General features: G+C 46.9%; 6 protein-coding genes and 2 non-coding genes across 20 annotated transcripts in view; 2 read left to right on the forward strand and 6 right to left on the reverse strand.

The window, feature by feature from the left end:
• Nucleotides 1-3660: 3660 nt before the first annotated feature.
• On the forward strand, nt 3661-40622 carry NUP85 (nucleoporin 85). 4 transcript variants are annotated; one of them, XM_045045156.1, is made up of 19 exons: nt 3661-3818; nt 7904-7997; nt 11017-11179; nt 17056-17192; nt 17725-17768; nt 18778-18847; nt 20014-20135; nt 24833-24967; nt 25081-25203; nt 25404-25535; nt 26187-26293; nt 36816-36899; nt 37041-37106; nt 37246-37427; nt 38175-38292; nt 38402-38502; nt 39402-39553; nt 39959-40060; nt 40434-40622. In XM_045045156.1, exons 1-19 carry the CDS (start codon nt 3786-3788, stop codon nt 40530-40532), a joined length of 2064 nt encoding a protein of 687 aa, XP_044901091.1. In that variant the 5' UTR covers nt 3661-3785; the 3' UTR covers nt 40533-40622. The 4 variants fall into 4 exon arrangements, with proteins under 4 accessions (XP_044901091.1, XP_011287661.2, XP_044901092.1 ...); XM_011289359.3 differs by having other exon boundaries at nt 37276-37427; XM_045045157.1 differs by having other exon boundaries at nt 17122-17192.
• LOC111557967 lies at nt 9631-9737 on the reverse strand. Its single transcript, XR_002738365.1, has one exon. It is a non-coding gene; the product is annotated as a U6 spliceosomal RNA (small nuclear RNA).
• LOC111557970 lies at nt 15580-15686 on the reverse strand. Its single transcript, XR_002738368.2, has one exon. It is a non-coding gene; the product is annotated as a U6 spliceosomal RNA (small nuclear RNA).
• Nucleotides 40623-41026: 404 nt separating the features above from the next.
• On the reverse strand, nt 41027-57151 carry GGA3 (golgi associated, gamma adaptin ear containing, ARF binding protein 3). Of its 3 annotated transcripts, none has more exons than XM_003997143.4 (17): nt 57013-57151; nt 50336-50420; nt 50134-50209; nt 48661-48759; nt 47826-47949; nt 47467-47570; nt 47252-47332; nt 46725-46862; nt 46100-46181; nt 45872-45988; nt 45299-45541; nt 44842-44912; nt 44225-44538; nt 43771-43979; nt 43298-43467; nt 43014-43124; nt 41027-42797 (listed from the first exon to the last, which is right to left on the reverse strand). In XM_003997143.4, exons 1-17 carry the CDS (start codon nt 57050-57052, stop codon nt 42687-42689), a joined length of 2175 nt encoding a protein of 724 aa, XP_003997192.1. In that variant the 5' UTR covers nt 57053-57151; the 3' UTR covers nt 41027-42686. The 3 variants fall into 3 exon arrangements, with proteins under 3 accessions (XP_003997192.1, XP_019673798.1, XP_019673799.1); XM_019818239.3 differs by lacking the exon at nt 57013-57151 and adding an exon at nt 56615-56958; XM_019818240.2 differs by lacking the exon at nt 45299-45541.
• MRPS7 (mitochondrial ribosomal protein S7) lies at nt 57097-60598 on the forward strand. 2 transcript variants are annotated; one of them, XM_006940577.4, is made up of 5 exons: nt 57097-57231; nt 57988-58179; nt 58301-58364; nt 58724-58891; nt 59989-60598. In XM_006940577.4, the coding sequence occupies exons 1-5, from the start codon at nt 57185-57187 to the stop codon at nt 60208-60210; spliced, it is 693 nt and encodes a 230-aa protein (XP_006940639.2). In that variant the 5' UTR covers nt 57097-57184; the 3' UTR covers nt 60211-60598. The 2 variants fall into 2 exon arrangements, with proteins under 2 accessions (XP_006940639.2, XP_003997195.2); XM_003997146.6 differs by lacking the exon at nt 57097-57231 and adding an exon at nt 57269-57448.
• On the reverse strand, nt 60504-64491 carry MIF4GD (MIF4G domain containing). Of its 3 annotated transcripts, none has more exons than XM_003997148.6 (6): nt 64339-64491; nt 63299-63430; nt 62321-62430; nt 61967-62122; nt 61785-61877; nt 60504-61244 (listed from the first exon to the last, which is right to left on the reverse strand). In XM_003997148.6, exons 2-6 carry the CDS (start codon nt 63384-63386, stop codon nt 61017-61019), a joined length of 675 nt encoding a protein of 224 aa, XP_003997197.1. In that variant the 5' UTR covers nt 63387-63430; nt 64339-64491; the 3' UTR covers nt 60504-61016. The 3 variants fall into 3 exon arrangements, with proteins under 3 accessions (XP_003997197.1, XP_019673801.1, XP_044901095.1); XM_019818242.3 differs by lacking the exon at nt 64339-64491 and adding an exon at nt 64051-64317; XM_045045160.1 differs by lacking the exon at nt 64339-64491 and adding an exon at nt 63800-64030.
• Nucleotides 64492-65330: 839 nt separating this feature from the next.
• Nucleotides 65331-79560, reverse strand: SLC25A19 (solute carrier family 25 member 19). 4 transcript variants are annotated; one of them, XM_019818241.3, is made up of 8 exons: nt 79455-79560; nt 78877-78927; nt 75979-76148; nt 75655-75810; nt 74129-74299; nt 69284-69467; nt 68574-68704; nt 65331-67016 (listed from the first exon to the last, which is right to left on the reverse strand). In XM_019818241.3, the coding sequence occupies exons 3-8, from the start codon at nt 76108-76110 to the stop codon at nt 66834-66836; spliced, it is 957 nt and encodes a 318-aa protein (XP_019673800.1). In that variant the 5' UTR covers nt 76111-76148; nt 78877-78927; nt 79455-79560; the 3' UTR covers nt 65331-66833. The 4 variants fall into 4 exon arrangements, with proteins under 4 accessions (XP_019673800.1, XP_006940640.1, XP_044901093.1 ...); XM_006940578.5 differs by having other exon boundaries at nt 78872-78927; nt 79455-79557; XM_045045158.1 differs by lacking the exon at nt 79455-79560 and adding an exon at nt 79279-79297 and having other exon boundaries at nt 78872-78927.
• A 20767-nt stretch (nt 79561-100327) lies between these two features.
• GRB2 (growth factor receptor bound protein 2) overlaps nt 100328-139863 on the reverse strand; it is a 73146-nt gene continuing 33610 nt past the window's right edge. Inside the window, exons 1-5 of one of the 2 annotated variants that reach the window (XM_023243991.2) lie at nt 117990-118050; nt 113352-113449; nt 107168-107290; nt 103667-103835; nt 100328-102482 (exon numbers count right to left, since the gene is read on the reverse strand). In XM_023243991.2, the coding sequence (XP_023099759.1) occupies nt 102297-102482; nt 103667-103835; nt 107168-107290; nt 113352-113449; nt 117990-117992 (579 nt within the window). In that variant the 5' untranslated portion in view covers nt 117993-118050 and the 3' untranslated portion in view covers nt 100328-102296. Of the gene's footprint in view, nt 102483-103666; nt 103836-107167; nt 107291-113351; nt 113450-117989; nt 118051-139863 lie in introns of those variants that run through there. The other variant, XM_023243990.2, reaches the window with a different exon arrangement.

Here is a 139863-nt window from a genome sequence, read left to right on the forward strand (position 1 = left end):
CATTACAATGTTTTTAATATTTATTTTTGAGAGAGAGCGAGAGAGAGAAGCAGGCAGAGAGATGGGGGGACAAAGGATGCAAAGAGGGCTCTGTGCCTACAGCAGAGAGTCTGATGCAGGGCTCGAACCCAGGAACTGTGAAATCATGACCTGAGCTGAAGTTGGATGCTCAACTGACTAAGTCACCCAGATACCCCAAGTTTAAAAAAAAATAAATGTTTTATTTATTAAAATTTTTAAAAATTTATTTATTTTGGATGAGAGAGAGAGAGAGAGAGAGAGAGAGAGAGAGAGCAGGGGAGGGGCAGAGAGAGGTAGAAAGAGAATCCCAAGCAGGCTCTGCACTGATACAGTGCGTGAAATCACAAACCGTGAGATCATGAGCTGAGTTGAAATCAAGAGTTGGGTACTAAACCGACTGAGCCACCCAGGTGCCCCACGATTTTTATTTTTAAGTATTTCTATAACCCAGCATGGGGCTCAAACTTACAACCCCCAGATCAAGAGTCACATGCTCCCATGACTGAGACAGCCATGCACCCCCATTTTTAATTTTTTAAAAAACTTTGTTTTAGGGGCACCTGGGTGGCTCATTCAGTTAAGCAACTCAGGTCATGATCTCACAGTTCATGGGATTGAGCCCTGCGTCCAGCTATGTGCTGACAGTGGAGAGCCTGATTGGGATTTGATTCTCTTCCTCTCTCTCTCTACCCCTGCTCCATACATGCGTTCTCTCTCTTTTTCTCTGTCAAAATAAATAAACATTAAACAAGATTTTATTTTTCTTACTCTTTTTCTAGAGAGAGAGCACACCCATGTGCATGCATGAGAGCGGGAGAGGGTCAGAAGAAGAGGGAGAGGGAGAGAGAGAGAGAGAGAGAGAGAGAGAGAGAGAGAGAGAGAGAGAAAATCCCAAGCAGGCTTCATGCCCAGCATGGAGCCCAATGGGACTTGATCCCACAACTGTGAGACTGTGACCTCAGCCCAAATTAAGAGTTGGACCCTTAACCAACTGAGCCACCCAGGCACCTCTAAAATATTTTATTTATTTATTTATTTATTTATTTATTTATTTATTTATTTATTTAAAAATATTTATTTTTAATGTTTATTTTGAGAGAGGTAGAGAGACAGAGTGCAAGCGTGAAAGGGGCAGAGAGAGAGGGAGAGGGAGACACAGAATTTGAAGCATGCTGCAGGCTCTGAGCTGTCAACACAGAGCCCGACGCGGGGCTCAAACTCACGAACTGTGAGATCATGACCTGAGCTGAAGTCCAGTGCTTAACTGACTGAGCCACCCAGGCACCCCTAAAAGGTTTATTTGTTTTTGAGAGACAGAGAGAGAGAGAGAGAGAGAGAGAGAGAGAGAGAGAAAATGTGAGTGGAGGAGGGGCAGAGAGAGAGAGAGAGAGAGAGAGAGAGAGAGAGAGAGAGAGACAGGATTTAAAGCTGGCTCCAGGCTCTGAGCTGTCAGCACAGAGCCCAACACAGGGCTCGAACTCACAAACTGTGAGATCATGATCTGAGCCTAAGTTGGACACTCAACCAACTGAGCCACTCAGGTGCCCCAGGAGATTTTATTTTTAAGTAATCTCTACACTCAATGTGATCAAGAGTCGCATGCTCTCCTGAGTCAGCCAGGCAACCCCCAAATATTTATTTTACTTTCAGAAAATATCAGCAGCCTCTTTTTACTCCCCGGAAAATGGACATGAATGCATTCCTCATACTTCATAGTCATACCACTGGTGTTAGAAACACCTCAGATGATTACCACTTCACACCTGTCAGAATGGCTAACATTAACAACTCAAGCAACAACAGATGTTGGCAAGGATGCGGAGAAAGAGGGACTCTTTCGCACTCCTGGTGGGAATGGAAGCTGGTGCAGCCACTCTGGAAAACAGTATGGAGGTTCCTCAAAAAATTAAAAATAGAACTACCCTATGATCCACCAGTTGCATTGCTAGGTATTTATCCAAAGGGTACAGGTGTGCTGTTTCGACGGGGAACATGCACCCCAATGTTTATAGCAGCACTATCAACAATAGCCAAAGCTTGGACGGAGCCCAAATGCCCATCAACAGATGAATGGATAAAGAAGATGTGGTATATATATATATACAATGGAGTATTAGTCGGCAATCAAAAATAATGAAATCTTGCCATTTACAACAACGTGGATGGAACTAGAGTGTATTGTGCTAAGTGAAATTAGAGAAAGACAAATATCATATGACTTCATTCATATGTGGAATTTAAGATACAAAACAGATGAACAGAAGGGAAGTAAAAATGCTATAAAAACAGGGAGGGCGACAAAACATAAGACTCTTAAATATAGAGAACTGAGGGTTGCTGGAAGGGTTGTGGGTGGGGGAATGGGCTAAATGGGCAGGTGGCATTAAGGAAGACACTTGGGATTAGCACTGGGGTTTATATGTAGGAGATGAATCACTGGATTCTACTCCTTAAATCATTATTGCACTATATGCTAACTAACTTGGATGTAAATTAAAATAATAATAATCAAAAAAAGAAAAGAAACAGATCAGTGAAACAAACATTTGGAACATGTAGGAAGACATAGTTGGTAGGACAGTGTGGAATTTTTTGCAAAACTACATTAAATTTCATCCTCTGGATGGATGGCTGTCTTCAGAGACAAGGATCTGGATGAAATTTTGATAGCCCCGAGATTTTTCTTCCTTGCCCAACAGTCTGTATCTCAAAAGAACAAACTATTGGGGAGACGGGATTTTCCTAACCACTCCGTCGTCTTTTTTTTTTTAACCAATTCAGACAGGCCGTTCAGCACCTCAGGGAAAGGAGCATCTTGAAATTATGTCTTGTTTTCAGATCAAATTTCTTTTCTAAATAAAAGCAGCTACTATATTTCCAGGCAGAATTTCCTACGACTTCTCTTTAAATTTCCAATTATCTTCAATTTGCTCAAAAAGTTTATTTGGAAATTTAGAAGCATTCCTATTTTCTTCCCTGTACGTGTATGTACTTTTGAATATGACATTTACAACAAACGACTCCTTTAAATTATTGGAGAACTTCTGAGTTTTCCATAACAAATTCTGGGATTCCCTGATTTGAGTGTCCCTTCCTGCTTTTCCTTGGTGAGATAACAAACCAGTATTTGCATTTAATTAAGCAAGCCCAGCTGCCTCCATTTCACAGTTTCCAGCTGCAACAATTCTGTCCACGTGCCTTTTGAGCATTTCGGGGTGGGAGTGGTGGCGACCGCCTTCCTACACAGCCCAGTGGCCCGACGGGGCTTGGACAAGGCCTGGACACCATTCAGCGAAGCAGTTGCGACTTGCAGACCCACAAGGGAGAGAATTGCCAGAGTCTGGAAACACCGCGCGCTCGCTCGCCGGCTCCCAGACCAGGCCCAGCACTCGCCCCAGCCCGCGCACGCGCAGCCGCACTGCCGCTGCTCCCGCCGTCTCGGGGGGCCTTTTCCCTGCCCGGCGCGGGGCTGTCCGCGGCGGCGCCTGACCCGGCTGGAAGATAACTGGGTTGACAGGCTGCCCTTCCGCTGTTTTCCCTGACGTGTTGTCGCCGGCAAAGAAGGGACGACACGTTTAAAGTGTGGCAGAAGGAGGATCGTGGCGGAGAGGAGAGGCCCCTACAGGGGGGGTGGGGGGGTGGGGCCTGCAGGCAGCGCAGGAGGCGCTCGGGAGGGGTCCTCTCTCGCAGCCGGTTGTGAGCGGGAGGCCTGAGCTGGGAGCTTTAGCGGCTGTGGAAATTCTTGGTGGCTGAAGCGGAGCGCTATGGAGGAACTCGACGGCGAGCCGACGGTCACGGTAAGGGCGCCTGCAAAAGTGTTGCCTTCGCTGTCCGAGGAGTGTGTCTGCTTCGTCACTGCAGGCTCCCTCGAGGCTCCTTTCCCCCTCCCTCAGCTCAGTTGCCACAATTCGGAGGTCCCATTAGCAAGGTGCTTGTGTTTGGGTCGTGGTGTTCGCTAGGTGTCTACTCTTTTGTGTACTCAGAAATGCCTGGCTCGGAGGCCTCACTCCATCCCTCCTCACCCTGTCTTGTCTTCCTCGCCTTCCCATCCCATTTTTGCCTAGCTTCTCCCGTTGGGCTAGTGCTCTAGTGAGCGGGCTCGGACCATGTAGAGCAGTTGGGGCTTTTTTTCGTCCGCAGAGCTCAGCTTCACATCGCGACACCGTGAGCTTGGCTTCTGCTTCGTGTGCCGTCCTGGCCCGAGGTTTGCTGAAAGTACATACTCTCCCCGGAGACTTCTTGTCTTTATTGCTGTTTGCTCCCACTTCTGTCTGGACTTTGACGAGAGCATATGTCGAAGAGATTCATGGGTTTTAGGTCGCAGACACCTACCGTTCCCCCTGCCTGGGATCCTCTCTTTTTCTCTATTGGGTTTCTCTCCTCGTTTTTCAAATGCAAGAACCTGCATCCTCTTTCTCAGGAAAGCCTTCCCTCCCCTCCCTGGCTAGGTAAAATATGTTTGTCCATCATTGGCTTGTTCTGCCCCTCTTAGCTGTTGGTAAGCGATAAGCTTCACTAAACTGCAGGTTGCCTGATCTTGTATCTTTGCTTTTTAGAAAGTCGAAATGTGCCTCCAGTTTTGAGCTAAAGCCATCAGATTGCAAAGCAGTGTCTGAGAAAACCGAAAATTAAAGATGGGGGTCATTTCAAAGCTAACTGGACAAAACGAGACCTGAGATCTTAAATAGCAGTTAACGTGGGTTGTAACTCCAAAAACTTTACTGCTGTAGAGTATTAAAATTTGAAGATCTATATAAAGTACTTGAAATATTTTATATCTATATAAATTTATATTTATATAGTTTAATTAAATTTAATTTAAATAAATTAAATTAATTAATTAATTAAAATTAATTTAAATAAATTTAAATTAATATATAATTTAAATTTATATAAATTTATATTTTATATCTATTGGGAGGGACTATGTCCACAGGAAGAAAAATTAGACTATCAGAGTTGCTGAAACTTCTACTTTTTTTTTCCTCCCCCAATGGAACTTTTCTTTCTTCCTTTCTTTCAGCTTTTTTTTTTTTTTTTTAAAGTTTATTTACTTATTTTGAGAGAGACAGAGTACAAGTGGGGGAGGAACAGAGAGAGATGGAGACAGAGGATCCGAAGTGGGCTCTATGCTGACTGCAGAGAGCCTGATGCAGGGCTTGAAGTCATGAACCCAACCGTGAGATCATGACCTGAGCTGAAGTCGGATGCTTAACTGACTGAGCTGTCCAGGTGCCCCTCTTTCAACCTTTTTTTTTTTTTTTTTTTTTTAATGTTTATTTAAGTTTGAGAGATAAAGAGCTTCAGCGTGAGTCGGGGAGAGGCAGAGAGCAAGGGAGGCAGAGGATCCAAAACAGGCTTTGCATTGACAGCAGAGAGCCTGATGCGGGGCTCGTACTTAGGAACCATGAGATCATGACCTGAGCTGGAATCAGATGCTTAACTGATTGAGCTGCTTAGGCGCCTCTTTTCAGTTATTTTAGAGAGAGCAAGCAGGGGAGAGGGGGAGAGAGAGAAAGAGAATCTGAAACAGTCTCCACACTCAGTGTGGAACCCGATGTGGGCTCAGTCTCATGACCCCGGGATCATGACCTGAGCCGAAATCAAAAGTTGGATACTCAACCGACTCAGCCACCCAGGTGTCCCATTTGCTTATCATTAAGGCCTGTGGAGGCCAGTTAGTAATCACATTTAAAGATATTTATGTATAGATTCCAAGTAGAGGGTAGAATAATCTTTCAGTTCTTTTTTTAGACCAGTGGTTTTATCCTTTTGTTTCAAAGATTCTTAAGAAATGTAAGTTTTGGTTTTTGTTGCCTTTTTTATTTTCTTCTAAGACAAATATCTAGAAGTAGAATTGCTGGGTTATAGGGTAGATTCATATTTAGCTAAAATAAACTCATTTCTTCAAATACCATTTTTGCACCAGCAACATGTGGGTTCCAGTTGTTCCACATCCTCATCAACTCTTTGTATGGTCAGTCTTTTTATTTGTTTGTTTGTTTATTTAAAAATTACATTTATTTTTGAAAGAGAGAGAGAGGGACAGAGCAAGAGCTGGGGAGGGGCAGAGAGAAAGGGAGGCACAGAATCCGAAGCAGGCTCCAGGCTCTGAGCTGTCAGCACAGAGCCCAACGTGGGGCTCGGACTCATAAACGATCATGACCTGAGGCGAAGTCGGATGTTTAATTGAGTACCCAGGCGCCCCTGTGTAGTCAATCTTTTTAAATTTTAGCCATTGCCATTCTGGTGGGTATATAGTGGTACCTCATTATTGCTTTGATTTGTATTCCCTAATGATGACAGATATTGAGCATCTTTTTATATGCTTATATATGAGTCATCTGTGTATCTTCGGTGAAGTGGCAGTTAAAATTTTTTGCCCATTTTGTTATTGGGTTATTTTTATTAATGAATTGTAAGAGTTCTTTGTATATTCTAGATATCAAATATGTGTTTTGCAAATATTTTCTCCCAGTCTGTGGCTTGTCTTTCCATTTTCTTAACAGTGTCTTTTGAGGAGCAAAAGTTTAATATTGACGAAGCCCCAATTTATAAATTGTTTTGTAGTTTATATTTTTTTGTCCTCTCTTTGCTTACTTTAAGATCAAAAGGTTTTCTACTGTGCTTTTCAAGTTTTACAGATTTTGCTCTACATTTGTTTCTAACTTTTATTTTGTCTATGATGTCAGGTTTATTTTCTGCATGTGGGTACCCATTTGCCTCAGCAGCACTGTGTGTAACGTTTCCCCCTTGCCTTGCCCACTCATCCATTAAGAGTCTACTAAAACATCCTCTTTTGTGTTTTTCTCTGCTTTGGCATTTTTCCACTTTTTTTTTTTTTTTTTTTTTTTTTTTTTTACTGCCTGTTTATTGGACTTCCTCAGTAGACTGCTAGCATTTGGAGGACAGAAACTGTATTACACATTGTATTCCTAGAGCCCAGTACGGAAAAAGGCTTACTAAACATTGCTTAGTTGTTGAATGACTGCATTAGTTCTTCCTAAGAACTGAGTGCATTTGTCTTGATAACAAATTTATTGTCTGCCAAAAATATTTATGGAGTGCCAATTTTGTGCCACGTTCTCTTCTAGGCAGTGAATGAGAATCCCGGAGTCCTTTGCCCTTGTGAGCTTTTATCTATTTACAGGGAGAGGCAATAACCATGTAGGAGAGTCATTTCAGGCACTGAGAAATGCTGTTGCAGTCAGGTGAGAGTTGATGGTGGCTTGGATTAGACTGGTAGACGTGGTAAGTGGTTGGATTCAGGCTTATTTAAGAGCAGAACAGGATTTACTGATAGATTGGACAAAGGTGGTAAGGGAAAGAGAAGAATCACAAATCAGTCCTAACAATTGGGGAAGGCTTTGCTCCAGTGGGGGGAGAATTGGAGATGAGCATCAAGAGTCCTTTATTGGTTCTTATGTTATGGATATAGCTCTATACCTAGGTTAGGTAACCTATAAAAGTGTGGATTAGGTAGTTGGATGTATGAAGCTGAGACTCAAAGGGATTGGTCTGAGTCAGAAAAATTGAGAGTCCTCATCTAAGAGATGGCACAGAAGCCATGGGATTGGAGGGCTCCTTTTAGTGAATAACAAACACTTCAATTTCTTTATTTTTTTAAATTCCCTTTTTCTGAACTGTAGATCACTAAATTATCGTATAGTAATTGTTAAGTGGCAGGCTGGGTTGAGGTGCCCGACAAAGCTCACTTGCTTATTCGGACTTTAACAGATTGGTTTGATCTCAACCACACTCAGCTGTACACATAGAGTAGCACTTAACTTTCATGAACATTGATTTCTAGGGTTATACTTGCAAATCAGTTGAAAGCAAAGCCTTTAGTAAAAATAAGTTTCTTTGGCTTTTTTTTTACTAGTTGATTCCAGGAGTGAATTCCAAGAAGAAGCAAATGTGTTTTGACTGGGGTCCAGGAGAGATGCTGGTGTGTGAAACCTCCTTCAACAAAAAAGGTAGGTTTTTTTTTTTTTTTTCTTCCCAGATTATCCATCTTGGCACATTTGGTTGTTTTCTTCTCTCAGATTTGACTGAGGCAAGAAACAGTTAAACTTATTTTGTACCATTTTCACTTTTGAAACTTTAGCTATTTAAGATTTTCATTAACTTATGAGACCTGGCAGATGTTAAGTCCAGGGAAAAAAAATTAATAATCTTCCAGGTGTTAAAGGTTTCTTTTATTTATTGTTATTTTTTAATATATTTAAGTAATCTCTACAACATACGTGGGGCTTGAACTCAACCCTGAGATCAGAAGTAGCATGTTCTACCCACTGAGTCAGCCATGCACCCTGAAATGTTTCCTGTGTATTTAAAAACTTCAAGTCTTTTCCCCTTCTTGTCCAGAATCACTAAATTCCCTTTACAGCAGCCCCTTTATTGTGAAACTGCAGATCTATGAAGACTTTGAAGTCCTTACCTTTTATTATTGTGAACTTAATCGAATTCTGTAGGCTGTTGATAAAAGCACAAAGGATTTGGAGAGTGAAATGGCTCTTCCTTATTCTCTAAGTCCATCAGGTTTGGACATGGATCGATCTTTCTCTCTCTCTCTCTCTCTCTCTCTCTCTCTCTCTCTCTATCTTTTTTTTTTTTTTTTCTCCCTGAGAGAGCATGAGCCAGGAGGGGCAGAGAGAGAGGGAGACAGAGAATGTCAAGTAGACTCAGCACCACCAGCGCAGAGCCCCATGTGGGGCTTGAACCCGCGAACTATGAGATCATGACTTGAGCCAAGATCAGTTCAACACTCAACCAATTGAGCTACCCAGGCACCCTGGATCTTCTCTCTCTCTCTCTCTTTTTTTTTTTGGATATTCTCTTTCTGATATAGACTTTTCTAGTAAGATAAAACTAAATTTTGACATTTGATTTTGCTTTCTTTTTTTCAAGACAAGTCTTGGAAAATGCTGAAGATATTTTTGTGTAGATCTTTGACAGGTTATTCAAATGTGGAGGCTTTCTTTTATTATAGAGAGGAGGTGGAGCTAATGAAAGTCTTAAAATTTTGGCAAATCATGTGCAGTTCATGCAGATTTATTTATTTATTTATTTATTTATTTATTTATTTATTTATTTATTTATTTAATTTATGGGAGAGTTCGAGTGTGCGAGGGGAAGAGAGAGAGGGACAGAGAGAGTGCGGAACCCAGAGCAGGGCACCAACTATGAGATCGTGCCCTGAGCTAAAGTTGGATGCTTAACCAACTGAGCCAGCCTGGCACCCCGATTTTATTTATCTTTTAAGTTTATTTATTTATTTAGAGACAGAGCACTTGCGTGCAAGCGGGGGAGGGGCAGAGAGCGAGGGGGACAGAGGATTTGAAGCGGTCTCTGTGCTAACAGAGAGCCCAATATGGGGCTCAAACTCGTGGACTGAGATCACGACTTATGCCAGAGTCGGGCACTTAACTAACTGAGCCACCCAGCACCCCTGGTTTGTTTTTTGTTTTTTTTTTTTTAAAGTAGGTTCCATGCTAAGTGTGGAGCTGAGTGTGGGGCTTGAACTCATGACTCTGAGATCAAGACCTGAGCTGAGATCAAGAGTCAGACACTTAACTGACTGAGTCACCCAGGTGCTCTGGTTGTTTTTTTTAATATGGAAGCTTCACGAATTTGCATGTCATCCTTGCGCATGGGTCATGCTAATCTTCTCTGTATTGTTTGAACTTTAGTATATGTGCTGCTGAAGTGAGCACAGTTCATGCAATTTTTAAGTGATGTAGTTTTTCTTGATTTTGTAGTTAAGAATTGTCTCTGATGTTGCTGTTTCTGGGATATTTTGGTATTAAAGATTTCAAGGTTGGCAGAGCTATAGAAGCTGCCAAAGGGACAGTTGTTCAGAGGAGAACCTTCTTTGAATATGTCTGTCCTCTTTTCATACTTAATGGGAAGGCTTGTCAACATTTGATAGTTTGTCCTCAATTGTTGAAAACGTGAGGTTTACATCTCTTGCAGTCTCATCAGAGATGAGCCATTGAACATCATCATAGCTTGTTTGGGAAGCTGTTGCATAAGAAATTTCCGCAAATTGGTTGTTTATATTTTATCATTATAGAGCCTTTTTATCACTGTTGCAAAATAGTTCAGTTAACTTTTGATTCTTTGCTTTAGGAGTAATGGCAGTACAAAGTGATATAAAAATTTTACTTGAATTTGAGGTTATATAAAATTTTGTCTGTAGATTTATCATATTTTCTGAGTTATATTTAGGCTAATATGAAGTGAGTTTAATTTTTTTAGTATATTTCAACTGATGGAGGCAAAAGTTAGTTCCAAAATAAGCCAGTGAGAGGAGACCTGGCTGGCTCAGTCAGTAGAGCATGTGACTCTTGATATCAGGGTTGTGAGTTCAAGCCCCATTTTGGGCCTAGAGCTTACTTTATTTTTTTAAACATTTTATTTATTTATTTATTTATTTTTTTTTAAAGTTTTTTAACGTTTATTTATTTTTGAGACAGAGAGAGACAGAGCATGAACGGGGGAGGGTCAGAGAGAGGGAGACATGGAATCTGAAATAGGCTCCAGGCTCCGAGCTGTCAGCACAGAGCCCGACGCGGGGCTCGAACTCACGGACTGCGAGATCATGACCTGAGCCGAAGTCGGCCGCTCAACCGACTGAGCCACCCAGGCGCCCCAAACATTTTATTTTTAAGTAATCTCCATACCCAGTATGGGGCTTGAACTCAGCCCCAAGATCAAGAGTTGCACGCTCCACTGACTGAGCCAGCCAGGCACTCCAGACCTAGAAGTTACATTAACAAAATAAAATAAGCCAGTCAGCTGAGGAGTAAAGTCTGAAAGTAAACATGTATATTAAATAATTCATGTGTGGATAATTGATAAATAATTCATACTTTAAAAAATGAAATCTAGCAAAGTAGCTGAAGCTGTTGTAATTAGATAACTCAATTTAAAAATTTTAGAGTTGTTATATGTGAGTAACGGTGATCGATGTTAAATTTTTTCCTGTTTTAGAAAAATCAGAGACTGTGCCAGGCTGCCCCTTTATCTATATCATCCGAAAGGATATAGATGTTTACTCTCAGATCTTGAGAAAACTCTTCAATGAATCCCATGGAATCTTTGTGGGCCTCCAGAGAATTGAAGAAGAATTGACTGGAAAATCCAGAAAAGCTCAGTAAGTAGGCTGCTGGTAGGTACTGCAGTCCACAACTAAAGCGTGAAAGCCAAATGAGTTGCCTCGTCCCTTTGCATGATGGATGGAGTGCCTGGAGAAATAAGGGGCTCCTGGTTCTATTTTGAGGCTTCTGTCCTGGGCAGTGGAGGTAGGTAGGGATGAAATGTCTTTCAGGGACTGTGCAAATGGCTGTTGATCGATTTGGTGGCTTGATAAACTTTTTGTTTGTTTATATTCCTGTTTCATTTACCCTGCAAAGAAGAAAATTTAGGCCAAATAAGCGCCTGAAAATCACTGAAAGAAGTCCCACTGTGGGAAGATTTTGGAATTATCTTACTATAAAAATGAGTTTAAAAAAGTAGTTTTGTTGTATCTTTAAAGAATTATTCTCAAGGCATTTTTGGTAAGAGACCAGAAAACTATTATACTGTATATAGACTAGGGTTGTTTGAAGTGTGGTTCATGAGGTAACTGCATCAATGTCAGATACTTGTTAATGGCTTATTTCTGGGCCCCACCTCAGATCATAAAAATTAAAGTTTCTTGAGGTGGATCCTCAAATCTAAAATCTCCAGGTGAGTCTTAAGCACCATGGAGTGTGAGAACCTTTATGTTAGTTTTTTATCAGTGTCCATAAATACAGTTAGAGCATGGGCAGTGTTGGTATTTGTATTGGGGGAAAAAAGTTTTTCCTTCCTGTTGTGTGTCTCCTTTGTTACACACTACTGCCATATTCATTTCTTTGTTTTTTTTTTTGTTTGTTTTAAATGTTTATTTTAGAGAGAGTGCATGCAAGTGGAGGAGGAGCAGAGAGAGAGGGAGACAGGATCTGAAACGGAGTCCTCGGTCCATTCGGACAGTAGAGAGCCCGATATATGGCTCGAACTCATGAACTGTGACGACATGACCTGAGCCAAAGTTGGACGCTGAACAGACTGAGCCACTCAGGCTCCCCTTGTTTGTTTATTTACAAATTTTTAAATTTATTTTGAAAGAGAGAAAGCATGAGCGGGAGAGGGGCAGAGAGAAAGGGATAGACCGAATTCCAAGCAGAGTGGGGAGAGAGAGAGAATTCTAAGCAGGCTCTGCACTGTCAGTGAGATCATGACCTGAGCCAAAACCATGAGTTGGACACTGAGCCGACTGAGCCACCAGGCACCCCCATATTCACTTCTGATGCCAGATGTATGGCACCAGACAATTCTGTCACACCAGCTGGGTATCCTATAATTTTTTGTTTTTGTTTTTGTTTTTTTTAAGTAAGCTGTATTTCCCAGTATTGGGCTTGAACTCACGACCGGAAGATAAAGAGTTGCATGCTTGGGGTGCCTGGGTGGCTCAGTTGGTTACTCATCTGACTCTTGGGATTCTGTCTCCCTCTTGCTCTGCCCCTCCCCAACTTGCTCTCTGTCTCTCTCTCAAAAATAAAAAGTCACATGCTTACTGACAGCCTGCCAGGTCCCCTGGGTATCATATAATTTAACTCAATTTTGACCCTATCTACCTAGAGATCAGATTTCATAGGTTAAGGGCTTAGTCCCACAAGACTGTTCCCCGCTTCACATGTGAATTGCAGTTAGTGCATTCCCACGTTATTTAAAGCATTTTTCTGGCCCAGCTACAAATTGGAGGTTCCTAAACCTCCTCGTGTTCAATGAATTTGCTAGAGTGGCTCACAGAACTCAGGGAAACACTTAGCTTACCAATTTATTAAAGAATATGATAAAGGATACAGATAAACAGCTAGGTGAAGAGATAAATAGGACAAGGTTTGGGAGGGTTTGGAGTACAGGAACTTCTGTCCCTGTGGAGTTTGGGTGTGTCCCCCTCCCGGTACGTGGATTTATATACCTACCTGGAAATTCTCTGAACTCCATACTAATGGGATTTTATGGAGGGAGGCATGATCAATTATTAACTCCATTTCTAGCCCCTCTCCCCTCTCCAGAGAGGTAGGGTGCAGGGCTGAAAATTTCTATTTTAATTTAATTTAATTTAATTTTAATTTTATATTTTTAAATGTTTATTTTTGAGAGAGACAGAGCACAAGCAGGAGAGGGGTGGAGTGAGAGGGAGACACAGATCTGAAGCAGGCTCCAGGCTCTAAGCTGTCAGCACAGAGCCCGACGCGGGGCTCGAACCCATGAACCGTGAGATCATGGCCTGCGCTGAAGCTGGATGCTCGACCCACTGAGCTACCCAGGCGCCTCTCTTTTTTTATTTTTATTTGTTTTTGAGAAAGTTAGAAAGTGTGTGATTGGGGAAGGGGCAGAGGGAGAGGGAGAGAGAGAATCTTAAGCAGGCTCCATGCTCAGTGCAGAGCCTGACATGGAGCTCTGTCTCAACCAGGAGATCGTGACCTGAGCCTGTTGGGCTCTATCTCAGGAACCAGGAGATCTTGACCTGAGCCGAGATCATGAGCCAAGATCAAGAGCTGAGATCTAGACTGACTGACAGGCCACCCTAGCACAGCAGAAGATTTCGGTCTTCTGTTGATGGCTGAGTCTTTCTTTGACCAACCCCAATCCAGGAGCCCACCCAGAATGGCCTCAATAGAACGTAAGGTGCTCCTGATGCTCTCATCACTTAGGAATTCACAAGGATTATAGGAATCTTGTGTCAGGGACTAGGATAAAGACTAGATGTTTCTTTCTTTCTTTAAAAAAAAAACAACAACTTATTTTTGGGAGAGTGCAAGATGGGGAGAGGCAGAGAGAAGGGGATGGAGGATCTTTTTTTTTTTTTTAAGGAAAGATTTTTAAGGTTGTTTATTTTTGAGAGAGTGTCTGCACACAGGTGGGGGAGAGGCAGAGAGAGAAGGAGACACAATCTGAAGTAGGCTCCAGGCTTTGAGCCGTCAGCACAGAGCCTGACAAGGGGCTTGAACTTAATGAACTGCTAGATCATGACCTGAGCCAAAGTTGGCTGCTTAACCTATTTAACCTTCCAGGCTTCCCTGTTTTAAATTTTGTTTAATGTTTCTTTCTTTCTTTTTTTTTTTTTTACATGTTTATTCATTTTTGAAAGACAGGGAGAGAGAGAGCACAAGCAGGGGGTGGGGTGGAGAGAGAGGGAGGGGCACAGAATCTGAAGCAGGCTCCAGGCTCTGAGCTGTCAGCACAGAGCCTGACACGGGGCTCGAACTCACGAACTGTGAGATTGTGACCTGAGCCGAAGTCGGATGTTCAACTGACTGAGCCACCCAGGTCCCCCAATGTTTGTTTATTTCTGAGAGAGAGTAAGAGCATGAGTAGGGGAGGGGCAGAGAGACAGGAAGACACAGAATTCAAAGCAGGCTCCAGGCTGTCCACACAGAGCCTGACATAGGGCTTGAACCTATGAACCATGAGATCATGACCTGAGCTGAAGTTGGTTGAAGACACTCAACCAACTGAGCCACCCAGGTGCCCCAGGGGGACAGAGGATCCTAAGTGGGCTCTGTGCTGACAGGTTGATAGTAGTGAGCCTGATTTGGGGGCTTGAACTCATGAACTGGGAGATCATGACCTGAGCCAAAGTCGGACACTCAACTGATTAAGTCACCTGGCTGCCCCGATGTTTATTTCGTATAAATCACAGTATCACAGTATTTTACTTCCTCGTAAAATTTTACAAATGACTCATTCTGGAGGATACCCTAGTCAGCTTCGGGGGGATGGCAGAGAGGGAGGGAAGGATAGAAGGGGAAATCACTGGTTTCAAGAGGCTCTGGTAACAGAATATTGGTGACTCAAACATCATTATTCTAAGAGAAAAACATGTCGAAGGTCCTGTAATTCCTGGAAGGCAGGGAACTTGTCTTATTTATGTGGGCCCTCTGTTCCCACATACCCTTGCACGTTTATAAAGTACGTGCTCTAAGGGCATCTGGGTGGCTCAGACAGAATCAAGAGTCAGCATTCAACTCTTGATTTCGGCTCAGGTCTTGATCTCATGATATGTGAGATCAGTATGTGAGATTGAGCCCTGTGCTGTCAGTGCAGAGCCTGCTTGGGATTCTCTCTCTTCCTCTCTCTATGCCCCTCCCCCTTGCTCTCTCTCAAAATAAGTAAACATAAAAAAAATAAAATATATGCTCTAAAATGTTGAACGAATGAATGAATGCCATCCTAATGGTGGGGTGATAGCTCCTGTTCTGTGTATCGGGGTTAGCATATCACCTTATTTTTTTGGCTGAATTATTTATCTGGACCTGAATCTTGGCAGTGAAAGGGGATGTGGGATAGTGAGGATTGGGTGAGGGAATACGTGCAGATTGCTTTACCTCCTGCCAGTCTTGTTGTAGGTCATATGCAGAATGTTGCTATTCTTTTTTTGATTTAATTCCAGGATAATTAACATACAGTGTTATGTTATTTTCAGTTGTGCAATATAGTGATTTAACAATTCTATATGTTCTAAAAAATATGGAACACTTCACAAACTTGAATGTCATCCTTGCTCAGGGACCATGCCAGTCTTCTCTGTATTGTTCCAATATTAGTATATGTGCTACTGAAGTAAGCATGCTGTTCATTTTTAAATGGAACGAATAGGTGGTCTTTAGGTCTCTTCTTCTAGAACTGTTTTTGTTGCTAAGGACTGCATCTTGGTAACTAAACCAGTTACTTTCTTGTGGATGTTTGTTATGTTTTGTCATTTTCTTTTTTTTTTTTTAATGTTTATTTATTTTGAAAGAGCGTGCATGCATGTGTGCTCACAGGAAGGGCAGAGAGAGGGAGAGAGAGAATCCTAAGCAGGCTCGGTGCTGTCAGTACAGAGCCCAATGTGGGGCTGGATCTCATGAACCATGAGATCATGACCTGAGCTTAACCGAATGAGCCACCCAGGCGCCCCGTCACTTCCTTTTTTAAAAAGACTTTATCTTGAAGTGATTTTGGATTTACAGAAAAGGTACAAGAATAATGGATTACTGCATATCCTTCATCTAGCTTTATAATGTTAATATCTATATGTTACCATATTACTGTCACTTAAACCAGGAAACTTAAACATCAATGCAGTGTGCTTGAAGACTTCATTTGAATTTCACCAGTTTTTACACTAATGGCCTTTTTTTCTCTTCTGTGACTGAGGTTGCATTTAATTTTTTTCCCATAGTCTTCTTTATGACTTTGACACTTTTGAAAAATATTGGCCAGTTATTTTGGTGCTGTCCCTCCATTTGGGTTTGTCTGTTTTCTCATGATTAGACAAAGGTTATGTATCGTTTTTGAGATCATGCATTTTTAGTAAGAATACCACAGAACTGGTATGATGTGTCTTCAGTACATCATATTATGGGGTTTATGAAGTTTTATTACGGAGCTTATTGACCTTCATCACTTGGTTAATGTGGTTTCTACTGGGTTTCTCCACTGTAAAATTACCATCTTTCCTTTGTAACTAATGGGTATTTGGAGGAGAAACTTTGAGATTATGCAAATTCTATTTCTCTTTAAATTTTCAACCATTATTTTTAGTGTCTATCAGTAGATCTCATTTGCAACAATTAATATCACTATGGATTCGGGGATATTTATTTATTTAAAATAATTTTTTTATGTTTTTATTTTATTTTTGAGAGAGAGACACAGTGAAAGCGGGGGAGGGGCAGAGAGAGATGGAGATAGAATCTGAAGCAGGCTCCAGGCTCTGAGCTGTCAGCGCAGAGCTCAACGCGGGGCTCAAACTCCCGGACTGCAAGATCATGACCTGAGCTGAAGTCGGACGCCTAACTGACTGAACCACCCAGGAGCCCCTCCGGGATATTTTTTGTACTCAATGGGTTATCTTATATGTTACTTATTTTGATGCTAAAGTTGTTCCAGCTTAGGCCGTTAAGACTCCTTCAGGTTGGCTCCTGTATTTGAGCAAGCTCTTATCTTCTATTGCAGACTTCCTTGCTTTTTGTCACTACAAGATGCTCCATGTTCCTGTTGTATGTCATTTCATTTTTGTAGATTGGTCCGAGTGAGTAAGAACTACCGATCAGTCATAAGAGCCTGTATGGAGGAAATGCACCAGGCTGCAAGTAAGGATTTTGTGTGTGTACATGTTACAGTAATTGAAATGTTTGTCAATACTGCAAGGTAAAGTCTATTTGACTTTACAGTTCAAAAATCTTACTTTCCCATCTTACGTAACCTAATATTTTGGCAATGGTCTTGAGTACGTTTTTCAAGTTAGAACATACTGAGTTGACAGGTGTGAGACTAACGGCCAAATTAAAGATCTTTGAAATCATATTCCCAGTTCTTTTACTTTCACAATTTAAAGTCACCATAACCTTGAGAGCCATGTGATTTCTGGGTGCTGAGTAAAGTCTTTTATAACATGATGGTCTCTGTTCTGTTGCAGTTGAAAGTGTTGCTTGTAACTTAAGGGCATTGGGTTTGCAAATCATTGATCTGCAACGAAGAGATATGAAGCACTTTTTAAAACTTACAGTGAAAATTGGTAGTCATTAGAGGAAATAGGCACAAGCAAAGAACCTTGTATATGAAGCTATAACTATGAGACTAAAAGTTTCATTGCTTACTTCAAAATGTTTTGTGTTTTGTTAGTTGCTGCTAAAGATCCAGCCAGTGGTCGCCAGTTCAGCAGCCAGGTAGGGGCGCCGCCTGCCTTTGTTGTGCTGGCACCGTTCTGTCCTTCTGCATCCTCAGCACCCACCTGGGGTGGCTTTGCAGTCATTGTTATGTACAAGTCCTTCTTCTTACCAGGTAGACAGGCAACTCCTCGGGGGCGGTAAGGATCATCTTGAACTTCTTGGTGCCCCCTTCAAGGCATAATGCATTGGAACACAAGGGTGTGCCTGATAAGTACTTGTATGAATTTACAATTCTTATGGGGAAATATCAGTCCTAACCACATTGTGTCACCTGAGGTAGTGAACTGAGCTTTTGGAACCACTGCTTATTTTTATAAGCTGGACTCTGCTCGTGACCCAGCATTTTTACTGAGTTGTTTATTTTGTTGGAGCTGGAAGATGGCTGAAAGAATTCTCTTTCTTTGGTAGAATCTTGATAGTGTTCAAGCTCAGTAGTGAGTAGGGATTGGTGCAGCAAAGCATTTATTTTCTCTGAATAAGGTCGTCTGTGTTTTTGTATGAAAGGATGGTGGGGAAGGGAACTGAATATTTCCTAGGGCAGGGTCCATACCTGACTTATTTTTGGGTCTTATATTAGGTTTGCTTTTTAGTAGACTTTCTTAAACTTTAGTCCCTTGATACCACCTTCATTATTTTTGGTTTATCTGTAGAATTCTTAATATTATTTACTGAATAAATTTTTCTAAAAATCATCTTCCATTTTACTCAGAGCCTCTTTCTAAATCCTAATATTCAAGACCATGGGCGTGATGGGCTAATTATATTTTTCTATAACGCACATTAAACTAAAATGAGAACTATTAAAAAAAAAACAATGTTAGTCTGCGTACCATCCCCTAAAATTCTCTCACTGAATTCCCTGTGGGAAATCCTGTGGGATTTCCATAGGAATATTCAGTAAATGTTGGGTTAATAATGAATGACCATCATGTGCTTCATTCCTTTGCTCTGAGAGCAAATATCAGGAATGTTTTCAGTTACAGTCTTGTCTCCATTTCTTCCTTAGGTCTCCATTTTGTCAGCAATGGAGCTTATTTGGAATCTTTGTGAGATTCTTTTTATTGAAGTAGCCCCAGGTGAGCATGGAATCATCCCTTCCCAACATCAAAGGTGTCTACCTTTCCTGCATGTCATGATGAGAGTTTAATTGCCCAGAATGCTCTTTTCATCACTCTACATCAACGTAACCATCAGAAAGTTGTACGTAACACCCAAAGAAGCCTGCCATTTTGTCACCTCTTAGAAAATGCCTCCTGAAAACCTAAAATGTTAGGCTGGTGGCCCCCGAAAAACACCAGTAAAACATGTTAAACTGCTGTATGACAGGGGTGGTCAGTATTTATGTTGTGGACTGGTCAAGCTTATGAAAGTTTTAGGAGAAGTCAGGGGAGGGGCATGGAATGGGTTCTCCCTCCTAGCCTCAGAAGGAGCCAACTCTGCTTACTGCTTGATCTCAGACTTCTGGCCTCCAGAAGTGTGAAATTAAATAAAGGTCTGTTGAAAAATTTAAAAGAAAGAGAAACTTTTAAGGATGTGAGGGATTATATGGTGGGAGGCAAAGTCACTTGGAGAATTCTGTCACCAGTGATTGGGGCAGGGGCAGCCCTACACGTGAACTGTCCATTCTGAATTATTGCATGTTCTTGAACCAAATTGTGGGCGGTACGGTATCCTTGCTCTCTGTGGAGGTGCTGCAGGCTTTTTTTTTTTTTTTTTGTATCTCTTGATAGTTTATGTTTGCTGTTACCCATAAATGAGTGTTAGTAATCTCTGTAGTCATAGCTTTTTACTCCCATTCCTGCTAAAGTCCTGAGCAACTTGAAATGAAAATTAGTTGTTTCTATGTTTACTGCCTCCAGTATATCTTGAGGGCTGTTGCTGTGTTTCTGTCATTGTTGCTTACCTAGCACCTAATCAGTACCAGTCCCTAAGTGGCTGTTCCTTACCTGGCCATTGCACACTGCATCGTTGTGAAGAATTGGGGGTGGTGAAAGTGGTGAGATTCAGCCCTATCAAAGATTCAGTGAAAGGTGGAGCTGCCTGGCTCAGAGGAAGTATTCCTAAAGGTCCATTTGTCAGCCCAGTCCTTTATTCAGGACCATATGTGTGCCCACCTACGAGGGATAAACCGCTTCTCCATAGTTCTCTTCTCTGCCCTGTACTTTCTGTCCGTACTGTGGGAAAGTGGAATTTGCTACAGATGAAGCTGAGGTTTGTGTGTGACAAGAGTCTTTCCTCCTAGCCGGCCCTCTCCTCCTCCACCTCCTTGACTGGGTCCGACTGCATGTATGTGAGGTGGACAGTTTGTTGGCAGATGTCCTGGGCAGTGAGAATCCAAGCAAGCATGAGAGCTTCTGGAACTTGGTAAGGACCTCATGCAGGTTGGGCCTTCCTGACTTTCACCTCACAGTGTTTTCCCAGTATTCATAGGCAGGCCTGAGGGTTGCCTGCTGAGCCTGCTCACACTCAGACTGGCTTTTGGGTCTGTGATTATGGAGATGCTCTTAGATCTTTGCTTCCCTGATCCACAGAAGAGTTTAGAACTAAGTTGTCGTGTAAAAAAAAGTAATGCTTTGTAGGCTTTCTGGTGAGCAGGGAAATTTAGTTTCTTTGTGAATCCAAGGAAGAGAAGAGAAGATGGGGTAATACAAACCTGATTGATAGGGGCTGGGGGTGGGAGCTTAATGTAAATAAGCATGAGGGGTTTTGAGGTGATAGAAATGTTATAAAACTGGATTGTAATGATGGTGCACAACTCTGTAAACTTACTACTTAAATAGGTGAATGTTGGTGGTGTGTAAATTATAGGTCCATACAGCTATTAAAGATTGATGATCCTGAAGTCATTTTGGATTATCAGTTTGGGAGTCAACAGGTCTCAGGGGCGCCTGGGTGGCTCAGTTGGTTAAGTGTCCAACTTTGGCTCAGGTCATGATCTCGTAGTTCGTGAGTTCGAGCTCCATATTGGGCTCTGCACTGACAGTACAGAGCCTGCTTGGAATTCTCTCTCTTCTCTCTCTCTGCCTCTCACCCACTCGCACTTTCTCTCTCTCTCTCAAGATAAATAAAAACTTAAAAAAAAACAACAACCGTGAAGAAGGTCAGCATGTCTCTTGGTGTTGTGTGTGTGTGTGTACGTATGTATGTATGTATGTACGTATTCTGTGCCTATGAAAGCAATGTTTTTTTCCATTTACCTTTCCTGACTTGTGACCCATTTGGGAGGGCCTGGGGAGAAGATTGCAGTTGACCTGAATAATGGAAGGTTGATTAAACTTATAAAATATGGAATTCAGGTAAAGAATTGTTGCCTTTGAGACAGGAAATCTTGGGCCCAGATTTTGAGTCTCTGATTCATTCACTGAATATTTATCAAGCATTCCTGTTTGCAAGGCACTGGGGAAAACAACTATGACCAAAGTGGGCAAGGATTCCTGCTCTTCTGAGTCTTACATCTTGGGTGGGGAGACAGAAAATAAATACAGAAACAAGTAAAATATGTAGCATGCCTCACAGTGAAGCCCAGTGGTATGGAGAGCAGGGGAGTCCGGGAAGGCCACCCTCATGAGGTGATATGGGAGGAGGGGCGCTGGGCCAAAGGAGGGGAAAGAGCATTGCAGGCAGTGAGACCTGCAAGCGCTCTGACCTGGAGGCACAGAGGGACGAGGAGCAGAGGGAGCAAGGGCTGGAGTTGGGGAGGTAAGGGCAGAGAGCCAAAGGGCCAGATCATAGGGCCCCCTGGACTGTCCTAGGACTTTAGCTTTGAGAGAGGCTGTAGAGCAGAGTGGTAGGAACATGGTCTGTGGTGCCAAACTGCCTGGGTTAGCGTCCCAGCTCTGCCTCTGACTAGCTGTGGGGTCTTGAATGAGTTATTTAACTGCCGTTAGTTTCTTCTGTGCAACAGGGATAGTGATCAGATCATGTTTAAGATCATGTAATGATGAAATTAAAGCACATAAATGTGTGTAAGCTGGTTGATAGACACAGAGCTCCTGTTTTACCTTGGAGTCAGATGGGGTGAGGGGGGCTTTGGAGAGCTGAGCAAAGGTACACCATGATCTGATGTAGGTTTTCAAGGCTCTTTGGCTGCCCTACTGAGGACGGAGCAAGGGCAGAAGCAGAGACCAGTCTAGAGGCTATGGTACTAAACCAGGCAAAGATGTTGGGGACTTGGACAAGTGTAGGAGCTGAGCAGAGGAGGTCGTGAGAATTGATTAGATTCTGGTGCAGCTTACAGATACAGTTGGTGAGATTTGCTAATAGATTGGATGTGCATGCGTTGGATGTGCGTGTGTGTGTGTGTGTGTGTGTGTGTGTGTGTGTGTGTAAGAAGAGAAGGTAGGATGATCAGGTTGGTGAGTTGGAGGCATCTGGGTGTTTACTTTTAGACATGCTATGTTTAAGATGCCTATAAAATCCAAGTGGAGACACTGACTAAGGCTGTAAGATATACAAGTCTGGAATCCAGAGAAGGAAGTCCAGATTAGAGAAATTGGGGATTTGTCAGCATATATATCCTTGGCTTTTTTCAGCATGACTTAGTAAGGGAGAATGTTACTATGTATGTTTTACATATATACTTGTGTGTATATTACTGTTGATTGTCATTATTCATAACGGTTAGGGTCTGTAAAGTTGCCTGGAACATTGTATTACTGATTACTGTAATACAGGGTTCTTCTGGCCTCTGATCATGTTTTGTCAGCTGATCAGTATGTAACCTTGTGTTATATATGTTTTTGTTTAAAAAGATACCTTATTAAATATATATTATTGATTCCTGGGGTGCCTAGGTGGCTCAGTCGGTTTAGCGTTCAACTTCGGCTCAGGTCACTATCTCACAGTTTGTGGGTTCGAGCCCTGCGTGAGGCTCTGTGCTGACAGCTCAGAGCCTGGAGCCTGCTGTGTCTCCCTCTCTCTCTCTGACCCTCACCCGCTTGCACTCTGTCTCTCAAAAATAAGTGGATATTAAAAGAAATTTTTAATATATATCACTGACTCCTTAACATTGAACTTATGGCTAAAAGCCTTGTAATGCATGCCTGAATGAAGCTTATCTGACATGTATTTTCTCCCTATCGGCCTTCATTAACACTTAAAAACACTGTATAGGGGTGCCTGGGTGGCTCAGTTGGTTGAGCGTCGGACTTCAACTCAGGTCACGATCTCGCAGTCCGTGAGTTTGAGCCCCGCATCGGGCTCTGTGCTGACAGCTCGGAGCCTGGAACCTGCTTCCGATTCTGTGTCTCCCTCTCTCTGCCCCTCCCCCGTTCATGCTCTGTCTCTCTCTGTCTCAAAAATAAATAAACGTTAAAAAAAATTAAAAAATAAAAATAAAAAAAGTTAAAACACTGTATAGCACTTCACTATGCTCAGAGGCTCAGGAAAAAGCACAGACATACAGGGGAGCTTGGGTGGCTCAGTCGTTAAGCATCTGACTCTTGGTTTCTGCTCAGGTCATGATCTTACTATGGTTCATGAGTTTGAGCCCCACATTGGGCTCTGCACTCCCAGCACAGAGCCTGCTTAGGATATTCTCATTCTCTCTCTCTCTCTCTCTCTCTCTCTCTCTCTCTCTCTCTCTCTCTCCCCCCCCCCCCCCCCCGCACTCAGACTCTCTCTCTTTCAAAATAAATAAACTTAAAAAAAAAAGACTGAAAAAAATATACAAAAAAAGACTGAAAAAAATATACAAAAAAAGTGGTACTAAATAGATCCTGGAAAAGATACTTGTTTAGTGTGAGTTGATACAAGAAGGTAGAGCACCACCTATTTAACCTCAGCTGCAAATGTGCATATCAAGTGACTCAAATTTTTTGCCATTCTACACATGTCCACAAGTAATGGTGAAAGTACATCATATAATGATTTGGGGGTTACAAGTAGGCAAATTCAGAAACATGAAATCTATGAATAAACAGGATTGACTATATTGAGTGTATGCATCTGTGCATCTGTTTATTTGAACTGAAACTTATGAATCAATTTGTATTTGAAAGATTGAACTGAAACTTATAAATCAATCTTATTTATACTGTGCCATTTTCTGTTTTATTCATTAAGTAAATTCTACGTCTAACGTGGGTCTTGAACTCGTGACTCCAAGATCAAGAATCACATGCTCTACTGACTGAGCCAGCTAGGCACCCTTATTTCATTTTTTCATTTTTTTTTTTCTTCAAAGTTGATTTATTTTGAGAGATAGCAGGGACAGGGGAGGGGGCAGAGAGAGAGGGAAAGAAAGAGAATCCCAAGCAGGCTCTGCGCTGTCAGAGCGGATCCTGTCACGGAGCTTGATTCCCATGAACCACGAGATCATAACCTGAGCCAAAATCAAGAGTTGGATGCTTAACCTACTGAGCCACCCAGGTGCCCCCCCCCCCATCATTTATTTTTAAAATGTTGGTTGCAGTGGTGCCTGGATGGCTCAATTAAGCCTCTGACTTTGGTTCTGGTCATGATCTCACATTTCGTGAGTTCGATCCCCGCTTCTCGCTCTCTATTTCTGTCCCTTGCTCACTTGTGCCCTCTTGAAAAATAAAAATTAAATAAATATAAGATATAAAATAAATACTGTTTAAAAATTTAAAAAAGGGGGCGCCTGGGTGGCTCAGTTGGTTGAGCATCTGACTTCGGCTCAGGTCATGTTCTCACGGTTCATGGGTTTGAGCCCCGCGTTGGGCTCTGTGCTGACAGCTCGGAGCCTGGAGCCTGCTTCAGATTCTGTGTCTCCCTCTCTATCTGTTCCTCCCCTGCTCATGCTCTGTCTTTCTGTCTCTCTCTCTCAAAAATGAATAAAGATTAAAAAAAATTTTTTTAAGATATAAAATAAACAATAAAATATATAATATATAAAAAGTATGTTGGTTGCAATCTGTGATGGGTTACAACATGCAGTTTGAAAAGTATGGTTTAGGTTAAAACCATGAGACTAGATGAGCTAGATTACCTCTGGAGGAAAGGAACTATCATACTTCCCCAACGTAGGAAGTTAAAATGTGGATCGAGGAGACTGACTTCCAGGCCTTACTTGAATGCTTATGTTCTTGGTGTCCTCCCAGGTGACCATCTTGGTGCTACAGGGCCGGCTGGATGAGGCCCGGCAGATGCTCTCCAAAGAAGCCGACGTCAGCCCCACCTCTGCGGGCATGTGCCGAATTCTGGGGGACCTGATGAGGACAATGCCCGTTCTCAGTGTATGTGGGAGCAGACCTGCTCTGTTGGGCCATGAGATATGGGTTTGTTCACTAAGCACAAGGGGTCACTCACTGTGAGTGGCAATGGCATCTCACTGTGTCTTTCCCCTTAGCCTGGAAACACCCAGACGCTGACAGAGCTGGAGCTGAAGTGGCAGCACTGGCATGAGGAATGTGAGCGTCATCTCCAGGATGGCACGTTCGCCTCCAGTCCTCACCTGGAGTCTCTCTGCAAGGTCTGTGGGAAGGAAGTTCAGGTTGGGGTCCAAGTTGGAGCTGTGGTTCCAGTGCAGCAATAGCAGGAACATGATGGACAGGGCTGTCCATCATCTCTGTCATGAAGGAGAGAGCTTTCAGACCAAATGCTCTACTTGAGATTAGGAGAGTTAATAGAGAAGTTGCCCCTGGAACTAAAGGAAAATGTCTCTCTCCTTAGATCATGCTGGGAGATGAAGCTGCCTTGTTGGAGCAAAAGGAACTTCTGAATAACTGGTATCATTTCCTAGTGACCCGGCTCCTGTACTCTCATCCCACAGTAAAACCCATTGACCTGCACTTCTATGCCCAGGTGAGCCTGAGCTTTAAGGAGTGGGAGGAGGGAGTAGGAATCATGGGGGTAGGTCATTTTCAGTGTGTGGCCTCTTTGAGTCGAACCTCCCTGGAGAACAGGAAAGGTCTTTCCTTTTGCACCCCCTTTTTTTTAAGTTTATCTTTTTTTAGTAATCTCTACCTCCAACTTGGGGCTCAGACTCATGACCTCAGAGATCAAGAGTTGCGTGCTCTTCTGACTGAGCCAGCCAGGCTCAATCAATTAATTGAACAAGAGACAGCATGTATTCGTGAGCAGGGTAGGGGCAGAGGGAGAGAGAGAATCTTAAGCAGGCTCCACGCTCAGTGCAGGGGCCAATGCAGGGCTCAATTCCAAGACCCTGACATCGTGACCTGAACCAAAATCAAGAGTTGAATGTTCAACCAACTGAGCCATCCGGGTGCCCCTCTTTATTTTTTAAGTCCTCTGTCCCCAACATGGGGCTCAAAGCATGACCCCAGAGGTGAAGAGTTGCATGCTCTTCCAACTGAGCTAACTCAGCATCCCCTACTTTGGCCCTTGTTGAGGGACCCATCATCCTTCTCCAGGGTTCCCTACACAGAAGCCCTACCTGCCCCCTTGAGTCTCTGCTTACATCTGGGAATTGAGTTGGTCACCACCTTTCCACAGTCCAGCCTTGACCTGTTTCTGGGAGGAGAGAGCAGCCCAGAACCCCTGGACAACATCTTGATGGCGGCCTTTGAATTTGACATCCACCAAGTGATCAAGGAGTGCAGGTAGGACCTGCTACACCCCCACCATTCTGTCTTGAGGTGTGCAGTTCAGCGGCATTAAGTGTATTCCCAGTGTTGTGCAACCATCACTACCATTCTTTTTTTAAGTTTCGTTTTACTTTGACAGACCATGCGCAAGTGCACATGTGCACAGGAAAGCAGGGGAGAGGGAGGGAGAGAGAATCCTAAGAGGCTCCACACTATCAGTGCAGATCCCGATGCAGGGCTGGAACTCAAGAACTGTGAATCAGACACTTAACCGATGAGCCACCCAGGCGCCCCTCCACCATCCTTTTTTAGAATGTCTTGTTCCTTCTCACTGGTGTCTTAACTTTCTTCCCACAGACATGCTCTTCTCCTAGGCCACATGTAGGTAGATCCTGGCTTCTCTCTGGACAAGCTTGGGGACCTTCCTAAGGCTTGGGGGCTACTGTATTTACAGCAGTTTTCATTTCAGGGATGTTTACTTGAACAACATTGCAGTAAATTACTTTGGTATTTAAAATCCGTAAAAAGCCAGCAGACCTATTTCTTGGAACCTGATGGATATGCATACCACCTTAAGGGACAGTACTTCTCATTAGTTTCCCTCTCTAGTGAGCCAAGGGCTACCACACCAGCAAACTGCTGGTTGAGTCTGTTTAGAGCAGGGATTCTACACCACCCCTCTCCTCAAAAGGGTATCTTGTCATCGCATTGAACCTTCAGCAAGGCTGGAAAAGGAGTATCAGACATAATGAATCACAGGTAAAGCTTACTAGGAGTTTCCATACATAGGAAGTCAGACACAATTTATCTTCCCTTCTTGTGCATCCTGGACAAGTGGGTATTGAATTGAAGACTCCCGGAAGGGAGAGAGTTGGGAACTATAGCAGATGACCATGCTCAACTATCAAATTCACTGATCTCGACTGGATAATTTTTATTTATGTATGTATGTATGTATGTATGTATGTATGTATGTATTTATTTATTTATGGGACAGAGAGAGACAGAGCATGAACGGGGGAGGGGCAGAGAGAGAGGGAGACACAGAATCGGAAACAGGCTCCAGGCTCTGAGCCATCAGCCCAGAGCCCGACGCGGGGCTCGAACTCACGGACCGCGAGATCGTGACCTGGCTGAAGTCGGACGCTTAACCGACTGCGCCACCCAGGCGCCCCATCGACTGGATAATTTTTAATAGATTTGGACAGTGGGAAGGGATCCTTTCCTGCTATGCTCCTGTTGGAGCGAAAAGAGAACCAGGGCTTGAAGAAAATGGTGCTAGATTTGGAGAAAGAAAACCGAGTTTTATGTCTATATATCCTTTTCACAGACCTGTAGTTGGAGCTGGAAGGTGACTCAGAATCCAGCTGATGAGGGGCATCTGCACGGAACCGTTAGTGAGAATCACTTACAAAGGCACACACGTGTCATTTGGCTTTGTCATTGCCTCAGCCTATAATTTGGAGTAATAGGCATTCCCAAATATACTGTCTGTTATAGTACTGGGTTATTTCCATTAAGGCTTCCTTCAGAAGCCACATCTGAATTTTTAGGAACAAATCAGATTTGAACAGAACCAGGAGGAAGGATAATGAAAAGGGAAAACACCCTGTTCTTTGCAGTGACAGTAGAAGAAAAGGGAATGCCAGAGAAGAGGAGTGGCTTTCATGAGTGCCCCAGAAAATGGCATCACCCTCCTCCTACTCACACATAGGGATCAGGCTCTCAGCCCCTCAGTCTGAGCACCTCTGTCTCCTGGCAAGCAGGAAAGAGTCTAAAGTATTTCTGTTTGCTATAAACTTTGGAGTGTGGGTTTTTCTAAAACATTTTTTTAACATTTTTTTTTTTTCTTCTTGAGACTGAGTGTGAGTCGGGGAGGGGCAGAGAGAGTGAGATACAGAATCCGAAGCAGGCTTCAGGTTCTGAGCTGTCATCAGAGAGCCTGACTTTGGGGCTTGAACCCACAAACTGCGAGATCAAGACCTGAGCCAAAGTCGGACACTCAACCAACTGAACCACCCAGGCACCCCTGGAGCTTGGGTTTTTCTGATCCGGGAGCTACTTCCTACTCTGTTCTGAAAGAGGCACCATAATGCAAGTCTTGAAACCTCATCCCAGAAACTGGAGGAAAGGCTGAAGTACCTTTAGAGAGAGTAGTAGAGCTTTAGGAATGTGCCCTCCTGGATGGGGAAGGATTGGATTTGGCATTTTACGAATACTTGGTTTCTCTTGGTTTGTACCAGTCAGACCCAAGCTTAGTTCCTGGGAAAGTGGGGAACGTCTGGTGTTGGGCCAGTGGGCTGGTGATGTAGGCAAGTCTCGCAGCTTTCTTTGGGTATGACGTCAACTGGGTTCATGACTACCCTGTAAAGGGGAATGAAGGGAATCCTTTCTAAAGGTGCTAAAAAGGAGATTTCTAAATGAGTATTCGATGATCCCCATGTTAGCCAGACCCTGAGAGGCACAAAGGGCAGTGAAGGGTGCTGAAGTGGAGCATAAAGGCCCTCAGAGGCCATAGTTCATCAGCCCTTGCTGGAGAGCTGCATGTTTGCCTATTATCCCCACAGCCGAAAGGAGAAGTTGGGAATCCTCCAAGTGCTCATTTCCTCCTCTCTGGCTTACAGCTTCCTCTAAAAGCCAGTTCCTTGCTACCTGGCAAAAGGAAACAGGGAGCTGGCATGTACTTCACTGGGAGCTAGGCAGGATGGCAGCTTTCTGGTGCCCTTAAAGTCCTGTCACAATATTGAACTAGAAGGAAACAGGTCTTCCTTCAAAAATTAAGAAGAGGTCCAGTTTAATGTTTACCCAATCTAGAATCTTCTTGCTAGAACTTTGTCCCGGCCCATAACTTTGGCTGCAGATTGTGGCGGTGTGCAGACCCTCACACACCATTTACAGAAGAAGGTCCACAGCCGCCAGAGCTCAGTTAGGTAGTGGTTGCTGCAGAGGTGCCAAAACAAGATATAGGAGTTGGGGTGAGGGGGCAACAGTGGCCCAGTGCAGGGCAAACAGTCCCGTGGAGAGTTACACTTGTTTGCTCTGGGTAGGGCCTTCGCCATGGCTGGTCTTCCCAGCTCCACAATTTTCTCTTTTCTAGCAGAGGCCACTCCAGAGCTGTTGAGTCTTCCTCAAACATTTTTGAACAATGAGGCTGTTTGCTTGGTTTGTATAGAGGTTGCCTTGGGAATTCTCCATCGTTTGTGTGTGAAGCTCCAAAATCTTCACAAGTTGAGACTTGTCTGGCTTTGCAGGGAGGGTGTGGCGGCCTTGTTCAACACTCCATCCTGTCTTGGTCACTCGAACAGTGTCATTAGCACCCTGCCTTCAGTGGTCGCTGCCCTGTGGCCTTGGAGGCTGCTGTATCCCTTTGGGAGATGCTTGAGGGCTGCCAGACTAGGGCATGCTGTGGCTCTTCAGCCACCTCACTGGCTGTCTCACTAACTGTCACATCAGTCTGGGCAACAGCAGCTGTTCAGGAGGGCCGAGGTACCATCTCCCTTCACCCATCCTTTATGCCCCACACTGTGCCAAGCTTTGCGATTATAGCAGTTTTTCTTGTATTCCTGAATGTATTATCTAGGCCAGATGTTGTGGAACCCCTTAAGAGAGGACTCTATATCAGATTGTAAGGTGAGGAAAAGCTTCTCAAAGTGGAGTCCTGAAAAGTTCAGCCAAAAACATCATTTTGGGCAGAAACAAAAACATAGGGAAAGACAGGAAAGAAAGAAGGCCTGTTACCTGCTGAAGGAACTGTAAACATCTCTTAGGACCAAAACACTAAGTGAGGGGTTGAAATGACAGAGGTCAGAAAGGAGTCAGGTTATCAAGGACCAGATACACTGTACACAGTAGTTTTGATTGTATCCAAATGGGGAGCCACTGAGGATTTTAGCAGGATAGTGCTGTGAAATTTGTATTTGAGAAAGAACAATCTGAAGAGTGTGGAGGACAGCAAGGCTGGCAGCTGGTAACTTAACAAAATTACTAAAATGGTTAGTAATTACAGTAATGGTGATAATAGTTAAGATTTACTAGACTAACTTTTAATGGATTATTTCAATTTATCTTGGAACAGACCTTTGAGATGGGTGCCTTTTTTTTTTTTTAAGTTTATTTACTTATTTTGGGGTGCCTGGGTGGCTCAGTCGGTTAAGCGTCTGACTCTGGATTTTAGTTCAGGTCATGGTCTCATGATTTGTGAGTTGGAGCCCTCCAATGGGCTCTGTGCTGGCAGTGCGGAGCCTGCTTGGAATTCTGTCTCTCCTCTCTCTGCGCCACAGCACAGAGCCCCACGTGGGGCATCGATCTCATGATCATGACCCAAGCCAAAATCAGAAGTTGGACACTTAACTGACAGCCATCCAGGTGCCCTGAGATAAAAAGTGCTGTTTTTTTCTTTTCTTCTTTATTATTTTTTTTTAACGTTTATTCATTTTTGAGAGAGACAGAGCATGAGCAGGGCAGGGACAGAGAGAGGGAGACACAGAATCTGAAGCAGGCTCCAGGCTCTGAGCCGTCAGCACAGAGCCCAACGCGGGGCTCGAACTCACAGACCGTGAGATCACGACCTGAGCAGAAGTCGGACGCTCAACCGAGTGAGCCACCCAGGCGCCCCAAAAGTGCTGTTTTTTTCAAGCCTATCTCACATATGAGGGAAGTGAGCCCTGGTAAAGTCACACTGCCAGCTAACAAGTGCCCTGTGGCTGTTTGGCCCCAAAGCCACTTGCTAAAGCCCATACAGTTTGCTGAGCTCTTAAGCACTAATGAAGCCATCAAGAAGTTCTATTAACTTCAAAATTATCTCACAACTGCTTACTTCTCGTTCCCTCCTCAGCTGCCACCACCATTATCAACAGCCTGAACTATTGCAGGTTGAAGGGCTTCACCACTGTCCCCATCTCTACATTGTCCATTTGGACACAACCGTTCGAGTACTCTTTTCAGTCTTTAAGTTTTTATTTAAATTCCCATTAGTTAACACACAGTATAGTACTAGTTTCAGGTGAACAGTATGGTGATTCATCACTTCCATACAACACCCGGCGCCCATCACAAGTGCACTCCTTAATCCCCATCACCTATTTAACCCATCTCTCCACCTCCTTCCCCTCTGGTAACTATCAGTTTGTTCTCTAGAGTTAAGAGTCTCTTTCTTGGATTGCCTCTTTTCTCTCTCTTTTTTATTCCCTCTTTGCTCATTTTAAGATTTTATTTTATTTTAAACATTTATTTTTCTTAAGTTTATTCATTTTGAGAGAGAGCATGGGGGAAGGGCAGAGAGGGAGAAAGGGAGAGAGAGAATCCGAAGCAGGCTCCACATGTTCAGTGCAGAGCCCAGTGCAGGGCTTGAACTCATGAACCATGAGATCATGACCTGAGCCGAAATCAATTTGGACGCTTAACCGATTGAGCCACCCAGGAGCCCCTTTAAGATTTTTTAAAGTAACCTCTACACCCAAGGTGAGTGTCAAACTCACAACCCTGAGATCAAGAGTCCCATGCTTTGCTGACTGAGCCAGCCAGGCTTTTTAGTTTTTGTTTTTTAATTTTTTTTTTCAACGTTTTTATTTATTTTTGGGACAGAGAGAGACAGAGCATGAGCAGGGCAGGGACAGAGAGAGGAGACACAGAATCGGAAACAGGCTCCAGGCTCTGAGCCATCAGCCCAGAGCCCGACGCGGGGCTCGAACTCATGGACCGCGAGATCGTGACCTGGCTGAAGTCGGACGCTTAACCGACTGCGCCACCCAGGCGCCCCTAGTTTTTGTTTTTTAAGAGAGTGGGAAGGGCAGAGGGAGAGGGAAAGAGAGAAAGAATTCCAAGCAGGCTCTGCACTGTCAGTATGGAGCCCGATGTGGGGCTAGAACTCACAAACTGCAAGATCATGACCTGAGCCAAAATCAAGAGTTGGACACTTAACTGACTGAGCCACCCAGGTGCCCCAGGAAGCATTTCTTTAAAAAGTTTTATTTATTTCAAGAGAGGGAGAGAGAGGGAAAGAGAATTCAAACAGGCTCCACCCCTGAAGTGGGGCTCAAACTCATGAACTGTGAGATTGTGACCTGAGCTGAAGTCGGACACCAAAAAGACCAAGCCACCCAGGTGTCCCTACCATAGCTTCTTTATCCATTCATAAGTCCACGGACTCTTGGGCTGTTGCCATAATTAGGCTATTGTAGATAGTGCTACAATAAACATAGGGGTGCATGTATCCTCTTGAATTAGTATTTTTGTATCTCTTGGGTTAATACTTAGAAGTACAATTGCTGGATAATAGGATAGTTCTATATTTATTATTTATTCATGTATTTATTTTTGAGAAAGCACACACACACCTGTGAGTGAGGTGGGGAGGGGCAAAGGGAGCGAAACCCAAGAATCCCAAGCAACTTCCATGCTGAGCATGGAGCCTAATGCCCCATGGAGCCCATGACCCTGGCATCGTGACCTGAGTGGAAATCAAAAGAGATCTAGTGACCCAAGGTGGTTCTATCTTTAACTTTTTTTTTTTTTAAACTAAGCTCTACACCTAATGTGGGGCTTGAACTTATGACCCCTAGATCAAGAGTTGCATGCCTACTGACTGAGGTGGCCAAACATCCCCTCTATTTTTAACTTTTCGAGGAACCTCCGTACTGCTTTCCAGAGTAGCTGTACCAGTTTGCCTCCCCACCAACAATGCGTGAGGGTTCCCTTTTCTGGGCATCCTTGCCAACACCTGTTGTTTCCTGTGTTGTTGGTTTTAGCCATTCTGACAGGGGTGAGGTGATATCTCATTGTAGTTTTGATTTGCTACTTGTTTTCAGTGTTGAACCATTTTTTCCTGCTTTCTGTCCCAGTGGCTTCCCATCACGAGGCACTAAGTGAGCTGGCCTTTGCCTGACTTGAAGTTTGAGTCACACGGGCTTCAGTCTGAAGTAGGAACGAGACTGACGTCCTGCTCCAGAGCCTTTACACTGACTGTTGCCTCTATTTCAGGGCTGTTCCTTTCTCTTGTCTTCCTGTGGCGGGTTCTCCCTCCTCCTCCAGCCCTCTGTTCAAAGAACTAGTCCCTCGTCATTAATGTTCTCTATGGTCCTTACTGTAGGAGGGTGGACTGTGCCTGTAGTTGTGAGTAGGGGAGGCAACTTGTTTTTAGATCTTCTGGGTTAACGTTTGCTCACCTTATTTAATATTCTTCCTTAAGACTGGCCACTTCTGATTTCATCTGTTACCCTTGAATTTTTTAGAACTTCCGTCTCTAAAGATAGCTTCAGAGTCTCAGAGAGCTGTACTGACCATCATAATTCCTCCACTTTGGCAAAGAAGCTGAAGTTAAATAACTGGCCAGTCACTGAGTTAGCAGGACTGGATTTGAACCAATTTGCAGTGCTGCTAGAGCACATCCATGGTGGTCTCTAAGCAGTTTAGTAGGGCACTATTTATGTGTTAACCTCAAGCTTGGATTTACTGATTTTTGTATTTATGGAGCACTACTGAAAAGAATTTTTTAAAGATATTTTATATCAATTTTCCCATTTTTTTCTTTAAACAGTCCAGGTAGGCAAGAGATAAAATTACTTCCAGTTTCCAGGTGACAGGGACAGAGAGGTAAGGACTGACTGAAATGGTGGTCTCGAGTTGCATTTGTAGTATCTTTTCCACGAAAGCACTGTCTAGTTAACCCAATGACAGTGTTCAGTTGAATTACTGATACATAAGGACGTATGACGAAGTTAGAATAGTTAATAGCAACAACATTATCTGATGAGTTGGGGTTTTGTTTAGGGGGCTGCCATAAACAGATTTATTGGAATTCTTGTCTAGAAAGGACAAGGTCAGGAAGGAACATAGCAGAATAACAAAATTAGTAAAGCCATAGCTAAGGAAAACATGGCCCAGGAGAGTACTCTTTTGTTTATTTGTTTGCTTATTAGTTTATTTGTTTTGAGAGGCAGGGAGGGGCAGAGGGAGAGGGAGAGAGAATCCCAGATCAAAGCCCATGGGCTTTGAACTCATGCACCATGAGATCATAAACTTGGATCAAGTCCAGTGCTCAACTGACTGAGCCACTCAGGTGCCCCAAGAGAGAACTCTTTAAAAACTTGAGCATGTTAGGACTTCGTGTAGCATGTAATGAATTTTTAGAACTTAGTATTGGAGGATGATAGAAATAGAGGAAAATCTTTGAAATTTGGCACAGATAATTTTTTTTTTTTAATGTTTATTTTTGAGACGGAGGGAGGGGCAGAAAGAGATGGGGACAGAGCGGGCTTTGCCCTGACAGCAGAGAGTCTGAAATGGGGCGCACAAACCATGAGCACATGACCTGAGCCAAAGTTGGTTGCTGAACCAACTGAGCCACCCAGATGCCCCAGCATAGATCATTTTTTAAATGATCTCTGTACCCAACATGGGGCTCAAACTCATGGCTCTGAAATCAAGAGTCTCATGCTCTACCGACTCAGCCAGCCAGGTACCCCAGCACACATAGTTTTTTGAATGAATAATACAGAGCTATTAATAAAGTTGGAAAATAGCTAATCTTCAAAATGAATGTTAGGAAGGCCAACAAGCATATTTATTCCCTAATGGTGGAATCCTGGAACAGATGGAGTCTCGTGAGTATGTCCACATCCTTAAGAATGAGGCAGAAGTTTTAAACATTTGTCCAATAATTCAGTGTAAGCCAATCCCTATTTTTATATCACGAAAGCAGCCTTTTTTACCTTAATGCATTATTACACCTCTGAGACTGTGTCTGCCTTGATAGTCTGCTCCTTTCATTTGTGCTTGATTTTGTTACAGAAAGCAATCATTAAAGCTTCTTTTCCCTTTTCCCAAGATTTAAAAAATAGGCATCAAATACAGAAGGCCTATGCCAAGTAACAAATGAATAACCTAACCTGAAATGATGGAGGCGCACTGATAAGTGTTCTGGTACACTGTACAAAAGGATGCTAGGGAGCTTACAAGCATTGATGATGTAAAACAGTGATTTCCAAGGAACTTAATCAGACCTTCAAAGGGCCTTAGAAACCTTCATTTTTCACAAGGGCCCTAGATGATTCTAGGCTTTGATTAAAAGTTTGATTTGAGGGGGGGTGGGGGGGTGAAGTATAGTTTGGGGAAGGATTTAACCTTCATCCTGGTCAGACTATAAATACAATAAAATTACAAATCTTGTAACTGAACAAAAATTTCTTCATGCAAAGTATTAAAAGAAACCTGAACACAAGATGGTTTTTAAACTGTCTTATGTTTACAGTTGTATTCATAAAGTACGCTAATCAAAAGCTATACAATGAGAAACATTAACAGTGAATCCAAATGAAAATATGTTCCTCTGAATTCCATGTTTCCTGAAGCATCAGAAACCACTAATCTTTTAGTCTTTTTTTTTTTTAATTTTTTTTTTGAGAGCACGTGCGCGCTCATGCGAGTGGGGGAGGGGCAGAGAAAGGGGGGAGAGAGACAATCTCAATCAGGCTCCACACTGGCACCACAGAGCTCAGAGCCTGATGCAGGGCTCAAACTCTCTAATTGTGAGATTATGACCTGAGCGGAAGTCAGATGCTCAACTGACTGAGCCACCCAGGTGCCCCAGTATGTGTTTATTTTTGAGAAAACATGAGTGGGGGAGGGGCAGAGAGAGGACAGAGACTCTGAAGTGGGCTCTGCACTGACAGTAGCAAGCTGGACATGGGGCTTGAACTCATGAACCATGAGATCATGACCTGAGCCAAAATTGGACGTTCAACCAGCTGAGCCACCCAGGTGCTGTGATCTTTTCTTTTTTATCTTTAAGTTTATTTATGAGAGAGTGAGCAAGAGTGAGAGAGCACGTAAGCAGGGGAGCAGGAAAGAGGGGGACAAAGAATCTGAAGTGGGCTCTGCACTGACAGTGAGAGCCTAGTGTGGGGCTTGAACTCACGAATCATGAGATCATAACCTGAGCCAAAGTCAGACACTTAACCTACAACCATCCCATCTTTTTTTTAATTGAAGTATAGTTGATGTGTTAGTTTCAGGTTTACAACATTGAACAATTCTGTACGTTACAAAATACTCCCCACCAGCAGCGTAATTACTATGTCATCACACAAAGATTATTATGTTCCCTGTGATGTAATTTTCATCCCCATGACTGACTTATTTTCTAACTAGAAGTTTGTACCTCTTCACCTAGTTCTCCCATCCTCCCACCCTCCTCCCCACTGGCAACCACCAGTTCTGTTTTTATAAATGTTTCTTTTTGTTCTTACACATTATTCTGTATCCACATTGTCTGCATCTGATTGGATCCCTGAATTTTATTTTCACTGTGACATTCTCCATAGATACAGATTATTGGCTGCCAGTTTGAGGGTTGACCTTCCTTCTGGGTATGCACTGTCAGTCCTCACACAACACAGAGAAATTTCTTCCAAACGGATTTCAGCTTGTCACTGTCCCACCTATCCTTTTATTCAAAGAACATGAGGGGTCCTGGTCATGCTCTGCTCATATGGATCCTACTCTCTGACCCCGACTCCCCTCCTTGGGTTTGAACCCACAGCATTGCCTTAAGCAACTGGTGGTTTGTGGCCCATCTGACAGACCTGCTGGATCACTGCAAGCTCCTCCAGTCACACAACCTCTAGTAAGTATGTGGCAGCCAGGCCAGCCCTTGGGACTTGGCGGGGGGCGGGGGGGTCCACTGTATGGAAGCACGGTTGGGCTATGGGAGGGCCCTGAATGGAGCAGGCCATGGGTTTTGGTCTCATGTTACATTTTATTCCAGCTTCGGATCCAACATGAGAGAGTTCCTCCTGCTGGAATATGCCTCCGGCCTGTTTGCTCATCATAGGTAGGAAGACCCCAACGGTGCTTTTCAGCATGCAAGATGGTGTTCTTTCCCATCTGGTTCCCTGAAGTCTACGGGGCGTGCGGGAGGAGCCATCTCAGTGCCAATCCTTGAGCTCCAGGGCAGCACCTGTGCTCTCCAGGCCCTCATGTCTGTCCTCGGACTGTTGCAGCCTCTGGCAGTTGGGAGTGGATTACTTCGACTACTGCCCTGAGCTGGGCCGAGTTTCCTTGGAGCTGCACATTGAGCGGATCCCTTTGAGCACTGAGCAGAAAGCCCTTAAGGTGCTGCGGATTTGTGAGCAGCGGCAGATGACTGAGCAAGGTGAGCCTGCCCTCTTCCCGGCATACTTTCTGCTCATGCCGTGCCAGCCACACTAGAGAGAGGCCGGGCAGCACGTGCCAAGAGATAAGCCAAAACAGGAAAATTATTGAGGAAGGAAGGACAAGGAGCTGGGGATCCACCGAGACTTAGAAAGCAATGGAGCACATTACCTTTCAAAAAGATTCTTACCCACTTCTGTCTCCTGCCTACTCTAAGTTCAGGGTTGGGGTCAGCTTCTCCCAGGTGGGTTGCTGTTGCTAAGGCTGCTCAGTGGGGAAGAAGTAGGACCAGGGTCAGCTCAGGAGGAGCACAGAAAGGAAAGCAGTGTTATTTGTTCCTCCTCCCCTCACCGTTGAGTGCAAAAACTCAAGTTTTCTTTTCAAGGCATTTGCTTGCATATGACCATCTCTGAAAGCACATGGCATTCAAGACCCAAAGGGTTTTTGACACCTGGACAGATAATGAGGAGCTGACCTGTGGAGAGCAATAAAAATCTTTTTGCCATCCCTGAAATCAAACTCACTCACAAAGCCAGTCCTGCCAGGGTGGGTCATAGTGTGATCAGAGCCAGGAGACAATTTATAAACCCCAAAGTTCCCAGTGTTACCGACCAACTTGTATTTGGAGCCTGTGGACAGGCTGCAGAAAGCTCAGAGGAGTCGGGAAGCCTGTTTCTGTCCAGCAAGGGTTATGAATGGAGTGACTTGCAGGGTGAAGAGTTAACCTTCTTTCTTTTTTCTTGCCAAGTTCGCAGCATTTGTAAGATCTTAGCCATGAAAGCTGTCCGCAACAATCGCCTGGGCTCTGCCCTGTCTTGGAGCATCCGAGCCAAGGATGCAGCCTTTGCCACGCTGGTGTCAGACAGGTGGGTTCAGTCAGTCCCTTTTGGCTTTCTGGGAGCTGTATGGGAAGTTGGGAGGTTGAGGAAGTGGGGCCTGGGACTGCCGCTCTGACCTCTGGGCCTGGCCTTGCAGGTTCCTCAGGGATTACTGTGAGCGAGGCTGCTTTTCCGATCTGGATCTCATTGACAACCTTGGGCCAGCCATGATGCTCAGTGATCGACTGACATTCTTGGGTGAGTCTTTGGGCTCTGTCCCCTGGACCTTCGGCATGGTGGAGATGGGAGGTACTATCTAGACTTCTCCAGTGTTTCCTTCCTGTTAAGCCCAAACTCCAAACCACGTAGAACCCTGTGTGCCGGACTCTGCAAAGCATACTTTCTGGTTAACATTTCCCAGTAATTTCAAAATTAAAGAGAAAGGTGCAAAAGTAGTTGCAGGAGTAAGGAACTCCCATGTACACTTTATCCAGATTCACCATTTATATTTTGCCTCATTTATTTTATTAGGTTTTTAGCGAACAGTCTGAAAGTAAGTTGGAGACTTTGTTTCCCTTTCCTCATAAATACTTGAGCATGTATTTTCTAAGAACAAGAACATCCTCTCATATAACCAGTTACCAGAATGCACGGCTCTTCTCAGATCTGTAATCTACATTCTGATTATATCTGCTGTCCCAGCAAGGTGTTTTATCAACTCCACGTTCACAAATTCAGTTGTCCTGTCTCTTTAGTGCCCCTGCCTTTCTTGGTGTTTCTTCACTGTGACATTTTTGAAGAATCTGTTCAGCTCTCTTATAGAACGTTCTCTATAATCTACGTGAATGGGGAGGGGCAGAGACAGGGAGAGAGAATCCCAAGCAAGCTCCACACAGCCAGCACAGAGCCTGACTTAGGGCTTGAACTCACAAACTATGATGTCATGACCTGAGCTGAAATCAAGAGGTGGACATTTGACCCACTGAGCCACCCAGGCACCTAAAACATGTTTTTGTTTTTTTTTAATCCTGTTCTCATTGGTCCAGGACGTTTGGAGTCAGTTCTGAAAGAATCTCTCTGCTTTCACGTGGCTGGTCTGGGGTTTCTCTTGGCTTGTTTAGGGCGAGAGGTGACCTAGTGTTCTCTCTTCACAATAGGAAAGTACCGTGAGTTCCACCGATTTTATGGGGAGAAGCGCTTTTTTGATGCGGCTTCTCTTCTCCTGTCATTGATGACTTCTCAGATTGCTCCACGATGTTTCTGGGTAACACTACTAACAGATGCCCTGCCCCTTTTGGAACAGAAACAGGTACAGTTTTAATCCACAGTGATTTTGTGTTTTATAGTCTTTGACAGAATGCTTCATTCTGTAGCTGTTGCAGATGCACATCCACACATCATCTCCCAAGTAGAGCCCTGTGTGTGGGGCATTCTCTCGTAATGCCCTGTCTGGAAATAAGAGTTATCTACAACGAGAAAAGCTACTTAATTTGAAATGAGGCAGCCGTCTACTAACAATACTCAGCCTAGTGCCCTGACGAGAAAGGCTGGGGGTGACAGTACGGGTGCTGTTCTTCCAGGGCTGCATATATGAAGCCTGCCCCTCCAAAGGGCATGCACGGAAGGCAATCTCTGAACCCGGGCACATGCCCAGATCAGCGCAGGCCTTGGTTGGGAAGCATCTAAGCAAAACAGCTTCTTTTTTCTCTTTTAGGTGATTTTTACAACAGAGCAAACATATGAGCTGATGAGATGTCTGGAGGACTTGGCCTCAGGAAGGCCAGTGCGGGGAGAGCCTGGTGCTCAGCGACTCCAGGTCATTTTAGCTTTTGGGTTGTTGATTCTGTAATGGCGAGAAGAAAAGGCTCCCTCTATCTTGGACTCCCCTACTTCCCTCCTGAAACACTGGCCCCTTACAAACTTGTGCTTCTTGGTTTAGCTCTTAACCTGTAATTGACACACCAGCTTGTTTTAGGAGAAAGTGGGGTGATCCTAGTGTTCTGGTCTCTACTTGTCTGTTGGTCAGTCGCAGAGGTTCTTTGCATGCAGTTCCCTCAGATAAACCACTTGCTAGAAGCTATTAAGGGTTAAATGCCCTTGGTCTGCCTCCGGGTCACGTAGAACCTTGCAGAACTTTAAAGAAGGAACACTTCCTGCCATACCTTATGCTGGCCTTCTTTGCTTTTTAGGAGGACATAGAGAACACCAAGCTGGAAATGCTGAGACTTGCTCTTGCGCGAAATCTTGCCCGGGCCATTATAAAAGAAGGCTCACTGGAAGGCTCCTGAGGCTAGCCAAGAGCTGCTGTAGCCTGGCATCTTTGTATGACAATGTATATACATTTTTGAAAGAATAAAAACATTTTTTTCCCTCTCAAATAGAAGGCAAATTCTTAAAAGTTCAGCTAGGGGTTTTTTCCTACCTCTGCTGTGAACTTAAGGTGTTAGAAAGTACGCGTTCTGTTCTTGGCATGGAACTTTTTTCCTGGTCTCCCAAAAGAAAAAGCCACTCCTGGAAGTTATGATGGTGAGTGCAGTGCCCTCTTCCTATTTGAAAGTCAAACGAGAGCAGTCAGTGGTTTACTTAGGCTTCTGAGATTGAGCCTCATTTTAGAATCAACTGGAACATTGTTAATTGTTCTGTCCTTTAAAAAAGGAAAAGGTCCAGGAACCTGTACTTTCATCAACAAAAACCTCAGGTGATGCCAGCAGATGTGTCTACATTTGGAATTCATAAATGGTACTCTGTCCACTGTGGGGTGAACGGGTATTAGGATTCCAGCTACGGCAAAAATGATTTTATTTGACATGCAGCAGAACAAGGGCAGCAGAGTTGGGATATTGTGTACAGCCATTTGTCACAAAGCAGTGACCTCAGTAGTAACACTCAATTTTAATGTCTAAAGCTTATTATAAAGGTGTATTTTCACACAGTAATCCCATAAACCTTCCCAGGGCTGCTAGCAGCTGGCTTTTGGAAAGCTCTTGGATTTACTCTGTATGTTGTGAATGGATTCACTTTTGACCTGTTCTAATCAAGCAGTGAATTCTGCTTGCGGAAGCTGGAAAGGAAGCGGGAGAGGACCTTCTGATACAGCAAGGAAACCTGGCAAAGTGCAGGGAGGGATCAGGGATTGTGGCATGTGCCACCTTTCCCCAGAGATGGCTTGGAGCCATCCAGCTAAGCCCAGATGAGCTGAGTGCTCTTTCCTCAGCTGGTGGTTGTCCCTCTCTTGCCCTGTGAGGCCTGGAGTCCCTGGCCCACTTGCATCTGGTAGAAGGAGCAACTCGGACAAGCGGTCGGAGGTTGAGCACTGCCGAAGCAATAGGGTCTGGTGATTCGATTCAAGCACGGCTCCTAATCTCACCACCTCCAGACCCCGTATCTTGCGGACATGCCCCTCAGCAGCTGGGGACAGTCAAGGTTCCTAGGCAACAGGTAAGAAGTCTAGTGCAATATGCCTGACCCTGAGGCTGCCTGTTCCCAAATACATGCCATGCCATACCACAGGCCAAATGGTGGGCAGAGGGGGAAGCCTAAGCAGGAGAATGCAGAGGATGATGGGAGTTGTCCTCTCCTTCAGAGACTCAAAGGGCAGGAGAGCAGTTTATTTCATGCCAAGCAAGAGGTAGTGAGTAGGATGGCCTATTCCCAAGGCAGGAGGCACACTTTTCCCAGAAAGCTTTGAGTACCTGCTTCCAGAGAAGGGGAGACACTGGTTCTCTTCCATTTTCTTTTGTATCCCTAGTTTTGGCTGCCACAAGGCCAAGTTCTGTTTCTAATAGGCTGAGTTTCATATGCCACTGCGATGTCCATAGGACACAGCCTGCAACCACCAGAGACGAGCACACAACTCCTCACCCAGCGGCCATTCCAGGATGCTGCTGCCCATGGAAGGCAGGGCTGGAGACTCGGTAGTACGTCAACTTCTCTATGCCCAGGGCCACTGGGGACCACTGGGCTTTGCCTACCTCCCAAGAGGAGCCTGCCAGCAGGGGAAGCACAAAGTAGTGATGAGGGGGCTGAGGCCTCTGGGGGGGGTGTGAGAACACGGTCCTTGAGGGAGGGTGCCAAGTCTCTTTAGAGCCCTCCCCCCTTATGGCATCAGGATGCCAGCATGGGAGGAAAAAACCTACTCCCCTGCCTTGGGTCCACGTTCCCAGGGCAATAGTGCAGAGTCTGGAGCCACTCCCCACCCCTGACAGCACATGGCTACTTCAAGTCACACAGGTAGACAAAAAAACCAGGTCCGTTTAGGGGGCCGATGAGAGATCATCACGGCAGCAGCTTGGCTCCAAGCAGCAATGCCCAGGGCCCCTGTTCCGTATCAAAGCTCTAAGCACTGCAGTCAGGATGTGGAGAATGACTGGACCAGAGAGCCCTCCTGTCTTGTGGCAGCCTGCCTGAGCTTCGATGCGGAGGTGACACGGAGTCCTCTGGGGTCATAGGTTACCCCACTGTTCCACAGGAGGGAATTGGTCCACCTCGCCCACCTCTGTGCTCAGCTGCTCTCCCAGGGCGAAGGTCAGCCTATACCGAAGCCTCGCTTTCTCCTGTGACAAAGGGGCAAGCGTGTGAGACCTCCTCTTCTCCTCAAACCTTGGGGCCCTTTCTGTGCTCCCCTCACCACCCCAGGCTCACTCGGCCACTGAACCAGGGTAGGGAAGGGACACAGTTAATGCTGCGGTATCACGGCACTTCAAACTGGGAGGCAGAGGTCCTAATCTGGGGCAGCTAGGGCTTCAGGATGGACCTTGGTTCTAGCTCACCTTCAGCGGATTGGCCAGCAGCATGACCTGGGTGATGGCTGCAGGTGGCTGGATGGGACTAAATGGAGACAGCTCTGTCCCAGAGGGTGGCTGTAACTTCACCTTCATTGACTGAAGAAAAAGAGAAGCTCCTTTGAAGAGAGATGGCAGGTGCCCCTAGGAGGGAGCCTACTGGAGTCACAATGGACACATGGCTGCTGCCTGCTGGCCTCAGGGCCCCTCAACCCAGTGGGTTCAAGATAAGGCTACTTCTGCCTCTAGAGGCCCCAGGAAGCCAGGGGTACCTTTGGCACTGCGGCCTGCAGCACGATGCTCTTGATGGGCAAGGGAGCTGTGTTCAGCATGGACACTACCACCACCAGCACGTCAGGCCGTCCAGGCGGACACTCCTTGGCAAAGTGGAAGAGGATGCGGAAGCCATTTTTATCATAGGCTGTCACAGGAAGGGCGCTGCCTGTGAGGAGAGATCATGTGGGTGAAGGAGAAACCTCACAGAGCCCAGAGGGTGTTGGCCACAGCCAAGTGGGCAGGACCGGGCAACCCTGTGGCCAGCAGGCTCCTTGCAAGAATCTGGGAAAGAACCTCTCAGAACCTCCCAAGAGTCCAGTGGCAACAAGGAGAGACCCAAGACAGCAGGGAGGTGGGTCATGTCTGGCTCTAAGGGACCTGGGCAGACAGCCTGTGCCTGCCCCTCATTCCCTATGACCCCACAGCCTGGGCCCCACATCCCCTCCTGCCCCATGCTTCCGACACTTACTAGGCTTGATAGATTCCAGGGGAACATGGACACTGGCCAGGGAGAGCTCTGGCCCCTTCATGGGGCTGCCCTGGGGCTGGAAGAGAGGACTGCCGGGCCCAGGGGAGAAGGGGAGGAGAGGCCGAGCAGTGGTGCTGGTGGGAACCAGAGGGGAGGTGGTGGCCCCAGGGAAGAAGATGGAGGAGACGGGTTTCACCAGACCTGATGTCCTGAGAGGCAGGAAGGAGGACAAGGCAAGTCAGAGACCTGGGGAAGCTATAGCGCCAACCCCTCAAAGCACCTCTCCCCTTCCCGCCAGGCAGAGCGGTTCTTACTACCCCACCTCCCACCGTTTCCAGATTCCCACCTGACTCAGTAGGCCAAAAGGGCACATCCCCAGACCCTCTGGAGCTGCCCCTGGTTCTGCCAAACCCAGGTCTAGCCCTCCCCAACCCAGCTCTCCCCCACTCATTACGCTCTGGTCTCTTCAAGAAGATGATCAAGGGCATCCAGCTGGTGCAGGGTGCTATCGCCCAAAGCTGAGCCGTGGTACCCGAGGGCTGTGGGCTCAGCCTTGAGGGCTGGGGCCGGTCCAGTTGGGAACAAGAAGGAGCCTGGTTTGGGGGCGGGAACACTGGCTGGGACCGCAGGAGCTGGGAAGGAGGGCGGCAGTGGAGCCTGGGAGCTGCCCGCGGACGGTGCTGAGGGCGGGACGAGAGGCTCATCCGAGGGGCTGGCGGCAGCACTCCCGGGCTCGGGGCCGCCAAAGTCCAGGTCCAGCTGCTCGTTCTGTTAGGGATGGAAAGTGCATGAGCAAAGGCTGTGGAGGGGTCTGCCGCAGATGGCAGGTTTCGGGTCCCCAACTCTGGCCCCCTTCCCTGGGGCCCCTGTGACCCCACCCCTGGACGAGCAGCTTCCTGAGGCCAAGGCCAGCCCTTGGATGTGATCCACGTCTCTAAATGCACGCAGGGCAGTGCCCCAAGGAGTAAGGACAGTCGCCGCAGTTGGCTGCAGCCAACTGGGGCTGAGGATGAGTCGGGAAAGAGAAGTGAAGCTCGTCGAGCATTTTAGTGATGTCCCCTATGTCCCTACCTGGAACAGGGGCCACTGGCTGTTTCCAGCTGACTCTGTGGGAGGGGCAGTGGGGGCTGGATCAGCAAGGCCTGAAAACAGAAGATGATGGTGAGAAGGGGCTCTGCCTTGGGCAGTCCCACCTCACCCAGGGAAGGTCACATGACAAAATGAGCATCAAGGGGTGACAGGCCGGGAGGTTTTCCCCCAGGCAGCCTCCAGGGGGAGAGGGATCCTCTTTAGTCCTTATGTTCCGTATGTGGTGGGGGGCGGGGGGCGCAGAGGTGGGGAGCAGAGCAAGACCGTCCACTGCGTCCACGCTGGAGCCTGGGTGCAGACTGCCCTGAAGGCCGCTGAACTGGACTCTATCCCTCCACCTGAAGCCTCCTTCTCCACCTCTGCTAAGTACACAGCCACCCCTCAGCCCTCCTCCCGATTCCACACGCCTTTTTGCTCTGCTGGCCCCTCCAGGACACACCCAAGCAGAGCAGCTCCTCGTCCAGCAGGCAGAGGGCATTGCTTGTGCTGTTGGGTCCCAGGGCGGCCTCGGCATGACTGGATGGGTGGCTGCGCCCAGGGCCTGAGGTCTGGGGGGGCGGAGGGAGGATAGGGATGCCGGAGGACGGTGGGGCAGGGGCCGGGGCCGACACTGAGGATGAGCTGCTTGGTGTGTCCAACTCAGCAAGGTCGATGAGAGTGCCTTGGTCCCTGGAGTGGTTTCCTGGATGGGCGAATGGAGGGGGACGGGACTGATTAGGGGCCACTCTAGTGGCTGCACAGAAGGAAGCAGAACCCTGAGCGCGGCCTCCAGCCTGGGCAACACTGAAAAGAAGCAAGCAAAGAAAACCCTGTCCACAGCTCCTGGCCTCTGGGAAGCTGGAGGACCACTTGGAGTGGCTCAGAATCCCCTCGGGCCCTGCAGGATGGCTTGTGGGTCAAGCGCTCAGGGCTCATGGCTCGGTGGCAGGGCCCACGGCTGGTCTGGATGGCTCGGGGGTGGGGCCCGGGACTGGTCTGGACGGGTCCAGAATGGAGAACTGGAACACTTTACCTTCAGAGTCTGGAATGGCTGAGGTGGCTACCTCACCATTGACCACCTGGCCTTCAACGACTGTTTTGTAAGAGCTGATGACCCGGGAGAGGTTGTCACTGGCCTGGAGGATGTCCCCTAGAGCAGAAAAGAGGTACTTCTCACTCCAGGCCATGACACTCCCCACTCCACGCCTCTGGGCCAAACCCACATTCCTGGGTCATCCTTGCCAACTACTCTTGAACTCACCCAAACTATTGTCATTGTCCTCTGTCTCACTGGCTAGTTTGAATAACGTCCGCCTCTTATTCTCACACCGATCAAACAGCTCCTGAAAGAGTCCCAGACCTAAAAATGAGAGCTACAAAGTCCCTTGGAAATCCTCCGGTGCGGTGTTCACGTCCAGGCGCTCAGGGGGCTCCTCTAGTGCCATGGTCAGTTACCGGCAGAACTGGGCTCAGAGCACACATCTTCCTGCTCCCAGCTGTCACCACGGTGGATCACCCGAAAGGTCTGCTTAGGACCAGTGGGAGTGTGTCCCTTCCTGTCCCCGAGGTGAGCACACGCCTCAGAATTCAGAGCATCTATGTGACCAAGGACTAAGGTGCAGCAGCGTCAGGGGCACAGGGTGGGTCTCTCTACCCAAATGTCCCTGAGGCAGAGAGAAGTGAGCCCTGATGGTGGGTCTGCGGGGTCACACAGACTCGGGTGTACACACGGCTCTTCTAGCCTGAGTTAGCCACAGCTCGTGTAAAATGGGGGTGTCACTGCTCCCACCGCCACCCGGCTGCCGTGCTGATTAATGAGGAATGGCAGGTACTGAGCAAAGGCTGGCCCCCATTCCCAGAGCCCAGCCCCCCGGAGACGCGCCTACCTTCATGAGCTCTTTATCTGCCTCTGAAGAATCCTCTTTGCTGTAATGAAGCAGCATCTCATTGAGCAGCTTTACGTTGTTATTAACCTCCTCTAAAGTGTGCAGACGCTTGGTCACCTTCTGGATCCGTGCCTCGTCCTGTATCAAAGATGATCAAGGAGAAAAAGCTCAACTAGACTCATCCCACGGCCCCTGATGCCCCACAGCAAGGACTGCACCAGAGGACACGCGCAGAGGCCAGTCCCAGTGGAAGCTCCTTTTCATGCACGGTTCTTGGGAAACACAAGGCCCAGTCCTGACGCACTTTTTCTTTTAAAATAACGGCCCGCCCTACCCCCCAGGCTGGCCCCATCCAGGTTTGCTCCTCTAGTCCATTCTCCCCCCAGAAGCTCCAGTGCGCCTCCCGCTCTCTGGCCTCTCCAGATGAGGGCTGGGGGCAAGGGCAAGCAGCAGGCCTCACACCAGGGGAAGGGACTATTGTTCTGTGGTCAAGAGTTCCTCCGCCCCAAGGCCCAGGGCCCACTCACTTCCTTCACCATGGACTTGATGAGCTTGTTGGCCTCTTGTAGGTCATCCGGGTTTTTGCTTTTCAACAACTTGGCTAAAAGCTGGAAGAGGAGGTACCGAAGGTAAAGGGAAAGGTAACACCCCACCTGGGAGACCGCAGAGGAACCGGAGCTCCCGTGGCACTGAGTGAGCCCACGCCTCATCTGAGGACGCTATCGGCTGGGATGTACTTTACCTTGGATTTCTCCTCATCATCAAAAACAGGGTTTTTGGGACGAGGTGGTGGAGAGGGGATCAGTGTCCTGTCCACGGGGATCAGTGGGTCAGACTGCACTATGCCTGAAAGGGAACATAAGGGGGCGGAGTGTCTGCTCAGGCTGGGGTCACCTTGTGGCCGTTCCTCACACAACGAGGGCGGGCACAGCCCTGTGATCAGGACCTGCAAGGGGTGAGGACCATCTCAACCTATCAAACCGCAGCTGAGCCCTTCCCAGGATCTTCCCTTCAGGAGGGGATGGCAGACATGCCCTCATTCTTCCTGGCCTTAACCAGCCTCTGGGGCTGCTTGGAGGCCGAGGGAAGGTAAGCACATACCCTGTCTCTTCAACATGTGATAAGCATCCTTGATCTTTGTTTCTTCTGGCAGGGCCAATGTCCAGCTGTAAAGCAGCTCGATCACCTTGGTCTTCACTTTCTCAGACACCCTGTCCCCCAGGTACTAAGAGGCAAAAGGAAATAGGGAAAAACCTGGTAACTGGTGTCAGAGGCAGAGACCATGGGAAAGCTCTCTTCACGGCAATGAAAGGTGGCTGGTTAGCCCCAGTCTTCAGGCCTGTCCCAGAGCGGCAGGTGTCCGGTGTGTGTGACATAGAAGGACACCACCGTGGCAGAGCAGGATCTATCAGGGCTACAGTCTGTGCTCAGACAGGGAGTTTCCATGCACAATCTCCCAGAAACAATGGCAATTTATCTCAGGGGAATTAATGAGAATGTCTGAAGTATGAAAAACTGCTCCCTGTGCTTCAAGTGGTGCCTAGAGCTGAAGCAACACCAGCGAGCAACAGAAGCTGAGCAGCTGAGTGATGGGAAGAGTAACTCCTTAGACCTACGGAAGACGGACCAAAGAAAAGTGACCGCGGTCCCAGGAGCCCCCCTCCCCGCCCCCCGCCCCCAGCCAGGGTGCGCGTTAACACCTGCGGCCACATCACCTGTCACATTAAGGCCAGGAGTCCATCAGAGGGCTGCCTGTCCCTGTGGCCTCATGGTCACCCTGCTACACTCAGGGCCTAGCTCTCTGAGGACAAGATGTGGACAGCTCTCTAAAGACAGCTCTGTGGAGATGCCGGCTGCAAGGTGAAGCCAGTAAGACGGGAGAGGGGGAGGAACACGAAAGGAGTTCCTAGAAATGAGAAAACCGCCACTGACTGACCTTTGGAGAGACGACTTTGATTAACTCATTCAAAAACCGGAACTTTCCTACTTCATTATGAAATCTCCTGCCACAGTTCTTCATACACGCCTCCAGCACCTACAGCCACATGGAGGGGAGGTGCTCAGTGCGGGTGAGGGTCGGAGCTGGCGCTCAGCCAGGACCCTGCACATAGATCACAGTGACTAGACCTTCACAAGGAAGAAACCGATCGGGAAGTTTGTGTGCACTGCCCCCCCACCCCGGAGCATCAGGGCAACAGGATCACGGACACCTTGGGCCCCTTAAACCTCTTCTGGGGAAGCCGAATAGGAACTAAAGAACAAAGCCCTGGGACCCAGATACCAAGACAGATGAATGTCTGTCGTAGAAAGTGCCTGCTTGCAAGATTCCGCCCTCATCATTTAGATGAGGAAACTGAGGCCCAGAGACAGAAAGTTTCTCTGACTCTGGGTCCAGGGCTCTTGCTATAAGCTGATCAATGTTTGGGGAAGATGGAAGATAATATTTAAACAGTTTTCTTTTTCAAAGACATATTTTCCCTCCCTGCTCCCATCGATTTTCCTTCTGAGGCACATAAACTACCTTAAGTTTTCGGTGCTTCCTGGGGCCCTGGGGCCTGCGGTTTATGCCCAGGAGAGCTCCACCCCAATGTTCCCTTTTTTGGCTTCTGACTTTGTAAAGCAGGGGTTTTCCAGCATATCGCTACTGACGTTCTGGGCCATTCTTTGTTGTGGAAGCCCGTCCTGTACATTGTAAGATGTTCAGCAACATCCCTGGCCTCTAGTCACTAGATACTAGTAATGCCCCATGACACGTGACACCCAAAAGTGCTTCTAGACACTGCCACAGGTCCCCTGGAGAGGAAACCCACTCCAGGTTGAGAAGCATTGTTTTATAAGGCCTTCTCTCTGCAGTGAACGCAACACAGGTGTGCACGTGAGCCGTCTGAGCGCCCTTCCCATGCATGACCCGGCTGAAGTCGGGGAGAACCTAGGAATCCTGTGAGCTCAGCCACCTCTGGCTCAGTGCCACACTTGTCCCCTCTGAATAAACACTAAGCTCCACCTGTCGGTGGTGCCTTCAGCAGGAGCTAGCGTCACTTTTAGCTACAGGACAACTTTTTACTTGCCTCATTTTCCTTTAGTTGGCTAACTCTTAACTGGCAACACAGCTGTTAGCATCTCTTCAAGAAGCCGCCTCTGGGCTCCACCCTGGGCTCAGGGCTCCTGCCTCTGGCTCCTTCCCTTAGCCACTCAGCTTCTCCCACAAGACCGGTGGCCATGGTGCAGGGACTGCACTTCAGTCATACGCATTCGTGGGACAGTTTACAGAACGCGCTCCAGATAGATCTAGTATCAGGGACTTCCAGCTGCCTTAGGACGTGAGCCATGAAAACCCCAGAGAACCCAGTGGGCGCATGAGGAAAGGCCTGGGCTCACTGAAATGCACCATCGCAATGAAACCACATACCGTCAGGGCCTGGACTGCCTCCCATTCCTGTGGAGACTGGATCTTATGGGCCAGCAGTCGGACAGCGATCTGTGGCCTGGGAGACAAGCAGACCCTGCTTTCAGGCACTGACCCTGGGACCACGTGACTGGCCCTCCTTGGCCAGTTTTTACTTCTACAGTCAGCTCTCTCCCACTTGCCTCCCAACAGCTTTGAGACTCACCCTTCAAGCTCTTTGTTGATCTGATCACAGAAGCCAATTATGTATTCCCAGTCCTCCTGGCGGTTGGAAGGATTGGTGGCTTTATCTTGGGACAGAGCAAAGCGGAGGACAATTGAGGACACAATGGAAAGTGTTCCAACAATTTTTAGGCATTGATGTGAAGCTAAGTTTGTTTCCACATTTCTTTTCTGATAAGAAAATCCTCAACAGGTCAGTCCAGTATTTTGAAAGTCACAGATGAAAGGGAAAACAAATTCTCAGCCTTGCAAAGCTTAGAGTTGACCACGGTCGATAGTACAGATGAATAATTATAAACACAAATGATAAAAATCTTCAAACTGATATCCGCAAAAATGTTTAATGTAACAAATAAGTATAAATAATTCTAGTTACATAAAAATAAGCTATTAAGCAAGTAGGAGTTATCAAGAAGTGTTTCCTGGAGAAATTAAAGTCAGGTGATACTTGATAAAAAAAAATATATATATATATATACTTAGGAAATGTATTTCCTATGTACCCTTCAAACATTTTTTCAAGACCCAACTTTCCTTAACGCTTTAAATGTTTTTTAAATTGTACACAATGTCATCCTTAAAAAAAAAATTTTTTTTTAATCTTTTTATTTATTTTTGAGACAAAGAGAGACAGAGCATGAGCAAGGGAGGGGCAGAGAGAGGGGGAGACACAGAATCTGAAGCAGGCTCCAAGCTCTGAGCTGTCAGCACAGAGCCCGAGCAGGGCTCGAATTCACAGAGTGTGAGATCATGACCTGAGCTGAAGTTGGACGCTTAACCGACTGAGCCACCCAGGTGCCCCCACGATGTCATCCTTTTAAGTGAAACTAATATTTAATGAGCCCCTACTGAACACCAATCATCGTGCTCCATCCCCAGGACCGCAGATACAGACCGCCCCTACAGTTTAAATGACCTTCTATGGGGCACCTGGGTGGCTCTGTTAGTTAAGCATCAAATTCTTGATTTCAGCTCAGGTCATGATCTCTCGGTTTGTGAGTTAGAGCCCCACATCTGGCTCTGTGCAAACAGTGAGGAGCCTGCTTGGGATTCTCTTTCTCTGCCCCTTCCCTGCTCGCTCTCGCTCTCTCTCTTTCAAAATAAAGAAAGAAACTTGAAACATTTTTTTTGAAAATAATAAAAGAATAAAAAAATAAGTGGTCTCCTATGATTAAGGACAAAGACAAGTGTTGGAGAGTTCTCAGAGGGATCACTGAGGGTTTAAAATCCACGTGCTAAATGTCAAGTCTCCTAATATTTGGTGGGGTCCCCTCTCCCCTGTTACCCCCAGAACCTTGCTAGGGGTGGTTAAGGGTGTTCCCACCTCTGATTCAGATCTTGGAGTCTGCCTCTTCCAGAAAGCACTCTCAAGCTGTTTGCTAAATTTAGGACTTCAGGTTCAGAAGAGGAATGGAAGGCTGAAGGCGTAAATCGTTTTTAAATCCCCATACTCCCACACATTTCCACAAGTGCCAAAAGCAGAGCAAGAGAACCTTGAAAAAGCCCCTCCACACAAGGGGTGTTGTCAGAAGTTCTTGAATTCTGGTTTCTCGTGACTGTGTTTTCTTAACTTCCTTTTTCCTAATATCAAAAATCACTTGCTCCGTGACCAAATCCTAACAAGGCCTCCCAGCATCTCCCCACCCCCACCCTGCCCCAAAGAGGGCTCTGAGGTACAAGAAGTCAGCAGACGCCACCCGGAGGCGGAGGGAAGGCGCGCAGGACCCACAGACGCAGCGCGCGTGCCTGGCAGTGTTTCTGCTCTGATCGCAAGAAGATTCTGATGCTTTGAGCTCCTATTTGGAGGAAAAGAGAAATGTCTGTCCTCAATCATGAAGAGAGAATTAGCAGGCCCTTTAAAATGTCAAGCTAGAAAGGAAGCAAATTAATTTAATTCCGTCAAGAGTGGCTATTTATTGCCATGGTGACCTACAAGCTGTCACCTTCCAGAAGCCCCATGTTTCTCCCATCAGTTGCCTGATATCTTCTCAGGTGTTAGCATGGCCGTGTTACTAATCCCCATCATTTGAGATGCTTAAAGTTCTCACATGACATCAAGAAGCTGAAGGATGCAAAAAGAAGATGGTCTGAGAAGCCATACCCCTCCCATCGCTGCTATTATCATTTCGAGAAGAGTCACGTACTTCATGGCGTAAGAAAGACCAACGCATTCACTTGCACTGTTCACAACTGGAAAAGGACGGCGGGGAGTGCCGCGTGGATGCTCCCCTGCCCCCACACGTGCATGAGCCATGGACCGTCACCACACGTGTTCTCCCCAGGCCTCCTGTAATTCTTGTAGCACTTCTGCTTCCAAGTATACGCCCACTCCCTTCTCACTCGGGTTCAACTTCTCCAGAATCCCACTTCCTTTCATCTGGACAGGCCTTTCTACTGCAACTCTGCAGGGAGCTCTCTGCCTACATGTGCGCACAAACAGCCCCTGTTCAGCAATGGTCAGTCCTGGTTCTGAGTATCTGCTCCGGCTCTCCAGCCTACTCGGGAAGCTGACCACAGCATCCTGAGGAACTGGAAGAAAACTGGGGATACTTCTGGGTGACTCGATCTCTCCATTTGCCCACTGCCTCCCTCCAGCAGATGCACACAACTTTCCACCCACAAAACAAGCTCTATTACCTGGCACAGAGCTGACACCACGGCCTCACCTGTCGACCCCACCCTCTAGAACTAGCCCTGGACTCTACTTTGACTCAAGGTTTCTATTTTCAGGTCTTTCTTGAAAGCCTTATTCTCTTGTGTGTCTGTGCATCTAGATTTTCTGCTCTCATTTTTCAGCTTAGTTCCAACACTAGTTTTGACTGTTGTGGGGCCTCAAGAGGTCAAGTGGGGATGGTTCAAGTAGGGGCAACACTGGCTACCCAATCCCAACGCAGCTCAAACATTTCACAGATGACAAATTCTATGTAACATATTACTTAGAGATTAAGAGAGGCAAGAATACAGGATGGAAAAGCAATCAAGAGTCAGCCCTCAGTGCTAGGGTCTTGAATCAAGAGGGCCTTAGTCACCAAGTCTTTGTTAAGTGCTCATGGAAAATTAAGTACACAGATCAACTGTATTGTACTATATTATTCAATCAATCAATAACGTAACTAAAGGAAAACTAAGTACAGAGCATTTGGCCATAGAGGGACTACAGAAAAAGTCCAAGACTCAGAGCCTAGCCTTGAGGAGGTTATACTCTGTTGGTGCAACACGTGCAAAATAACCAGAGCAAAAAATTAGAGTATATGATTTGTTACAGAAACAAGTTTTAAAACAAGCTCATTACTTCTCCTTCCTGACTTCCCTATTTCTATAAATGGTGCCATCATGGGGTGTCTGGGTGGCTCAGTTGGTTGAACATCCGACTCGGTTTCTGCTCGGGTCATGATCACACGGTTCACCGGGCTCACTGCTGTCAGCACGGAGTTCACTTTGGATCCTCTGTCCCCCTCTCACGCTCTCTCTCAAAAATAAATAAAACATTGAAAAAAAATTAAAGAAAAATGGTGCCATCATTCAAAAACTCCTTTTGCCCCACATCCAGGCATCCGGATTTGAACCCCCATTGCTGACTCCTTCCCTCTTACCCATTTCCATCAACCTAGGGTCCCTTCCTTCTCAAGGTCTATTTATTTATCCAGCAAGCACAAGCACGGAATGGGCAGATAGAATCCCAAGCAGGCTCTATGCTGTCACCACAGAGCCCGACATGGGGTTTGATTTCACAGTGAGCCAAAATCAAAAGTCAGACGCTTAACTGACTAAGCCACCCAGGTGTCCCCCCTTAAAATCTTTTTAAATCTCTCCTTCCTTTCTTACCTCTGCCCCTACCCCAACCCCTTCTTCACCTGCTTCTTGAATTTCTCCTGGCCATCCTATATAAAACCCCTATACTAACCCTTGTAAAACACTGATTTCACGAGAGACGGTAAGAACGGGGACCTGATAACTGTCGAAATTTAAGCTTTTTGAGCTGGAATTCCAGCTTTTCCAGAATTTGGTTCTAACTTCCCAGATTTCTCTCCCACCACACTCCTACTGGAACTATCTGCCTGAACCAGCCAAAAACCTGTTCGTATATGGTTTCTCTATTTACATCACCGTCCAGTGTTTTCTTAGCCAGTTCTCCCCAGTCTTTAAGGCCTGGATCAAATGCTACCTCCTCACTGACAGAATCATGTTTCCATTCCACTTCTCCCCAATTTCCTGAAGAAACTGCCTGCATTTTAGCATTTACAGTTCTTGCCTTGTACCTGTATCTTTTTAATAATGCTTTATCCACTCCAGGATCACCTTTACCGAACTTAAGGCAAAGACAAATTGAACTTAATTAATTTTCATAATACCTCACATAACAGGTATTTCTTAAAAATCTTTTTATGTTTACTTATTTTTGAGACAGAAACAGAGCATGAGCAGACGAGGGGCAGAGGGAGAGGGAGACACAGAACCCGAAGCAGGCTTCAGGCTCTGAGCTGTCAACACAGAGCCTGACGGGGGGGCCTGAACCCACCAACTGTGAGATCATGACCTGAGCTGAAGTCGGATGCTTAACCGACTGAGCCACCCGGGCGCCCCACATAACAGGTATTTCTTATGGACTGATTATAGTAATGACAGGAATTCAGAAAAGGCTGAAGTCATCAAGAGACAGTCCACGGACAAGGAGAATCTGGGATGGGTTTTAAAGCATCTAGTTAAGCAAAGGAGAACAGGGTTTCCAGGGAAGGAGAGCAATGTGTGCTGATGGGACAAGAACACATCTGACTTAGCAAAGCAAGAAGACGCTCAGGAAGCCACCAAGAGGCGGCAGGAGGCGTGCGACAGTGGGACGACCTGATTCCACAGAAGTGCTCTTCTGGGAGCAGAATGCCAAGTGGACAGAAGGGACGTGGGGAGACACCTGAAGCACTGGGCCCAGTAGAGGCGTCTATAATAATTCTGGCAATCCACAGAGTGACAAGGACCTAGACTAAAATAGTGCTAAACCCCAAGCCCTGGTTCGTTCACCTGGCCAAGTTCACACCAATAAGTCACAAGAACTGTGAAGGTGAATGACGGATAAGAATGGAAGGAATCTGAACACTGCCCCTAATGTCACTCTAATGGGAAAAATCAAAGGCCAGTATCAGCTCTAAAGTCTACAGACACCACTGTTCTTCCCCCACTCACAATCTCTACTCTCCCTCAAAAACAGGTCTGTCCCTCTCCTATTTCAAAATATAACTCTAAATCTAGCCTATTAAACTCAGCTTAAGTCAAATTACTTCAACGTCCCTATTCATATTCGTGAATCAAACAAATTTCAGGGACCCATGGGTGGCTCTGTCAGTTGGGCATCTGACTCTTGATTGCAGCTGGGGTCACGTTATCACGGTTCGTGGGATTGAGCCCTGGGATGGGCTCTGCACTGACAGCACAGAGCCTGCTTGGGATTCTCTCTCTCTCTCTCTCTCAAAATAAATAAACTTAAAAAACAACAACAACATCCCATTCCAGTGTAGTTATATCTATATCTGGTTAGATGTCTCTGGACAAGTGGTTTGATTAGAGTCAGGGTGTCCTCTTTTTGTGAAATGGTGCCATTAGTACCTGCTTCACTAGGATACTTGATAAATGAATTAAATGAGTGTCTTTGGAGTGCTTTGAGCTCCTTAGAGAACAGTTCCATATATACAGAAGACTGTGACCTGCCTGCAACTGCAGATTTTGCAAATGTAACCTGGGTTCAACAACCTGAAGGGGGGTTCTTATTAAGAAAGCTCAGGCCATTGGAGGAAACAGCCTGGAGGCTCTGGTACATAAGAGGTCTCTGCGCAAGGCAATCTCTAGGCATCCTACCTGTCATCATCCTGCCCAATCTGTGTTCACTTAAAGAGGCCTCCAAGGGCCTCTTCTAGCCCATAGGAAAGTTAACTTATTAACCCTTCAGCAGAGTACTACCTGCTAACAAGGTTAACCTGTATTTCCTTAACAGAAATATGATTTAGCAATTAGAGCAAAGGCCGCTCTAACTACAGCACTAGGCTGTGTTCCTCAGCTTTGCTCAGAGTACGCTATCGACGATGACTCGCTAAGGTGTTCAAGTGTGTGTGTCTCCCAACACAGACATAACCAAGCTTTGGCCGCTGCAGGAAAATAGAGCTCTGTTCTTTACCCTACTTTGGATTATTCTCACTTCAAACATTCTGCCTCAGCGAAGCGGCCACTTCTCAAATGCATGGTCGCAATTCTGAAGCAGTATGTGTATACTCACTGGTGCCCACCGCTCCCGAAGTTTCAGCCCCAATCCGCGGCTTTTCCCTCGGTCTGAGACTGAGGCACGGGGGTCTGAGAAGCGGGGCCCCACCACAATGTCCCCAAATCGCCGATGCATGTCAGCCGGGAGCACTCAGCTGACGCTTCTCCGCAGCCCGCGGGGCCGGGACAGTACGCAGCTCCCGCCGCCGCGCGCAGCAGTGGGAGGAGGCGCCGGGAGGGGGACCGGGCGCCCTGCTGAGGAAGGGGCGTGATCGCTGACAGCTTGCGGCGAGGGCAAGCCGAAGCGCGAGCTGCTAGGAGACGCCGCCACTGGACCCTGGGAGGAGGTGTAGGGGGGGCAGCGGGGGCGGCGAGGGGGCTCGAGGACAGACAGAAGCGGCCGCGGCTACTCACTCAGCCAGGACTCCAGGCTCTCCCCTTCCGCCTCCGCCATATTGCAGCCGCCCGGGCCGGCCCTGCGGCCTCAAACCTCGCGAGAACTTGCAAGAGATGAGCCGGGGCGGGGCGTGCATGGGGCCTGAGAGGAGAGAGCCCCGCCGCCGACGGTCGAATCAGACTGCGACGGATGAGAAGCCGAATGTTTCCTTTCGTTTCTTCCCTTTGGACCTCGGAGTGAGAGACTCTTAACGCCCGGACTAATAGGGTGACGCACAGATTTAGGACCCTGTGGAGCTTTTTCCCCGCCTGCCGTCCCTCGCTCAGGCACGCCGAGGACGGCCCTGTTGGGGTCCTTGTGGCCAGCCAAGATGGCTGCGCCCGCGGTGAAGGCTGCGCGAGGGTGGCCGGTTCTGGCGCTGGGCGTACGGAATCGTCTCCTGCGGTTTCCAGGGTAGGAGGGCGGCGGGAAGCCGGGGGGCCGCTTGGGTCTTCACGGAGAGACCTGCAGGGAAGGAAAGGACCACAAGCGGACCGTGCGGGGACCTGGACAGAGCCTGCGGGCCAGGACACCTGGGTCCAAGACTCTGAATTAGCTGCGTGACTTTGGGCGAGTGTGAAGGTTTCGTGATTGTTCCCGGCGATGGGGTTCTGATTGGAAGCTGAAAGTGCGGTCTTCGAAAAGAGCTCAGTGCTGGGATTTTCTGTGTTGGGAGAGGTCGGGGGAGAGCTGCCTAGGCGGGGCGCCTATCCTGTGATTTCAGGAGGCTCTCCTTACCGTTGGCACTTGACGAGGGGGAGACTTTCCTGGCCTTTTTGGGGGGAGTTTACTTACCTCTTGGGACAAGAGCCAGAATTACTGCGTTCAGGTTTGCCTAACGCTCACCCTGCCTCTCTCTCCTCGACGGGTTGGCAAACATGCCCATTGTTAAGTAAGGCCTTTTCTCTTGTGGGGTCAACTTTTGCCCGCCTCTTCCTCTTCCCCCCTCTTAGGCTGACCCAGGTGAGGGGGAGCCGCTATGGTCCTGAATACAAGGATCCACAGGTTGACAAAGAATATTACCGTAAGCCATTGGCAGAGCTGACGGAGGAGGAGAAGTATGAGTGGGAACTCAGGAAGACTCAGCATATCAAAGCTGCCCCAGCGTCGAAAACAAGCTCTGTGTTTGAAGACCCAGTGATCAGGTCAGATGGAAGCAAATACTTCTGTTCCACAGACTGGGACTATACCAGGGAGGGTCTGCAGTTAGGATTCTGTGGAATCCTAGGCCTTGGAAACCTAAACGTGTTGCTTTTCTTCTTGAAGTAAATTCACCAACATGATAATGAAAGGAGGAAACAAAGTCCTGGCCAGATCCCTCATGGCGCAGGTAAGCAGCTGCTTTCTTACAGCTTTGTATGTGGCTTTCGCTTTAGCATAAAAAAGCACAAATTCACATACCTGCCATTAGAATGACCTTCCTATGTATGGGTGGAGGTGGTGACTTTAATACATCCTGCAGGAGTCGGCCACCACCATTCACTCCCCCAATCACAAATCTTGGCCTGTTTGCCTGGTCCTCGCTCAGAAAGAGGGAGGCACTTAGGAACTTTGCCTTAGAAGTTCTGAGAGAGGAGCTGCACTGTTGTAGGAGAGCAGGATGGGAGGAGTAAAGGGCAAGGTACTAGCTCAACTGGGAAAACCCTGTAGGGAGGCTGGTGCGGTGTCTTTCAATGTATGCCTTTGCAGACTCTGGAAGCTGTGAAAAGGAAGCAGTTTGAGAAGTACCATGCTGCCTCTGCAGAGGAACGGGCATCCATCGAACGCAACCCCTATACCATCTTCCACCAAGCACTGAAAAACTGTGAGCCTGTGATTGGGCTGGTACCCATCCTCAGAGGCGGCCACTTCTACCAAGTGAGTGGTCAGGGCCGGAACGCAGGGCTGCCCACCCATGAAACAAGATGGTTGGGGGGGTGCTTGAGAGGGGGAGGGTCCAGAGCAAGGCCAAGATTGATAGTTTTATAGGGACTAGGTTCTGTCAGAATCTGCTCGTCGGAGTCCTAGTGTAAAACTCACAGGCCGAAGATGGGAGGGGAAGAGAGCAAAGAATCATCCGAATTACTTTTTCTGGAAGCCCACCCCACCCCCATTCTGTCCACTATGCCCTGTTCTAAATTGTAAGCTTCTTGCAGTGAGGGACTGTGTTTAAAACTCCTCTTCATCTCCCGGTGCCTAGAGTAGCGCTTGACCCATAACTGATGCTTCATCACCATTTCCTGAACTGAATGAGGGGTCTGTTACTGCACTTAATTACACATCATTGTTATAAGCCAGTGTTCTCATCTTTTTTTTTTTTTTAATTTGCTTTATTTTTGAAAGACAGCATGAGTGGGGGAGGGGCAGAGAGAAGGAGACACAGAATCTGAAGCAGGCTCCAGGCTCCGAGCTGTCAGCACAGAGCCCGATGCAGGGCTTGAACCCACAAACCGTGAGATCATGACCTGAACCGAAGTCAGACGCTTAACCGACTGAGCCACCCAGGCACCCATCATCTGCTTTTTTAACATAAACTTCACAAGGGAAGAGACTCTCGTTAATGACTGTGTCCCTGGGGTCTTGTGTGGTACCTGGTATATAGTGGTGGTCTAGCAGATAATTTTTGGACAAGAGGATTGTGTTTATAGGCACCTGTGATCTGAGTTAGCTGAGACCCCAGCTCGATGGGGCTTTTCCCAGTTGATGTTTGTATCAACTTGGCTAAGGTTCCATTTAGAGGTGAAAGAGGTCTGTGCTTAATGAGCATTTGCTCAATGAACGCCTTTGTGTCTGCTACACTGAGGTCACTCGGGTGTGGGTAACTCACAAGAGGAGAAGCGAGGCCCTTCTTCTCAGGAGCGTTGCCAGGGCTGGGTCAGAGGGAACCTGTGGCTACCCCTTACAGCTTAGGGAGGAAGGAGGCTGCAGGCCTGGCAAGTTCTTGGACTAACTTGCCCACGTCTTGTCTCCTTCAGGTCCCCGTGCCACTAGCCGACCGGCGCCGTCGCTTCCTGGCCATGAAGTGGATGATTACTGAGTGCCGGGAGAAGAAGCACCGGCGGGTGCTGATGCCGGAGAAGTTGTCCCATGAGCTGCTGGAGGCTTTTCACAACCAGGGCCCTGTGATCAAGAAGAAGCATGACATGCACAAGATGGCCGAGGCCAACCGTGCGCTGGCTCACTACCGCTGGTGGTAGAGGGAGGGTAGGGGCCCTGGGAAGAGCCCGGGGCTCTTTGCTGCGAGAAGTAATGAAACACTTAAGGGTTAAGGATGTCGTTCCTTTTTCAGGGCAGGCAGGCCTCATAAGGATGGAGCAACATACATATTGCTTGTTAGTCCTTTCTTTTGGGCCTAGAACTTGCTCTTCCTATCCCATCTCCTTACAATGAAGGAACATACCACTTTAGATTTCCTGCAGGAAACTTAGGGCCCATCCAGTCTCTCCCCTCAATTCGGGGGTAGAACTTAGGATGATACGAAAGGAAGCAGTTTTAATGTTAGAAAAGCTTTATTAGAAAACTGTCACCCTGAACTGGTGTAGCATGTGATGGGGTGCTGCCATTTACTAAAACCGACTAGAAATATGTTTGCTTCCGAAGTGGTCCTTGTACAAAATGTAAAAAGCACTCTGGTGGGACTTGTGCTCTGCCCCTTGATATCCCAAAGTATCCCACCAGTAGCTATGGGTACCCATTTTACAGATGGGGAAACTGAGGCACCAAGATGGCTGTTGCACCAGTGGCTACACAAGGCAGTGGTTCTTAGAAGCTGCATTTCTCTGCCTGGCCCAGGTTGGAGGTGATGGTACAGTGGGGGGCAAGTCTGTTTGGTGTTTTCCCCAGTTCCCGAATCCAGAAGGGAAGGTGCTCGGGGCAGGACCACAGCTTAAGTGGGAAACCGCTCAGGAGCTGTTGAAAGTCTGGAAGAACAGTCTTTGGGAGAGGCAGGAAGTCGGGTAGGTGAGAGGCCGGTGCTTCTGGTGCGGCAGCCTGACTGGGAGGCCTAGTCGGAGACCTCGCTATAGTAATACTTGTGGGCAGCCGGGGTCGTCTTCCAGCCGGCTGCCCGAAATTCGATGATCTCCAGCAGCAGCAGCTGGGCCAGGGAGCTGAGGCCACTTGGGAGCAGGAAGCCATCCCGGATCAGGACAAAGAGCTCATCCATGCGCTGTCGGTTCATCTTCTCCAGCTGCTCCCCCACCCGATGCAGCTGGAGCACCAGGCAGTCCACCTGTGGGGGAGGGCAGTGGGAGGTGACCCCCAAGGCAGTGCCAGCCCATCACCGAGCAGCCGTGAACGGAGCACTTGCAGGGTCCCGTGCTTGGCCCCATATGCTCATTTTCTCCTGTCATCCTCACACCACCTGGTGGGTATTAGCCACATTTTACGGGAAAGGAGACCAGTTCAGGACTTACCTAAGGTCTCTTGGGCCAGGCTGGGTGCAGGCCCTCTCTGTACGCTGCCACTTAACCCAGCCTTTCTACCCCTCTCCTCACCTGCCTAACTGATGGGTTTCTGGGCCATGTGTATCCACAGCTGGATTCTTATCACAGGTTAGCTTTCCTACTGGGGACAAAGCCTCTGAGCCTGTAGGTTTTGGCTGCTCTGTTCTGGTTAAATTCCAGGCCTGGCAGCTTATCCTGGAACTGAGGCAGGCCTCGCATGTCCCCACCAGGCTCCTACCCTAAGAAGTGATGCTCTCGGATGCCTCCATGGACAACAGGCATCTGAGACTGCCCCCCCTCCACAGCTGTCCGAACGGGTCACCCACCTCCTCCTCCTTGTTCAGACTGTCAGGCTGGGCCAGCCGGAAGAGGCAGTCATAGACGGGGTTCACCAGGGCCATCATGGGCATGTTGTTCACCTGTGGGGGGAGAGGGGACCAGAGCACTGGTTTAGTGGCTGAAGGAGACAGGCTGTCTCTGCTGCACAGGGTGACTACCGGGGCCTCACCCTCAGGTAATCAAAGATGTTGCAGATAAAGGTGACATAGCAGACCCAGCCCTGCAGGGACCGGGCTCGCAGCTGCTCCCGAGCCTGGTACTCCTGCTGCAGCCGGTTCAGGAGTCCCCGTCGGAAGACACTCTGGCCTGCTTGCTTGCTCTCAGCCTGTGAGCCAGGGAAAGGATGGTGAGCAGAGGGCGGTGCCATGGCAACCCTCACCCAAGCTTCGGTGACAGAGGACCCTCCTGTCCATCTCTCTCCACCCGAGGGGAGCCCTGTGCATCCCTGCCCTGCTGGCCAGGCTTTCTGCCTTGTGCTGAGGTCTTTCTCAAAGCATCTTCCGCTTTACCAGTCCCGGCCAACCTGAATGATGGCATAGCACATGCGCCCTGCTTCTTTACTGAAGACGCAGTCCTGCAGAGAATGGTCCACAATCACATTGGCCACCTTCTCCAAGTCCACAGCACCTGGATCTGGGGTAGAGACAGGTGGGAATCCAGAGCTGCTGAATTACCACATTTGCCTCTACTTGCTTCTAGGGATGGGAGATACTTACAAAAGAGCACTCCCATTATAAACCTGGCGTGTAAAGAGACCAGAAGATAGGTGGAGAAGTAACCACACACAGGAGCAGCTCTACCGTGAGCCTGATGGCCCACTCGGAGGAAACCAGAAGGGTTATGTGGCCACTACAGACTAATCAAAGAAGGCCAGTTTTTTTAGAGCACACATCATTTCCTGGCACTAGGCTGAGGAAGGAGCACTGAACAGCGATGTACTTGACAGCAGTTTCACGGAAGAAAGTGTTCTTAACAACACACAGTGTTCTTCTAATACATGAACCCTGACAAGAGCGGTCCAGGCAGGGCCTCCCCAACAGGCTTAGCTTGGCATGTGATGGGCATTACTAATTGTTAGCTGAGTCAAACTTCTGGGTGCTGCAGAAGGCACAGATCCAGGCCAATTACTACATCTCCTCTGCCAAGCACAACGCTCCATCCTCTGTCCCAAGTCAGCCAGCTCTGCACATTCTAGACAGCCTCCTGTGGCTGAAACCTGGTCCAATGTCAGGGCTCAGGAGACGACCCTCTTGTCTGTGCTCCAGCCCCTTTCATGGGAACTTGAACTTTAAAAAATGGCTTTACTGCCTGAGAGGTGACTCTATGATTCACACTTCGAAATGCTGGTCTAAATGTAGCTTGTCCTCCAGTCCAAGAGTGACTTACTCGCTCCTGCTCTCAGAAAGCAAAGGGACAGCTGGGCATTCTGGGCTGAGACTCAGGTCTCCAGGCCTGACACTTTGGACCATTCTGTACAGCTCAGGGGGGCGCCCATGCTCACCTTTGAGTGCTGTCTTCAGCAGCTGCTGAGTCTCTGCGTCAAAAGACTGGATTTTATACTCCTCTCTACCAGGCTCCCCCATGACCATTCAGCCCCAGCAGCTCTTTACTGGGGTGGGACTAATGACAGCACCTAGGGAGGAGGAGAGGGGCAAGGGAGAGGCCTCAGGTGTGCACTGTGGGGCCAGGTTCCGATCCTGCACGCCCCAGGCAGGGCTGGCCCGCACACTGAGACAGGTCCTCCCAGCCAGTCCGTTGCATTGGGCGGTTGGCTGAACGCCCACCAAGTTTGGCTTCTGGTAGAGACTGGGCACCAGCCAGGCACCTGCTGCTCAGTTTAAGAACCCCAGTAGCTTCTGGGATTACACAAGCGTAAAGAGGTGAAGGTGAACGTGCCTACCCTCTTGTCTCCACAGGAGGTAGGGTTATTCTCAGCTCATACCAATGTTGGGGTGGGGTGCGCAGCGCTGGGGGTGTGGATGGGGGCACATCAGACACTTGCCCTGTCTATATAAGCCAGCCTGGAAGCTGCTGGCCCAGCAGACTTCGGCGAATGACCGGGCCGGGGACACCGGGCAGCTGTCTCAGCAGGGTTCCAAGCCCCGTCTCCCCTCCTTCGGCTTTAATCAGAGTCCCTCTCAGTCCCCAAACCCGCCCTTCCAGCCCTCGGCCTGGCCTGTGTGGGCGGGTGCGGGAGCCCGAACTGCCGCCGTCCCGGCCAACTTCTCCCAGGGACGGACTGGTTAAACTCGCCTCCCGAGCGGCAGAAACCCGGTCCTGCCCACTCAGGACTCCCAATTCCTGAGCTCCATTCTGGACCCTTCCTCTTAAAGAAGAGAGGAGCGGGATGACGCGTCTCCCAGCGGCGGTCCCTGTGGGAGTCCCCTCTCCGGACGCGGTGCCTCCCCGCTGGTCAAAGGAGACGACCTTGGGGTCTCCAGAGCCAGGCAGCTTCTCCAAACCCGGAACACCCTGCCCGGCGGCGCAGGGTCGCCGTCCGGAGTCCCGCGGGCGAGAGGCGGCACGAGCGTCGGAACCCACCTGCCGGGCCGGCGCCGCGCCCGCGTGCCCGGAGGCTGCTCGGAGAGCATGGTGCGCGCGACCCCGGCCGCCGCGCAGCAGCAGCTGGAGTGGCTGGTCGGGCCTCGAAGCCGCTTAGGTCATTTCCGAGCGCGGCGCCGGGGCGGAGCCCGGCGTGGATGGGGCGGGGCCCGGCCCGGCCCGGCCCGGCCCGGCCCGGCTCGGGAGGGGCGGGGCGGGGCGGGAGCAGTCTCGCCAGCGCCACCTGCCGGAGTCCCGGGGACGCTGTCCTCACCGCTCGTCCTTCGGAGGTCAGTGGCGGTACCACGGGGAACATCCGCGAAGCTGTCCCCACCCTGTCCTCACTAGACTCGCCCGCGCCGGGCGAGACCTACTCCTCGGCCCACAGGAAGCCATTGGTAGCAAGTGGTGGCACCCTACCCCGTCCCAACGCCTGGGGCTCGGGCTAAAACGGGTTCCAAAGAGGAGACTTAAAGAGACCCTGCGGAGGTAGGGCAGTGATGGCTGGAGGGGGCAGGGACTCACAGGTGGTGGCCTCTTGCCCCCGACGCGAGAAGGCAGGGGTGCCTGTAACGGCTGGATCACTGCTCCCCTTTCCTTCTCTCCTACTCCAAGTACAAACGGTACTGGTAGAATAAGCTGAAAACCAGTGGACCAGCCCAAGAACCCCATCCCCCTGCTAGCCTGTGACCCGCGAGGTTCTGGGGGTGACCCCGAAGTTGGTTAAGCTCCTAGCTTGGTCTTGGCTGGGGCTGGGAAAGAGGCATAGGCCTAGCAGCTTAGGGCCCTCCCTGAGGTCGGCCCTGGGTTGCGGAAGGGCAACCAGAAGGGGCTGGAAGAGAATTGCCTCTTTCCATGGTGTGGACAAGAAGTGTCCATGGCGACTTCCTGTTGCCAGAGTTCTCTCCTCTGGCTAAAACAGCTGGCGGGAGTGGTCACCAGAAAAATGAGGAAGGACGGCTGCAGCAAAAGAAAGTAATGAGTAGAAGAGATGAAAAGAATAAAGTGTACTTTATTCCACTCAAGTGGAATTTCTTTAAAAATACATTCAGGCAGCTGCCTTCCTGCAGCCCCAACCCAGGCCTCCAGTGCCCCAAACCCTACCCACAGCCTAGATCTTCAGAATTAGCAGCCAAGAGCAGGGAAGCTTCAGGAGTCAGGGTCCCAAACATACCACAAAGCCCCAGGTCAGAGCCCAAACAGTTCTTATGACAGGAGTCCGAGGGCCACGACACCCACACAGGCTTGCTCCCAGCCTGTGCCTTCCTCCTGAGTCATTGCAAAGGCTGGAGCCAGATCCCAGTCTCAGAGCAGGGTAAAGTCCTGCAGGGGACTCCTGTGCTCCTCCATGCTGGCCTCCCCTGCACAGCCAACCCTGCAGGCTGGGCTGCCTGGGTGGGTACGTAGGGGGGCAGAACTGGGTGGAAAGGGTGGTGCTTGTGTTCTGTAAATTCCCTCTCACCCCCGTCCCCCTAAGTGCAGTGTCTCCTCTGTGCACAGATGAGTAGATGTAAATTCTTGTGCTGACAACCCCCCGCCCCCAATTGTGCCCTCAGCAGGCTGTCTGTCCGACCCTTTCCTTCTACCATCTGCTCACACGGCTGCTTCAGAGCTGTGGCCCTTCAGGGATGACAGAGGATACACACAGCACCTTGGGGCACCCTGAGAGGGCAGCTGATGCCAACTGGCTCAGCTGTAAGCTTCCCCCCACCCCATGCAAGAGGAGTGATCCCAGGTAGACTAGGGAGAAGGGCCCCCATCTTCACCCACAGTCCTTCCCATCAGCACAACCCCCCACTGCCTTCAGGCTGCTGGGACCTGCCTACTACCCCCCCCCCGCCCCCCCCCAGAGGCCCTCAGCTGTGCTCCATTGTCCAGGGGAGAGAAGAGCCTGAGTGGAAATTAAGACATGAAGATCTGGGCATGGGGTGCGGGTGGGGGGGCGGTTATAAAGTGACCAGTTCTTCCCCCAGAACTAGAAGCAAAGCTGGGTGAGGGATGCAACTACTTAGAAAAACGGCATCTGAGGAAGGCAACGGTCCCCTCCCTCACACTTTGTGAGGAGGGATGATGAGGAAGGGAAGATGGGAGTGAGATTAAGGAATGTGCTTGTAGCTTCAATGTGTATTAAATTAGTTGGTGGGAGTAAGAGCCTACACGTGAGGACCAGGCCCCTGCCAAGGGCCCAGTCCCAGCCTTCGTGCTCCGGCCACGGCCCCACCCAGAGCAGGGACAGTTCTCTGGGTGGAAGGGGCTAAGAACACAGGGTAGCAGCTGCTGCCTTTCCTGTGAGCACGGGCTACAGAGAAACCACCGCAAACTCCTCGGACCAGCATGGCTGTGTCCCCACAGACCGAGTCCTGTGTGCTCTCCTTGCCCTTCTGGTGACAGACACGCTGGCTGGCAGGGATGGAGCGGGCGGCAGCTCTCGGTGCAACACAAGATCGTAGATGAGCCTGCCTTCCTTCGGGAGGTTGCCCTTCCTGCCCTCGGGCCTAGCTGTCCGCCTTCTTCATGTGGTGGAAGAGGTTACAGAAGAGCTCATACCAGAAGAACACGAAGCCGGTGGAGAGAGCAGCCTTCAGCAGGCTGGGGGACAGGCCCTTGAAGAAGCCCCTTGGGCCTTCCTCTCGAAGCACCTGCCGGGCACAATCCAGGAGGCCCTTGTAGCTGCGAACCTGGGGAGAGGAACAGGGAGGGTACTTGGTGGAGGGCAGAAGAAGAGCTCAACACGTGGGTGTTGGCTCTACTCTTTTGTCAGCCCAGCACCCGGCACATCACAGCTCCCAATAAACACTTGCTGGACAAAGAAATGACAAGGCAAAAAGGACAGAAAAGTAGACCTTTTCTTTCTCTTCCAAGTGGACTAATAATTCAGACTGAACAGATGTACCTAGAAATCAGCACTGGACAGAGCTCCTACTGACTGCGCCTCTTAAGGACCCTCTTCCCAAAGGCGCCTCCAACCCTTTATCCCATCCCACCTGGTTCCCTTTGGGTGGTCGATCTGAATCTAGCCCTTGTTAGCTTTAGCCTCCAGTCTGGCCTTCTCAGTTGACCACATATTGCCGCCAGACTCGCGTCCCCAAGACACAGCTCCCTCCAAATCTCCAGTAACTCCCCGTGGTGTTGGCAGTGGTATTATAAAGAACCAAGGGGTGCCTGGCTGGCTCAGTTGGTAAAGTATGCAACTCTTAATCTCAGGGTTGTGAGTTCAAGCCCCACGTTAAGTGAAGAAAAGAAAGAAAGAAAGAAAAGAAAAGAAAAGAAAAGAAAAGAAAAGAAAAGAAAAGAAAAGAAAAGAAAAGAAAAAAGAAAAGAAAAGAAGGAAAGAAAGAAAAAGAGAAGAGGAAAGGGGAAGGGGAAGGAAGGGAAGGGATCAGGTCCACACTCCGTGGCCTGTATTCAGAGTGTTGCTCCATTTGGCCTCAACTTCCCTCCCTGATCTGTCGTCATCCACCACCGGTCCTCCCACAAAACCAGCCACACAGTCTGTTAGAAGCAGGGCCTAGCTCCTCTGCCCTGGGCTCTCGCCAACTGTCCAAACTCAAACCGTCCTTTCAGGACAAGGAGGAAAAAGGAGGACAATGGAAAAAGGAGGTTATAAAAACCTTGTGAACAGCTCCATATTTGTTAAAATGTATACACGTATGTTTATGCAAAGAAACAAACCTAGAGCCAAAGATTCTGCATGACTGCTACCTGTGGGTAGGTGGTGTTGGGAGTTATGTGTGATTTTAATCTTTCCGTCTAGCAGACTTCTCTGAATTTTCTACAAAGATATATTACAACTAACTCCGTTCTTTCCCTTCCCTCAAGTAAGAAATGCTCCCGCCCTTCCTTGACTCCCAATCCATCCCACCCCTCTCTTCTGGGTGAAGAATGAATCCATGTATGAGTCGATCAGATTTAATTCATTCCTCTCCAGGAACCACTACAGAATAAAGCAAACAACTCTATGTGCTGGTGGGAGTCTCCTTCTCCGTGTTCTTTAGTATTTTGGGGACCTTTCTCTGGCCCAAACTGAATCGAACACTTTTTAAGAGGAAACACCGAGCTCTCCTTCCCCTGGATCGTCCCACAGTGCCCAACATGCACGGGGCTTTGTGTGTGGCTTTCCCGCATTTCTGGGGGTCCCCAGGGACAGGTCGGGGATGACAGGGCTGTGGGGGCTGATGCTGCCCAATGGGCAGGTGAGGGACAAGACTCAGAGCTCTCTGAGGGGGACGGCTCACCTGGCCAAAGGAGGCTCGGGCCTGCTCAAACCCTCCGACCTGCAGCCGTTTCTTGAAGAGGTCCAGGGGGTACGTGAGGGCCTTGCTGATGACTCCGGCTCCACTGCCACAGAGGAGGTTTTTGAGGTTCTCTGAATCAAAGTGGGATTGAGGGGGATAAAGGAGAGAAGTGTTATCGGGGGCAGACAAGTTCAAGGTCAAGAGCCTAGCCCTCCACCGTGAAACAAAGACCCACCAGCACCATGAGTCTGAGAACCACACACAGCCATGTTGGGGAAGAGTGACCATGAGGAGGGAACAGAAGTGAGGGCCTGCCGTCGGCCGTGTGACTCGGTTCAAGGCTCGGGAGGGACCAGGACGCCCACCGCTCTTCCCATCCTCCTCAAACAAGAACCAAACAAAAGACACAACCAAAACCAGGCTGCGTGTAAGTGGGACCTCAGACAAAAATGAAAACCATGACCAAAGTCAGAAATAAATTTTGACGGTGCCACCGATGGGGTGGCAAGATCCGAAAGCGAGGGAGGGTCTACAAGCAGCGGGACTGGTTTGGTTGGCTGGGTGTATTACAGAGCAAGGTCTGGAGAGCGGGATGTCTTAGCTTCTGACAGGAAGCCCTTCTTTCCCAGGTGGTTCAGAAGGAGGTGTTCTGGCTTGGGGGAGGGGGTGCAGCGGAGACCCAGCTTCCCTTCGTGTGAGGGCTGTCTCACCGTTTTTCCTTCCCTCGGCAGGCATGACCCACTCATGAACGTGCTTCAGCGCGTTATAAAAGGAGAACTGGAAGCCAGCGTAGGGGAAGATGGCGATCAAGGTGGGGTTCAAGCCTTTGTAGAAGACCAAGGGGCCTTCGGTCCTGTACATGGTCACCACGGCGTCTCGAAGGGTTTTATACACCTGGACAGACATGTGCAGCTCGAGTGAGCGTGGGTGCCGGTTTAGCCCTAGAACACCGCCCATCACATGCATCTCCCCTCATCGAAAATCCCAGCTGCCAGGAGCATTGCTTGTCCTGCCAAGAGGACAGAGAAAGTATTGGACAAAAACTCCAACGGTGGGGGTTTCCAGCAGCAACCTGTCTAGCTCTTTACAAAACTCGTCTGTCTGCACAAGTGCACACAAGAATGTGCCCAAAGACAGCTGCCACAGTGTCCCGCACAAGAGCAAAGATGCAATGTCCACCCCTGGGCACAGGACGTCAAAAGAACACAGAGCAGCTGTTAAAACGCCATCTATGCGGCTGATAAGGGATCATCCCCCAAACAGACAGCTAAATGAGCACAGCGGAATGCAGAACAGGTATGGTGCTTGTGGAGGAAAAAAACTATGCAGGGATTATCCCGCACAAAGATCCACAGGAAACAAGGAAGGGCGAGCATTACCTCCATGCGGGGAAAGGTGGGGGCAGGGGAAGAGGGAGATTGACTTTCACCATTTTAGAGTCTCTGGGTATTTGCCAGGTGCACGTATTTAACCTTTTGTGAACTGTCAGCAGGCCATCTCCATGAAGGAAGACAACAGGGCACGGATTTTCCTTCTACTCAACATATACTCTCTGCAGTGGACCAGAGGGGGTTGTGGGCGCAGCGAGGCACGGCCCAGACAGGGCAGCTGAGGGAGTTACTCTGCACGGAGAAGGGAGGACCCTGGCCGCCTCCTCACCACTTGGCTCCCAGACGCTGGCAGCCACACTGAAGGATTTCGCCCCGGGGGATGTCCACGAAAGGGCCAGGACTCAGAGGAAGGCCATGAGGCAACAAGCCTGCCAGGCACCCACAGTCCCACTCTGCTTCCCTGTGCCCCCTTTAACACCAGGCTGGCAGCCAAGGGACACACACATCTGAGGAAAGCCTTCATAAACAACGGAGACCAGGGGCACCTGGCTGGCTCAGTCAGTAGAGTGTGCGACTCTTGATCTCAGGGTCATGAGTTGGAGATCCACGTTGGGCATAAAGATGACTTACAAAAAAATAAAAAAATAAAAAACCCAGAAAACATAATGATCGATGGGAGGCACAGAAATCATCTGGAAGGAAGAAACAGTATAGACAAAAGAAGAAAACTAAGGGAAATGGAAACCAACCACAGAATTGGAAGTGATATTCTCAGGCCACAGAGAAGGGATCACCTCCGTGATATTTTGAAAAGAGGTAAGGGGAACGCCTGGGTGGCTCAGTCGGTTAAGCGTCCGACTTTGGCTTAGGTCATGATCTTGCACTTTGTGAGTCTGAGCCCCTCGTCGGGCTGTCTGGTGTCAGTGCGGAGCCCACTTTGGATCCTCTGTCCCCCCCCCTCTGCCCCTCCCCAGCTTTTGTGCTCTCTCTCTTTCAAAAATAAATAAGCATTAAAAAAAAAAAAAAAAAAGGTAAGCTTCAGAGAACAAGACAAGCTCTTGAGAGAAAAATCTTTGTGAGTTTGAATTGGGCAAAGATTTCTTAGATAAAATACCCAAAGCAAAATCCATAAAAGAACAAATTGATAAACTGGACCTTACCAAATTAAAAGCATCTTCAAAAGAGACTATAAGAGACAGGGGCACCTGGGTGGCTCAGTTGGTTGAGCATCTGACTGCGGGTCAGGTCATGGTCTCATGGTCTGTGGGTTCGAGTCCTGCGTCGGGTTCGCTGCAAAGCCCACTTCAGATCCTCTGTCCGGTGTGTCCAGGAAAAAGGTCTGGACTAAAGGGTCCAGGAAGTACCCATCACAACAAATGACAGAGGGACCAGTGCACGTCACTGGTAAACTTCTAGAATGTCAGGAATCAGGAAGGGATCCTGAAAGCTCCCAAGGCAGGAAGGGTGATAGTTTCATATAAAGGGTCATTAATCAGAGTGATTCTGGACTTCTCCCCAGCAACACTGAGAGCTACCTAGAATTCTATACCCAAATCATGAGTCAAGTGTAAGTAAGGGTCAAATTAAGGCATTTTCTATCAAGGCTTCTCTAAAGAAGCCATATCTCATGTTGTGCTCCACCAAAATGAGGGATTAATCAAGAGAAGACACAGGACCCAGCAAGAGAATTTCTAACAGAACAGCTGGCAACAGTCCTGGGACAAAGAGTCCACACTGAAGCCAGAGGGTGAAGGCTGCCAGAGTGGAGGGCTCCAGAAGAGGCTCTGTAATAAAGTGGGACAGATGACCACAGGCTGACCCTATCAAGAGGATAACTTCATGATGAGCATGCAGAAAGCTAAACAAATAAAATACAAGGCAATCACTAACTTCAGGCAAGACAAAAATATAAAAGAAAATGTAATCATAATGTATTTCAAGGCTCAGCAATAACATTTACATAATCATATCTGCAAGACACTGATATTGATCTAGCCAAAATCTAGAAATCAGGTATACTGTAATCAGACAAAGGAGGAAACACAAGCACACGAGGGTGATGGTAAAGAGGTAAACTCTCATCTTCCACAGTAGCCATCAAGAGTTAATGTCTGTAATTTAAAAATTAGAAAGAAAAAGAGACAGGGGCGCCTGGGTGGCTCAGTCAGTTGAGCGACCGACTTTGGCTCAGGTCACGATCTTGCAGTTTGTGAGCCCCGCGTCGGGCTCTGTGCTGATGGCTCAGAGCCTGAAGCCTGCCTCGGATTCTGTGTCTCCCTCTCTCTGCCCCTTCCCCGCTCATGCTCTGTCTCTCCGTCTCTCAAAAATGAATAAACGTTAAAAAAAATTTTTAAAAATAAAATAAAAAAAGAAAGAAAGAAAAAGAGACAGAGATGTAGATGGTTAAGCATGCTATGAAGAATTAGGAAGTAAATAATGAAAGAAGAGCCACGAGTATTAAAGTGGTTGCCTCTTGGGGACTGGAATCAGGGTGGCTGGTGTTTTCTTTATAATTCATGCAGAACCACCAGACTTTTTAACCTATATTGCTGATTAAGAAACATTTTAGGGGTGCCTGGGTGGCTCAGTCGGTTAAGCATCTGACTTCAGCTCAGGTCATGATCTCGTGGTCTGTGATTCAAGCCCCACCTCGGGCTCTGTGGTGACAGCTCAGAGCCTGGAGCCTATTTCAGACTCTACGTCTCCCTTTCTCTGCCCCTCCCCTGCTCGTGCCCTGTCTCTCTCTCCTTCAAAAATAAGATAAAAACATTAAAAAAAAGATGTTACCAAAAAAACCAGAAACATTTTAAAGTTGAGGATTTACACCATGGCCACTACTGATCTGCACCTTTTAAAAAAAAATTTTTTTAGTGTTTTATTTATTTTTGAGAGAGAGAGAGAGAGAGAGAGAGAGAGCATGAGCAGGGGAGGGGCAGAGAGAGAGGGGGACACAGAATCTGAAGCAGGCTCCAGGCTCTGAGCTGTCAGCACAGAGCCCGACGCGGGGCTTGAACCCACGGACCGCGAGATCATGACCTGAGCCAAAGTTGGACCCTCAACTGACCGAGCCACCCAGGCGCCCCTGATCTGCAGCTCTTAAACAGATCTTTTCCATTCACTTTTGCACACAGATGATTTCCTGATCATTCCAGAATCTAGAATCCGCATCTCAATCACCTTAGCTAGAGGTAATGAGCTATTCTCTTTTCTCTTATATTTTTTCCTTCTCACAGACTTCTTTGGTTAATTTATTACTGAAGTATAATTGACATACAATGTTATATTAGTTTCAAGGCGCACCTTCTCATAGATTTGTTTTTTTCCCCTAAAGGCTGGGCAGTCATGGAAGAGGGGAAGGTGATGGAGTGTCATCCCTCATTTTTCCTCATCCCAGCAGCCACCATGTTGCTGAGGTCTGTCTGTCTTTTCCATCTACAAACACCTTTCGTCCCCATCTCTCTGCTCAGTGCCTAGGGCCCCTCATCTCATTTCCCCATTAGGAGAAACCTCTATTTCCCACTGAAGTGCCATACAGAGGGATCTAGTTCTCATGCTCCATTCATGAGCTCTCAGGTTGTTCCCAGGGCACTTTGCCCTTCTGAACCACAAAAGTCATCAGGACGTCTCTTGAACAAAAGGGCTTCACCAACCCAGGATCTCCAGCCCAGGCAACACCAAGAGCCAGCAGAACTGAAACCACAGTTATTCTCAAGCAGAGCGTCATTCCCCACCCTAAAGCAGAAGGGAGACGGAAAAATTCTTCCGTTGAGAAGAATCGGGTTGAGCATGGGCACACGCGCACATACACGTGCACGCACACGTACTGCTGTTCTTATGTAAGTCCAGGAAACGGAGATTATGGTGGGCAGCTCTATTTCAGGATTTAATCCCTCCCTTTCACTCAGTAAATTCTTCCTGGAATCTGACTCAAACTTTTGGCGTAAACCAAAAACAACTCTCACAATAACCCAGCAATACGATCTCAAGTCTCACTCTCCCGGACGCCCTCACCGTCCAGCCTGCTGTTCAGGATTTGTTCTGTCTCCCACGTGAGGCTGTGAGCACCCTGCACGGGGCTCAGCACAGTTACGGGTGTCACAGATGGACCAGCGGAAGGGACGCAAACCCCGGGTGCTCCCACTTTGTTTCCTCTAAGGAAAAGAGCCCCACCTCCTGGACCACCTTCGGCCACTCATTCCCGCCTCCTCTGGCCCAGCCACTCACCTTGGGCTCACCCTGAGCTGCAAAGCGGGTGCGCAGGACGTCCACAGGGTGCACGGCGAGGGTGGCCGTGCTGGCAGACAGGCCTCCGCACACAAAGTGCACTGAGAAGTCGCGGGCATCGTACTTGCTGGCTCTGTGCACCAGCTCGGTCAGCAGTTCAAACGACAGAAACTGCAAGAGCACGTGACAAAGTTACTGACAACCCCCCCACCCCAAAACGCCACCATGATCCACGCGCGGCCCGGTTCTACAGGCGAGGAAATGTTCTTCTTAGGCAGCGACGGGACACGATAAACATCTAATTTTGTTCAGAGCACAAATGCCATTTTCTACTCACATATTCTACTGTGAGGAGAGCCAAATATCCAAAGGGTTAAGAAAATATACGAGAAAAAATTTTACATCAGAAAGTTCTACTCCTCAACTGAGTTTCCTCAGAACCAGGGAAGCAAGGCCCTTATTTGATTCTCGGTGGGCAACCCCGGGGCTCACCTGGCGGTGGCACCGTGTGACAGACGTTCTGCCCTGGAGCAGAAATTCTCTTGGGAGAATTCCACATGTTCCACATTCTATGGCGTAAACCCCCTTTGCTCAGATCTTCCCCAGCCAACTCAGATGGGCCAGGGTCCCGAGAGCACGCTGCTGCATTTATTCATCACGCTGCGGTACCCGAGTGCCAGCTGCTGAGGCTGAAAGGCACGGGCACGTCAACTCATGAGCTCCCGACCCGAGCCATCGCTGTGATGTCATAGGAAAAGCAGGCAGGGACTGCTCGGGCCCCAGCTGCCCAGGTGGGCATCCCGGCTCGGCTGCCTTTCTGGCTAGTGACTTTGGTTGGGGTCATTACCTAAGCTCTCTCTGCCTGGTCTTCCGTCTATAACACAGGAGTGACCACAGAACACCCCTCAAAGCGCTTAAAGCAGAGCCGGGCTCACCATTAGCACCACACGCAGGCAGCCTACTACCACCACTCCGACTGTACGGCTGCAAGCCATCCGCCCCGAAATCAACCGGCACCGAGCCGCACGAATGTGTGAACAAAAGTCAAGGAGCCTGAATTCTCATCCTGGCCCCACCACTTCCAGGCTGCGTGGCCTCTGGCGGCTCGCTGACCCTCTCTGTGATCCACGTAACGTCTATTCTACCTCCCTCACAATACTGCTGGGAAGTCTAAAGGAAGCACAGACGTGAAAATGCTATTTTGAAAAAATGCAAAGATTTGTATCGCCCTTTGCCAAGCATGGCGTCAAGACAGTCTCCTAGGGGCAACATCTAATATTCAGTCGGTGCAAAGTGCCCGCGGTGGGGAGGAGGTGCGCAAGGGAATACCCGTGGTATAACTCAGTCTGACTGTCTTCAATTTCAGACTTCAAACTTCAGGTAGTTTCGCAGTTAAGACAAGTAAGAAGTGTGGTGACCGCTCCTGCTGCCCTACCCAGACAGGGTCCCTGCAGGCCCCACCCTCCCTGTGTTCCTCTATTGAACAACTCCAACCCAGGGGCCTGGCCCGTTCCCCTGCCACCTACTTGGACAGCTCCATAGCCTATAGAGAGAAGCTGGGCTGGGATGTGTCCTTTCCAGAATGCTGTCGGGCCTTCCTCCAGCAAAATCTGTCTCGCAGCCTGGAGGATCCCGTGGTATTTTGCACCGGGATCACTGCGAGACAGGCGCTCAATCTGAAGCTAGGGATCAAAATTGAAAAAGTCAGGACAACAGGAGCAGGTGTGGGGTGAGAAGGAGAACTTTCAGAAAAGGTTAACAAAGGCAGCAAAGTGCTTCTCCTTGACAAAACTCCAAGAAGAGAGAACTTGCCCTCTAGCCCATTATGTGGAACGAGGGGAAAAAGGTACCTGGAAACGGATCTTGATGACATCCAAGGGGCTGATCATCACCCGCGTGACAAGTCCAGACACAGACCCAGCCACCGCCACCTCGGAACTGGAGATATTCCTGCCATCAGCTTGGGGGTCATAGCCAACCATCCCTGCCCCTGGCCCATACAACGTCCATCAGTTTCAGGCTGCAAGCAAGAGACGTGGAGTAAACACCAGAGCAAGTTCTTAGGGTCTCTGCTCATATGCCACCTCCTCAGAGCAGTCCTCCCGGACCATTCCATCTAAAACAGCACCTACATGCCCTCTTGTCCCCTCGCCCTGCTTTAGTCTTCTTTATGGCATTAGCACACTGGACGTTTATTCTGCACGCTTCTTGTCACCCTCCCCCCCTGGAATGTGAGCCCGTGAAAACGTGGCCTGGCTCCCATTTGCCCATCCCTGTATTTCCAGCGCCTGGAACAGAGCCCAGCATGGTGAGTGGTCATATTTGTTAACTGAATGAACAAACAGGCTTGGGCGGAAATCATTCACTTCCAGAGATCAGCTTGCTTTCCAAGACACCTGGCTCTATGGCCAACTCCCATCCAAGGTAAAGTCCCAGGCTGAGCCAGCATGACAGCAGATGAGCATGGAGGGAGACGTCAGACATGCAGGCTCCAGGAATGGCCCATGGGACTCTCCAACAAGCCCACGTGATCCCAAGGAAGAGCCCAGAGACTCCTTAGCTTTCTCCATTGCCTCCCCAGCTGCAGCAATGGGGGGGGGAGCCCTGCTAGGCTTTGAAATGATACTTCCTGGCCCACCCGATCTCCACCGACCTCCTCGACCTCACCCTGGACCTCTCTTCAGCCACTTCAATCAGGGTGGGCTCCACTCCGGACAAGTTTCTGGAAAACACTGCTTGAGTTCCTACTGCCAGCCTCGCCTCTGCATCTACTGTCCCCCATGTCTGAAACACAGTGGCTCGTCCCCACCTCATATGCCCCCACTCACTCTTCCCCCGTAGCTCCTCCCCCTGCACCAGGGCTCAGCTAAAGAGCATCCCCGCCACGGACCGGACTCACGTCCTCTCTAGCATTCACAGCACTCGCTCTGGTTGAGAACCACTGTTGTCAAGAAACACTAGCAATGGTGTATAAAATGGCACGCATCACATCATTCTTTGTAAAACTGGATATAACACAAAGGGATGCATAAATACACTAAGTCACATCCAAGCAACGGACTCGTACGTCGCCATTAAGAAGAACGAGCCAGAGTGATACGCACACTTGAAAAGATGTGCATAATACACGGAAACGTGAGGCAAAAAAAAAAGCAGCAGGTTTCAGAACAGCGTGTCTAGCAAAACCCCATTTTTGCAAAAGTAAACCAGCAAGACCTATGACACTGTGTAGGGTAGTAGAGAGCACGGGGCAAAGTCTGGAACAGCGCACCCGCCAACAGGCTGGTTAAGATCACCTTTACGGGAAGGGTTGGGAAAGGAAGACAGAAAATACATCTCTCCCTTTCTCTTTCTTTTTTTTAATGTTTGTTTTACTTCTGGGAGAGAGAGAGAGAGAGGAGAGAGAGTGTGTGCGTGCACGTGCGTGAGCGGGGGAGGGACAGAGAGAGAGGGAGACAGAGACAGAGTCTGCAGTGGGCTCCGGACAGCAGACATTGGGCTCGAACTCACAAAACATGAGACCATGACCTAAGCCATAGTCAGACGCTTAACCGACTGAGCCACCCAGGCACTCCTCTCCCTTTTTCTTTACATAATTCTATATCATATGAATTTGTTACAAAACTAAATATAAATGATTTTAGAAGGGATCGCAGAACCAACCTAGTTTTTGAATACTAACAGTTACAATAAAGTCGGTGCCCACAGAGAGACAAGGTCCATCCCACCACTGATTCTTTTTCTCCTCTGGAACTCTGAGAGCCCCAAACTCACGCTTCTGAAAGTAGGAAAGTAGTGCTCCAATCCATCCTTAAAATTAACAAGGCATTTCCATGGGGCTCTCTCAGCAAAGTATTCTAAAATATTTTATTAAAAGTCTAATGGTATGGGAGCACCTGGGTGACTCCAGTCGGTAGAGCATCCAACTCTTAATCTCAGGGTCATGAATTCAATCCTCGCACTGGGCGCGGAGCCTACTTAAAAAGAAAAGTCTCAGGGCACCTGGGTGGCTCAGTCGTTTAAGCATCTGACTCTTGATTTCGGCTCAGGTCATGATCTCACAGTTCGTGGGATCAAGCCCCGCATCAGAGTCTGCACTGACAGTGTGGAACCTGTTTGGGATTCTCTATCTCCCTCTCTCCCTGTCCCTTCCCTCTCAAAATAAATCAACATATATTAAAACAAAAACAAAAACAAAAAAAGCCTCATGATGTGAAACTGCCACCCCTCCAGGAATGTGTCCGTTTCTCGGCACTTTCTTCCCCACACTCTCAAAGGAGGAGGGAGATCTGGTCTCGGCACTTTCTTCCCCACACTCTCAAAGGAGGAGGGAGATCTGGTCTTGCCCACCAACTTCTGAGACATTAATTCAAGCTGCTTCTCTCCAGGCACCTGTGAGAAACAGATGATTGACAGGCAAAACCTCCACTGCTGAGGTCTCACTGAGCAGGGTGAGCTCTCTGCAGGGAATGAGGTATTTCTACAAATAAGCTGCTGTGCATAGCTGGACATAACATTAAATCTCATATCAATAAACTTAAGTTCTGCCTCCCTAGTACCCCGAGAGGCTTATTTAACCTGGGTTCCCATCCCTCTCCTGGAAAATGAGAATGATGTCCGCCCTGCCCAGCCCAGACTGCTGGGAGGATCATGCACGATAACATATGTGGTAAAGTTTTGTAAAAAAAAAGGTAAAAGTTTTATACACGTGAAAGGGCTGGTTAAATATAGTTCAGTAGTGACCTTACGTTTCCCGCTTGCTGGATTTCCTTCTTGTACCAGTAAGCCTTGATATTTATCTAGAGACAAAATAAAAATGAAATAGAGCTATACGCACGATATATAGACTAGAGCACCCAGAGGATGGGGGGCCGCTGGAGTGAGTGGCAGGGTGGATGGGGTGCGTGAGAGTTTGCCTTGGCCAGGCCATCCCCCTTCTCTTACTGCGGAAGCCCCTGAGATCGGATATGAATGGTGAGCTCGGGTGCCCGTGTGCCCAAGTGTTCAACGGGGGGGGGGGGGGGGGGGGGGGGGGGGGGGGGGGGGGAATATCCCCGCAGGTGTCCCCGCGTGTGGACGCAGGTGTCCAGGAGTGGCTCGGAGCGTCTTCTCCCCGAGTCCGAGAAGATGCCAGCCAAACAGGCACCCACGTGTATGGGTGTCCCGCGTGTGTGCGGTTTTGCCTCCTGCGCCGCTGAAGATGCTTCTTAGGTCAGGCGTGACACGAGTGCGTACAGACCCTGCTCCCTCGTGAGTGCTGGCGCGCGTGTGCGACCCCCGGGTCCCCAAACGCACGGTGAGGAAGTAAGAGGTAGAGGTCACTCACCCGGCACGAAGGGCGCGGCCCGGCTCCGCGCGCTTCTCTTCCTATCTACTCCAGCAGTCTCACAGCAACCCTAACTGAACTCGGCAGTAACTGACGGGCTCCGGGGCCAATCACTGCGCAGCTTCCGGCATACGCTGGACCAATAGTTGTACAGTCGTAGAACCGCAACACCTCTCGCAAGGTGTAGCTGGGTAATGTAGTCCGCCGCTACGAAGGCGGGTCCCCGTGCAAGAAGTAGAGCTTTCTGGGAGATGTAGTCTCGCCGCGCGCGTGACGCGTCCCCAAGTCAGGCTGCGCCCTTGGAGGTCTCGGCGCCAAGTGGTGTGTGGCTTTCGTCGTCCAACCGGCAGGTGGAAGCTTGGGGTGCGCTGAACTTGACCCGTTTTCCTCAAAACCCTCGTAGTCTCAGAACCCGGACAATCTAAACTTGGGAGAGATGGCGGGAAGTTTAGCTAAAACCTGGAGGACTTGGGAGTGAGACTAGATGGGTTTTTGAAAGCAGGAAGAAGACGGCAAAAATGTAGAGGTTTTGTTTTCCCCTAGAGTTTATTATGCATAATTTCTCATTATAAAAATGATATAGAAATACATTACAGACCCTACAGAAAATGTAGAAACGAAGGGAGGAAGTGAGTCATACTACCACTCAAGCCAAGTAGCATCAGCGTTTTTTGCAGGACAGTATTCCCGATTTTTAAATTGCATTTTCCACATTAGTGCAATCACTCTGACGCACACTTTTAAACCATTTTCATTGCACAAGTTAAAACATTCATACATATACAAAAGTAAAATAGCCTAATGAACACCATACAGTCATTACTCAACTTTAACAGTGAACCAATTCATGGCCAATTTTGTGTCCCTTATCCCTGCACCTATGTCGCCCCCTAACATTATTTTGAAGTAAATACCAGACAACATATGATTTCACCAGTTAACATTTCAGAATGTATCTTTAAAAGACAAGCACTCCCCTTTTAAAGCATATCCCCCAAACTTACCATCCCCACCCCCCAAAAAATTAACTATAATTTTTCTAATGTTATCAAATATCAACTTAGTGTTTACATTTCCCTGATTGGCCTATCATTTTTAATGACATTTAAAAATGTCATTTTTTTTTTAAAAGTTGGGCTAATTGCTATCCAGGCTATACACTGGAACTGGTTAGTATGTCTCAAGTCTTTTCAAATCTATGGTTTCCCTCTTCTCTGATTTTTGCTTGCAATTTCTTTCATGTTCTTCTCATTTCTTTTCCTTTGTCGATTTGTTTTTTAAGAAACTAGGTGGTTTATCCCGTAGCGTTTTCCCCAGTCTGGATCTGGCTTGTGGCATCCGCACGGCATTGTTTTAACATCTTTCTCTGCCTCCTGTGTTGTTTGCTAGGAGGTCTGATCAGATCAGGTTTGATTTTTTATTTTACAAGATTACTTATGTGGTATTGCGGACTTCTATAAGGAGAATCACAGTGCCTGCGTGTCTCTCATTTTGTGATGTTTGCAGTCATTAATATCACCACACTGCCTGGGGGTTGTAAATAGTGACATCATTTCAACATTTATTAGCTGGACTATCTGTAAGAGGAATATCCCTTCATTGGTTAATTGATTATATGAAGTACACTTCATAGAAGAAAGGCAGGATAAATGTGTGACTCTTTATTTTTAGCAGTTTTCAAAATAATTAACTGGTTCCCTAGTATCTTTCAAAGGTGATTGATCAATGAGATTTTTTATTGTTATTATTGTGACCACAAAATGTATTTTAAATGTATTTTATTTACATTTTTATTTGTTTTTTAAGTAAGCTCTACCCCCAACATGAGGCTTTAATTCACGATCCTGAGATCACGAGTCACATACTCTACCGACTGAGCCACCCAGGCGCCCCCACATAGGACATATTTTATATCTATCATTTGAACATATGGATTTAAACAGATTTGTCCTCGGGGCACCTGGCTGGCTCAGTTGGTAGAGCATATGACTCTTGATCTCGGGGTTGTGAGTTCAAGCCCCATCTTGGGTGTAGAATTCACTTAAAAAATAAAATAAAATAAAGAACCATATTTGGCTAGTGGGTGCCTATTCAAGTTGCCTCTGAATCCTTTTGGCAAAATGTCTAGCTTCCTACTTTCTGGTGTAACAGGCTTTCTGGTGTTCTAGGCTCATCACAAGTTTTAAACAGTTTTATTGGAGTATAACTGACATTATGTGTCTTTTAAAAATGTTTATTATATATATTATATATGTGTATTATATATTATATATAATATATTATATATATTATATATGTGTATACATATTAATATTATATATTAATATGTATATATAATTATATATATTATATATATATATATTATTTAATGCTTATTTTTGAGAGAGACAGAGTATGAGCAGGGGAGGGGCAGAGAAAGAAAGAGTCACAGAATCCAAAGCAGGCTCCAGGGTCTGAGCTGTCAGCACAGAGCCCGATGCGGGGCTTAAACTCACGAGCCTTGAGATCATGACCTGTAAAATGTTTATTATATTTTTGAGAAAGAGAGCACAAGTAGGGGTGGGGCAGAGAGAGAGGGAGACAGAGGACCCAAAGCAGGCTCTGTGCTGACCACAGAGAGCCCAATGCAGGGCTCGAAATCACAAACCGTGTGATCATGACCTCAGCTGAAGTCAGACGCGCAACTGACTGAGCCACCCAGGCGCCCCAACAATTTTATGTTCTGACGTGTGGTGTATATCGCCACAAAAATAGCGAACATATGTCTGTGACTCCAAAAGATTACTTGTGCTCCCTCACTATCCCACCCTCTTCTCCCTCCCTCTTCCCCAGGCACTCTCTGATCTGCTTTCTGTCATCATAGGTTAGTTTGCAGTTTATAGAATTTTCTATAAATGGAATTATATATGATGTCCTCTTTGTCTGGCTCCTTTGCCTCAGCATAATTATCTTGAGATTGATCCACACTGTGTGTATCATGAGTTGATTCCTTTTTCTTGCTGAGTAGTATTCCACTGTATGGATATACAACACTTTGATCATCCAGTCACCTGTTGATGAATATGTGGGTTGCTTCCAGTTTGGGGCAATTACAAATAAAGCTGCGATAAATATTCGCATATAAGTCTTTGTATTGACATCTGCATTCATTTCTCTTGGGTGCAAATCTCAGAGTGGAATGGCTGGATCATAGAGTCAGTGTATATTTAACTTTGTAAGAAACTGCCAAAGTGTTTTCCAAAGTAGTTGTACCATTTTACTTCCCCACCCCCACCCCTGCAGGATGACATTTCTAGTTCCTCTACCTCCTTGGTAAGGTGATTCTTTATGAATCTATCCATTTTAACAGATAGGTAGTAGTATCTCATTGTGGTTTTAATTTGCATTTCCCTAGTGCCATATCTTTTGAATATCTTTTTGTATGCTTACTTGCTATCCTTACATCCCCTTGGTGCTCAAATCTTTTGTCAATTTTTTAAGCTTTTTTTTTAATGTTTATTTATTTTGAGAGAGAGAGAGACAGAGAGACAGAGCGCGAGCAAGGGAGGGGCAGAGAGAGGGGGAGACACAGAATCTGAAGCAGGCTCCAGACTCTGAGCTGTCAGCCCAGAGCCTGATGCGGGGCTTGAACTCACGAACTACAAGATCATGACCTGAGCCAAAGTCAGATGCTTAACTGACTGAGCCACCCAGGCACCACTCTGTTGCCTATTTTTAATTGGATTGCCTTTTTTTTTTTTTTTTTTTTTTAAAGGAGAGAGAGCAGGGGAGAGGGAAAAAGGGAGAGACAGAGAGAGATAGGGAGAGGGAGAGAATCTCAAGCAGGCTCCATGCCCAGTGCCAAGTCCAACACAGGGCTCAATCCCATAACTCTGGGATCGTGACCTGAACCAAATCAAGAGTCAGACACTCAACCGACTGAGCAACCCAGGTGCCCATGGATTGCTTCGTTTCTTCGTGTCGAATTTTGAGAGTTCTCTTTTCTGGATATAAGCCCCTTATCATAATATATGTAGCTTCTCATGAGCTATGTGGCTTGTCTTTTCACTCATGTCTTTCAACATGAGTTAAGAGCCCGTTCTTAATTTTAATAAAGTCAAGTTTATTGATTCTTTTCCTTTTACGGATCGTGCTTTTGATATCATATCTAAGAGTTCCTTGCCTAGCCAAACAAAACAAAACAAAACAAAACATTTTTCTTCTACATTTTCCAATAGAAATTTTATAGCTTTAGGTTTTACATCTAGGTCTCTGATCCCTTTTGGTGTTTGTTTGCTTGTTTGTTTGTTTAAGGAAGCTCTAGGCCCAGCCTAGGGCTTGAACTCACAACCGCAAGTCACATGCAGGATGCTTGGTTGCAGGAAGAGCATACGATTCTTGATCTAGAGGTCATGGGTTTGAACCCTACACTGGGTCTAGAGATTACTAAAAAAAAATAAATAAACTTAAAAAAAAAAGAGTCACATGCTATACTGACTGAGTCAGCCAAGCAACCCTGGGTTCATTTTTGTGTATGACATGAGATATGGACAGAAGTTCTTCCTCCTTTTTTTTTTTTTTTTTTTTTTTTATTTGGATATTTCATTGTTTCAGCACTGGAAATCACTGTGGTTTTTGTTGTCGTTGCTGTTGTCGAAAAGTCTGTTCTTTTCCCATTGAATTACCTTTTGTAACTTGGTTGAAACTCAGTTGCTCTGGGGCGCCTGGGTGGCTCAGGTTGAGCGCCTGACCTTGGCTCAGGTCATGATCGCACTGTTCGTGAGTTTGAGCCCCGCATCGGACTCGCTGCTGTCAGTGCAGGGCCTGCTTCGGATCCTCTGTTCCCCTCTCTCTCTGCCCCTCCCCTGCACATGCTCTCTGTCTTTCACAAATAAACATTTTAAAACATCAGTTGTTCATATATATACAGAATTTTGACTTCTGCTTTCCTTTGACAAGCATTGTCCACATGGGAAGTGGATGGTTATAAATGTTATGGTGGCCCACAGTGGGCAGAACCAGGTACAGAAATCTGACATTTTGTCCTTCATGAAAATGTTCTCCACTTTGCCCTTCAGGGCACCCCCTCACCCCCACCCCCGGTCCTCACTCACCTCCTCTGTCTCTTTGCTCAGATTGCCCTATTTTGCCATGAAAGCCCAGCCTCTGTTATATCTCTGTTTTCATCAGTTTTGTGGACTGACTGGCTACCTCTCCCACATAATCTCTTCAGCTCTGGAGATCTTTGGTTCTATTTTGTTCTGGACTAGAACAAGCCCACATTTTAGAACAGGTCTCCCCACGGTCACTCAATAGGTAAGGCAGCGGGACTTTGGCTACTGGCTAGTTGTAGGGTGAGTTAGACTCAGGGAACTACAGATCGCAAGAACTGGAAAGACTCATGGAAATCACGTAGTCCAGCCAGGGCCCAGAGGGGCTAGGCGGTGTGCCCAAGGTCCTTCAAAGGCAGATGGCAAATTCGTGGCCCAGCGGAAATGAGATCACTGGCAGGTGCCAGCCTTCCTGGGCTCACACCTTGGCTCCGGCTTTTGCATATTTAAAATCTGGTCATCTCATTTTAAGTTAAATATACTAAGTATATCCTATCGTGCGGAAAGAGAAACCGGAGAAAAGCGGTTCCCGTCAGCTTGGGGAAGTGAATCCTTCTGTGACCTCATCAAAATTTACCCTAAAGAGACCTATTAAAAGCTTCTTTGGATTTCCCCTGCCTTCTCAGAGGAAGTAAATACCTCCTTGGCCTTGACCACATAGGGTTGGTATTTATCAACTCCTCCACCAATGATCTGTCCAATCACAGCAAAAGAATCTCTTATTGCCCGAGCCGTCAGCTGTGCCACCAAGAAGAGTCCTGAGAGCCAGGAGGTAATTTGCTGTGGCTCTGTAGCCAGGCACGCCTTCCTTTGGGCCACGGTTTCTCTACCTACGAAGATGGAAGTGTTAGGGGCACCTGGGTGGCTCAGTCGGTGAAGTGTCCGACTTCGCACAGGTTATGATCTCGCCTTTCACGGGTTTGAGCCCCGCGTCGGGCTCTGCTGTCAGCTCAGAGCCTGCTTCAGATCCTCTGTCCACCCCGCCCCCATCCTCCCCTGCATGCGCTTTCTCTCTCTCTCTCTCAAAAATAAATAAACATTAAAAAAAAAGAGGGAGAGATGGAAGTGTTGGACTACAGGGTGTCCAAGCTTTGCTGCCTCTGTGCTTCCAAAGGTATAAAAATATCTGCATTTTTAGTAAGCATCCCAAGGGTTCTCAACTTCAGCTGATGCCAGAATCATCTGGGGTGCTTATTTAAAAATGCGGGTATGCCTCCTTAGGGATACTCATTCTGATCAAGCAGGTCTAGCATGTGGCCCAGGAATAAGCATTTTGGTTGGTGGCCCATGTTTGGAGGAAGATTGAATTAAGGGGTACACATCTCAGTGGATCATCCCAGGCTCTCCTTATTTCTTTCTCCTTTCTTATGACTCTGGGTGAGATGAAGGGCCTCTATTCCCCATCATTTTTTTCCATCAAATATTTATTGAGGGTCTGCCTAGCCAGACACTGTTAAAAACAATTTTTTTTATGTTTGTTTATTTTGGAGAGAGAGGGAGAGAGACAGAGTGTGAGTGGGGGAGGGACAGAGAGAGGGGGAGACAGAGAATCTGAAGCAGGTTCAAGGCTCTGAGCTGTCAGCACAGAGCCTGACGCGGGGCTCGAACCCACGAACCATGAGATCATGACCTGAGCTGAAGTCGAAGTTGGGACGCCCAATGGACTGAGCCACCCAGGTGCCCCCAGACACTGTTTTTAGATGCTGGAGATATAGCAATGAGCAAATCAGAATTTCTTCCCTTCTGGAGCTTTCTTTCACTTAGTAATACGTACCTGAGTTTCCTCCATATCTCTCTGTGGTGTGATAGCTTACTTCTTTTTAGAACCAATAGTTCACTGTCTGGATGCATCACACATTCACATACTGAAGCACATCTTGGTTGCTTCCACATTTTATTTACCTTTTTAAAGTTTATTTATTTTTGAGAAAGACAGAGACAGCATGGGTGGGAGAGGGCAGAGAGAGAGGGAGAGAGAGTGAATCCCAAGCAGGCTCTTTACCGCCAGCTGCAGAGCTCAATGTGGGGCTCGAACTCACGATCATGACCTGAGCTGAAACCAAGAGGTGGACGCTTAATCGACTGAGCCACCCAGGTGCCCTGCTTCCACGTTTTAGTGATTATGAATAAAGCTTCTGTAAACATCTGGGTGTAGGTTTTTGTGTGCATGTAACTTTCCATCATTGTCATTTACTTATTTTTTAAACTTTGGGGCTGTAAGTTTGAGAAAATCATCAAAGACCAACAACTGTAGGAGGGTTCTGGAGGAAGCTGGGGCAGCTTGCAAGGGGCCAAAGATAGGGGCATGTTTGACCAAGTTCCCTTTTCCGTCCTTTCAGATTCAGTAAATGATTCAAACACCAGCGTACTAACCAAAGGGCGAGAAAACACACACACACACACACACACACACACACACACACACATGAAAGAAAGAGGATTCACTGTCCAGTAGCTTTCAAGAGCTGATTTCTTATGCATTTCAACTTTCTTCTGCTCTTGTCAGCAGAGCCAAACATCAAGAAGCTATCAGGAATGTCAATGTCAGCCCCAGGAGAAAGCTTTCCAAGTCTGCTGGAGGGGTCTCTGGGCTTCCAGCTTTCTGTGGTTTCCAGCATTTGGTTCTCTCTGACAAGATCATCCGCCTTCGTGGGTGACAACACCTCACCCATTACTCATTTCTGAGCTTCCCTGAGAAGGTGTTTCCTGCTGTGTCTGTGGGAAGCCCGTCGTCAGTCACCGCGTAACGCGCAGAGGAAGAGTGGGTGCAGTTCCATCACAGACGAAAGGCTGCTGTGCCCCAGGTCAACTGCAGACCACGTCTCCTTCCTCCACGACTTCTGATCTCACCAGACTCAAGAATGACTACTTCTGGGAACCTCAAACTTGGACGTAAAGTTGACAGTAAAAAAGATGAACGACCCAATAAACAAATTAGGCAAGAGAGCTGAACAGACATTTCACAAAGAAAGATACAAATGGGTAATAAGCAAAGCACAAAAGCACCCGACAGCATAAGCCCAAAGGAAGTGCAAATTTGAAATGGCAATAAGGCACCACTGCACATCCACCGCAGTGGCTAAAGTTGTAAAAGACGGATGACACCAAACGTTAGCAAAGCTGTGGGGCAACCGGAACTCCCGCCCAGAGATGATTTTTAAGTAATCTCTACCCCTAACATGGGGCTCAAATCCAAAACCCTGAGATCAAGAGTCCTGTGCTCCACCAACTGAGCCAGCCAGGCACCCCATTTTCAACTATTTTTTAAACGTTTATTTCTTTTTGAGAGAGAGAGAGACAGAGACAGAGACAGAGACAGAGAGACAGAGGATCTGAAGCAGGCTCTGTGCTGTCAGCGCAGAGCCTGATGCAGGGCTCGAACTCATAAACTGCGAGATCATGACCCAAACCAAAACCAAGAGATGAACACTTAACCAACTGAGCCACCCAGGGGTCCCTCAACCATTTTTAAGTGTCCAATTTTGTGGCATTCACTCCATTTGCAATGTTGTGCAACCATCACCACTCTTTCTAAAATGTTTTTCTCACTCCAAACAGAAACCCTGTATCCATGACACAATAATTCCCCATTCCCCTCCCTTCCTGGCCCCTGGGAATCTTTTTTTTATTATTATTTTTTTTTATTTTTTAAAATTTACATCCAAATTAGCATATCGTGCAACAATGATTTCAGGAGTAGATTCCTTAGTGCCTCTTACCCATTTAGCCCATCCCCCTCCCACAACCCTCCCCGTAACCCTCAGTTCTCCATATTTACGAGTCTCTTCTGTTTGGTCCCCCTCCCTGTTTTTATATTATTTTTGTTTCCCTTCCCTTATGTTCATCTGTTTTGTCTCTTAATTTCTTTTTAATTTTTAAATGTTTTTATTATTGAGAGAGCATGAGCAGGGGAGAGGCAGAGAGAGAGAGAGACCCAGAATCCGAAGCAGGCTCCAGGCTCTGAGCTGTCAGCACAGAGCCCGATGCAGGGCTCAAACCCATGAACCATGAGATCATGACCTGAGCTGAAGTCGGACGCTTAACCGGCTGAGCCACCCAGGAGCCCCTGTTTTGTCTCTTAAAGTCCTCATATGAGTGAAGTCATATGATATTTGTCTTTCTCTAATTTCACTTAGCATAATAGCCTCCAGTTCCATCCACGTAGTTGCCAATGGCAAGATTTCATTCTTTTTGATCGCCGAGTAATACTCCATTGTGTGTGTGTGTGTGTGTGTGTGTGTATATATATATATATATATATATACCGCATCTTTATCCATTCATCCATCGATGGACATTTGGGCTCTTTCCATACTTTGGCTATTGTCGATAGGGCTGCTATAAACATGGGGGTGCATGCGTCCCTTTGAAACAGCACACCTGTATCCCGTGGATAAATGCAGAGCAGTGCGATTGCTGGGTCGTAGGGTAGTTCTATTTTTAGTTTTTTGAGGAACCTCCATACTGTTTTCCAGAGTGGCTGCACCAGCTTGCATTCCCATGGGAATCTTTAATCTACTTTCCAGGTCTATGGATTCACCTCTTGTAGATATTGCCTGTAAGTGGAACCATACAATATTTGTCCTTTTGTGTCTGGTTTCTCTCATTTAGCATAATGTTTTCAAGGTTCATCTACATTGTAGCACGAATCAGAATTTCATTCTTTTTTTCTTTTACGTTTATTTATTCATTTTGGGAGGGGGAAGGGGCAGAGAGAGAAGGAAAGAGAAAGAATCCCAAGCAGGTTCTGCACCGTCAGTGTGGAGCCAGACGAGAGGCTTGAACACACGAACCACAAGATCATGACCTGAGCTGAAATCAAGAGTCAGGTGCTTAATGGACTGAGCCACCCAGGCACCCCAGAACTTCATTTTTCTATGTGGCTGAAAAATATTCCATTTGCACGCATACACCTCATTTTGTTCATGCATTCGTCTTTTGATGGGTATTTGAATAGTTTGGCAATTGTGGACAATCCTGCAACAAACATTGGCTTGCAAGTATCTGAATCCTCATTTTCAATTCTTTCATCGGGTCCATGCCTAGAGGTGGAATTGTTGAGTTATATCGTAATTCTATGTTTAGTTTTGTTTGTTTGTTTGTTTGTTTGTTTGTTTGTTTTTAGGAATCACCAAACTGGTTTCCACAGCAATTTCACATCCGCACCAGCAATGTCTGAGGGTTCCAACGTCTCCACATGCTTGTTAATACTTCTTTTCTATTTGTCTGATGCTACGTGCTTTTGCATACACAATTTTCTCTTCTTTCCCCCAGCGTCTCTCTGAAGCCCTTCCTGACCCCATCTGAGTCTGTTTCACCCCCCGCTTCCCCCATACCCTATCCCTGTCCTGAGACAGATCACTGGTCAGCTTCCTCCCTACGTTTTGAGCTCCCTGAAGGTTGGCGTTTGCCAACCTTCCCACTCTTCTGTCTCCAGCACCTAGCACAGATCCATGTTCAAAATGCTCAACACTTGGGGCACCCGGATTGCTCAGTCGGTAAAGCTACGGAGGAGCTTTCTACATGGAGGAGAGTTGAATGGAGAAAGACTGTGGGGCCTTTTTGGGTGTCTTTTTTTGCTCACCTTTGGGGTGGGGATACACCTGCTTCTGAGGCCCCTTGAGCTCTGGAGAAAAAGAGGTGTCAGAGAATGTGGAGGATGAACGCTTGATACACATGCATGAATGGTAGGGTTTCAGGATTAGATTCAGCCATGACAGTGACGGGGCCCTACAGTAACAGCGGCTAAATCCATCAAAGGGCAGAGGACACTGTCCAGGGCTGGTTAGGCCACTGTCTTCACGAATGTCCCACGGGCACAGAGGCCTAGTTCATCATGCCACCATCCCAGGTGTGGCTCTCACTGTCTGACCCCAGGCAGCAGCTGGAATTCTAGCAACAGGATGGAGGAAGGATTCGGAGGAGAAAGGGGTTCTGGGAGGGCTACCTGGAGCTCCCACATGAGACTTTCACCTGAATCCTATTGGTGAGAATTCAGTCACAGGGCCACACCTAAAAGCTGGAGTGGCTGAGGGGCACCTGGGTGGCTCAGTCGGTTGAGCGTCTGACTTCAGCTCAGGTCATGATCTTGAGATTGGTGAGTTCAAGCCCCACATCCGGCTCTGTGCTGACAGCTCGGAGCCTGGGGCCTGCTTCGGGTTCTGTGTCTCCCTCTCTCTCTGCCCCTCCCTCATTCCCACTCTGTTTCTTTCTCAAAAATAAATAAACATTAAACAAAATTAAATAAGTGTTAAAATTTTTTTTAAAAAAAGTCATGTACAGGCTACAAATTGAGTGTTCCACTACTCTAGAAGAGGAGGGAAGGGGCGGGGGGAGGAAATGACAGCCCGTGGCTCAAACTACGAGATCATGACCTGAGCCGAAGTCAGATTAACGACTGAGCCACCCAGGCGCCCCATGGACAGTCCTATTTTCTTATTTTTAAATATCCCACCCCCTTGTCAGCTGGATCCAGAACTCGGGCTGGGAAAGCAGGTCACCGTAGCTCTCCCGAGTCTGATAGGCCTCCCGAATGACAACTGGTGTGTTCGCTCTGAGCTCATGTAAGTGCCCCGAAGCGTAATGGGTGCAAACCTGGCCCTTGCCCTCACTCCTCCCCTGGTCCTGTCCTACGCTCGGGAATCGAAGGGCACCGGGTGCCCCCTCTTCTGTTCGCTCCCGTTCGGGCCCGTTGAGCACTCCTGGCAGCGATTTCCGTGGTCGACCTGGTTCCTGGGGTGTGTGGCCTTCTGACTCTGGAACTGGCGGCACCTGTCGCTCTAGCTAGAGGCTGAGGGGGGCCCATTTACACCCCTCCCCGGGACCATCCGCCGCTCCTTTCCGCTCTGCTCTCGGTCAGCCCGAACCTGGAAACTACCCCACTTCGGGGCGTCTGTGTGTGACACCGGTGCGATCTCCATAGTGACTCCCCTGTTGATATGCAAGCCAGCGCGTGAGAGGATTTCACGGTCTGTGCGTGGTGGGCGTGGTGGGCGGTGGGGGGCAGATGGGACGTGGGCCAGCTCCTGCAGGAGGCTGTCTCGGGCCCCCACCCGGGGCAAGTGGGCCCTCCCCGACGCAGCAGGAGATGCAGTGTTAGGAGAGGTGGGGGCTGGGACGCTGCTAGAGAGGAACCCGGACAGCCTCCTGCAAGGCGGAGACACTCCTGATGGGTCTTCCCAGCCTCTAACACAGACGGAGCAACAGCCACCTCGCGGCAGATGCCGAGGGTCCCGTCGGTCTTGTAGGTGAGTGGCATGAGGCAGCGTGAGTTTGGGGAGGACAAGCACCGGTGCCCAGAACAAATCAGGATCACCTGGAAGGGGCTGATGGGGCCAGGGCAGTTCGAGGGCGTGAAGAGTTACGGCCCAGCCCAGCCGGGTTCTCATGCCTTCTGGTCAGTCTCATGCCTTCACAGTCAGCTGGACTGTGTGCGTTCCGGTTCTGTGTGGCCATGTGACGTTGCGCTGGAACGTGATATGCGCCACTTCTACGCTTGGCTGGCCCCTGAGGCCCCCCACGTTCTCTCCTCCCCGCCGCTGGCTGGATGCACTTGACATGCTGTACCACTGAGGTCAGGGGCGACGAGCTAAATGAGCAGCAAGAGTGACGCTGCCCCGAGACCAGCACCTTGCAGTCCTCCAGTCGCCTCTGCCAGTTCCCTGGGGCCTCGCCCCCCTCCCTAGGCTCGCGGCTCAGGAGGGCACGGCTGGCCGGTTCTCTCTTAATTGTTCTGACCCTACCTCTTGTGCCCTTGGTCAGTCACTGGGCGCATGTTTGTGCAGATCGTCCTGTGGTTCGTTCAGGCCTCTGCTCAAATAGGAGTCCTCTCTCAGAGAAGCCCTCCCGAAATACAAATAGTAATCCCCTCGATTCCAGCACTTTCTCTTCCTGACAGCCCTGTTTTTCTGTATAGCTCCCGGGTCTCTTTCTTTTTTTTTTTTTAATGTTTATTTTTGAGAGAGAAAGAAACAGAGTGTGAGCAGGGGAGGGGCAGAGAGAGAGGGAGACACAGAATCCAAAGCAGGCTCCAGGTTCCGAATTGTCAGCACAGGGCCTGACACAGGGCTCAAACCCACAAACTGCGAGATCATGACCTGAGCCGAAGCCAGAAGATTAACCAACTGAGCCACCCAGGTGCCCCAACATCTTTAAAACAAAAGAGCCTCAGGGGCGCCTGGGTGGCTCAGTTGGTTAAGTGTCTGACCTCCGCTCCGCTCAGGTCATAATCTTGCGGTTTGTGAGTTCGAGCCCCGTATCGGGCTCTCTGCTGTCAGCACAGAGCCTGCTTCAGATCCTCTCTCTCTCTCTCTGTCTCTCTCTGCCCCTCTCCCCCAAAATAAATAAACGGTAAAAAAAATAATAATAATAAATAATAAAAAAATTCAAAGGAGCCTCAGTGCTGGGAAGCAGCAGGCTCTCCATCTCTCCTTGGCCCTGGGGCTAGAGCTGTGCTATTCCAGATAGCCCTGGGAAGCAGATCAGCAAGCAAATCTTAAGTCAGGCACTTGCATTACAAGAGAGGAAACTTGTTGGGGCTTACAAGGACCCTTAGGACCCTTAGGCTGCTGCTGATTGAGTTGGGTAACCCTGGGGTAGGGAGAGCAGGGGAGCGGAGGGGGGGCGGGGGGGATGTTGGGCTCGTGGAAGTTGAGGTGCTTGTGGGCAAATGTCTAGGAGCAGCATGGCGTCCTCTCCTGTAGCTCAGGACATAAATCTGAGCAGGGGACCCAGGAAGAGAGGTTGTGGGCGTGGAGGCGGCCCTGAAGCCATGGCCCCGGCTGAGACCCCACACTTGCCACTCTTGGTGAGGAAACAGGGCCGAATTCTGCTGAGCCTGAGGAAGGCCAGGCCCTGAAGGCTGGACAAGGGGAGAGGAGGAAGCAACAGAGGCGGCAGAAGGGGCAGGAGGCAAACCAGCGCTGGAGGTGCTCAGGGAGGTGCTCAGGCAGCCCGTATGTGCTGTGAGGACCCTCCCTGAGGCTATCCTTAGCCAGCCCCTCAGCCTCCACCCCACCCAGACTGTGGCCCCCCTGCCCTGCCACACTTTCCCTCCTCTGCTGAGAAACCTTCCCAGCTTCCAGGACCAAGTGCAGACTCCTGACCCTCAGGAAGGTGTGATGTTAAGGGGAAGCAGGGAGGCCCAGGGCTTTATTCCAGGCTGTATGACCTTGGGCAGGGCCTTAAACTCCAATTCCCTTATCCATCTGTTTAAAAAAAAAAAAAAAAAAAAAGCCAATGTCGCCAGGTTGGCCTGAGGATCCATGATTGTGTGTAGGTGTTTTCAAACTTTTTTTTTTTTTTTTAATTTTTAAAGCTTATTTATTTATTTTGAGAAAGAGAGAGACCATGAGCAGGGGAGGGACAGAAAGAGAGCAAGAGAGAGAATCCCAAGCAGGCTCCATGCTATCAGCACCAAACCCGATGCAGGGCTTGAACCCACTGAACCGTGAGATCATGAGCTGAGCCGAAACCACGAGCTGGATGCTTAACCGACGGAGCCCCCCAGACACCCTGGTGTTTTCAAACCATGAAGTGCAATGGAACCGGTACTGATTACGATCTTGGCTTTCAAGGCCTTTTACAGTCTGAGCCTGGTTCTCTGGGCCAATTCCTCAACTCTTTGGCCCTCTAAGTTCCTTCTGAGTGTCCCTGGCTGTAGCCAGCATCCACTTTTCTCTCTGATCTGGGCCAAGGGCTCTCTTCCTCTCTGCTTGTCTACTTATCCTCAGCCTGACGCCACAACTGACCCACGCCCCCCGCCCCCAACCCCCCGAGGAGCCTTTCCTGACCAGCTTCCTGTGAGCTCTTGCTCTGCCACAGCCTCAAAACCCCACATGCCTGCCTTCCCTCCAATTGATGTCGCTGGTCTCTTCGTCCAACTGAGGAGCTGCTCCCTGAAGCCAGGACCCCTCCTTGACCTGCCTGTGGCCCTGCCCTCTGGCCACCACCACCAAGCCCAGCACCCCGTTTCAATAGCCACCTGCTGGCGGGGCTCATCTGCAGTCAGGAGCCGCAGAGCAGTGGTTAGGACCCAGACTCTGGGTGACCTTGGACAGTTTGCCTCCTATGCTTTGGGAGTAACCAGGAGGTGACCTTGTACAAGCTACCTTTCTCAGCCTCAAGAAAAGCTATGTGAGGGTTGCCCAGGATACTGTGGGCTCCTCGATGCCAGCTCCCACACCTGGTAATCCATGCATGCATGCCAGCCCACTTCCGGTCAGCCCTGTGCCCACCCACGGCTTCTGTTCTTGTTGAGGGCAAAGGAATTCATCCATAGCTTCCCTCTTTTATGTTTCAACCTTTGACCCATTTGAAGGCTACCCTGGTGATCGTTGTGAGGTTCGACCCAGCTGTCTTTTTTCAGAACGGTACCCGTTGTCCAGATTGTATTTATTAAAAGGTCCATTGTTGGGGTGCCTGGGTGACTCAGTCGGATGAGCGTCTGACTCTTGATTTTGGCTCAGGAGAGGATCTCATGGTTCGTGAGTTCAAGCCCCACTTCAGGCTCTGCTGACAGGGCAGAGCCTGCTTGGGGTTCTCCCCCCGCCCTCCCAAATGAACATTAAGAAAAACAAGAAAGGTCCCTTTTCAGCTCTGAGATTTGAGAGGATGCATTTTACACTCTGAGTTTCCATATGCTGGGGGCCTGTTTCTGGGCTTTCCGTTCTGTTGCTGTTAGTGGCCCTGCTGGGCATGGCCGCCAGGCTCATTCCTGAGTCTTCCCAGGAGGTGGGGGTGTCCGATGCGCCACCCCTCTCCCACTGCTCTCCCTTCTCAAGTTCTCCTGGCTCTTCTGCTTGTTCATGTTTTCAATGTAAACTTCAGATAGTTCCAGGAAAAAAGCCTCTGGGTGTTTTTATTTGGATCGTGTTCAATTTATAAACTACCTTTGGAAGCATTGACATCTTTATGAGTTGGGTTTTTTCCTCGCCAAGAACACAGCTCCGCCTTTTCAATTTCACGTCCTTTGGGAACGTCTCAGAGTTTTCCTCGGGGAGGTTTTGCACGTTTCTTGTGATGCTTATTTCCAGATATTTTATCTGTTTTGTTGACATTGGAGATCAGACCTTCTCTTCCAGCACGCCATCTCACTGGTGGGTGTTTACATGTAGGAAGGTATCGATTTCTCCATACGGGTTTTTATCTCACTTTCCTCCTGAATTCCTGGACTGTTTGAAGTGGTCTGGCAGTTGGTGTCATACAGATAAAATTGGTTTTAAATCTCAAGTTTAAACCCCACAACTAGGTGAGCTCTAAGAAGGCTCTTCCACTGCTTCTAGATCTCCCTGCACCGGGATCCCACAGAATGAGTTTAATGAGCAAATGACAGACTGAGAGATGGGGGGCTTAAATGGGATGCTTGATGACTCCTTGTCATGAAATCGCCTTAAATCTGTGCCAACATCTTATTTGCACAAAATTCTTTTTTTAAATATTTATTTTTGAGAGAGAGACACACAGAGCATGTGTGGGGGAGGGGCAGAGAGAGAGGGAAGACACAGAATCCAAAGCAGATTCCAGGCTCTCAGCTGTCAGCACAGAGCGCGACGCGGGGCTCGAACTCATGAACTGCTGGATCATGACCTGAGCTGAAGTCAGATGCTTAACCGACTGAGTCACCCAGGTGCCCCTCTTTTTTTTTTTTTTTTTTTTTTTTTTTTATTCAAAACATTTTGTTCTAAGGGAAACAAGTTCTTTTACAAATGCTTTCTGCCCATAAACTTTCAATCACTTTTGTAGCCTGAGTAAAGTAACCTGTGAGGAGAGATTACCTTTTTCCGAACAAAATGCCAGATCTGTCAGGATGACTATTGTCAGGCAAAAAAATAAATTAATTTAAAAAAGGCAAAGCAACACGTGTTGGCAAGGATGTGGAGAAATAGGAACCCCCGTGTCCTGATGGTGGGAATGTAAATTGCTGCAGCCACTGCAGAAAACAGTATGGAGTTTCCCCCAAACATTACAAATAGGCCTACCTAATGATCCAGCAATCCCACTTCTGGGTATTTATCCAAAATAATTGAACTCAGGATCTCAAAGAGATATCAGCACTCCCGTGTTCATTGCAAGGCTAGTCACAGTAGCCAAGACTTAGAAACAACCTAAACGTCCATCAACAGATGAGTGGATAAAGAACATGTCACACGCACACACAATGGAATACTACTCATCCTTAATAAAAGGAAATTCTGCAATATGGGACAACAGGGATGAACACTGAGGACACTGTGCTAAGTGAAACAAGCCAGTCATGGGAGGACAAATATTGGATGCTTCCACTTACATGAGTCAAAAATATCAAATTCATAGAATCAAAGACTAAAATGGTTAATCAGCAGGCATTAGGTTTCAGTTAAGCAAGATGAGTAAGTTCTAGAGATCTGCTATACAACACGGTACCTATCGGTCAACGATAACGTATTGTACACATGAACATTTAAGAGGGGAGCGGCGCCCTGGGTGGCTCAGTCGGTTGAGCGTCCTGACTTTGGCTCAGGTCACGATCCTGCAGTTTGTGGGTTTGAGCCCTGCGTCGGGCTGTGTGCTGACAGCTCAGAGCCTGGAGCCTCCTTTGGATTCTAGGTCTCCCTCTCATTCCTCTCTCCCCGACTTGTGCTCTCTCTCTCAAAAATAATAAACATGAAGAAAAAAGAAAATTTAAGAGGGGAGATCTTGTGCTAAGTTTTCTTATCACAATAAAAAAAGAAAAACATTGTTGGCTAAAATAGCTGGTTCTGGAAGCTCATGGAAGAGGGGAAGTAGGAAATACACATTTAAGGGAAAAAAATTCTTTGCAAAGCTCCCGGAGGATTCTACTGCAGGATGAGACTGGCTCTAGCCCATCCTCCTCCTTTGATAGGATGGGCCAGGGATCAGACGCCCAGAGGCAGTAATGAGGGTCTTGTCCAAGCCCTTAGAGCCTCACTTCCTTGTGGAGTCATCCTGTTTCAGTGCTAGTAGGTATAGACCAGAGAGAACACGGTCTTCCTACTCTCCAGCTGCACCCCTTACCCTAAGAGGTGAAAACAAGGGGCAGATGCATTTAAAAAACATGACTAATTGGTTTTCCTCCAAATCCTTGCTGCCTTTTCTGGCCTGGCAGGCAGGTCTGAACTTCAGAAAAACATGGCTGGACTTCCCTCCAACCTTCTACCCTCGAAGACTCCTAAGGCAGCTGGACGTGGTGGGGGAAAGCTTTGAGGTCTGTCTCCGTCAGCTCAGGCTGCTATAGCAAAATACCAGAGACTGGCGAGTCTGAGATCACGGTGCTGGCAGATTCGGTTCTTGGTGAGGGCTCTCTTCCAGGCTTGAGACGCTGCGGCCTCGCTGTTGTCTCACAAGGTGGAGAGAGAAAGCTCTGGTTATAAAGGCTCTAACCCAACACGAGGACCCCACCCCCATGACCTCACCTAATCTAATTCTCTCCCAAAGGGCCTGCCTCCTCATACCATCACACTGGGGGTTAGGGCTTCGATATTTGGATGGGGGGGGGGAGGGGACACCCACATGCAGTCCATGGCAAAGTTCGTAGTCCTAGCTCCGGATCCTACGAGTTGTGTAACCTTGGGCGAGTTACCTAACGCCTCGGACCTTATTTCCTCATCAATATGATGGAATACAAAGTCTGCCTCCTAGGGTTTTGGGAGAAGTGAGTGATACATAAGATGTCAAGCACGATACCAGAAATAGGGTATTTGCTCAATACAGGTTTCTCCTCTCTGTCCATCTGCGGCAGAGGCTGGCTGTCGTCTTCTCCTCTCACATTTCTCATCTCACAGTTTGTGAGTTCAAGCTCTGAGTTAGGTTCTGCACTGACAGTTCGCTCTCTCCCTAGGCCCCCGCCCCTCCGCCACTCATGCTCCCACTCTCTCTCAAAATAAACTAAAAACAAAACCACCAAATGAACACACGCTTCAAGAGCATATACAGCGTCTCCCTGTTCTTTAGTGTACAACAGGGCTCAGGACTGGAGAATGTGCATCTCATTGAAACATTGTGTCTTGGGGAATGAAAGCATTTCTAAGGCACCAGATACCATTCCATGTTCATTCTTCCCAGTTAACCAGGCGCTCTGGTAAAGCAGAGCTCCATCCACACATCGCCGACTGTAAGCAGGTCAAGGGGGCAAGACAAGGAAAGGCAGACTTCCTGTGCCCCTGGCCTTATCTCTTTCCATGACGTCGGAGTACCTGAAGGTGGGGTCTGGTGCTGCAGAGACTGGCCTTGAAGCCCTCGATGGGAGCTGTCAGCACTGCTCCCTCTGCAATCGTGTTTGAAAATGAGCCTGTTACCAGTGAGCCGGGCGTACTGGACCTCCTGCTGCTGCAGGGCCACCGCAGTGAGTGCAGTACGAGGAAGTCTCAAGGCCACTCGTCCGCCTAACTCGTAGGCATCAAACGCAGCTGAGCTGTCCATGGGGCATGCCTCCCCAGGAATTACACATTCATGGTGGAAGGGGATCCAAACACCAAGAAACCTGTGACCAAACTCTGCAAAAGCATCACCGTTCCCATTAATTCCAATGCTGTTCTGACGCAATGAGTCAAACAGAGCAAAAAGCCACAAGGAGGCTGATGGGCAGGGCCTTAAGTTTTCACTAAAATGGCCCCACTTTGGAAACAACTGCTCAGCTTCGGAGTAGCTAGCACAGGTGGTCCAGGAGACCAGCAGAGTCCAGCAGGACAGTATCCACTGAGGTCATCGAAGAAATGCGAATTGAAAACTACTGCACAAGTAGGGCAACCACAAATGAGGTAGCATGCTGAACTGTATTTAAGAACTAGACCACGAACACGGGGCCCCTGGGTGGCTGAGTCGGTTAAGCGTCCTACTCTTGGTTTTGGCTTAGGTCATGATCTCACGGTACACGAGTTTGAACCGGGCACGGGGCTCTGCATGGACAGTGTGGAGCCTGCTTGGGATTCTCTCTCTCCCTCTGCCCCTCCCGCACTCTCTCACTCTCAAAATAAATAACTTAAAAAAGAAAAAAAGATTCTATCTCCCTTCTTCCTCTCCCCCACTGGCACAGTCTCCCAATTTCTTGCTCTCAAAAACAAAACACAACAACAAACATAAAACACACACAACACAGACCAAGAAATTCCTTGGGTTCAATTTCCATCAGGCTCTCCCCAAACAACACTTGTTTGGTCTAGGACAGCCAGCATGATGTGGTCAGACACTCCTGGTCTCACCCTGCAACATCCAGCTGAGCAGACGCTTTTTTTAGCTACTTAGCACATGGAGACTGCTTCAACACACAGCATTCTGTGCCTCTGTCCTTTATTTAAGGGAGGGGGAGAGGGGATGAGAACCAAAGAAGCCATGCTCTTTTGGTTAAGCGTCTGACTTGGGCTCAGGTCATGATCTCACAGTTCGCAGGCTCAAGCCCCACATGGGGCTCTCTGCTGTCAGCAAGGAGCCTGCTTCAGATCCTCTGTTCCCCCTAATCTCTCTGCCCCTTCCCCTGCTCACGCGCTCTCAAACATAAACGTTAAAAAAAAAAAACCCAAAACACCAGGCATGCCTGGCTGTGCCCCCAAGCATCTCGGAGCACCCAAGGGTGGGGTCTGGGCATCCACATTGTGAACAAGCCCCCCAGGGACCCTGATGAACAGCTGAGTGTGGGCATCCCTAATTCAGGGGCCCAGCAAGACCCACATGCTCCCCAAGGGGCTAGGTGAGTCAGAAAACAGGACACAGGAGTCCTGACATCTGACATAGCTTTTAGGTTTTTACTTTAAGACGAAAGGGGGGAAAAAAAGGAGAAAAGATACAGAGTGAAGAATTCATTGTATGTTTATTATTCACAGTTAATCACTACCTACCAAATGCTATCCGCAGAGTTAAAGGATTAAGTACATAAGTCTTTTTATTTAAACACTGATTTTTTTTTTAAATATATACACACAAAACTTAGTTTAGCAAGGCTTCATGATATACACCAATTCCAAAATAAAACAATCAAATGGTCCAGGTGTAGAATGCCAGAGATTCCTCTTATCATCACCAAGGAAAGGAGAAGCTACCAGAAAGGGCGTGAGGTGGCAGATGGCTCCGTCCAGAAGAGCAGCCGCCTCCGGGGCCTCTGAGTACTCCGGGCCGAGTCCCGCTCCATAACCAAAGTCCAGGGGAGACTCCAACCTCCAACCAATTGGAGACTTCAGAATCCAAAGGCCGTCACCAACTCCGGGCAGCCCCATTTTTTGTTGCAGGAATGGGATCAGGTGGAGAAAGTTCACAGGCACATCACTATGAGGGGCAAGCAGCTGACAAGGCGTGCAGAGAGAGCTCTGCCATGGACACGGCCTTCCTACATTTCCCACTTGTCCTTCCCCAAACAGTCCCTGCCTCACGGAGACACTTCCTTGGGGGGGGGGGGGCGGGGAGCAGCTATAAACACAGCCCCCTGGGAACAGAGACACGAAAACCCAGCCACTTCATCAACGCTGCCCCAGTGCTCGCCTGGGCAGGTTAGGGAGTCAGCACAAACGAAGAAAGCCACGAACAGACACCTCTGTTTCAGAGCAAGAAAAATGGAAGCTCTCATTTTCCACCCCAGTGCTGGAACACAGTACAACCTGGGACAGTCACAGAGGGACGTTTTAATTTCCTTGGGCTTTCCTGTTTGGAACTTGCTGGCTCCAGGGTTTTGTGTCTGGAGGGGGTGGGGGGAAGGACGGTGGGCGCTCTGGAGTTGAGGAGGGGCAGACAACAGCCTAGATCACAAGGTCAAGGACTCTGACCCCCCTCCTCCCTAGGTTAGATCCAGTCCGATGTGGGAGAAGCTGTAACCTCTCCTCCTTCCCCGGCAGCAGGTGCCACTGCAGACCCCAGAGGGCTGGACAAATATTAAAGCTGAACGTTCCAGGCTCGTGGCTGCGGACAGGCAGAAATGCCCACACCCTCCACCTGCGCTGGCCTCCTCTCCTCTACCCCACTCCCTCTCTCCCTCCCCCTACCCAGGGAGGATGATGTACACAGAGTAGGAGACAAATTGGCTGAAAAGCTCTGGACTGTCTTTAACTTATTTTAAAACAAATAAAAAAAAAAAAACACCACTCATAAGCAACTCTTGAAATAAGGAAAAAGGCACTATGAAAAATCAACGTGCTTAATGATACCACGTGGAGAGAAAACAACATAGAAAAGAGACAAAGGTTTTCAGGTTGACTTTTCTCGGGAAGCCGTGAGGGGCCAACAGTCCTTCCTTTTGCCCCGCTCCATTTCCAACTGTGTCACAAGACGCTGGGGCTGGGGGCCGCCCCTCTGGCAGAAGGTGACCAGCAGGGGCTGCCACCCACTGCCCTCTCCTCTGTGCATCGAGGAGCACAACGACGGCTGTTCTCGCTTCTGTCACTCCGACTATGACAGACAGTTTGCATAGAGAAAATACCAGCCTGCTTGGTTTCCTTTCTTTTATTATTGGCATCAGCTAGGACTATATGTGGTATTAGACGTCATGCACTGATGGACAGAAGAGGAAAAGGATGAAAAAGAGGAGAAAGGAGCAGTGGTGAAAATTTGTAATAAAAACTCTTTTCTTAATTTATAGGTAAGTTTTGGCATTTTTATATCCAACACCCCCTCCCGCCCCCCCAAAGTTCCAACCAAAGTGAGAGGGTCACCAGGTGACCCGGCCAGGTGTTCTGAGCTCCCTCACGGGCTGCTGTTAAGGCAGCTCGTGGGTTTAAATCTTTTGTATGTGTTTTAAATTTTTCACTTTCTTTAAATAATCTCTTCTTGATTCTTAGACGTTCCGGTTCACAGGGGTGACGTAATTGCGGGGAAACATGCCGGTCTGCCCGTGGCAGGCCCCTTTCCACCAGTTGGGATCTGAGTTATCCATGACGTGGATAAAGTCTCCCCGACGGAATCCCAGCTCTCCATCCTCCTGGGGATCAAAGTCAAAGAGGGCCTGGACGTATGTTGGTTGCTGCAGAAGAGGGGCAGGGAAAGAGCACATGCTGGGTCTCTGCTCACAGCCAGCCCCCTGCTAGGTGGGGCTGGTCACAAGGGCGCAACAGATGTGTGCGACTCTTTATGTCTCCTGAGATGACCTCCCATTTCTCCTCCCCCTCCATTTATCCTTATAGGTCCTACGTCTACTCTCGTGGGTACAGAGTACTTTCACCAAAGCCCACAACACGCTAGAACACGCCGGAGTCTATTCCGCCACGGCGGCCAGGGTACCACACCATCGAAGCAAGTACTGCTTTCTCAGGGAAGGAACTTGGGAAACAGCAATCAGGCTTTGGTTTACAACTCCAGGCTTTGAAAAGGCTTTACTTCCCATCACTTTATTGCTTATAAAGTCCTTAAGGTTTTACAGAGTCAATAGCTTAAATAAAGTAAGGTGGAGGGCCACCTGGGTGGCTCAGTCGGTTAAGTGTCCGACTCTTAATTTCTGCTTAGGTCAGTTCGAGCTCCACATTGGGCTCTGTGTGGTCTGTGCACAGCCTGCCTGGCATTCTCTCTCTGCCCCTCCCCCCCACTCACGCTCTTCAGAATAAAAACTTTAAATAAATAAATAAAACAAACAGGGGCGCCTGGGTGGCTCAGTCGGTTAAGCGTCTGACTTCAGCTCAGGTCATGATCTCACGATTCGTGAGTTCGAGCCCGATGTCGGGCTCTGTGCTGACAGCTCGGTGCCTGGAGCCTGCTTCGGATTCTGTGTCTCCCTCTCTCCCTGCCCCTCCCCTGCTCATGCTCTGTCTCTGTCTCAAAAATAAATAAAAACATTAAAAAAATTTGTTTTAAACAAACAAAAGTGGAGCTCCCCGTAACATAGGAATACAGGAATGAGCGTGGACTCCACTCCCTCAATAAGCGAGGTTTTTCTCCTAACTTGCTTCCAGCGACACAATATTGGACAGCGTTAAAGACCGTTTCCCTAGAGAGACATAGGTGGTAACCAGCAACGCACTGCCTCAGCCGAGGGAGCCTCTGGAAAAGGCAAAACTATTTTGTTTCAACCACAAACCTTTAACGTGAGCTAAAGGTAGTATTTTGAACAATGAGCACAGAAGCCCTGGCGGTAATCCTCTGAGAAGGTACTGGCCTGCCGAGGAGCTACTCTGAATCGCTCAAAGTGATCCCAGTCTCTCTGATGAGGCTTACCTGCGGCACCTGTTCTATGTCCCGGAGGAATATCTGCTGGTTTCTGGACACGGATGTAGATCTGTGATAATCTACCAGCTCATTCAAAGAGTTGAATTTCACCACCCAGAGGAAGTACTTCCCAGCTCCATCTCGGAGCACCTTGAAGTGCTGCACGTCATTCCCAAACCTGGGGGCGCAGAGAACAGGTCAGAGGGCTCTGTCCTGGCTCCCTGGGGGTCACCGGCCCATCAGATCTTGTGAGGGGTCTTGTGAGGACTAGTATTCTGGCAACACTCCTCACAGGCTGAGGCACAAGAAGACTCCCTCGCTGGAGAGTTAGGACACCAAGTGCTCCTGAGAAGCCTCTAGGGGATTGATGCTTACCAGTGATGACAGGAAGTACCCTGGCCAGATAGGGAAACCCTGTCCATCAGGTCAATTCTGAAGATGTTTGTAAAACAGAAGAGAATGGCCCAACCTATGGCATGCCTCTGCGTGCCCTGCACTGTACCACATCAAACAGAACCTCATTCAAGGCAAAGAATGTGACTTCGTTAACTTTTCAAGCAAAAAAATAATTAAAACCTTATGTGAGATTTCAAGATGACAAAAGGTGGGACAGGAAGGAGAGAGAGGAGGGACTGGACATACTTTCAACAACTTTCCCGGAACTGGGACAGTTTAGAGTCATGATTCCTGCGTAGGGATTTTAGTTCTACTCATGGGAGAAAAGTATCAGAACAAAAGGACGTAGCAGAACAGTAAGTCCAAGAGGCTTGCCTATCACCCTCTTCCATCAGCCCACAGGAGTGGGACCGCGACTGGGTGCTGACCGCCCCTGACCACAGTGCTACGTGGCTGGAGCAGCAGCTCAGCAAGGCTCTGCCTGTCCTGCTCACTGCTGGGTCCTCAGCAGGGGCACCAGTGCTCAGCCCTCACAAGGCACTTGATGAACATCTGTAAATGAAGGACAGCGTCTCTTCTCTCCTTCAGTCTTAAAGGGGGGAAAGAAATGGAAAAACTTCTTAAAAACCACCCAGCAGGTGGCAGCACTGGGCCTCAAGCAGGGGATTCCATGAGTTCAGAAACCGTGTTGCTATTTCATGGGAATCCCTGTGTGCGGGGGGGGGGGGGGGGGGGGGGGGGGGAGGCCACATTCAAGAGACACTTCTGACTCCACAGAAGCCACAGAAGCCTAACCCCCACCGGTGTGAGGCAGACAGTTTCTAAAAGGTGTACTGGGTCCCAGACAGTGAGCTGTTACCTACCACAGTGTTTTCCATCACTGACTCACATCTTGACAACAGAAAAACATCTCAGAGACTGTGGATTCTTGAATCTCCTTTGAGAGTTTTTTTTTTTTTTCTCAGTGTTTATTTATTTATTCTGAGAGAGAGAGAGGGAGGGGCAGAGACAGATGGAGAGAGAGAATCTCAAGCAGGCTCTGCACTTGCAGCACAGAGCCCAATGTGGGGCTTGATCCTACGAACCGTGAGACCATGGCCCTAAGTATCTTGAGGTGCAATTACTACCTTGATGTTTCTTGTTATCCTGTGTTTCATCATCTGTTTCCTTACGTTTTATGCTGATCTGAGTAGAAATCAAACACTATCAAACGAGGAGGACAAGCAGTTACTCGTGGGTTAGTTCTGAGTGACGGCCACCACCATGGCAGGTGGTATGAGGTTGGAGGCCTTGATTACCAGTAAGTACTGTGCATGCTCACGCGGTAGCCAATGGCAATCTCCTGAAACCATTCCATTTTATCAAATAAACTTTAGGGGCGCCTGGGTGGCTCTGTCGGTTAAGCGTCCGACTTCGGCTCAGGTCACTATCTTGCGGTCCGTGAGTCCGAGCCCCGCGTCCGGCTCTGGGCTGATGGCTCAGAGCCTGGAGCCTGTTTCCGATTCTGTGTCTCCCTCTCTCTCTGCCCCTCCCCTGTTCATGCTCTGTCTCTGTCTCAAAAATAAACGTTAAAAAAAATTAAAAAAAAAAAAAACAAAACTTTAAAGAGCCCATGCATTTACTGTTTCAAAAATAAAATTTGAAACAGATGTTATTACTACCTTCAACAACACAAACACCTAGGGGGCACCTGGGTGGCTCAGTGAGTTAAGCATCTGACTCTTGATTTCGGCTCAGATCATGATCCCAGGGTCGTGGGATGCAGCCCCACATTGAGCTCTGAGCTGACAGCCAGAGCCTGCTTGGGATTTTCTCTGCCTCTCTCTCTCAAATAAATGAAACTTAAAAAAAAAAAAAAAAAAAAAAGGCATTGGTAGAAGAGGAAAATTCTGATGATAATAATTAGACCCGGTTTGACTTTTTCATGTTGGGACTAAAAAAACTCACTCTATAGGACACTGATCTGTGAAGTAGTGTATCACAAAAAAACTGCCTCCCATACCTTCAGTGAGGAAAGGATCACAAAAATTCAGTTTAAATCTACATTTCCAAAAACCGTACTGGTTCCTAAAATGAAACAAGATATTCAGTTGATTCTGGAAACTGAAATATCTACATTCGGTGCAAATGGCAAATAAATCGTCTTATGGGCTTCGCTTAAAACTAATCAATGCAGGGGTGCCTGGGTGGCTCAGTTGGTTAAGCATCTGACTTAAGTTCAGGTCACTATCTCATGGTTTGTGAATTCAAGTCCCATGTCGGGCTCTGTGCTGACAGCTAATAGCCTGGAGCTTGAAGGCTTAGGATTCTGTGTCTCCCTCCCTGTCTGCCCCTACCCTGTTCATGCTCTGTCTCTCTCTCTCAAAAATAAATACACATTAAAAAAATTAATTAACCTTTCAAGTTTTTATTTAAATTCTAGTTAGTTAAACATATAGTGTAATATTAGTTTCAGGAGAATTTAATGACTCATCACTTACATACAACACCCAGTGATCTGGGTCTGTATGTAACCTAATCACACTGTCGTATAAATGATGTATAAGTGATGTGTAAGATTCCCAGGGCAGGGGTGCCTATGATAATACATTAAATGGAAAAAGATGGAGTCAAAACACATATGGAAATGACACTGATTAAAAATCCTTATTTCACAGATGAGAAGCGATCTGCTCTGAATCCTCAAGGTTCCAACTTCTAGCCTCCATGATTCCTTGGGCGGTAAAATTCTCACCTTCCCCATTCGTTCCCTGCTTTCCAGTTCCCCTTCACATTTATATCTACCACAGGGGAAAGCAAAACACCCCCAAACCCTTGTGTTAACCTTTTAAAGGTAAAGTGAGAGGCCCAGGACGGTGTAGATTCAAGCTAGGCATCACCAACTGAACGCTGGAGTCATGGGGCTCTAAACTCAATGCTGGTAGAACTAATTTTTAAGAGGAGCCAGAAATTACTATTTTAATGTAAAACTTTCTGATTCGGTAAAACACAGTTTAGGCCAATCCTTTACCAGCTGCTAACCTTTGGTGTGTGTAGCCAGACACCCGGCCTGTGGCTTCACAATTCAGATCATCAGAGAGAGGACTCCAGGAGACCAGAGCGGGAAGTACTTACTTGACGGAGAGGGAGAAGTCCCCAGGGGCACTCTCACTCTCTCGGATAAGAAAGGCCCCATCATGCCGCTGTTTGCTAAGCATTTCTTCTGCTTTGGCTCTGGGGATTTTGCCAAAAAACCACCTAAGGAAGGAAGACAAGCCAGTCAACATCTGCTTCCCCACAAAGAAACGGGATATCCAGCCTCCGAAATGTGAGTAACAGAACACTCCTTGCCAAAGGAAGGGGCCTCCCTCTTTACCCTCTAGTGTCAACATGCCCCACAAAGCCATTCAAGTCAGCTTCTCCCTTGAGAGATGGACCATCTCCCTTCAAATGACTGTTCCCTACCCTACTCTCCAGAAAGTGACTCATAAGGCATGATCGTGGGCCACTCTTCCTATAGAGGAAGACACTTAAAGATGGGCCTCCCGGGCCAAGGCCCACTGGGCTCCCTACTGACTCATCAGCAGGGCACTGGGGAAAGCCCGGGTCTGTCAATATGAAGCACCGGAAGAACCACATAAGGAGAGACAGGCCTCTACTTGCAGCCATTTGCCAAGGTCACGGTTTTGCTACAGTGGGATTAAGGCAAATGGAGGTAGGAAACCGGAAGGCCCAGAAACTCGAGACAGGGCTACTTCTTGTAACGGCCCAAGGCAAAGAGGGTCAGGCTCTGAGAGAGCAGCCTCTGCTATCACAAAGGCTGGCACTCCTCTCGAGGCCCCGCTCTCTGCCATCACTGCTCAGAGTCGGCTTCTAGGAACCATCAGGAACATTATAATTTATCCTATGCAGAGGCAGCTAGTGGCAAAATTCAGCTTTTCATTTGGAGCAGGTTACAGATTCTTCTGCTCTCAATGCTAATTCACCTTGGCCACAAGAAAAAGTGGGTGAATTCATGCAAAACTATGGGAGTATCTGGCCTGAGGAGGAGGAGGAGGAGGAGGAGGAGGACCACCACCACCGGTGAAAAGAGCTTAAAGTCATAGCTGCCTATTTCACACGAAAACCATTACTAATTAGGATAAGTGAACTGTGAAAACAATACTCTCTTTTCAAATTTGTCTTTAATGTGTTACTATTTTAAAAAGCAGTGATAGGGGTGCCTGGGTGGCTTGATCAGTTAAGCATCCAACTCCTGATTCCGGCTAAGGTCATGGATCTCACGGTTTGGGAGACTGAGCGCCATGCTGACGGTATGGAGGCGTGGAGCCTGCTTGGGATTCTCTCTCTTCCTCTCTCTCTCTCTCTGCTCCTCCCTGGCTTTCTCTCTCAAAATAAACAAACACACATTTAAAAAAATAAAAAGCAATGGTATTACTTAGAGCTAATAAAGATCTATCTGCTTCATCAGACTCTTTACATGGTACTTTGGAAATCTGTTTATATATACAAGCTGTAATAACAAAGGTACCAAAAAGTCCGTTAAAGTAATAAATCTAACTTCTACCTTACAAGTACGGAATCTCTAAAGTAACATATTAAAAAAATTTTTTTAATGTTTTTATTTATTTTTGAGACAGAGAGGGACAGAGCATGAGCAGGGGAGGGGCAGAGAGAGAGGAAGACACAGAATCTGAAGCAGGCTCCAGGCTCTGAGCTGTCAGCACAGAGCCCGACGCGGGGCTCAAACTCACGGGCTGTGAGAACATGACCCGAGCTGAAGTCAGACGCTTAACCGACTGAGCCACCTAGGCGCCCCTCTAAAGTAACATACTATACTGACATTCAAACGGAGTGAGCTGCTAGGGAAGATATGTTCAGAAGCTATTAGCTGGATTCACCTTTAAACACTCCTAAACCTACCTTCTTGTGTCTTCCTCATGTTGAGTACTATAATGTCAGGTTGCTGAGGAGCTGCTACGAGCTAGCTTCTGGCTCCTACAAGTAACTCAAGGGTAAGTCCTCTAGGCCTGGAAGTCAGGCCGCACGAGAGACGTCACATATTAATACAACAGAATGATCTCCAACTACGAAAGGGCAGCTGACTGTACTGAGACCATTAACACATTTTCTATTTTAATCTCTAGTGCTTTCAAATGTGGGATGCACTTGCAGGCAGTAAGCATCTGACTCGGGGTTGGGGGGGGAGGGGGGAGTCACTCAACAGCCGCTCTCTTTTCCCACCAAGCAGGTATTGTCCCTTCTCCTCCCGTTTTAAAGTATAAATAATATGAATTTTAAAATAGCATAGATATTCGTCGAGTAAAAATAAAAAGCAAGACTTCCCTCAAAGTCCCCACAGCAGCAACTGTCAGCAGTTATGGGGGGTCGATTTTAGACCCTTGCTTCCGACGCACAAATTCGTAGATCTGGCCAGTGTTTTCCTGCCCCAGCTTAAAACTAACTCAGTTTTGTTTTCAGTTAAAAAAGATAAACTTGGGGTGCCTGGGTGGCTCAGTCGGTTGAGTGTCTGACTTCGGCTCAGGTCATGATCTCGTAGTTGACGAGTTCGAGCCCCGCATCAGGCTCTGGGCTGACAGCTCATAGCCTGGAGCCTGTTTCAGATTCTGTGTCTCCTTCTCTCTCTGACCCTCCCCCATTTGTGCTCTGTCTCTGTCTCAAAAATAAATAAACGGGGGTGCCTGGATGGCTCAGCGTCCGACTTGGTTAAGCGTCCGACTTCAGCTCAGGTCACGATCTCGCGGTCCGTGAGTTCGAACCCCGCGTCGGGCTCTGGGCTGATGGCTTGGAGCCTGGAGCCTGCTTCCAATTCTGTGTCTCCCTCTCTCTCTGCCCATCCCCTGTTCATGCTCTGTCTCTCTCTCTCTCAAAAACAAATAAACGTTAAATAAAAAAAATAAACGTTAAAAAAAAGAATTAAAAAAAAAAGATAAACTATAGTGAAATAAAGTACTCTGTATTGGGATTTTTACAAAGTAAACACACTCATTATAAGCACCCAGATGGAAAACCAGAAAATTAGCTGGAGACCATTTTATACTTCTTTTGTATCTGCTTCCATTTTTACTAATCTCTCTCTCTCTTCTCTCTCTCTTTCTCTCTCTCCCTCTCTCCCCCTCTCCCTCTCATGGATGTACTGGAACATAAGGGGTATTCGTACAACATAAGCAATCGCTCCCAGTTACAACATTTAAATAGTGACACGTATATGTAACAACATGACTACGGTCACAATCTTTTAAATCTTTCAAAGTTGGGTTTATACTCTGACACAAATAGCAAAGGAGAAAGCTAACGAGAGGAGGTGGCTCATGTCCAATTTAATTCTTTACTATACCCCACAGGCTCCCATCCACATGCACTCAGTGTGAAAAGCATAGATCTGGATCCACCCCCAGTATGTACAACCCGTGGTGCAACACTTCTGCCACCAATCACTTGGTAGTCTGTTTAATTTGTTAACCTGAATGCTGTGTTAGGCCGTACTCCATTTGAAACTTCCCTCCTCCTAACAAAAACTAAAGGTAGGGGGACAGGAAGGAGGGAGGGGACAGGGAAGGGGGGCTTAATCCCCTGTGCTCTCCCACAGCTATGGGAGCGACGTGGACACTGTACCTATGGATGACCAGTCAGAGCAGTCCTGGAACAGAATACGTGTCCATGAGGCCAACTGCTGCAAAGACCCATGGCCACAGTCTGTTCAGCAATATGGTTTTCTTGTTCTGAGCCTGCAGTGGAGAAGCACTGCCCGCATTTCAGCCAGAGGCTGCAAAGACCACCACCACGGAGGCTGTCCTGGATGCTTCCCGATAGATTATTATTCCAGAGTTCTTTAGGGTCCTTTAAAGAGGACAAGGCAGGATAGGGACTTTTCCTCGAGGGCTAAACCATCAACTGCGCAATGGGGCAGTAACTCGTACTTTCTGAGGAAGGAGGCCTTTCTTGTGTTTTCTCAACAGTTGGATTCGAAACGCCTACATTACCTCCAACAATTTGAAGAAAAACAAGGATTTAGAGCCACTGGCATTTTATTTAATATAAAAGTTGCAGTATGATATTCTGCTGAATTCCCTTTCAGCACAGAAATATGGAAATGAAAAGGAACTGAAGTTTACTTTGTTATGAGTGGATTGAGTGCAGGAGCCAGCAAATTACAATTATGGCCCTCGGCCCAAATATGCCCAGTTTTTATATGGCCCACAATCTAAGACTTTGACAAATTTTTAAAGGGTTATTTAAAAAAAATTCGAAATATGTGACATGGCAGATATCGCAAATAGTTCTCAAGGTCTACAATATTTATCATCTGGTCCTTTACACAGAGTTTAGCCAACCTTTGATCTATTTTGAGGATAACTGAAAGAACAGATGTGTACAGACTACCTGGCTTATACGGACCGAGGGAGCTCCCACTGTGTGATCTAAGGAGTCCCCCCCACTCCCGGTAACCCCTACCCAACTGCTTTTCCCCATGGAGTGCATCCCATGATGCTGTCCATGGAAAGTTCACACAGCCCCCAAAGCAAATACTGACACTAAATGGTTACAAGGATGCAAAGCTGTCCTTAGTATACTTCCCAGGACATCTGTACTAGTCTTGTGTTCATCTTCTGGAGTTTTTTGGTCATTACCATTTGTGCCTATGTTTTAGTGACCCGGGCATGGCTGTTCGTAAACCCCTGATCTAGTATTATGGGGACTTCAAATAAGGAGTATTAGCAATCCACTGACAGGGGTCCAGGAATCTCTTCCACAGACACCTTTGGAAGTATTTTTTTTTTTTAATGCCTACTCAAAAAAAAAAAAAAAAAAAAAAAGAGCATTTAGCTCTTATTTATTTGAGACAGAGACAGAGAGAGGAAGTGCACATGTGGAAGGGCCAGAGAGGGAGAGAGAGAGAAGTGAGGCTCACCTGGGGCTTGTGTTTTTACCCAGAGCAGGGCACAAGCTCACCCGATGTGGGACTCAAACTCACCAACTGTGAGATCATGACCTGAGCCAAAGTCAGATGCTTAAAGACTGAGCCACCCAGGCGCCCAGCATTTGGCTTGTACTTGACTGCCAGTGGTGGTCACCTCTGAAAGGGGTATGTGTGTAGAGAGAAACTCATGTACTGCTCTACAGTTTCCTACAATGTCTTTTATAATGAGAACTAAATTCATAAGTTACTGAAATTATAGCAGTGAAATAAAAATAGCTTCCCTAATTTCTAGGATAAAGAGAAATGAACTAGATGATCTTAAGGGCCCCTTCGGGCTCTGTGACACCGAGACGGGTGTGTGATTAGATGGGGTTAAGATCTTCGCTCTAGTGCTTGGGAGAGGAAAGAAATGACGGCCACCCATGAGAGCAGTGACAGTGAAGGAGAGGGACAGTTGGGCTGCTATTCAAGGTGGGTCAAGTCATCTAAAGGGCTTCTTATCGTTTTGTGTTAACTGAAGTAGACACAACTGACTCCTCCCTCGTGTCTCAATGGCACGCTAGTCTGAGCACGAAGCCTCAATTCCCACCAATGTACAAGGAATGGAAGAGACTGCTTCTGAGGGAGGAACAGGGCCAGTGAAGGAGATGGTGGGTGAGGGTGGGAAGGCTGTGGTCTGTATGGGCTCCCAGGGTCCCACCATGTCACCTACCAGTATAAACTGGGTGGGGGAGGGGAGGTTCCTAGGGAGAAAAAGAGAAAAAAATTCACTGCTCTCAAGAGCCTGGAGTAGGGAGATTATTTTGTTTTCTCTAACGCGGGAACACTAAGTGGTAGGCAAGGGTAGTGATTAAAATAAGCATTTTCTGAAAACCTATTATACTGCCAAGCATTGTGCTCTGGGGATACAGAGATTATTAAGATAAAGTCCTATAGGGTAATCAAATGTATCAACAAGACCCTGTGGTAAGTACCCTTTCTAAAACTCAAAACATGTAGAATTATGAAACACTTCTGGCCCCAGGGGTTTTGTGAAAAAGAATCCTGGAGTGGCATTACTGTTGTTTTATTATTTGAAGATCACAGACAGTATCAATCCAAAACGTGTACTATTATTATGTAATAGTATATAAACTACTGTTTCAAAAATGAAACAATTGCTTCATTAAAGATAACCAGCAACTATTATCAGTCTAAAACATACTACTATTGAGTATTATCATTACATACTATTAACACGCAAAATCAACATGCTTTGTTAATTTTCTGGGAAGATAAAAAATACGACTATTATCTCTAGGATCTCAATTTTAAAAAACATTCTTTGAAATAAGCAGATGGGTCTGACCCTTGGAAGACTAGCAGAGCCCAACTTACGGATGTGGTTTCATTTCTATGTAATTCTTGGGAATGAAGCCATCTTTCCCGTTGAGCTCTGCCTTGTACCAGTTCTGATCACATTCTTCATTTAAAACCTGAAAAGAAAGAAAACAAGGGGGGAAAAATCAATCATTTCCTTTTCTTTTTTTTTTTCCTCCTTATCATTCTTAAAAAGGCAGCCACTAAGACAATGAATGTTGCCATTTAGGTTTGTTTGTATAAGGTGTTATTTGAAGTATGATCAGTTACATGGACGTAAAACTTCACGTAAATTCAGAAAACCAACGTTATTGCCACCTCTTATATATTCTAGTTAAAAAGAAAAAGAGGGGCGCCTGGGTGGCGCAGTCGGTTAAGCGTCCGACTTCAGCCAGGTCACGATCTCGCGGTCCGTGAGTTCGAGCCCCGCATCAGGCTCTGGGCTGATGGCTCAGAACCTGGAGCCTGTTTCCGATTCTGTGTCTCCCTCTCTCTCTGCCCCTCCCCCGTTCATGCTCTGTCTCTCTCTGTCCCCAAAAAATAAATAAACGTTGGAAAAAAAAAAGAAAAAGAAACGGTCTCTGAAAATGAGAGTCTGGGGCCCCCAAACATCTAGCATTAACCCCTAGATGCAGATGGGAGAATGACAGGGGAAAGTACCAGTTTGGGAAAGGAGATTCTGGACAACAGCAGGCATTGATGCTGGAGGATGAAGGGAGCCCTACAGGGATGCTCTCTAGGAAAGCAGGCAGAACAGGAGAATGGAGAAGCAGCAGCAAAGAATTTCAAGACTTCTCTAGAACCCATCTCCAGAATCACAGACCCAATCCCAGGTCAGCCACCAAACAGGTGTGTCATGTACGTACATCCTTGTGTCCTCATACATGAGTCGTTTTTTAATGAAAAAGCACAACAAATCCTACTTCACTCACCCTCAAGGCCACAATGCGTTTGAGTTAGAAAATGCTGGAAGCACACCACCCAGCCCAATTCAGGGGGAAGATCCAGAGCCCATAAAACCGAAACACGGCATTCTCTAGACTGAAAACATCCTCTACAAATGTGACATGACTACCCAAGGTTATGAGCTAGTGAATCACACATTGATTTTCAGATCGCAAACTGTTCCTTGAGAGTTTACATGGATAGGCTGGACCATGATACTGCATGACAGTATAAGGAGTAGAAGAGAACAGATAGAGTATAAAAGCCACCTCTGAATTCTAGATTTCTAACAAAAGGTAAAGAGCAGAAGGCATTTTAATGACTTAAAAGAGAAAACAGAAACATGAACCCAACTCCAAAATGCTGAACACAAGAAAAGGTAGATGGACCAGCAGAGTGGCAGTTATACTATACAACAAAGTTCTGTAAAGAAATTTTTTTTAATTAAAAAAATTTTTAAAAATGTTTTTTAAAGTTTATTTTTTCTTTAAGTGATCTCTATATCCAATGTGGGGTTTTAACTCGTAACTGCAAGATCAAAAGTCACGTGCTCTTTAAAAAAAAAATTTTTTTTTTAACATTTATTTTTGAGACAGAGAGAGACAGAGCATGAATGGGGGAGGGTCAGAGAGAGAGGGAGACACAGAATCTGAAACAGGCTCCAGGCTCTCAGCTGTCAGCACAGAGCCCGATGCGGGGCTCGAACTCACGGACCGTGAGATCATGATCTGAGCTGGTCGGCCGCCCAACTGACTGAGCCACCCAGGCGCCCCAAGAAAGCTGGTAAAATTCTTTACAAAATGATTTATTCAAGGGGCGCCTGGGTGGCTCAGTCGGTTGAACGTCCGACTCTTGATTTCAGCTCAGGTCATGATCCCAGGGTTGTAGGACTGGACCCCGTGTTAAGGCTCTGTGCTGAACACGGAGCCTGCTTTAAGATATTCTCATTCTTATTCCCTCTGTCTCCTCTCTCACTCCCTCTGCTGCTCTCTCGCACTCCTTCTCTAAAAATAAAATAAATCTTAAAAAAAAAAAAAAAAAAAGATTCTCTCTCTGCCCCCTCCCCTGCTCGTGCATGCTCTCTCTAAAAAATAAAAATAAAAACCACAACCAAAACACCAAATGATTTATTCAAGATGCTGAACGATGCTGTACTCATTATCAAATTAGAACTTAGACTGCTCAGAGTGCACGATGTGTAGGTACAGATGGTCCCTGACCTATAACGGTTCGACTTATAAATTTTTGGCATTATGATGGTGTGAAAGTGACACATTCAGGAAAAAACTGTACTTCAAATTTTGAATTGTGATAGTTTCTTGGGCTAGCAATACACGGTCCTATTCTCTTTTGTGATGTGCAGCAGCTGAAGCTCCCAGTCAGCCATGCAATCCTGAGGGTCACTAATTAATGCACTGACAGCCATTCTGCACCCATTCGGCCACTCCGGTTTTCAAGTTTTGTTTTTGTTTTTCTTTAAGTAATCTCTACACCCCACGTGTGACTCGAACTCAACAACCCTGAGACCAAGAGTAGCACGTTCTTCTGAATGAGCCAGCCAGACACACCCTGCCCTTGTTTCTCACTTTCAGTACAGTTTGCAATAAATGATGTGAAACGGTCTGCACTTTATTATGGAAACAGGCTTTGTGTTACATGATTTTGCCCAAGTAGAGGTTAGTGTTTCGAGCACAATGAAAGTAGTCTGGATGAAGCTATGATGTTTTCGTAGGTGAGGGGTATATTAAAGGCATTTTTGATTTGTGATCATTGTAAGTTGAGGAAGACGGGACTGACATTCCAAAGTAAGACCCAACTTTAGACAGGTCAGCTACCCAACAAACAGCCAAGCTGCATCAGCAACAGCTCTAAGCAAATTCACTCCTGAACAGAAGTTACAACCTGAGGCCTTCTACAGTCCTGGTGCTGATCTGTGACGCTCGCCAGCCTCTGGCCCTAGGTGTCAGATAGTTTCAGCGGGCAGGCTAACAGGGCAAATCCCGCAAGAGTTAATGAATGTGAATAGCTCTAAAAAACCAGCTACTGGTAAATCCCAGCAGTTTCAGCGATGAAAACTTTTGATTACTGTTTTCCCTTTTAAACCAATCATTAAGTTTTATTAAATACTGCAACGTTACAAACCAATACATGTAAAATACATTCATAATTTTGAAATCTGCATTTTAAAGACAATGAACTGTGGCAGCAGCCAGCAGTTATTCTGTTGCTAGACCGTCACACAGCCCATACTGAGGATTAGTGTTCCCAAGGTGCTCCCTGCCATGATAGCGCTGGCATCCCTGAACAGTGAGGTCACTCTACCAGTGTCACCCAAGATGCGGTGACCTCGGGTGGAAGCCCATAACCTGCCGGTGTCACAGAAGATTCAACAGCATGAGGGTGAAGGAGTGATTTCAGAAGTTGCTTAAGGGAGCGTCTGGGTGCCTCAGTGGGTTAAACGTCCAACTGACTCTTGATTTCAGCTCAGGTCATGATCTCACAGTTCATGAGGTCGAGCCCCATATGGGCCTCTGCACTGACACTGACAGCGTGGAGCCTGCCTGGGATTCTCTCTCTCCCGCCCTCTCTGCCCTTACCCTGCTCACATGTGCACTCTCTCTTACTCAAAATAAACACTAAAAAAAAAAAAAAAAAAAAAAAAAGGCAGTATTCTGTTATCTACCAAAAAGAAGAGCTTATAGAAAAATGTGGCCCAGTAATTACCTAATTAATAATAACAATAACATCAGTAATAAACCTGTAGGCCTATAAATAAGAGTTTTTCAAAATGTCTTTAAAATTCCTGAAATGATGCATTCTCTACCTTAAAGATTTCTTGGAAAAAGAGGAGAATCAGGCTGACAAGGAGGGGGCTCTGGCCCATTTGGGCATCAAAACAGAATAACGTAATCTGCCGGAAAAGGACCAGTTTTAATTCGTGACCAATAACCTCGCAGAAGAGGATAACTATGTTACACACCAGTTCATATAGCTGCACATTCTTATCACCTTTACTAAGGGCAACCCCCCTGAAGAATGCTCCCCCCTAACAAAAGAATTTATGGGACAACTCTCAGACTTGGCAGCAATTTAGAACTACGGTTTTTTCTGCAAAACAAAATTATTACTTGGTGTTTAGTATGATTTTCTCCCCAGGAAGGCAGGGAAATATGGAATTGATGCACTTAGATTATTTTTAATGTATGTGAATAGTTAAAATTTTTGGTTTTCTGGAACATTCTATCACCTTGAATATCACTTTACCAGAAAGTCAAAATGTTGCTATGCATGCCTCTAAACTTCTCTACTCTAGAACTTAGAAGGCTGGTTTCGCTGGAGGCACAGCTCAGGAGAAACAGTGTATCTGCCAGCCTGGGCCACCCTGGGAGGCACGGACCAGGTCTTCCCACCCAGCGGCTTCACTGGTACCTCAGCACGACACGCAAGCCTGTAGCTGGGATGATGGAACACATATTTACAAATTAAGTTTTATTCACACATCTAAATGCTTAAAACGGCAAAGGACACAAAATAACTGAAGTGAGTCCACAGTGGAGCAGACAAGGGGACCAGAAGAACCATATGGGGAGGAGTCTGCACCTGTAAAGACTGGGTTTAACTTCCTAAGGATTTACATGAACACTCACATCCTTTGCTAGCAATTTAAAAAGCCTGATCAGAGTTCTGAGAATGAGGAAGCACCCCTCTCACCATTCGCCACGATGGAAGGCAAGCGCATTCACTCGTTCCCTCTTAAAGAAAATAGATGGTGGAGTTCAACAACCAAATCTTCAATCAGTCTTGAACATTCCAAGGAATATTTTCAGCTTTTACCTCACAGCTGCAGGTTCTATTAACTCTCATAATCCCTCAGATTATGACTCTGTAGCCACACAAAACACTCTAGTTTAACAGAAGCAAACTGATCAAGAGAGGAGATTACAAAAGGAGGAAGTGACAAGTTTCAGTGACTTTTCTTCTTCTTTTTCTTCTTTTTTTTGGCAAAAAGACTGAAAATAATGTCATAACCAAATCAGAAAGACACCTAAAAGATGAGGAATGATGTGAGGTTTATACAGGACACCTAAAACCATTCCAGTCCACGGAAGGGGGCATAACAGGGGCTTTCGAGGTGTCATTAATGTTCTGTTTCTTGACTGTATGCTGGCTACCTGGGTATGTTTGGTTTGTGAGAATTCACTCAACTGGGTACTTAGGATACATGAACTTTTCTATATGCATGTCATACTTCAACTAAAAGAAATACTTGGTGTCTGACTGGCTCACTCAGTACAGCATGGGAGACTCTTGACACTGGGGTCATCGGATTGAGCCCCATGTGGCGGGCAGAGTTCACTTAATTAAGAAAAAATAGTTAGAAATCTTTCAGTCAAGAGAACAGGGTCCTATTCTGGTCCAATTCACACATCAGAAAATCACATCAGGGCTTTCTCATACACTTTGGGCACAAACTTCTCACCCCCAAAATACACAGGAAAGCAGAAAACAACACAGCGAGACTCCAGAAACTCCCACAATCGTAGCTTACTATCACTACTCTATGAAAAAAATTTTCTCAGAAATACAGCTTTCTTCACCATGTGGTTCTACGTTTCTCCATTATGTGATTTTGATACTACTCATTGCTGCCCTCACCCCCAATCGGACACCATTCTTAAAGCAATGCAAATTTCCATTTATGCCAAGTCAAAGCTTTCCAAGTGGAAGGAGGAGGTGGAGGGATGGGGAGGGAGGGCAAAGGGAAAGAAAGGGAGGTCGGGTCAAAAATTTCAGTCTCAGGCCTCTTAGGATCCACCTGATCTGGATTCAAGGGGCTGAACACATGAGTTCAAATTCCAGTCTCACCAGTGAACTATGTGGTCTTGGGCAAACGACCTGTTCTCTAATTTTGGTTTCCCCACCTATAAAGTGGTGGTAATACCTAACACCTCCCGGGGTTACTGAGGTGATTCATGAGAAAATGTGATAAACAGTGTAGCAATCAGTACAGAGCTACATTTCAGCTGTCTTAGTGGACAAATTTCACAACAGTTAACTCTGCCTTACACATGAGCAGCATCAGATCATAGAAAATGTGGCAATCCTGGGGGGACTGAATTTTATCTCTACTAAATTTCATGTAATGCTGTTCGTGGGCACCAGCAGGACACATATTAACAGAGCGCAGGGATTCTTGTTTTATTCTGAAAACACACAAATACAAGACTCTGGGCTTACTTCAAAAAAGATTTTAAATGCGGAGTTCAAGGGTTACAATAACAGCTAATTCTTTCCCCCCATCTCTTCTATACCAATATTGGAAGACAAGAACTGTACTCAACTTTCTATACAAATTATGGAAAAAGGTATCTTTTAGGAAAATGATAGATAAGTATTTTGTTTATAGACTGCTAGTTTAGATTGTAATTTGAAATATGGGGCTATTCTCCTGCCTGAACATATTCAGTTTTTTGTAAACAAACAACAAAAAACATGATTTTTAAAGAATAGGTATGTAGTGCAGTTATGGAACAGTAGGCCAATCCAGAGTTGTATCAATTCACAGAGCAACTTGTGTAAGAGCACTTGTGCATGAACGATAGGAGCAATTGCATATTTAGGCTCTTACACATAAGGCCCCCAAAATACCACTTCGATATGATCCCTGCATCATGGAAATTCAACAAAAGCCAGTGAGTTTCCTCTGCTCTTCAAAGGTCAATCAATGCTACAGGAACAATACTAAAAAACTGCCATGATGTGAAGACAGATTTCAAGAATCTGGTCATCATATTAACCTGAAGTTCTTAGAAAAGGGAGAACACACACACACGCACAATGCACATACACGCTTTTAAAAGGCTTGAACCCCTAAAAAATTTGAGAGGGTCCTGGCTAGGGTAACTGCATTGGGACAGCCACTTAAAAATCAGTTGTGTTCAGGGGCTCCTGGGTGGCTCAGTCGGTTAAGTGTCCAACTTTGGCTCAGGTCACGATCTCATGGTTCATGGGTTTGAGCCCCGTGTGGGGCTCTGTGCTGACAGCTCAGAGCCTGCACCCTGCTTCAGGTTCTGTCTCCGGCTCTCTCTGCCCCTCCCCCTCTTGTGCTCTGTCTCTAAAATAAACGTTAAAAAAGAATTTTGTTTTTAAATCAGTTGTCTTCAGCTGTCTGTTGAGTATTTTATTGGAAACTCCTAGAATGCTCTTCAACTTTAGACTCCCTTTGCATGGATTACGGATTCGGTCTCAGACTTGCACTGATTCACTGCTAACACTTGAGATAAGTGCTTTGCAATCACCGCTCCGTCTGTTACGGGTTTTGTCAATGTGAAAAACATCTCAGTTAGGCTGGCTGCTCTACTGTGTGCCAAATCACGAAAAACACCCACACTGTAGATAAGCTATTCAGCTTTTAATGATGAGATGACCAACTTAAAGGCAGTTTAATAATTAAGGTTCCTGGTCCCACAGAAACCTTCAATTGTTTACCCAAGCACACGGAGAGCAACAGTTCTCCAAGTTCAGCCACCAGGTCAGTCTCCAGGCTGAAGGACTACAGCTCCTTCAACACTTGCCGGGGAACCTATGGCCCAGTCAAGACACTTGACAGGCAGTCGGCCTTTAAAGACCAGAAAGTTGAGAAAAACGAAATGCATTTATGAAGTTTTGTGTGTAAACATCAAACTATACCGTTTTATTTATTAAATGGTTGAAAGAGGGGTCCCTGTCTGCCTCAGTCAGCAGAGTCTGCAACTCTGGATCTCAGGGTCATGAGTTCAAGCCCTACATGGGGCGTAGAGCTTACTTAAAAATAAATAAATGGTTTAAAGAAAGCCTATTCAGGGGCGCCTGGGTGTCTCAGTGAAGCATCTGACGTCCGTCGGGTCAGGTCATGATCTCACATTTTGTGAGTTCGAGCCCAGTGTCGGGCTTGCTGCTGTCACTGCAGAGCCTGCTTCGAATCCTCTATCCCCCTTTCTCTCTGCCCCCCTCCGACTCTAGTGTGCGCTCTCTCTCTCTCCCTCTCTCTCTCAAAAATAAACATTAAAAAAAAGGCCTATTCATTAAAAAAAGTATTCACATAAAGATACCAAGAGAAGAGGTATTTTACCTTATGGTGAGGACCTCTCTCAGCAAAAGTATAACATTTGTGCCAAGAAAAGCTTTTTTTAGTTCTCTTTGAGAAGGGTATTTCTAGAAGATTCATTTCTTTGGGGATCCAGGAGTCTGAAATCTTTGACTTTTTAATGTTATTTTCTTTTAAGAGAGGATTGCATTTATCAAAGTAAAGAAATCCAATGGGCATTTGTTAGTTGAGCCTACCGTCTGACCACTAGGGACACATGGTGAAATGGGCTCCGTTTTGCTCTTTAAACAATTGAGAGAGAAAGAGGAAGGGAGGGAAGGAGGAAAAAAAACACTCAAACTCCCAAATTTTCCACTGGTAAAAATCATTCATCGCTTTTACACTGCCATTTGAATATGAACCAGTTGTACCCCAGAAATAGTATCTTCTTCCCTGTTGCTCAAGCTCGATTTCTGTACCCTCTCTAAACAGCTGCTACCAACGGAGATCAGTTTGAAAGGGGAACAGTGGTGAATCAGGAGGCTGGGGAGTACCAAATGCCCAAGCATTAAAGCTGCCTTAGTTTGACCTCAATGTATTGAATGCTCCAAATCAGTTGAAACACCACTGTTTTTCTCTTTAAAAAGTACTGAGTAGCCTTCCACAGATTCAAGTTATCCTTGGTTTGGCATTCCAGTTTTCATAACTTGGCCATCACCCACTTAACTGCCTTCCTACCCACTTAGTTCTCTCAATGAACCCTTCAGTTCAGTCAAGCAAGTCAACTCATCAACCTCTAAACACACCGTACTTCCCTTTGGTTAGACTGTTCTCTTCCTTATCTATTTGATAAGCTCTAAAGATTCAGTTCAGAGCTTACAACCACCTTGGTCAACTTTTCTCCGTTTTGCTTTTATAGTAGTCCATGGAGGATCATGCTCAACAGTAACATAATCGCTTATAACATCTTATCTACCACTATACTTTGTACTGTGTTCGGGTGTGCTTTGGCCCTCTCCTAAAATAAACTGCAAATACCCTGAAGCTGGCTCTGTGCCCAATTCTCCATCTGTGGTCCTCATAGTGCTTAGAATGGTGTCTAGCATATTTTGAGGAACTGACTTGTATATGGGGGCTGTGTTATAAGTAACGCATACCATAACCCAGAGCTAGCTGGTCTAAGGAGCAGCACAGATGATACACCACCGTCAAATTCCTTGATGAAAAACAACAGCCTCTTAAACAGACCCTAGTAAGAAGTCTGACCATCACAAGTTTGTTGCCCCAAGGAGGGAGAGGCAAAGTAAAGCAAGTAACAGAATCATGAGGCAGTCAGTCTTGCCGTCCTACTTGGGCACCACTGCCCAAAGACTTCCATGTGAAGATCTCAAAAGGGGTATGCTAAATCCTTTCCACAGGACTATCTGCTGTTACTTTCCCCAAGATAAAAAGATATAAGGCAGGTATATGGGAATGGGTGGGTAGGGAGGAGAAATTTCAGTATGGAATGGAGAAAAGGAGTGATGACTGGATGGAACAGGGATAGAGGAAGTGTAGCTGCTACACTGTCCAGACTAATACCTTTCAGCAAGGGAGCACTTCCTGAAATGCTGACATGCCTGCTTCAGTCTGCATGTCTGACTTGTGACAGACTTTTGCAGGGTATTGTTTTATAGCTACAACCCTTCCAGAAAAATTTTTACACAAGACAGTCCAGAAGACCTCGGACTTAACTATTCTTCCGCTGAATGGCAGCTAGATTGATGTGGAGAGAAAAATGATTAGAGAGAGACACACACACACACACACACACACACACACACACACACACACACACACACACACACACACTGATTATATTAAGAGTTCATGCATTTTTTTAAATGTTAAGACTTCCTTGGGGCGCCTGGGTGGCTCAGTCGGTTAAGCGTCCGACTTCAGCCAGGTCATGATCTCGCAGTCCGTGGGCTCGAGCCCCGCGTCGGGCTCTGTGCTGACAGCTCAGAGCCTGGAGCCTGTTTCAGATTCTGTGTCTCCTTCTCTCTGTGACCCTCCCCCGTTCATGCTCTGTCTCTCTCTGTCTCAAAAATAAATAAACGTTAAAAAAAAAAAATTAAAAAAAAATGTTAAGACTTCCTTTATGTTTATACATATAAGAAAATGAACAATCAAGAAGGCTAACCAAATTATATTTCTCTTTCTCTGAGCAACAGTTAAGTACTCAAAAAACAAATCAGACACTTTCTTCAACCCCTTAAGGTTCAGTTGTCATTAAAAGCTGCTTGTGACATTTCAACAAAACAGGAAAGTAGTTCACACTTTACGTGCTATTACTCCACCCAGATAAACCTGGAGGCAGTGAAACCTAAGTGCACAGGCAATACCCCAAAATAAACTCTTTCTACCAAAAGGGTACCAAGAGTTTCCACTCAAAATAATTGTCTTTTGTGTTCTGTGATTCATGGAAGTTGTATTACATTGGTGTAGCTGACTGCTCAACAGTAAAGTAAAATGCTCTCAGAACGTCAGAATTTCAACGACAGGGTGTTGGGAGAGATGGGGGAGCGAGAGGGACAGTGATAAATACCAGAGAGTTTCAAGAGAGAAAATTTTGCGCATTTGAAAAGTTCAGCAATGATGGTCTGCTCTAGGCAGGTACAATGCACAGGAGTGCCAGGCCATGAGCTAGGGGAGCGAAGGAGACAGTGTATACCCCTCCCCAGGAGCTCGGAGTTTGGTAACTGCTAGTGCAACACGGGGAGACAGACGCCGGGAGAGGAGGTAGTAAGGGGTACTACCTATAGCAAGGACCAACTCAACAGAAAATATGAGTTCCCAACACTGAAGAGAAAGACCCAAGTCCAGTTTAGAAGACACAGGAAAACTTCCTGGATCGAGTGTGAACTAGGTTATACTCTGTCTGCATCTTTAGTTCTCCTCAGCCCATGCAGAACTGTGAGTGGAAGGAACACACTTCCCAACTTGCTGTCAAACAAACGGGGGATGGATTATTCTCTTGGCCACACTTGGCTGCCATTAACTAAAAATGACAGGTTAAGTTTCCTTAAGTTGAAAGTAAAACCTTACTGGCCGTACCAGAACTTCCCAACCGGAAATAACCAAAATAATCTCTAACTATAGCTAATTATTTAACAATAATATATTTGTAAAAGATACTGTCTTGGGTCACCTGGGTGGCTCAGTCGGTTAAGCATCCGGCTCTTGACTTTGGCTCAGGTCATGATCTCATGTGATGAGCTGTGCTGAGAGCAGAGCCCTCTCTCTCTCTCCACCCCTCTCCAGTGCACATGCACCCCCCTCCCCCAAATAAATAACAATAACAACAACAAGAAAGATACTGTGTTTTCCATATTGTTTACTGACAACAGAACGTTTTCAATTTTAGGTCAATTTCTACAACCCTCCCCTCAAAGAACCAAACAAAATAAAAAACAAAGCCAGCCAAGCCAGAGCAGCAGGAGTTACTGTTTTCTGAGGATGAGCAAACCTGCGCCCATTCACCAATTCCAGTGCCTAAGATGTACTCGCTCCTCACTGCTTCAGTGTCATAAACACAACAGGGACAGGCGCTACCAAGAAATTCCCCTGCCTCCAAAAAACTAATGACAATAGAGTTTATTAAATTTCAATTAAGGCTTAACTGATTCAAGATGTGAACTAAGATCTATTGATTTACATTGTTACCTGAGAGCTACCTCAGAAAATGTAACTGAAAGAAAAACAAAACAAAACACAAAAACACCAAAACCAATAGTCACTGAGCTACTTACCGACAGCCACATAAGGATCTAGGTCTCTTAAAAACTCAAGGCCAGGGGTCCTTACACCTAGCATGTTAACATTCTGAGCTAAAAAAGCCAGTTGCAAATGCATTTCCACTTCCAAAGCAGTGAATCTGGCTCTCAATCAGACCAGTGTGTAACACAAGACAGACACAGAGGTACTGGATAGAGTGGGGAGTCCCTACTCCCTACTCCCATGGTGGAGGTGAGTGCAGGAAGTCAGGCAGGTAATTACAATACTAAGGTGAAAATGTGGATTTCTGCTAAGTATAATCTGAGGGAGGAAACAAACACAGGAACTATCTAGTCTGCCATTAGGGGAGGTGATCAGAGTGGCATTTGGGGGGAGAGCCAAAGGGTCTTTCTGCAGATGCTGTGGGCAGAGAGCTACTGTGTGCAAATCAGGGAATGAGAAGTGGTAGCTAGGGATGACAATAAGGTACTGAAAAGTGACACTTTGCTGGCTGCATTGTGCAGGGAAGACAGGTGGCAAGACAGGTGATGACACTATAGTTGTGGGGACCCATGACACAGGCAGGGGCAGCGCAGTAGAGGGAAGAAGTCATAGTCAAGACATTTTTTGGAGGTGGAATCAAAAGGGCTTGGTAATGAAACTTTTCTTTTTAATATTTATTTTTAAGACAGAGAGAGGGAGGGAGGGAGGAGGGAGAAAGGAGGGAGGGAGGCAAGGAGGAAAAGGAGGGGGGGAGAGAACATGAACGAGCAGGGGAGGAGCAGAGAGAAAGGAAGACAGAATCCTAAGCAGGCTCCAGGCTCTGAGCTGTCAGCACAGAGCCCGACACAGGGATCCAACTCACAAATTGTGAGATCACGACCTGAACTGAAGTTGGTCGCTTAACTGACTGAGCCACCCAGGTTCCCCAAAAGCCTTGGTATTTAGATGTGGTTCAGTGGTGTCTCAGCCACTGATTTTTTTCTGAAAAGCATTTTAGAAAAACACCTATGTGGAACTGCTGGGCAAATTTCTTTTAAGACACCATGAGTAAAAATAATAATTTTATTTTCTCTTTAAGTTTTTATTTATTTATTTTGAGAGACAGAGAAAGTGCAAGTCGGGGAGGGGCAGAGAGAGGGGGAGAATCTCAAACAGGCTCAGCACTGTTTTCAAGAGCCCGATGCGGGGCTCGAACTCATTAACTTTAAGATCATGACCTGAGCCAAAATCAAGAGTCAGTTGCTTAACTGACTGAGCACCCAGGTGCCCAAGAATAATTTTAAAAGGTAGATGGTACCCCTGTACTGGTACCTTCCACCTGCCTCTCCAGATCCAGCTGACACCCTTCTCTGTCTTATCGTCCCTGGACCTGTGTGGACCCCATCAACAGGCTCCTCTACAGGCTCTCACGCTCTCAGTGGTCTCTTGCAATTTGGGGGTTTCTGTGGACAATCTTGAACCCTCAACTGTGGTCTTAGCCCCTCTGACACAATCTTTTTCTCCCCCAGGTAACTGGTTGGTAACTTCCCTCACTTCCTTTGCCCCACTCTCTGCAGGCCTCTGATGGCAACCCGGTTCCTTGCTCTGACATGGCACCATTCCCTGTGGTTCCCAGAGAAGCCCTGTCTACACCTTGTAAACAGTCTCATTATTAAAGTCTCCTCAAGAGGCGCCTGGGTGGCTTGGCTGAGTGTCCAACTCGATTTTGGCTCATGTCATGATCCCAGGGTTGTGGGATCGAGCCCCCACGTCGGGCTCTGTGCTGTGTGTGGAGCCTGCTTGGGATTTTCTCTCTCTCACTCTGTCTCTCTCCCTGCTCGTGAACTAAAATTAAAAAATTAATAATAAATGAAGTCTCCTCCAATTAGCTGGATTAAGGGTGTCATGTGTTTCCTCCCAGGATTGTGATTGAAATTACTCTCAAGATCAGTTGTATGTATCCTTTGGAACTCATTAAAAAGATATTTTGTTATACAGAGTGATATTTGTTGTGTGGCAATGAGAATACAAGTATCCAATTTCTACCAACTAACCTGGGAGTAGAAAATTATAAAAGAGCCTTGCTTTATGAGGACCTTATTCTTAAGCAGCCAAATGATTGTTCTATTTACTATTCAAATAGTTCTTGGGAACTTTTGAGAAAGAGGGTGAAGGTATGAAAATCCAGAGCCTGTTACCTGGTCATTACTAGATGGTCATAATAATTGACAGTAGCTGTCCACTTTGAATTGCACTTTAGTGAATGTTTATGTGTCCTAATTACACTGAAAGCATTATGCTAGGAAGCTAAAATGGGAATTAAAAAAGAAAAAAAAAAAAAGACAGACATGGTCCTTGCCCTCAGAAGCAATTATGAACTAAGGGAGCTGTATATGCAAATAATGAGGGAGTAAGTAAAATGTGGGACAAGGGAAATTGCTGAGTTTGAATTGAATATGGAACCCACAGCTATCGGTTTCCAAATCACTCGCATGGCTGATGTATAAAATTCAGTTCCTGTCTGGGAACTATAAAAAGGACAACTTCAAAGAGTCCAGGAATAGAGCAAGAACCTAAAGGTACAGCAACTCAGTATGTCAGAGGATATGGTAAACAAACGAATCTCCCCTCTTATATTTAGAAGAAGGGGCCACTGTTATCTTATCACATTTTGCCTGTGACCCCTCTGCCAGGTTACGAGTTATCCTCCGGTGATGAAGCGGTCACGTGTCTAAACGACAAACGGTAATTACAGACACCGGATAGCTGGATGTGGCTCCATCAGGCAGAGTCACCTCTTACAGGTAACCACTCTGGCGGTGCGCTACTCCACTGCAGGGAAACTACTGCCTAACAGGCAAGTTGAGCTGTCCTCTCCGCTGCTGCCTCCACTTGGCGAAAGGGCCAAAGAGTCCTAAAGCCCAGAAATCTTCAAGGACTTCAAGGATTTCATGCAGGCGTGCCTGGGATAACCAGATCAAGTGGCTCACTCCAAGTCTTCTGTTTCTGTCACTCATTTGACAGACCACCCTTTATCTCCCCTCCCTGTGGATGATCATGTTGGCAAAGATGAAAAAGTTACCGGTTGGAGTAGGAAAAAAGGTGTTATGGTTTTATGAAAAGGAACCTGGCCGTACGTATCAAAGATCTGAATTTTCATACGTAGTAACCCAGTAATACCATTCTTAGGGTCCTATCCTAATAAAATAATCAGGGAGCAGGCAAGTATGCAGCGAGTGCCCACTTTGAGTCAGACGCTGTGCCAGGGACACAACAAAGAACTGATCCTTACTTGCAAGGAACAGACCGTGGGGAAGGCAAGGGAATCATAACTTCAGGTAGGATAAATTATATGATGAAAAGTTTAGGGCACTTTGTAGGAGAGCACATCTCAGGGAGAAATGATCTAATCCTGCGCAGAGATGAGTGTCAAGGAAAGCTCCTGTGGACAGTAACACTTCAACCGAAACCTAAGCATGAGGAGGTCTTAGCTAGGCTGGGGGTGGGGTGAAGACACAGGGAAGAGTGAGGAAGGGATATTCTAAGCAGAGGGAAGAGTATGAGTGGAGGTTCCTGGGGGTTAGCCTAGAATTCAGACACTGAATCCCAGGGAGGATGTCCAAAGCAGAGGTGCTGGAGGTCACGGAGAGAGACCTGGGCAGGCCTTCAGAGAGAACGACTCTGGCTTTTGTGGGGACAAAACTGGCAGCAGGAAGAAGCTACTGCAGCAAGCCAGGCAGGAGGAGATGGAAATTTAGAGTAGGGTAGGGGGATTTTGACGGTTTTGAAAAGCTCTAAATATTTGAAAGTCCATACACATTATTTTAAGAATGTACTCCTCCACGCGCAAAATCCCCGTTTGCAGGGATAGGAAACATAGTACAGTATAAGGTGTGATAGAAAACTTGGCGTCCTATCATGGGCTTCTCAGGGTGACCTAATTTAAAAGCTAAAGTATTTTCCACCATAAGTTAAAAAAAAAAAAAAGAAAATCTATAAAACGGTAAAAGGGATAATCCCTCAGTTCTTTGAGAACATTGGTCATATTTTAATTGCTATACAATTAAAAATAGACAAAACTGACATTACTTTTTCAGACAACCAATTCAAACAGGTATAACGTGAAGACAAACTTTAGAATCTATGAAAATACTCCATTTTAACGAGTACACCCTGACCCACACTTAGTCACTTACTTACTAAGCTTTCTCTAACTTCCAGAAGTGACATTACAAGTCTTAAAAGACCTCAAATTGGACACTTTCATGAAGAAAATGGACACGAGAGCCCAGGATGGGACAACTTTCTCTAAGCACCTCTAATGCAACTGAAGCACCTCTAATGCAACTGTTAACGGCTGCCGTTAACAGACAGGCTAAACTGACTACCCCTCCTTTTGCTGATGGAGCACAGGCCTCCTTCTCTAGTAATTAACTAGCTCTGTGGCCTCTTTCAGGCACCTGCACCGCCAGAAAGAGCAGGCTGGCAGGGAGGGCTGGGGGGCGGTGCCACTGGGGAACGACCAAGCTGCTGCTGGGGACCATCAGAGATGACAAGCCCAGCCTTGCTCTCCTGTTAGTTTTCTTTCTCTAAGCACCTACACACTGTTCTGTGTGGAAAATCATCATTTTCGTCCCACGGAAATGTCACAACCTGCAGAGAATACAGGGACTGAGGACTAAATAATAGGATGTATTAATGCGAACGATGGCTTTGTCAGACCCTCAATTCCAGACTACAAGAACAACTTCCTGCTTATATGTGGCATTTAAAGCGGGAAACTTGTGTGCCTCCAACCCCCCCCCCCCCCCCCAATTCTGGCCTAGCCACAGAACCAACTGAGGGCAGAACTAATCCGTGCTGCCTGGAAATGCAAGAGGGAAGCAGCCACAAGGGATTCCCTCCCTTGTCAACAATAACAAGTAGTTTCCCCCCAAATGACCTGACATATTGCCATCAACTCAGGCATGACTCCTGTTTGCAGCTGCAGGATGCTTGGTTAGGCCTTTATAACCCCGCCCCCCCCCCCCCCCCCCCCGCCGCCACTCCATGCAGTAAAAGGGTTTTAATGTCACAACTGGTTGCACACAACAGACCTGTAGTGATTAAGCTTTCAAATCTGAACTGACTAGAACCAAAATGCTATGTTCTACAGTTGAATTTTCATTGTCAAGGTCATAGTTTGCACCTCTGGGAGAAAAAGTTAAGCTAGTTAAAAAAAAAAAAATTACAGTTCCTTTACTGGGTGGCCTTCTGCTTTTCCTAGAGTTCAAGTGGGCCTTAAGACAATTTTTTTTTTTTTTCTGGCTTCATTTCACTTTTAAGTTATTACAACTTTTCAAGAATGCTATAAAATATCTGGGATACCCACTCCCCTCTTCAACAGGCCTATCATTCTGGGGTTTTCCTCCAATACCTTTCTCAGCTGGATGTATCGATTTCTAGATTTCATGTCTTCCCATTCTTGGTTTTAACTGTAGTGTGCTCTAAGTACTCTTACAAGAAAGGGTGCTTGGGAAGTAAACCTTTTGAGTCCTGGCATGCCTGAAAATGCCTTGATTCTATGCTTCTACCTGAAGCCCTGTCCGACTAGGCACAGAACTCCACAGAATTCTCGGCTGAACAGCACTTCCCCTCAGAACGTGAAGGACACTGTTTTTCGGTATTTGGAGCTGTTCATGCGGAGTTTATTTACTGGCAGTCTGATTATCAGTTCTTCATACAGACTTGTTTCTTCTAGATGCTCTTGGAACTTTTTCTTTTTCACTGCCACTTTGAAATTTCACAACAATGTATCCGAGTGTGGACCTGGTTTTTTTCAGCATGCTGGGTGCTTGGTGGGTAGGCCCTTCCATCTGAAAATTCACATCTATCAGCTATGAGAAGTTCCTTCTTTTTTTAAAAATTCGATCATGTCTTTCCTTCCATTTGCACCATTCTCCTTCTGAATCTTTAACCGTGTGTCAGTTATCAGACCTTATGAAAACCCACAAGGGGGCTCTCATTACATTCACCCTTTCCCAGAGGACTCTCACCTCCTAAGTCTCAACAGTGAGTCCACCACCCTTCCCAGCAGATGACCTTCCTTCCTACTTCACTGACAAAATAGAAGCTAAAAGAAGACACCTTAATAAGCTCCTGCCACACCTATACAGTTATCTGTATCTATAATCTTATCCTGGGGCGCTTGGTTGGCTCAGTCAGTTAAGCGTCCGACTTCAGGATCTGGTGGTTCGTGAGTTCAAGCCCTGTGTCGGGCTCTGGGCTAACAGCTCGGAGCCTGGAGCCTGCTTCAGATTCTGTGTCTCCCTGTCTGCCCCTCTGCTGCTTGCACCCTGTCTCTCGCATTGTCTCAAAAATAAGCAAACATTATAGTCTTATCCTCTGCCTCCTATTATTCTTGCCCATGCTAGTACTTCTGTGCCACATCTCATCTCTTCTGACCCTCCTCCGGGACGCTCATCCAGTAATATTCATTTCTTTCTGTACCACCAATTTTTTTCTGTCTCTACTGGATCTCTGCTATCAGTAAATAAAAATGCCGTTAGTTCTCCCCTCTTTGGGACTGGGGTAAAAAACAGATTTCTTTTGATTCGACTACCTCCTATCTTTCCTTCCCTTTACATCAAAACTCCCCGGAATAGTTTCTTTTCTCCTGTTCCCTCCCCCACCCCCAGCGTTAGATTTTCAAAGTTTTCTTTTTTTTCCTTAATTCTCAAGTTAGTTAACATACAGTGTAGTCTTGGCTTCAGGAGTAGAATCCAGTGATTCATCATTTAATGTATAGCACCCAGTGCTCATCCCATCAAGTGCCCTCCTTAAAGCTCATCACCCATTTTTCCTATCCCCACCCCCTCTTAAAAAAAAAAAAAATCAAGTATTTATCTTTTTTTTAAATTTTCTTTTTTTTTTTTTTTGAACGTTTATTTATTTTTGGGACAGAGAGAGACAGAGCATGAACGGGGGAGGGGCAGAGAGAGAGGGAGACACAGAATCGGAAACAGGCTCCAGGCTCCGAGCCATCAGCCCAGAGTCCGACGCGGGGCTTGAACTCACGGACCGCGAGATCGTGACCTGGCTGAAGTCGGACGCTTAACCGACTGCGCCACCCAGGTGCCCCATCAAGTATTTATCTTGAGAGGGCGGAGGAGAGGCAAAGAGAGAGAGGGGGAGAGCTAGAATCCCAAGCAGGCTGTGCCACACTATCAGTGCAGAGCCAGAGCCACGTGCGGGGCATGGGGCTTGATCCCATGAACTGTAGGATCATGACCTAAGGTGAGATCAAGAGTCGTACAGTTAACCGAATGAGCCACCCAGGCGTCCCTATTAAAGTTTTCAAACGTAGAACAAAGTTAAAATAATTTTACAAAGAACACACATTTACCTACCCACCTAATTTATATCATTAACAATATGTGTTTTACGGGGCGCCTGGGTGGCTCAGTCAGTTAAGCATCCAACTTCATCTCAAGTCATGATCTCACGGTTCGTGGATTCTAGCCCTGCGTCAGGCTCTGCTGACAGCTCAGAGCCTGGGTCCTGCTTCACATTCTGTCTCGCACTCTCTGTGCCTCTCCCCCACCTGCACTCCATCTCTGTCTCTCAAAAATGAATAAATGTTAAAAAAATTAAAAACAATATGTGCTTTATCACATATTGATCCATCAATACATTCTTCCACTATCTATCCTGTTTTTCTGATACATTTCAAAGTTGCAGACAGACATCAGTACACTTTCTCCTAAATACGTCCGCACACAATTACTGACTACATTTAAGTACCAGTTCGCAGTGTTTTCTTTTGGTGTAAAGTTTACATAATCACTGCCACTCCCTAGCAAGTTTCCTCATGCCCCTTTCCCCGGGCCCACCCTTCTCTCTGAACCCACTCCAAGCCTACATTTGCTCTCACTACTCCACTCTAACTATCCAGAGAGGTCACTGATGATCTCCTATTGCTGAATCCAAAGGTCAGTTCCCCATCCCTATCTGACCTGGGTTATGAGCAGCACATAACTGGGGTGACCACTTCCTTTACCTTGAGATACTTCCTTGGCCTTCAGGACGTGACACTTGCTAGGTTCTCTTTCTATCCAACTGGCCACTCTGGTTCAATCTCTTTTGCCAGCTTTTTTTCCTTTTCATTAACTTTTAAATGTTATAGCCATCCCTAACCTACTTTCTGCTCTATCTGCACTCACTGCCTTAATTTTCTCATCCTGTCTCATGGCTTTTACATATCCCAAATCAGAACGTTCTCTTCACTTCTACTGCTATCACTCTATCATTCCAACTGGCATTACCTCTGCTTGGTTATTAGAGTGACTTCTTAACCGGTCCTGTTGACTTTTGTTCTGCCCCCTTTCAGAATGTTGTCAATTCTGCAAACCAGAGTAACATTGGTAAAATGTAAACCAGCTCAGTCAGTGGAGGAATCCAGGCAAACATGACAACTAAGGGTAATGCGGACCTGGAAGGGGCTCTGGGACACAAAAAGGACATTAGGAAAAAAAAAAAACAAAACTAAGGAAATCTAAATAAAGTGTGGACTTCAGTTAATAATGTGACAATATTCGTTCACTAATTGTAGAAAAAAAAATACACCATACTACCATAAGATATTAGTTCTAGAGGAGATTTGGTGTAAGGTGTACTTGAGCTTTTGTACAACTTTTTAGTAAATCTAAAACGTGCTGAAAATAGTTTTTTTTTTTTTTTTTTTTTTTTTTTTTAAGCTAGACTGTCATTCTGTTTAAGATACTTCAGTGGTTTCCCATTCCTCTAAGGTCCAGTCCTCCGTAGCTGTGTGTTCACATCTTAAGCTGAGACAATACAAAAGCCTCCTCTGGAAGTGGGTGAGGCTGGACAGCATAAGCCTTCCCTTCAGAAGGAGTGAGCAGGGGTGTAGCTAGGACTCTTCGTTAGGAAGACTGGCTGAGTACCATTTCCAATGCACGAGAGTTTTTGGAGACAATTTAGCAAAAGCGGCATTGTCTGTTTTTCTCAATGACCGTTCTACCTTTGTTGATAAATCCTCTCATCACATTGTGACCTCCCTTTAAATTACAGATCCTGTTCACTGTTCTTTGTATTTTCTACTGAACACTCAACAAGCACTGAAAGGGAACGGGGAATGAGTGTGTCCACAGATGAACAAGGAAGAAGGGCTACCACAGAGCTTAAATTGGGATTAAAAACCAGCAACACAGCAATGTAGGAGACACTTGGTCAAATATATTAGAGCTTCAAAATTCTCATCAAAATGTTGAATGTAAGGACTTTTCCCCTACCAATGTAGGTAAAATCTAATTAGGAATCATTCATCTTAACAGGTCTATGACCACATTCTTAGTTTAAATATTTACTTACTTATAAAAAGCTATAGGCAGGGAATCTGATAACTCAAGTGAAAAGCTGGGGATTAAGTTCAGGGAGCTGGCCTTTAACTGGCATAGCAAACACTACCAATCATTTGGTACAAGCTCCCAGTGCTTCCAGACTGCTATCAAGGGCACAGCTCCTCCCTATCAGGCCCCCGCCTGGCTCTCCAGTCTTGGCGGCTGTTACTTCCTGCCTTGAGCTCCAAGTTCCAACAAATACTAAAGCTACTGCAAGTGCTTCCCAACTGCCAGGATGTTTTATGATTTTCAGACTTGGTATATGCTGTTTCCTCTACTTAAAATGGCAAACTCAAGGCTCAACTTCAGAATCACTTCCTCTTTGCTACCGCTGATCTTTGCATTATCTCAGCTCTACCATCATACGGTCTCAATGTATTTTAACGATCTGTCTTCTCTACTAGACTGCGCTACTTGTGGGCAGGTCCCTCAACTATAAATCTTGGTATCCCTCAAGGGCACTCAGTGACGGTTTGATGGTTTGTCTTACAAGGAAAAACCTAAAACCTTTGTTGGAGAAACAGTATGCTACAGAAATATTCTAGTTCTTTCTCTCTTAAAAGAAATGACAAACTATCTCCCAAATGTAAATGAGAAAATGTGATTATTGCATAATGAATTTTTATGGCTGGTTTTCTTTTTACTCATAATAAGCAAATGCTTCAATAGCTTAAGTCTCAAAAATATGGTTTCAACAGATTGCAGGCATTTAGTGTGTGCATGTGTCTCTGTCTCTCTCCCCCACCTCGTTCATGCGCACTCTTCCCCCACCCCCATCTTCCACCCACCCACATCTTAAAAAGACAATTCTGGACAACAGGGACTGGTTTTCTATGTGTTTGGAATAATTCCTGGTAATTGTAAGCCCTTCACACATAAAAATCAAAGGACCAGATGGGCTTTTAGGAGATCTTCCAATCCATTTTCCTATTATAAAGCCTAGTAAATGAAGTCACAAATATGGACAAAGTAATTATCCTATTTTAGGAGGCTTCCACAGAACTATCCTTAGGAATCCACACAAATGTAATCACTGCCAATGCAATGTAGGTCTCAATCAGCATTAGCTCACACACAGCCCTCACCATTACCACGTGTGTCCGCCCGGTAAGGAATGGTGTTACAGAAAAGAAAGGTGCAGCGGAGCCGGAAGAACCAGAGCCAGTGGCATCCATGCTGTCCCTCCCTCTAACCTTGCTCCAGTCCCTTGACTCGTCTGGGCCTCACAGAAATCCCTCATAAAATAAGAGTGCTGGACTGGAGCTGCGCAATGCTAGCGGTCACTGCTGCCTTTTTTTTTTTTTTTTTTTTTTAACTTTTTAACGTTATATTGTGTGTCTGTTACATAATCTTTCTATGTATATGAAAAACAACTCTTCCCAGAGAGGGTATTTTTATTTTATAGATGGACAAAGCAGGGCTCAAAGAGGTTCACTGACCACAAACACAGTTAATAAACAATGAAACTGCCCCTCAAATTTACGTCTCTCTTGTTCTACAATACATTTTGCTCATCCGTCTCCTGGAAAAGGGGGGGAAACCCAAAACTACACAGTGGCAAAGATACAAATAAGTGTTTTCCTTCAGGCAGTGTAAGGGCAGAAAAATAGGTCAGGACAGTGTACTATGCCATGGGAAGGGATAGGGAAATAGAAGAAAAATGGGCTGAAACACTTGGCTCTTTTAAGATGTCATTATAAATATATTATTTCTTTATCAGTCGCTTCACTTATTAGGAAATACCATCTTACGAGTCGCACAGATCTACCTGCAAAATACTACCTCCTGAATGAAGGTAGAGGTTAATACCTCAAACACGGCGAGGAACCATCCTCAGTATCATAGCTGGAGGAGGGCAGGGAGAGAGTGCAGAACAAGAAACTCCTCACCAAACTGGAACACAAAAAACTCCCAATTTAGTAGTTTTTACCATCCCTGAAAACATTATGACGTCATGAGCAAAATGTATTATGCCAATTAAACGTCTGTTGCTAACTGAACAATTCCACTCATACAGATCATTAGTATCGTAAATCATGATGTTGGAAATATTTTAGGACTCATGTTTTCCCACTCTTGCTATTTTTTTCTGATTTTCTCATGTTTAAACCAACCTCAAAGTTCCTTGATGTAAGTGAACTATACAAATCAACTTTTCTGAATCCTTACATACAATACAGTGTTAGAATCACATAAGTCCTCAAAGCACCCATAGGCATTCTGGAAACACTTCAGATTATTCAGAGTTTATCACCTCAGACCAGTTTTAGAGATGAGAAAAATAAAGAAGGTGCATTAACACCCTCACAGACAGACACAGGGACTCAGAGCATGACAGGCACTGAAATGGGGTAGCCCAGTGACCCTCGGCCTTTAAAAAAAAAAAAAAAATCACCCCCCCCCCCCGAAACTTTTGTTACCAAAAATATACTATGTATCTATTTATGTAATATATGCATAAAAAGAGTAAGATTTTTTTCATCCTCCAACCACCAAATTTCACCCCCTGAGGGAAGAAGTCATCCCTGATGAGAATGCAGGATCCAGCTCATTTCCTCCACTAAATTACTCAGAATGCATACACGTCAGCAAGTATTAACAATTTGGGAGCCAGCAGATATGTTTTAATACGTTGATTTTTTTAAGCAATAAGCAATACATACAGGTACTGAATGATTTTCACTTTATTTCTGTTCCTAGTATTTTAAATTGCTGGATGAAGAAAAACAGAAATAAAAGTTCTGTCTGTTGTAAAGTTTATCCTCTGGCCCCATTAGGTGCATGGGGCTTTGTCTTGCCTTTAAAAATTCTAAAACTATACATGCTCCCACTCACAGTATCATGCTTTTGCATTCAAAATCCAGCCAGCCTGCCTCTGCTCCTGTGTGGGCATCTGAGCACAATGGTGTGTGGGCCAACCTTAAAAAGGGCAGAACAGCCCCCCACCTCCAGCCAAGATCACCCAATTACTAATGTGACAGATACACACAGCCAAATAAAGCACTACAGTTAAAAGCTAAAGGCTTCCTCATCTGGGGCGCCTGGGTGGCTCAGTCAGTTGAGCGTCTGACTTCGGCTCAGGTCATGATCTCACGGTTCGTGGGTTCGAGCCCTGCGTTGGGCTCTGTGCTGGCAGCTCAGAGCCTGGAGCCTGCTTTGGATTCTGTGTCTCCCTCTCTCTCTGCCCCTCCCCCATTCATGCCCTGTCTGTCTCACAAATAAACATTAAAAATCTTTGGAAAAAAAAAAAAGGAAGAATAGTAAGTCTAAAGGATAGACAGGGGAAAAAAATGAGAATCGTTCGAGTTGGGTCATTTGAAGAAGGAAGGAACAAATGAAAACAGAGGTGCCCAGCTGAGGGCTTGCTCCGGACACCATACTTTGTAATCTACTCCTGTCACAAAGTATGTATGTCCTATTTGTTCTGGGGGGAAAGATTATTTTCTATCACAAAGGTCTCCTGGTTTCTAACATCAAGAATCAAGACAAACTCTCTTAAAGGGTCTGAATACCTAAATTATCTTCTTTGGTCAACCTGTGTCCCAACACCCACCCACTACCAAGTACCTGCCAGATCTTCCACTTTGCGAACGTCTAAAATCAGCTCCAGGGGGTAGGCTACTACCATTTCCACTCTGGGTAGCACCTTCGGCTTCTAAGCTTTCTCTATGGAGGATCTTTTCCACTTTGGAAAACTATGTGGCTTGTGTAGAAGAAGACAGTGATATTTTGTTTGATCGTTTATCTCCGGAATCCAAAAGTTCAGTGGACACAAAGAATGCTGTATCTGCAAAATGCTCTACACAGAGTCTCATTCTTAAGAAATCACAACTCTGGGGGCACTTGGGTGGCTCAGTCGGTTAAGCGTTCGACTTTGGCTCAGATCATGATCTCACGGTTCGTGGAGTTCGAGCCCTACATCAGGCTTGCTGCTGTCAGCCTGTCAGAGCCGAGCCGCCTTCGGATCCTCTGCACCCCCCACTTGCGTTCACACCCCCCAAAATAATATTAAGAATGAAAGAAAAAGGAAGGAAGGAAGGAAGGAAGGAAGGAAGGAAGGAAGGAAGGAAGGAAGGAAGGAAGGAAGGAAGGAAGAAGGAAAGAAAGGAAGGAAGAAGGAAAGAAAGGAAGAAAGAAAGAAATCACAACTCTGAATTTGTTAAGCTTGCCCTAAGAGCGAATCAGCTAAAGAACGGAGAGCTGACGTGGTGTATACCAGAAAGTCAACATACTGACCGCACACCGAAAATCCACCTAAGATGTTGCCAGTACAGTTTTACGACGGCCTCTTTCGGTTTCAGGCGGCAGGAGTGCTTCCCCCCCGCGCCTGTGCCAACTCCCCTTCAGATGTCTAACACTCCTCCAGCTTCTCTTCTTGGTACTATTCTAACCTTACAGTTTCACTTTAGAAAAAGCTCACCTCTGCACAAACTCTCATTAGTGCCTCCATTCTACTTGGATATGCACAAATCTCTTTAGCCCAGACCAACCTATTTAACTGTCCAATAAATCTCTTTTCTTGAATGTCTCACAAGCACCTTAATCATAACCAAATGGAGCTCAGGATGTTCCAAAAAACATTCTATCTCCCATATTACCTTTCCCAATGAATAGCACCCAGGCACCAAGCTGCTTTAATCAGACTTCTTCCTGACCCGCCCCTCAGTCTACTTCTATCATCTAAAAAGGCATCCTCCTCAACAGAAACACCCACCATCTCTACACAGTGGAATGTCCTCACTGATTTCCCTTTACCACTCAGCTACAACTTCTTTCTTAAAATGAAACTCTGACGTTATTTCCATGCTTAACATCTTCCAATTACTTCCTGCTCTTAAAGAATCAAGTTCAACATGAACTCCCTAATTATATAGTTTCTGCCCACTTCTCCAACTACCCCTGCCATTTCCCCACAAAGACCCTGTTGCATTTTTTTTTTAAGTTTATTTATTTTGAGAGAGCGAGAGGGAGCGAGCAGGGGAGGGGCGGGAGAGGGGGTGGACAACAGAGAATCCCAAGCAGGCTGCAAGCTGTCAGCACAGAGCCCAACATGGCGCTTGAACTCACAAACCATGAAATCAAGACCTGAGCAAAACCAAGAGTCAGATGCGTTTTAACCGACTGAGCCACCCAGGCACCCCGACCCGGCTGCATTTTGACAACAGCAGAATCACCTGCGGTTCCCCAACCTTCCATGGTTTTTCATGTCTCTGCTCTCTGCCTGAAATGCCCTTACCTCCATATTTATTTACCTAATCTACTCTCAATCTTCAAAATGTAGCTGAATGGTCCATCTGTAAAATCTATCAGGGCCACTCTCCTTTCTAGGTGTGTGCCTTGTACACATCTCCACTAATGAAATGAAACTAACTATACTACACTA

This window comes from Felis catus, chromosome E1, assembly GCF_018350175.1.
Source record: "Felis catus isolate Fca126 chromosome E1, F.catus_Fca126_mat1.0, whole genome shotgun sequence".
NCBI classification, from domain to species: domain Eukaryota; kingdom Metazoa; phylum Chordata; class Mammalia; order Carnivora; family Felidae; genus Felis; species Felis catus.

Bases quoted from the DNA above. Each gene is read 5' to 3' on its own strand.
- SLC25A19 (XM_019818241.3), bottom strand. From the start codon at position 76,110: ATGGTTGGCTATGACCCCCAAGCTGATGGCAGGAATATCTCCAGTTCC. The intron at 74,300-75,654 runs GTAGGTGGCAGG...GTGCTCTTGCAG, and splicing joins TAGGCTATGGAGCTGTCCAA to TTTCTGTCGTTTGAACTGCT. The intron at 68,705-69,283 runs GTGAGACAGCCC...ACTTTGATTCAG, and splicing joins TGCCGAGGGAAGGAAAAACG to AGAACCTCAAAAACCTCCTC.
- GGA3 (XM_003997143.4), bottom strand. From the start codon at position 57,052: ATGGCGGAGGCGGAAGGGGAGAGCCTGGAGTCCTGGCTGA. The intron at 47,950-48,660 runs GTCAGTCAGTGG...TTTGCCTCTTAG, and splicing joins TCAAAGTCGTCTCTCCAAAG to TACCTGGGGGACAGGGTGTC. The intron at 43,468-43,770 runs GTAAGTGTCGGA...CTCTCCTCACAG, and splicing joins CCTGGAATCTATCAAGCCTA to GCAGCGCCCTTCCTGTGACA.
- NUP85 (XM_045045156.1), top strand. From the start codon at position 3,786: ATGGAGGAACTCGACGGCGAGCCGACGGTCACG. The intron at 17,769-18,777 runs GTAGGGGCGCCG...TTTCTTCCTTAG, and splicing joins GTCGCCAGTTCAGCAGCCAG to GTCTCCATTTTGTCAGCAAT. The intron at 36,900-37,040 runs GTAAGTATGTGG...ATTTTATTCCAG, and splicing joins CTCCAGTCACACAACCTCTA to CTTCGGATCCAACATGAGAG.
- MIF4GD (XM_003997148.6), bottom strand. From the start codon at position 63,386: ATGGTCATGGGGGAGCCTGGTAGAGAGGAGTATAAAATCCAGTCTTTT. The intron at 61,878-61,966 runs GTGAGGCCCCGG...CTCCCCCCACAG, and splicing joins ACATCTTTGATTACCTGAGG to GTGAACAACATGCCCATGAT. The intron at 61,245-61,784 runs GTGGGTGACCCG...CCTCCCCCACAG, and splicing joins GTCTGAACAAGGAGGAGGAG to GTGGACTGCCTGGTGCTCCA.
- MRPS7 (XM_003997146.6), top strand. From the start codon at position 57,366: ATGGCTGCGCCCGCGGTGAAGGCTGCGCGAGGGTGGCCGGTTCTGGCG. The intron at 58,180-58,300 runs GTCAGATGGAAG...TTCTTCTTGAAG, and splicing joins TTTGAAGACCCAGTGATCAG to TAAATTCACCAACATGATAA. The intron at 58,365-58,723 runs GTAAGCAGCTGC...ATGCCTTTGCAG, and splicing joins CCAGATCCCTCATGGCGCAG to ACTCTGGAAGCTGTGAAAAG.